This window comes from Fistularia commersonii, chromosome 22 (assembly GCF_037954325.1).
Source record: "Fistularia commersonii isolate RoL2024-O1a breed Wild chromosome 22, RoL_Fcom_v1.0, whole genome shotgun sequence".
NCBI classification, from domain to species: domain Eukaryota; kingdom Metazoa; phylum Chordata; class Actinopteri; order Syngnathiformes; family Fistulariidae; genus Fistularia; species Fistularia commersonii.
This window is the reverse complement of record NC_141305.1, coordinates 9,409,610-9,531,505: the sequence shown is the minus strand read 5'-3', so window position 1 is coordinate 9,531,505 and position 121,896 is coordinate 9,409,610. Positions and strand designations below refer to the sequence as shown.

The window sequence follows — 121,896 nt, the reverse complement described above, 5'->3', positions numbered from 1 at the left end:
AATTTATGGACGTGACAAGCTTGAGCCATAATTCATTTGGAATTGGAGATGAGGCACTTGGACTGGCAGCGGGGTGATTTGAATCGGTGGCTGATAGTTATTATCATTATTGCGAAACTTGCTTTTAGCTATGAGGGTCGTTTGGTTTTCAACAGAGATCATCATAACAGACCGGCCTGCAAAATAATATTGTCTCTGAATTTAAGTACAAATGTGAATGAATGCAATCTTTTCCCCATTGGAGGCTTGATTGAAAATAGATTATTTACAGAGCCGCCCTTGTTTGTTCCTGTGGAACTGAGGCTCTGGCCAAGCATGTGATTTGTGAAATTATGGGATTATAAACCATTTCTGAAGCTGACCATGCATGTATAAAGGGGCAGTTGCATAACATGCAAATGAAACCTACAACGACATACGTGAGACTTCTCGAAGTCCCCCCACGGTCTCGGTACCAGAGGGGAGATGAGGAAAAAAAAGTGTTTACCCACGCGTCACGGATCAAACTTTAACACGTCCACGCACAGACTTTCATAGTTCACTAAGTAATGGGGGGGTGGGGGTAAGCTGCTCTGCCAAGTGGAAGTATTTTCTGCTTACGGCGTCGTGCTGTTTATTTTATCCCGTACACAGATCTTGAATATTCATGCCCGCGCCTCCGGACGTCAGGACGCAGCGGCGGTTCTTCCTCCCCCAGCAGAGCGGCGGACAAGCTGGGAGGAGGGACAGCGTGCCGGAGCACGGCCGCGTCTCCCCCGCCGACACCGAGCACCGTGTGCCAACGTTTGAGGGCGAAACCACTCTCAACTCAACGGATTGAAAGAGGGGGGATAAGAGAGAGAGAAAGAGAGGGAGGGAGAGAGAAAGCGAGAGGTGGGGAGGGGGGGGGGATCGCTGCCTTGTTTTTGAAGCATGCACATATTTTCTGCACATAAGCTCCTCGGGTGGATGTTCGCGGAGGGGGACGGATCCGGCGAACGCGGCGGCCGTGGGAAGGGAGCAGCCGCAGCGGAGCTGTGATAGCAGGAAGATGCTCTTCCTCGAACGGGCATTGCGGTGCATCTCCGGTAAGATGGACGAGACATATTGGGGCTGAGGTGCCGGAGACTTGCAAGGGGATGCGTTGAGAGTGTGCCGGGAGCTGCTCGCGATGACGGATGGCGCGGCTTGTCGTTTTTAATATGTAGCCGAGGCGACGGCGGGAACGCGTTCAGCTCACACAAAAGCGTCGCTCGTCGGCTTCCGAGGAGACAACAGCGCGGCCGTCCACAACCTTGCCCACCTTGAACTTCCATGTGACGACCGCGATGCCCCGCTCCCGGCTGAGCGCAGCCTCCTGAGCTGTCCGTGGTGCTGAACCAACCGCCCGGCTCCGGTTGACCTTCTCTCCTCCCGCAGCGAGGTGTCAAAGCGGGGGGAGGGCACCGCTCATGGACAGCTGGGCTTGACTGGGTCAGCCAGACACGACTCACGTTCATGGCTCTGGCACGCAAGATCAAAACTTTGCTGACTGTTAACATTTTAGTGTTCGTGGGGATTATCTTGTTCTCCGTCTACTGCCGGATCCAGGACCGGTCCGAAGAGCTGATCCAGATCGGACGCATTTCTGACCAGAGGCTGCGAGCCAGAAATGGCAAAGTTACCAACTCGGTGGACCGGCAGTCTATCTTGCAGCGGCTGGAGAGGCTGGAGGATGTGGTCTACAATCAGCTCAACGGTAGGACACGGAGTAAAGTGAATTTTCATCCCCAGAAGCGAAATCTTTTTCTATGCTATTCAGTTTGGCTTTGGTTTTAAATGTTTTCCAGACTATACAGAGGCAGAGTTTAGCTTGTACACACACACACTGAAACTTGACTTATGTGTTTGCCTTTTTCTTTCAAAGCAACTAGAGACCAGCTCCCATGAAACAATGTTATATCCGCCTGTCATTAAAGGCCTCGCTGTCTCTGATCCTGAATTTGAGGAAGTTTTATAAAGCAGGGGTGATGTATTATAGTGCAATACATATCCCCATTGATAGACTTTACTGGGCTATTACTTCATCAGACCGTGACATCCTTGTAAACTTCACACAGCCCGCGAGTATCGATATGCCCCTAGCACTCGGAGGGATGCGGAGTCTCAGAAGCCTCTGTCATTTCACCGAAAGTCTGACATGTTGCAGCACCTCACTTACATGTCACCATGCAAGTGAGAGTGTAATGCAGGGGCTCAATGGCAGATTGTCAGAGTATGTCTGCCTAATGTCTACTTGAAGGATCACTTCACAAGCAGCACCGCAGGAAGATCAAGTGACCCCTTTTTATGACTATATATATGTATTATTAATGCACTTGTGGGCTACAATATTGCACATTCACACAGGCACAATAAGACACATAAACTATAAACATCAATTCCAAAAGCTTTTTTTCCACTTTTCATGTCACTCTGTATTGTTACTGGTCATTTTCTGATGGATAAAACTCACTGAGAACATCTTAAGCGACAGCCTGACATGTAACAGGGTTTTAAATTAAATGACATTGCAACTGGAAAGTAAATGGTTTTGCATCTCATTCTGCGAGCGATTTAATACGTGATATTTGAACATCTCTTCAGATACGTTTTAATATTGTGTCCTGCACCGAAATCTAAGGACTTCGGGTCAGACGTCTTTTTCTTGTCGATCAAATATATGTGATCAACTTGGAAATTGATATGGCAAAAAAGTTATGAGTGATCCAAAAAAAGAAAAAGAGAATAGGTGGTTAGCCAATGATGTATCGCCATCTCCAGCACAGGTCATTATTATATTGAAAGAAACATATCCTGGATGACTGCACCGTGCTCACTCACAGGATATTGAGGCTAAGTGGGATCTCAAGTTAAACTCTTTCATGCTATTTTGATTGTCTTGGCCCCAAAACCTTACATTCATAAAAGAGCAAATGATAAGGATTGCATGCTCAACCAGAAACATCTGATGGATGAATGTTTGTTGTCTTGTCTTAAAATGAGGAATTAGATGTCTTGTTTCATTGTTTCTATAATCATTGCTACCTTTGCAAGGTGATACAGGTTGATCCCTAATCCAGTAGTAAAGTCAATTTCTAATTTATTTTCAGTTCTCTCCTGGGACCTCGCGACTCTATTATTTGTGTAAATTACAACTGCACCATGTTACTCTGTGTCTTTGTAGGATGATGCGGAGAAGTGGCAGCTTCTGATGGGGTTGTATTCCACAAAAACCAGCAATTGTCACAGACATCTTAAAAGCACTTTAATTATAGGTTTACCCCACAAAACATACTGAAATTGTAGAATCCACACATACATCAGCTTTTAATAATGTAGCTTTTGTGGGTTATTATATTGTATTATTAATGACATACACTATAGCCCCCAACCCAGCACGGTTCTGGGTTGTTTCTGCATGATCTTATTGCTCCAGCAGCAATGTTAGGCTCATTCTGTCATTTTGAGTTATGTTGGAATCTGACATCCAGTAAAAAGGAATTGCCTCTCAGAAAGTACAATATATCCCCTAAGCTTTATATAGAGACAATGCAACTGAGCGGATCACTCTGGTGTCACTCAGATATAGAAACACGCAGCCAGGAGACAATTTCTGGAGTAATAAAGTATAATAGAAATAAAATTGTTTGCAATGGACTTTTCTCCTAAGTGTTGACTAAAGGGGAGAAAAGGACACAGGTAGAATAGCACATGACAGTTAGTTATTTGATCAGCTTTACCATTCCCAACACTATGGAGTCTTTCAAGCAAAGTTGTCGGGTCGAGGGGCGTAGCACATGTTTCAGGTTCGGTCACACACTCAGATCCCCTTTCTTCTCATGACCCATGTCTCTTACTAAAAAGACCAGGAATATTCCTAAAAATGATCATAATTTGGTCAATAACTGTATTTCCATTGAGTCTGTGGCGGTCATTAGTTTGGTCATTAATGAGGTAATTGTGATATTTGCATAAATCTGCATGGTTTGAAATCTCAGTGCATTTGAAATGTCTTTTCACAACTTATTGTAAGACACTGTGAGATACTTTAACTACCGTTAAATGGGTTTTGCCTGGATTACCATGCTTATTTTCTTCACAGACCCCCTCCCCCATCACCATTCTGCTAACTAGCCTCAGAGGAACCATATCTCTTGCTTTCTTCACATCCAACACTGCCTTGAACTCATCTCCTTGCTACTAATAGCACAAAGTCAGGCTTATTTTAAGACTTGTTGCATTTTTATCATTGATTAGTCAGAACAACTTGTATTTGCAATCATGTGTTTACAGCCTCTCGCATCCCGAGCAGCATCAAGTGATGTTCCACTGTCTGAGGCCAAGTCTATGCCCGTGGGCCATAATGATGATCTATCAAACATTTGTAGGAATTATTGAAATGATTACCAACACAGTTGCAATGATGTTGATTATTTTTTGTTACATTTAATACATCCCACAAGCTAACCCTACTGCCGGGTCAAATATAAGTGAAGTAGGAAATCTTGGTTTAAATAATTTAGTGTGACAAGATAACACAAAAAGAGACGAAAAAAACTACCACTCGGAATTCTCAGGTTACAGCAGCCTGTGAAATCAGAGCAAATATGGCAATTCTGTTTTTGTTTGTTTCTTAAAAAAACATCAAACCTCCTTGCACTATGTGATTATCACATAGATAATATCATAAGATTTTAAAACTTGAATAAATGCCCTGTTAAGTCTGATTTTTCTTTTTTTTAAATTAGCCATATCATTATTTGTAAGTTACATTTGATTAGATGTAGCAATTCAGAAAAACAAAACTAAATAGATAAAAATATGTATATATGTATTTATCATGAGAGAATAATAAGATTTATAGATAAATGGATTGAAATTAATCGTTGAGTCCAAATACCTCCTAATAATTAGAGATACATTCCAAGTAAATTAAAATGGAATTTTAAAAATTTTCAGATGAGACCACTGTATGTATACCCTCCCCCAGGCTGCTCCTCTTCTTGTGTTGGGCTGTCTCATTGGTCGAAGCTCATCGCTGCTCTCCCTGTCTCCCTGCTGGTTGCAACTAATTATCAGATTAGATTAATTGGACTCCCCGACAGCTTCGGATAATTATTATGTTAGGTATCTGGATAATAAACATGACCGAAACTCAAGGATATGAGCACAACGTTTCCCTTGAGGTAGTTTTTTTTTTTTTTTTTCACAAATTTCACAAAGTGGATGGCAAGTGGAAAATGTAGCTTAATATCTGTCACATAAACCCAGCATAACCAGATGATCTGTCCTGAAAGCCTGTTTAAAAAAAAAAATGACTTGCTTCTGTCATTTGAAAGAAATGTGCCAACGACGTCTCATGCTGTGATTTAGCCATTTCCTTTATCTTGTTTTAAAAACCTTCCTGTTTCGGAGTAAGACATGACAGCTGCCACCTTTTCATCTGGTCATCACTCAGCTGAAAAACAGCTTTCAGAAAAGTCATAGAGATTGGACCAAGTTAACATCTGCATTTTGGAATGTGTTTCTGAACCCTTGGAACCGTCTGTTTTTCTTTTTTTTTTTGTAATTGACTCTGAGCATATTGCGTATTACATTATTTATGGCATCACTTTGGAATTAATTTAAAAAAAATTCAGATTAAAAACATACTTTTCATGTCAAGTTTTTCAGTGGCCACCCTCCTTGGGAGACACTTACTCAGCCCCAGTTTCTCAGTTGATATCAAAGACCAGGGCATAATTTTCAGTTCTTTCACATAATGAAAAAATACTTAGAAACAGTCACACCTCATTTCCACATCACTCTATGTACATATCCAACTCATCTGGAACTCCATTCGTTCCTCCGGGAACAGTGAGATTTGCAATCTGTTTGCATAAAACTCTCTTTTACATTGTTTTAGGTCTGATCCTGAGGTTTGTGGAAAAAAATAAAACTTCACTTGCCATTTCTGAGACACGATCTGAGTACGTGAAGAAAAAAATGAAATGAGCTTAAAGGCAAAAAATTAGCTAACTTAATATTTCCTTAAATTCGGTTTGATTTCAAGAGATATTGCATTCCAGAAATAGCGATTAGATAATGTAAGTGTCAACACAAGGACTCTGAACCCAAAATGTAAACTCGATGCACCGATATTGATTATCTATTGTGTATGTACTCTGATGCATTATGGTTGGCTAGAAAGGAAATCAAAGTCAAAATAATAAAAGCAAGACTATTACATTTATTTTCCTATAGTTCAATAAAACAAGAATGGACCTGGAACCAAATTTTACTGCTGAAGAGGATAACTTAAGCAATTATTCAATACAGTGACTGGATGTTTGCACTGTATTTCTCTTGAGCCTCACCCGGAATCTTGATTGAATATATTCAATAAATCAGTTTTGTAAAATCTGGTTTGCAATATCATTAGAACAAGTTTAAACTTGCAATTCCGAAACAATCTCTGCATGCACAGATCTGTATAATTTACTAATGAAAACCAATTAATTACAGTTATATAATTTCTCACTGACAGCATCAGTGTGCGCTCAGGTTGGAAACATTCACTGGCTGTCACTGTCCCCCATGATTTGTCTTGAGCTTTTTAATGGCATACTTAATCATATTCTCATATCCCAGGTCACTGTCACTTTTTCTAAAATCGTGCACAGACTACAAATTGTATTCTATGGCCAGTGGGAATGGCTATGGTGAGAGGAGGACTGAGCGTGCCAATAACTATTACCATGTCCTGCAGCCATATGAAGTAATTGCCCATTCCCTATGTTGTTTATTGCCTACCAATGGCATGCCATGGGAGTTGCAGCAGGGTCCAATTAGATTTGAAGGACATAAACAAGTCGGAGAATTCTTCTTTTATGGTTATGTGATGGAGGGTTACTGGACTCCCAACAAGAAAGACACAGTCAACATTTATCAGCAGCCCATTCGGGCAAGAAAGGAGTAGCACAAGTATTATCAGTTGCAATACTCTGCTGGCGATGCCATCGTCTTCGACTAATCAGATGACAGGGTTTTAAGCTTGTTAACAACCTTATGAAGGAGAGCCTGACCTTAAGTAGTGCATTAAAACCAGCACATATCTTCTCAATGGGGTTACTTCCCTCAACCTTATTGGTTTGAAAATTATGTATTTGTTGATGGGGCTTTTGGCAGGATGTTAAAGGACTCATAAAATGATTATTTAGAGACAGAATGTTTTGAAAACTAATTTTAACTCTATCCATAGGGACCAATGAAAAGATTTTTGATTAATAATCCATCGGTAGACTATTATTATTTCCCTGCTGCAGTTTTTTTCATACTTGTGAAGATTTAATTTTATTGAGTTTTATGTATTTTTACTTCTTGTATTTCAATTAATTTCAATTCATTTATTTACCTTTGTTCACACAAAACACGCACACTGATTGTAATCAAGCACCGAACTACTGGAACATTCATTTTCTGAACTTACGCTCGGGAAAAAAGACTTAAATAGGAATATATAGGCAATGAATCAAAGAAAAAAAGACCAGAAGAGCAACAACAATAAAATTAATACTTTTACCAGCACAGCATAAAAAATGGGAAGTGGGGGGCAAACGGTGTAATGGCCCAGACCAGTATTATTCACTTCATTACATGTCGTGGTATAAAAGAAGACACACAGGGCTGCTCATTTCTGACAAATGGAATGATATGAAATTCCAAAGTTGCAGAAATGAAACATGCTTCCACACTTCCCCATATGAACTTCTATAGAAATAAGATTAAAGAAATCAAGAAACAATTTTTCCACCAGGAAAAGATGTACCTGATGTAAGAAGAAGGACCTTACATCTTATTTTTTTCCCTAAACACCGAAGAAAATTTACCATTTCTGCGCTTTGAAATGTTATTTTTGAAGCAAAACGTTTCACCGGCAGTGTTGATTTTTTCTGATTGCAGGCTCTGCTGCAGTGATGGACCTTAACAAGATAGTCATCCCAATGTGCATGTGGTTTGCTTTCTGCTTGTTCTGATCTGCCTTCTGCCCCCAGTCAAAAGCACTGATGACATGGGAAAAAAAAAAAAAAAACAATAACATTTCACTAGTTCTGAAAAACGAGGCCATTGTGATAGAATATCAAATCTGCAATTATTTATCATAAATAGCAGGGCGCGTCATCAGACGAAAAAATGTGTAACTTAATCAAAATTGAAAGCCAACGTCCAAATAGCTGCAAGTTTAGCAGCTTTATGTAAAATATTAACACATTTTCATCAATGAATATACTGGATGCTTATCTATTAGTTCATATTCTTGCAATACTCTATAACTAAAATCAGTTTATCATATGGTGTCATGTGGGCCTATGATGAATCAACATACTGATTGCTGAGCATGCATGATGTTCATTTAGTGAATTGTAATCAAATTCTGAGTAAAACCAATGGTAAAAATGGTATGTTTCAGGGCAGAGATACTTAAGGCCAAATCTTGAAAGTAAAAAAAATAAAAAAGGATACAAAGGTCTATTCATTCAGGTTAATCAAGCTGTTAAATGACTTCGACAAGTGTCGTTACATGCACCGACTACAACAAACTTTCTCTGCATGAAGCAGCTTAATTACCTCTGCTAAGACATTTTCGTTTCCCTTGCAGTTTCTCAGACGCTACATGGAGCTTATTTGGGAAAATACTTATGTCCTTCTTAAAATGTTGGAAACATTCACTCATTATCGAAATCATCCACCCTACAGTCAGTCGCTAGGGGGTGTCAAGCCTATTCCAGCTGTCATCGGGTGAGAGCTGGACTGGTTGCCAGGGCTACATATGGAGATGAACAACTATTCACTCTCTCATTCACACCCCTGGGCAATTTCGGGCCTCCAGTGAACCTGATTTTGGATTGTGGAGGAAAATTCCACGCAGACACAGGAAAAACATGAAATCTCAACACAGAATGGTCCTTTGGTGGAAACAAACCAGGAGCCTTCTTGCTGTGAGGCAGAAACACTAGCACTCTGTACTAAACCGAACCAAAATTAAGTCAAAAATAGTGTTATTTATTTTTATCTTTTTTAAATTTTAAAATGTTTTCAACTATTTACATTTCAATATTTTTTGTACATATGCCAATTTTAAATTTGTTCATACAAATAAAGTCCCATATGTAGTTGCTGAAAAATCAGATTTTAATTATTCTATCACTTCCTACCACAGGACTAACTTCAAATCAATAAAAGTCAAAGCGATTGGGAAAAAGGTTGAAAATGTTTCAATTTTCTAGCTCCCATAGAGTTGCTGTAGTTGTTTTTGGAGCTTTTCACTGTCATAACACCTGAAGCTGAAGTTCATTAAGCTTTCTTTTAATGTACCAGGTAAAAAAATTATAATAACAATAAAGCTTAGTGTACACTGTTATACATACCTGTTTTACATATTTTTTGACCTCATGAAGATGCATATTGCAGAAAAGCAAAAAACTGGGCTGCCTCATGCAGACAGTGAGACAGTGAGAGGCAGGAGAGAGCAGAGCCAACAGAAGCATTTGAATTAGGTATTTCATTTCTTATTATCATGTTTTTTACATTCAATAGAATTACACCATATTGGTTCTGTTTATTGATACTATTCATCCAGCTGTGTACAGTCTTCTGTTGTCTTTCTGCTCCAATGGATTTCAATATTATTTGGTAGACAGTGACATGGCTGAATGGCTTTACCAACTTCTAGTATGCTAATTTAAAGAAATACTGCAATCATTCCTGTCTTATCAACTCAGACCCCTGAAATAAGTAAAGCAGAAATTAATTTTGTTGACATTTATAAATGCACTAATGGAAAAATATGATGATAATCTTCACTCCGTCAGTTTAAGAGCCCAGCTTAAGGACTGAACTACTGGTGACGCTACCTATAAGAATCTCTCCATCACTCGAAGAAGTAATGCTTTAAAAATAAGCTTCTTAAAAAGAGATATTGGCTATTAGCCAGTGAATTTCCTAATAATCGGTTTATACCCCTGATGAGTGAAGGATATGTCATTGTTTGAGCTTGGCTGTTGTCCCACAGCTTACAGCCACGCCAAGCCTCTTGTCATCAGCCATGCATGTCACTCCCGGCCTTCTCCCAGCGCGTCAGTGCTGATGGGATGGACCCAGCTGCAGCGCCTGATACACCTCTTATCTATAATGCCCAATTATGCCAAAGAAACCAATGCTGTTTATATTCTTAGCCTGCTGTGGTAAGACTTGATGAGAAATGAGAAACGTCACGTATTCTTTCTGACACGCTGACACACACTTTACGCCCAGGCTGTATCTTAATGGTACACATCACAGGGTGTATGTATGTTGTGCAGTTTCAGGGACACTGCATCACATCAAAAACTCGAGAAGGCTGGATGGAGCAGGATGATATCAAATATTCCAATAGAAATATGGAGATGAGGTACTTGCGGAAAAAAATGTTTCAGAGACGGATAAGAATCAATTCTCACCCCTGAGAAATGATGATAATGAATTCAGAAGCTCACCTGACAATCAGCAGTCAGCCGCAGACATAATAGAAAAATTTCTGAAGAAGCGCGCGTTCCTCTTATTTACACAGTTTGCCTGGAGTCATGCAGTGATCACATTGCTAACATTTAATGATGGCGCCCCGATGCGGAAATAATAATGTTTGACTTTTTACCCACTCCCTGCAATTTCATTGTCCATATTTTCTTGATTTTGACTATATCAAACAAGTGATTTCCAATTTCTTAAGCAGTAACCAGAGGTAAATGATTTATTACAACAATCACCATCATATTGGGAAGGGGAGATACAATCACAGCCTCTATTGTGTTGCTTCTAGGAGACCGTCCTCTAAGCCTGCAACCCGTCATGTCAAGACCCCCAAACCAAAAATACAATAACAAAACAAAAAAAATTAAACAGTAGGATATAATTTAAACAATGTTATACACACACACACACACACACATAAAAGCGGACACAAACACAAACACACACATAAATATATATAAATATACAATGTGTGCAAGTGATTGTAGGCAAGTGATTATTTTGACCATATCATCATTTTATCCATAATCTCCAACTCCTACCTGGATAAACTTGAGTACTTATTGGATTTAATACATATCAGGTAACGTGTATTTGTGTAATGAAGGAGAGTGAGGCCTAAGAAGATCAACACCCTGTATCAAAGTATGCCTAATTATTAGGCAGATTCTTGTCCTCAAGAAAAATGGGCCAAAAAAGAGATTTAACTGACTGAAAAGTCAAACATTGTAAAAAGTCTTTCAGAGGGAGGGAGTATTCCTGAAATATTCAAGATATTGGGGCGTGATCACATAGTCAACAGGGTCGCAAGAAACACATCGAGAACTAAAGACACAAATTAACCGCCAAAAATTTGAGAAGAATCAAACCATATGCCATATTCCACAACTGCAACCTACCTGGAGTGTCAGAATATACGAGGTATTCGGATCTCAGAGACATGGCCAAGGTAAGAAAGGCTAAAACCTGATCACCTCTAAACAAGAAACATAAGTTGAAATGTCAAGAATGGGCCAAGAAATATCTGAAGACAGACTTTTCAAAGGTTTTGTGGACTGATGTGATGAGAGTGACTCTTGACGGAGCAGATGGATGGGCCCATGGTTGGATCAGTAACAGACACAGAGCTCCACTTCGACTCAGACACCAGCAAGGTGGAGGTGGGGTACTGGTATGGGAAGGTATTATTAAAGATGAGCGAGTTGGACCTTTCAACTCTCAGACCTACTGCCAAGACACTTTCTTCAAGCAGTGGTAAAGAAAAAAGTCTGCATCTTTCAAGAAGACTTTGATTTCTATGCAAAACAGCACTCCATCATATGCATCAAAGTACTCCACTGCATGGCTGGCAAGTAAAGGCCTTAAAGATGAAAAACTAATGACATGGCCCCCTTCTTCACCTGACTTAAACCCTACTGAGAACTTTTGGGGCCTCCTTAAGCAGGACATTTACAGTGAAGGTAAACAGTACACCTCTCTGAAAAGTGTCTGGGAAGCTGTGGTTGCGGTTGCACAAAATGTTGTGCAAAATAACGAACAACCATTTTCAACATATTATTGACTGTTCATGAACAGTGAATCCAAAAATGCTAGTGTCAAATAAACTTCTATATCCTGACCAGCCCCTTGGAGGATAGTAACATTTAACATCCCTTTAATAATATTATTGAACAACAGAAAATAATATTTTTTCTAACCGTTAAAAAAATACAGACCTCCATCCTTTTCTTTTATTGCCACTATTGTGTTTTGTCACCATACAGTGCCTGAAGAGATACTCATAGCACTGCACTGAAGGAAACCTTGACTTAAAAAAGGTATTTTAGTTCATTTTGACCTCTCATCTGTTTTTTTTTTTTTTGAATGTAAAAAGGAAGCAGACTTTATACCCTGACCTAAACCTATTACGCTGTTTCAAGCAAAGATAAAGAAATTTGTGACATAGTAGGCAGGTGCGCCAATAGTCCTTAAAATCATTGTCAAATGACACAAACCATAATTTTTTATATCTGGTTTTGAGCTGTGTGTCTATCTGAGGACCCAAAGGACACATTTACTTGAGTTTGAACTGAATTGACTCAGTTGATGATAAAGCAAAGACATTATTAATAGTAAGCAATTGATATCTTTCCCCATAGTTTTATCCAAAGTACATGAAAATGCCCAAGGGGTTACTAGATTACCAGTTTAACACAATAGCTTTCATCCACTTACAAAAGCACAAACATACACACACGTACACGTACAGGTACACACACACACACACACAAGCACATACACACATAAGCAGATTAATTTCCACAGTCCGGTTGTCAAACACATCTCGTCCATGTTCAGCCTTGTTCTCGTCACTTTCAGCTTTTTGATTTACTGAAGCTCGACTGGAGAAGATGATGCCTATAATTCACCATATTCCTGTGTGCACCCTGATACTTGAGGAATGAATCATAGCTGATCAGTTGGTAACATTTTATTTAATACATTTTTCGAATAATTTTTATGTTTTTGCTTTTTTAGTCTTCACATTGATTTGCCTTTTAAGACACACGTATCCTTTTCCCCAACCAAGATGCTGTCATGTGACCTTTGTGATCAGACAACTGCGTCTGAGAGCATGAGAGCTGACAAAGATATTTTTATTTTTGTTTTGCCCGAAACACCAAAACACACCCATGAATTAATGAAGTGACCTTGGAAACATGAGCTTGAAGCTGTAATGACATGTTACATCTTTGAAATAGCTGATAAGGTCTCCGGAAAAAAAAACAGAAAAGAAAAACTTTAGAGGTTTCAGATGTACCCGGCAGTTTACATGAAAGAACATTGTTTAAGAGATGATCAGTTTTTCTGATCTGTTGCTGTTGTTGTTACCTTGACCTTGTTGCCATGAGTGTGCTTTTGCTCTTTTCGCAGCTCTTAATATTTTATAGATTTGTTTTTGCTTTTGGAGGCCTTCATTCTGTTCAGAATGTTGTTTTTCTTGATCTTGAACTAAATACTGAAGCACAAGCCATATTTAGGTCCCCATTATGTTGTGCACACATAAGTGCACTCTTGCTCTTGAGCCATTTATTAAATATGGGGTCATCTTTAACTCTGAGTCCCAATCTTATAGAAGCCTGAGAGGATGCATTGTGAAGGATGCTCTGCAATCTGAGGTTATCAGTTTAATAAGTCACAACAGAAGGATCTGGACAAATTGATACTGAGGATGAAGGACACAAGTATAATGTTGGACACAATGACATTTTAACTGATACTCATATTGCAGAAATGCATAACCACCTGACACTACGGATGGAGTCTTGCATTGACGAAGCAGATATCTTTTAAGTGAGAGTGGCTGACTTTACCATACTGTGGCTTTTACTGGAATCAAATTTTGGACACAAAAGTTAAGACAGGCCTCATTTTTGTTTGTAATTTACAACTCCCTTTACTTTTTTGATAGTGTAGCGGTCACGAATGTTGGGGTTTAGGTTGATGCTTGTTTCTGTGTGATTTTGATGTTAATGGGGATTTTGTGGGTGTGGTTTGGGGTGCAAGGAATTCTGGGGTTTTACCTGGATTTGGCAGGAACTGTATTATTGCAGGTTTTTGTGGCGCGGCTGTGGCCGACAACCTCTATAGCTTATAAAACTGAAGTTTTTCTGTCAACCAGGTGTTTTTCCAAACTAAAAACGCTACAATAATAACATAAGAGTGCTTTCATACAAAGTGCCTTGGAGGAACATACATTTTTGACACATATTTTAGACGGTACAGGAGCTGAAGATCTTCTCAAGCCACTGTAGCCTCATACCTAAAGTAGCCTCTACCACCTGATTCTTTGTCTCAAGAATCAAAATATCATATAATATTGGGTCTGCTACTAATCACTTGCTTAATTGTCAAAAAAAGAAGCCAGAAATTGATTAATAATATTCACTGGAGATACTTAAAGCCAAAGATGATATCATTAAATGTCCCTCTTGAATGCAGTCAGCTTACTGGTAAACAACGGTAAACAAAAAAGAAAATAGTCACATTTGTTGAGCTGGAATTAGAGCTTTTTGACTTTTTGTTCTTATCATGTGAGTCAAGCAAATTACATGATAATCACAATTCTTGACCAATATATATATATTTTTTTTCTTTTACAGTTTGCATTTCACATATTGACATAGTCACATTTAGGACCTGAGGAAGCTCTCAGTCATTATCTGTCTTTACTTAACCAGCAAAATAAGAGATGACATCCAGAAACCTAACAGCTAAAAGCTCCATAAACAGCAGGGATTTGCTGCAGGGCTGACTTATGGTCAAAAACATGGCTATCATTATATATCAGCATAAGAGTCTTCAAACATACTCTGAAAAGCCACAAACAGGAAATCACAAATGTGATTTTCAAACCTCTTCTGCATGTATCCCTGACTCTCATCCCATAATAGAATTTCTTTCAATCAGATGGCGGAAGTATAAGGCAACGGGTAACAAGACACAATTGCCACCAAAGAAAAATAAATAAACAAAGCTGTCAGGAATTGTCCTGCTTCCAGTGCTCATGCAGAGACAGAGAGGCCCTCCAGACTCAAATCTTCGGCTTTAGGGGGTAGCGGAGTTACTGCAGGATGCAGCCTCCAAAGCCAGATGGCTTGTCTCTGACATTAACCACACCCATACTTGTCAAAATGCCACCGCTTTGACTGGTGGAGGACATGCAAAATCGATCCCACGGGAGACGGTGGTTTGCAACCATTCAGTTCCAATTACAAATCCTCAGTGGCATCCGTGAGTTTGAGGCCATCCAAATATGGTGATTAGTTCCTGAAGGGTTGAAGCTGAAAGCTGAGCTCTTCATTGGTATGCGCTGTTTACTTACTGTCTGTGTGTCCATCTGTTGATGTTGAGAACAGACACAGCTCGATATTTCAGTGGAACACTGGAACTTGGCTCACTTTACAATTATCTGACATTATCCCGCAGTCTCATGGAATTCTAAGTAGCCAACCAGCAGTGCAGGCGGCAGACAGCAATGCTAAAGGCAAGTTGACAAACCTTTAAAGACAGTGAGTCTTTATTTTGAAGCTGTAATACAAAGAGCCAGGTTTTACCCTGGACCTGTAGTAAGATGATCACAAGCCCACATGTAGAGATGTACAACCATTTATGAATGTGGGCGAGGTGGGGTCACCAATAAACCAACTGCAAGTTTTTGGACCGTGGGCGGAAACCCATGTATACTGTACAGGGTGACAACCTGCAAACTCCATATAGAAATGTCCCCTGCTGGAATCGTATGAGGGGCCTTCTTGCTGTGAGACTGAAATACTAACCACTGTGCCAATACCCCGCCTATTTAGCTATTATTACACAAAAGATAAGAAATGATTAATAATGTAAAATCCACTTAAATGAATGCCTTTTGTGCAAGTTCTCCTGGGAATTAATGTTTATTTTATTTTATGTATTTTTTGAGTATTTTCACAGAAGAACAGCCAGTGTACAAGGCCTTTTTTACAAATCATGCAAAAATGTTAAATTATGAATTATCAAAACTACAACACTTTTTGTAATCATTAGTTTATTATTTATTTAACACAGAGTTGCTTCAGTAGAAATCAGGATGAACTTGGATCTTTACAGTTTCAACATGGGAATTGGGCTGTCTAGGAAATATTGCTTTTTCAAGCAAGCTTCAAAAAAAAAAAAAAAATCTAAGGAGGACAACCCACAAGCACTGCTGCCCAGCTGGATCATTTCCCGTTAGGTTTTCATGTTTGACATTCCTTCATCATCCTCTGCCCCCTGCCTCTGTGTCAAAGTACCAGCAACAGTCTGTTAAAAGTCACTGTCACTATGAGTCTCTTTAATGGGTTTTAAAATCTGACATATGAAACTGGTAATTAAAGGCCAAACATGCTGAGGCTGGCTAAGGATGTTCAGTCACTTCGAAACATAATGACAGGCATTCAGGTGTCTCTCTGGATTTTTCAAGAGACCTGAATAATACAAGTAGTCTCTGCTTCTATAATTAGCCATCATCATCTCATTAACACCACAATCTACCATCTGTCAATTCAGGGTTGGATTAAAGCTTTCTGTGAAAATCAGTCTTTAAAACGAAATGATCTGTAAGATAACTAAAAGGGTTAAATGTATAATTATAGGCAACCAAACAAACTAATATTTGATGCTGATTCTGCATTGTAACACAGATTATTAGCCAAAAAGAGGCTTTTGAAAACACATCGCCAGAGGTCAGCCCGTGGCACCGTGCTTATTTGTTTTTCATTAATGTTAAAAATAATGTGTGGTTTCAAAGTGTAGTGTTTTGAAAGATTTTAATTTGCTTATTTTTATGCCATGACAGTTTCAGATATCCCATGCCATATGCTACCAGTTTTGAAACTTAAATTACTTTACCCGATGTATACATATTCATCCCCCCAAACCTCCAACACCGCTGCGTTTTTGTTGAACACACTGAGAGTAGTGTGTTACAGTGTGGTGTCACATGATCTCACACTTGTCATACTTGGAAACAATTCTAATTGGATGAACATTATCACCACTAGATACTATAAGGGGTATTAAGAGGATATAGAGGTATAAAGTTCAGGAGGAAAGCTAACATTGAAACAAAACAATGACTTACATTGAAACAAATATTAGAAGGTTGATTTGTACTGAGAAAATCTACTGTAAGCCATAACACCTATTTGCCTGATCAGCCTGTCCCTAGATTTTTTAACCCTCCAGCCCAGAACTCTGCACTCTACATCTTACAGATGTGTAACTATCGTCCGCAATAGGTGTAAATCTGGATTTCAACGTGCCTCACATAAGTGAACGTACATACATACAAGGACACATTGACAGGCATAAATACCAGCTGCCATGCCGGATTTGTTTGATGTTGCTGGCTTTCACTGTTCAAACCCTGGATACGCACCCGTGTCATCCTCATTATGCGATTTGATTTATGCAGATACATTGGATGTGAATGGGTGGAGCAAACACATTAACCTTTCCCCAAGAAATTAGGTTTGCCTGAATACAGGCAATAACGAACAAAAATTGAAATGACATGCGGTAAAACACCAGTGTATCAAGGCCAGTGTCACAGGACCATCTTTCAATAATGACAGCTTTGCCTTTGGAGTTTTAAGATGGAACTGGAAACAAACAAGTGTTCCTTTTTAACAAAGCAGTTTTGCAATCTTTGCAACTTTTCTCAAACAACCTTCAGGTTATTTCTTTTCTCCAGAACAAGTTTGTAGATTGAAACTTGATCTGACCTTCTGTTAATTCAGTACTTTTGCTGATTAATTAACTTCAATTGAAAAAAATAAAAGAGGAACTTTAGAATTATTAGTTTTAATTACATGGCAATGTCACGCTTGTTCAGTACGTATTTAAAATTCTGCCTTTTTAGAGCAACGCTCTTTCTAGACAAGACTTTTCTCCATTTTCTGTTGATCTTTCAGCTGTTACTCCACCTTGTCTCTTCACTCAGAACTGTGACATCCTTGTCTAGGCAGATGTTTTTCTTCTCTGTCACTGACAGGGAGTGTAATGATATGAGCACCGCTGGTTGTGGAAGTTGCCACACACTTGTCTTGTCACACTGCCAATCAGCTGCCCTCCCCCATGGCCTCTCCACTCACCTGTCTCTCACTGCTCTCTGACGGTCATTTTCACATCAGTGATCTACTTATGCCCTTGTCTTGGCAGGTTTGGCGAAACCCATGGGTTTGGTGGAGGGGCCCGGAGGCCTTGGCCAGGGGGGAGCGGCCGCCTCTCTCGGGGAGGACAGCCGTGACGCCGAAGGGAAGTACGAGGAGTACGGTTACAACGCACAGCTCAGCGACCGCATCTCCCTGGACAGGAGCATCCCAGATTACAGGCCGAAAAAGTACGACCGCCTTATGCTTCTTCTCGTCCTCTGTACCCTGTAAATTCTCCTTTCCAGATACACCTGTTTTTTTTTTGTTTGTTTTCTTACCCCTCTAGCTGCTTTGTTAACTTGAAGGCTTGCCAGTTTAATCCCTGCAGCAGTGCCATTTCATTTATTTATTTAAAAATGAAAAACAATATACTGCAAAATGTTTCACATGGAAAGTTGTGTTTTCATCTGAAAGACTTTGTTGTTGTTGTTTTTTTATGCATTTTGGCATTACAATTGTACTTCAAAGTCTGGCTGTGCCCGTCCTGGATCCGAGCTGCAATTCATGATGAGAGAGAGAAAGTAAACCTTTGTAAAATAAAATTCCAGTGTTTAGTAGAATTGGCTGGTGTTCCTCTAAATTTGTTGCAGGTCAAAAGTGCATGGTAGCTTTACTATTCTTAGACTTTTTTGTTGTTCATCCTCAACTCACAAATCATACCAGGCTGTTATTACCTTGCGATAAGAAATCAGGGCACAATGAGAGCTGTCATTTATATTCTTACTAATTACACATTACGTGCATTCTCAATAAAAAGTGTTAATCACTGTGATTTCTTCTTGACTTCTTGTCAAAGAGCTCCTTTTTAACATTTATTCTTAGTATGCAGAGCTGGCAATAGGATGTTAAGACAGTCATATGGATCACAAACTGCCTGACACTGGTTTCCACATTTAAAAATGCAAATGCCATGCTTGTAACTTTAATGGCCTCCCACAAGGGCAATTCTTGTACACCTGGTGGTTTATGAGAATAATTTTGTGCTGGCTGCTCCCAGTCTTCCATTGGGGACTTTACATGTTGTAAACCTGGCCCCACATCAAATGAGGCAGACAGAATTTCACTTCAGTGTGTGCCAATTCACCAACTTAGATTGAAATAGTTATTGTTCTTTTCTTCTTTTACAGTACTTAAAACATATTTTACAGATAGGTTATACGAAAGTCTAAACATTTTATCAATTACTAACTTTTAGTCATATATTGGTTTGCAATTTCTGAAAACTAGGGTTTGTCAGAAACATCTGTATCGGTGAATCTGGATTGAGAGCGACTAGTAGGGGTGGGTGTTAGAGCTCCTATGATTGACAGAAAAGAGTAACATCAGCAAAGAAAACATTTCCAATATAATAAGAATCACCACAAGTAAATGAATAATCAAAAGCCTTGTTAGTAGTGACCACAATTATCTTAAACAAGAGCGATGGTTAGCGTTATGGTTACACAGCAAGAAGTTCCCTGGTTCGATTGAGACAGGGGGCCATTCTGTGTTGAGTTTGCATGATCTCCCCATGTTCGTATAGGTCTCCTCTGGGTTCTCCATTTGACATCCAGCGTACAAAAGCATGCAATAGGTTAATCTGAGACTCTAAATTGTCCATGAGGTGTAAATGAGTGAGTGAATGGTCTTATGTCTCTGTATGTGGACTTGCGATTGACTGGCAGCCAGTCGAGGATGTACCCTGCCCCCTGCCTCTTGCCCGAAATAGGCTGGAATAGAGACTGCCCACCTCCACCCCCCGACCCTGTGTAGATAATGAATGGATGAATGATTGCTTGTTTTCCAGTGTGACATTTTGTTGTTTTTTTTGGTCAGTGTCATTTTGAACCAGCTTGAAGGAATCATGATGTCTCAATTACACATTTGGGTTCATGTCAAACCCTAGAGTTAGTCACAGTATTGCAGTTCAAAATGAGAGTCCATCATTGGTCTGTTAGAACAAAATCTCATGTCTGATTGTGTGAGAATTCATCCGCTGCAACCTTCCTGATATTGAAGCCAGCTTCCTGTGTATCATCTGATTCCTTCCTCTCCACTCTGGTGAGAGCCTGAGGCGGCCAGGTTAATTCTGGGGCCCACAAAGATTTCCACAATGCTATTTACTCCTTCCTATCTTGTCTCTTGAGAATCTTCACAAGCCTCAATATTCTTATCTAGTTTGTAGCATTTCATCTTCCTTGTCTGTTTTTTTTATGCCAAACTCCACTTAACCCATCCTGCTGTCTGCTGCGCCATGACTGCAGTTCAGTTAATTTGGCCACAAGGCATCTCACAAGAGGAAATTACTTTAAATACATCTAATCTCGACATGAAAGAACCTAGACAAGACAATGGACTTGAATTGATGTCGTTTTTATGAAAGACACCCAGTGGACTCCCAGCAAGCAGCCTCAATGGTATTTTTAAATGAACTTTATATTTAGAAAGTGAGCTACAACTGTGATAAATTGAGTGCTGCTGGAGATGGATAGGGTTGGGCTGTAATCATGGCTGACTTTGGCATTTATATCACAGAGTGTCATAGAACAATGGTGACAGGCAGGGACTTTGAGAGGATATCTGACGGCCAAGAGAGGCTTCCGGGGGCTTAAGAGGGGATAACAATTCATTTCAATCGCACCGCTTTGTTCTAAGCCCTTTGTCACACCCCAAAAAAATTAGACAAGAGTGGAAGTAGATGGAGGAAGGCAAGTAAAAAGAAGCTCGCTAATTAATAAAGACAGCAGAGAGTGCCTCTGGAATAGAAGGGGTTTTAGGAAATTTCTCTTTTTAATCGACTTGCTCAACAAAAAAATGGGATGTTAAACAAAAGACAAGTGAGTGTGGGGGTTAGCTGAAGTGGCTGTTTCTGATTTTAAATGGCGCTTACTTTGTTATGTTAAAAACCAGTTGCGTGGCATTGACAGCTTGCTGTAAATATTTCCTTACATAGTCCCTATTTCTGGTCTGCATTGTGCTTTAAGCCATCATTTATTCATTTTGTGCAGAAGGATTTGAGGCTCTGTAAAGCGTCAATGCATTACATAAAACTTGGAAAAACACTGCATCATAAAGGCTTAATACCTGTAGTGATTCTTGTAGTATTTGTATGGAATAAATGCCCTGGAGTGAAGTACAAGCATAATTTTCTTCACCTCTATGTTCTCTAAAATCTATTCTTTTGAAGAGGAATATCAAAGCATTGCTCTCAGCAAGTGAAAAATCAAATTGAAATTGAAAAAAAAAAAAAATAGAGATGCTTGCTACTATTGTTTGGCCCCTGTTAGTGCTTACAGGGTTTCCTCACAAATGACATCCCCAGATTATATTTTATTATCTTCAGTGAGCATTCCTGGGTGGAGTGGTTTGAAAAGAATAAGAATGCAATCAATCAGATTCCGGTACTAACCTCAGAAAAAAAAATCCAGTGTGTCTGACTGGATGAGAGACCATCATCTTGTGTGTGTGTGAGGTTGACAAACAGACTAAGTATCTGGTGCATCTGATACATCTGGTACCCTAGTAAGGGATCATGAGGTCCTTTTGCTAGTTTGTCTCCTGGATTGACTGGGAGGGGCAAAATGATTATCTATCTAAGAGAAGCGCTTCCAAGTTGCTCTTCATCCTCCCTGCCCTGTGTGGGTTGTGGGAGTTTAATGTGAGATTTTATGGCGAATGAGAGGTGCTCCTTTAAGCAGTCAAGACTGTGGGCTGGAATTGGAGGGGGGGAAAAAAAGTGTTGTGGGGATGGGTTGTGGAAGTAATCGGAATACATCTTAATCTAGCACTCGCTTTCTGTCAAAGCTTGTTCCGGGTCAAATTATGAGCACTGGCTAGCGAGCTCAGTCCCATTACAAACAGATGAGTCGATCGCTCATCCTGTTACGGCTTTCCAAGGCTTCCCTACTGTAGACAGGTACAAATTTAAGCTTGAGCGATGCCCTAAATTGGATCCAGTAAGTAGGGAAATGGAACTACGATATCACTTTACAATCTCGACAGTGACATCGAGCCAGACATCATTTCAACTGGAAGTGATGAGGGTGCCTTGCCCACTGTGACATGCTCAAGACATTACTTTGGTAATATTCATTAAACAAGGCCTTCCACTAGTCATAAATCTGAACGGCGGTGAAAGATTCATGTATTTTTGTTTGTAGTCTTGCCATGTGGTGCCTGTGGCTCTTAAAAGTGAAGAGTACAGAAAAAGGACACAAAAACATAGTGCCAGGTTTGTCATCTCATTTATAGACCTGTTAGGGTTGACTGAGACAAGCAAAAGTGAAAGCTGTGAGTAGGAACCGAGATCTGAATATTGTATAAGAGCAAGGCTTAAAGCTTAGACACATAGAGCATGCCTGATCATAAACACTCTTTGTGGCTTCGTTTTCCTTTTATTACCTCTGCTGTCAATGTATGTGGGCCGTGGTAATGAAAATGATTGATAGCACCGCATGAAATTAAGCGTACATACGCAGTAGAAAGCGGTGCTACTACTTGGCCAGTAAAACTGGGCTGCAGGTTCTCATTTATATTCATTAATCCATATAATGATTTGTGGTTCAAGCATCATGTGAGATATCAAATAAATGAATGGATGGTTGAGTGCTACCCAGTCAGTACAATATTGTTGCCGCAATTAACAACAGGAGGGTATCCATGACTGTAAAAGAAGGGCCGTAACTTTAGTACCATGCTGAGGTCCATCTGGTATGGATTGCTCCCCACAGACATTCCTTACTCAAGCTTGCATCCCATTTCATGTGGTTCTAATGGCACTGGCGACCAGGAGAGCTCAGATGGCTAGCACTGTGGCTGGAAGAGCAATATGCTGTCTTTGAGCCAGACAGTCAAAGTACTGTTGCTGAACCAGAAAGTAGATGTCCTGTTAGGTTCAATTGTTGCCAATTGCATGGAGATTTTTTTATTTTTTTTTTGTTGGTTCTGTGCCGAAAAGTCATGGGATTGAGAATCCAATGCATAATACTTTCAGGTTTTTATTGGCTGTGTGATTCATTGATGAACTGCAGATTAAACTGGTCTACAACAAAGCGGCAGAGCAGACAAAAGATTGTTTAAGTAGAGAGCACCTGATAAATCTTATCGTCACAACTTGTGTAAATTCTTGAGGGCAACGTATCGCCTCTCATCCAAAAGGTTTTTTTCTGTGGAGCGGCAAAATATCTGCAGGATATTAAGCAAGTCTAGGAACCTTGATAAGATTTATCGAGAAGAACCATGATCAGGATGACTGAGACTCATTTTCAGTATAAACTGGGGACGCCAGGTCAGCATGCTATTTGTGTAATTTATGTTAACATGTTATTTTGTAACTGAAATGTAACTGTTTCAATGAAGAGAAAATTAAATTAAGTGCAATGGAAAAACACTATGGACACAAATGACATCCCTTGCAGCCCTCAACTTGAAATATAACAAGAATTTGCAGCAGAAAAAATATCAATGAAAAAAAACGAAACTTCCGAAATCTGTCTGAAATGTGTGATATATTTAGATGGAGGCCCAACAACAGACCCGGCAGAAAGGAGCTGGCACAGGAACACAAAAGCCCATGACCTCATCCTTTGACCTTAATACCTCCAACATAAGTCAGGTTTTCATCCCTAGAAATGAGCGAAAATAAAAATGAACGGTAATGTCAAAAAAGAAGCGGATTTGGAAAAAAAAAGCACAATCAACCACTTAGAAAAAAAAAGCTTCCTAAGCAGCCCTCAGAAATGATTCAGAGCCACATCAACACATAGTTACTGCTCATCACTGCCGGTACACCACTGATTTATTTTCTGGAATTGTATCCCTCAGAATTAACACGTTCATCTCGAATTGTAAATGAAGACTCTGATTAGAAGGAATTCAAATCGCTCTGTGGGGGGGCTCCAATTTGTGATTCAGAATGACATCACCAATGCCATTTTTAGATAATATCCTTGTCAAGTCCTGATTTTACAAACTGAATGTCGAGCACATTTTTCTTCTGTCACATTGAATAATATTACAATTTCACACTGACAACTTATGGCAAATGAGCGTCCTGTTAATAGTATTGGCTATTTATGTTTATGTCTTATTAATAGTATTGTATTGAATGTTGTTTCATCCGGCAAATGACATACGTCACTTTTTTTTTTCTTTTCTTTTTTATTTTGACTTAGTGTTCCTGACGTGTGTCAAATGCTCAACAATGTTCACATTGTTGACAACAAGCTGGTAGATTGTTAACGCTGTACTTGATCCATCTGAATTTGATATTCTATTAACTAACAACTGTATGTTACAACAGTTTCCTTATTTGCCAAAAGTGCATGTAAATTATTCAACCATAATTTTAATTTCTTCCTCATTATACTAGCATAATGAGTCAACACTGCTGAAAAAGACGGGGAATGTGAAAATACCAGAAACGAATGAGAGTGAAAAACATTTGTCAGCTTTTACAGCGGGGCTCTAATTGCAGCCTTGTGGAAAGATTCACATGTTTTTGGCTTTGTGAGCATTCACAGTTGCCATAGAAATCAGCTAAATGCTTCTGTTGAGTCAAACCTTTTATTTTCGAGTTCAAAGCTGTAGTATATCTAAGGAAATAAAAAAATAAAAACTGTATCTCAGTTAGGATGTTGGGCAGAATTGGCACTGCTATGTGAATGTGACTGACATTCCTCAGCCATGTTTAACTATTCAGTATTTGTGCAGCATGCTGTCACTCTGATGCATGCATTACTTTATTTTCCTTTTTTTCAACTTTGTTCAACCTGTTTGATCAAAACATACCACACATTTCATTCATTTTATTCTATTTTTTTTTTTTTTTTGAACAGTTGCAATTTTAAAATCAATACCATAAATCCCCCCGAACTTGGTAATATTGTTGAATTGGTCTCAGCATTTCTATGTACTTCCATCGCTTGAAATCCAAAAAAATGAATAATTAATTGTATTTATTTACTTATTGATATAGTGATTGATTTATTTTATTATGTTTATCTATTTTTTTTGCTGTTCTAACAATGTATTGTTAATAACCATTGACAGTTATATTAACCCGGCTGCATTGTATTTTGTTCTGAAAACATTCAACAGAGCTTTAAGTACACTCCCACTAAAAACTACCTAAAAATTGCTGTGAGCCTGGGAAATCAGATGCTAAATAGCTTGCGTTAACTGCACCGGTGCCTCAAGCAGGCCAGACATATAAAAGATTCTGTTGACTTGTACCTGTATCACCGCGTGTACCATCATGATCAAAATATACATTTGCATTGCTTTTGTTAGACTTGAAAATTTGTGCTCAAATTTTCTCATGTGTCATAAATCCAATTTTTTCTTACCCTCTCATGTGCACCACACAATAGGCCCACACTCACAAACATGGAGATTTATGCTTACCCTATTTATTAATTTCTACATGAATTGAAATGAAAAAAAAACATGATTTCCAACACAGTGTTACTAAAATTATTTTTGTAGAGGCCATGCAGAGAAGGGCTTTTTGATTTGGTAGTGAAGACTAACCGGTTATAGGTCAAGTATTTGAGCCATATGTGGAAAGGAGGGGACACTTCTACTCTTCATTACAGATGAGTGTGTGGCTTCCATTTTTGGACTGTGTGTGCGAGCCCTGCTCTCACAGAAGCGCATGGTTGCTATCGTCCCCATCTAATGCTGCAGTCAAACAGTAAGGGTGAGGTTTCAAGGCAAATAAATTAATGAAATAAAAATCCTACCAGAGTTCAAGTATCAACGGTCTAAACCACAAAATTGTTCATACAGGTAGTTTCACAATACACTTGTACAAGATACCGAAATCAGTAAACATATACTGCAAAGCCAAAAAATGTATGTAATAACAAGTCAATTAAACTCTGATCCTTTAATACAAGAGAGGGCAGTAGATTTATCTAATTAACTTGACTGAAAGTGGTTGACGATTACTGATGTCATCACCAACGTTTACCAATAATTAGTAATTACGCAACAATTACACTCTTGAAATGATCTTATGAATATTTAACAAACTCCGTCCAAACAATCAGCAGGCTGTGGTGCAGGCTTTAAAGAAAGCTACAAAACTTGACCTCCGTAAACCTTTAGACACTGAACCAAGAAGAGTGCTGTGGGCAGCGGAGCCAGGAGAGAGTGGTGAGGAAAAAGGCACTAAAAAGCAAGACTAATGTTTGCCTCTCTGGAATAACGTGTACAAATGAAATAAAGCAGAGCAATTTAGAAATACTCTGTTATTTAATAAGAAACATAATGAAGCGCATTAGGAAAAGTACACCTACTTGTGGTAAAACACACTGAAAAATGCATCATTACTCTGGCACTTGAGGCACTGACTATATCAAAGAAATGATAAAATCAAAACACTATTAATGCTCCTTAGCGGAAATTAGTCATCTAGTGTAAAAAAAAAAAAAGGTTCAAGGTGAAGGTCTCTCGGCAGCATGGCTAAAAGCAAACATACAGCAGCATGACACAAAAATTGAAATGAAAAAAACATTATAAAATAAAAAGCAAAAACTTCTGACCTACATTTAAGTGGAACACTTTGAAAGCTTTATTCTTCCCTTTCAGAATGTCTATGCCCATAATCACCTCAGACTTTTAAATAAGTATCAGAAAATGTCAGGTCCTCCAGTCTGTAAGTAAGTTGTTGGCTTCCCTCTAAAATTCAACTTCCTAATTACAGAATAGAATTTGAAGGATGTTAAAATGCTACAAAGGATATCAAATTAATTAAATTAAATTTAAAAAATTGGATAACAGCAGGAAAAAAAAACCATCTTGACATCAGATAAAAGATTACACCAGTATACACTAGCTGCATTGAAAAAACAGGCTTAATTCCCAGACCATTTTCATCAAGTCCCTAAACCCTAAATCATTATCTACAGTTTATTCTGCATTTAGGGTGGCAAGGATGCTGAAGCCTGTCCTAGCTGTCATTTGGCGAGAGACGCTGACCGGTTGCCAGTTGATCACAGGGCCATGAATAGAGACAAACAACCAATCACTCTCTCACTCACACATCTGGGCATTTTTTACATTTTTTTCCAATTGACCTTCTGCATGTTTTTGGACTATGGGAGGAAACCGGAGAAAGCCTAGGGAGACATGGGGAGAATACGCAAACTCTACATTGAAAGGGCCCCCTTTGGGAATGGAATATGGGTCTTTCTTGCTGTGAGGGGGGCGCGCTAACCATTGCAACACCATGCCTCCCAAATCCCTAAGTGTAATCCTAAAAAAAATAATTTCAATCTCTTTTATGTTTTCCTCCAAATGTAAATATAAATTTCACATGTAACACTTCATAATATGATCTCTATGTATTAAATTGTTATCATGGAAATATCTACACCAATCAAAAATAGTAAAAAAATGAATTAAAGCTATTTATTTTGGCAGATTTCCTCTAACATTTGCCTGTGCAGCCATTAAAAACCAAGATGCATCCTGTAACAAAAGTTTACACCTGTTACTGTCAAAGTGGGTGGAAGGTCAGACAGACACCAAAGTGACTCCTGCAGTGGGTGAATTGATGCAGAGGCTGCTTGAGAGCTCCGACAGGGTTTCCCAGCAAAACTGAGCCAAAAAAGCAACACAAGCTTTCCACACAGTGCCCTCTTCAATGGTGTTAAGTTTATACACTTGTTTTCACCTTTCAAAGTTTAAATCTTTGCCATTTCTATGGCAATTTTTACAGCAAGGGTTATACTCATCAAAAACACACCTGAAGGGAGTGAGTTTTATGTTTCCTTTAGAAAAACAGCAGACCTAACAAGGCTATTGCCTGGGAAAAGAAGATAAACAAAATTTAGTCTCTAGTCAGTAGCTCTTTCAATTTACCGAGGTTAGTAAAGTGTTAGTCCTTTTAAGTCACCAACACATTTTGTATTTATTCACAGGGGTGGACAAATTCTCCAGTGGCCAGAGCGATATATGGATGTATGGATGGTGTACTGTGTATTAACAGGGCTGTCCTGGGAAAAATAAAAAAAAAATTAAAAGAATGAGCTAGACTTGCCATTTCATCTTGTACTAGCTCTCCCGCAAAGTCAAATAAACATCACAGGCCAGTGTACAATCCTTGCAGTCTCTTTAAATATACATCCTTTACATTCCTCTGAACTTCAAGAAATCGATTATCATGCAAATGCAGGCAATTTCTTTTTCCAGTATTAAACAGATTGACAGAAAATGTTTTCTTCCTTCTCCATTCTAAATGTGTGAGCACTTGGTATTCTATGTCTGTTAATTCAAAACAGTAACTTAGCATTTGCTCCAAGCCACTCGTTATCCCGTGCTCATACAGTATATACCATGCAATTAACACAATTTTTAAGTTTCACTAAAAGCAACACCCCACTTTGAACAACTGATTCTAAAAAAAAAAACAAAGCCTTCCTGCATTAGCTATTCATACATCTTTTAGTACAAAGTCTCAAAAACCAAGTGCAGGAAAAAAGAGAGCACTATGTTCCTTAGAAGTAAGAAACAAGATATGCTGTACTACCACAGAAGCCTTCAATGGACAGAAATAATTGACAAAAATTATTTTTAAACCAAAACTGTGTGCTTGTTTTAACTTCCTATTGCATATGAACACACACTGCGGGTCATTCAAAGTTGAGACCATCTACATCTGGACATAACAGACAACATAGTGTGACGCATCTATCAGAAAATAGCTCATTCATACTAAAAGAAGCATAACTATGCAGGTCTCAATTTGAAGCCAGTAGTGGATGGACTAACTGCCTGGTTAAAGTTAAAGTTAAAGTTAAAGTAAAAGTTTAAGTTAAAGTTACATTATCAGCACTACAAAATGTGTTTTTGATTAATGTTCCATTCAGCAAGTAATAGCAAACTGAAATTAGCAGATTATCATTATTGATAATAAAGATCATCAAATTGCCCAGATATTGATGTTTAAATAAAATGAGACAGGGAAATACAGTCAAGTGATTCACAGGTATGCATTGGAAAACAACCAGTTGCCCAATGTACCTGATGAAAACGCAAAAGTGTCAGTCTGGAAGGCCCTACTTGGAAAGTACCCAGAAGCCAAGTTGGTCAATTCAGAGCTGTGATTATTTCATATACAAGGATCCAGGGAAGCTTAATCATATAGAAAGATTTAAATCATGGTTATGATGATAATGATTCTTCTTATGATTATCATTTGTATTATTATTATTATTATTATGAGTAGTTGTAGTAGTGGTGGCAGTAGTTGTCGTTGTAGTAATGTATATTTTTAATTCATCTAATGTATCATTATGATTGTTAGTGGTAGTAGCAGCAGAGGTAGTAGCGTACATCTATTATTCATTTATGAGTTTATTTATTTCTTAATATCTTTGTATGAAAACAAAGACTTAAAATTTAAAATGCACCTCAGGTGTAACTAATACCAAGAGCAACAGCACCACCACCCCTTTCTGGCACCAAAATGATCCATAAAACTGTGTTCTGAAAAACTATTTCCCTGTACCTTGAAAAGGCATGATTTCCTTTCAAAACTGCTCATTAAGAATGTTTATGTAGTTCATTTCATTTGAAAAGTAACCACTGTCATAGTTTTGAGCAGTCAGTTTGATCATGCAATATTAAAAGCTTATCGCACATGCTAGTAATGGTGCTTGTGTTTCCAGGTGCAAACAGCTGAGGTACCGAGAAGACCTTCCTCAGATCTCTGTGGTCTTCATCTTTGTGAATGAGGCTCTTTCAGTCATCCTGCGCTCCGTCCACAGCGTGGTCAACCACACACCTGCGCACCTACTCAAGGAAATAATCCTAGTGGATGACAACAGTGACAGTGGTAAGGACATTTTTAAAGATTTTTCAAGGGTTAGGTCTTGTTAAATCTTCTTGTCATAGCAACTGGACTTGAATTTCTTCCATTAAAGATGTTTCGCCTCTCATCCGTAACAACTGAAGAAGAGGTGAAACATCTTTAATGGAAGAAAATTAAGTCCAGTTGCTATGAGAAGATTTTGACAAGAATTAACCACCACCTTGATGACAATGTCTTGTACAGGCATTGTACAAGAGTAGAATGGAGATTAATAACACGCTGCTCATTCCAGCATGAGGCGGTGTTGGTAGTCACAGTGTGTTGCCTGGTATTGCTCTACAAAGATTGATGCAGTTTATTTTTATGCCTTTCCTGTGTTTGAATGCATATTTAAATGTTCCTTTGTTTTCATAAACCAGCTGAGCCCACAGTTAATCATCACCGAACACTGATTTAGCTTATTCAGTTGAGACAGTTGCCCTATTTATCATGTTTTGTCTTCCTCACTGGAATCTCAAGCAAGCAATCTTGCACAAATAGGCTTGTATGGTGCTTTTGGAGACCTGCCAAGCAATCAGTCTTGTTGTGCTTTAATTTTTTTGTCTACATGGTTTTATGCGTGTTTACGGGGGTTGTGTTTTAATAGCAGCATTTGAAAAGATAGAACACCCCTGTGTGCAGAGTCTTTTACTAAAAAGTCTTCGAAAAACAGAAAGGATGATCGATGGCTCTCGTTCTTTTCTTAACTGCAGCATAGCAGCGTGTCCCTGGCAATGAGCTTCGACGCTTTAGTTACATACATATCACAGTGCCCATCCCCAACACGTTCCTGTTTCAAGAGCGAGACAGTGAACCAGATAGACCATGAGCCATCCTCCATATGGCACACATTAACAGGTCCACATCATTCAGGCTGCAGGAGGAAAAGGCCACATCCATAACAATCTGAAAAAAGAAAGCTTAACAGGAGTCGCCACTGTCACTTCCTCACACCCTCCCCGGCCCCGCGACCCCCACCAAGACTTTAACAGGCCATCGTTAAACAGGGAGCCATTTAACACCAATAAAACGGGCAAAAAATGGCAGCTGGCACCTCCTTTCATGATGTCATTACATCAGTCTGCCCCCACATTTAGTCTCCAATGGTACTTATGAAATACATCCAATTCCTCTGTCCCACAAGATGAGGTTTTAAAAGACTCTGAAGGGGCATTTTGACTCCCTTCCTGCACAACAGCTCTCAGCAAAGACATAATTCTTACTAAAACAGAGTCCTGTTATTTATCTGTAGGTTAATTGCATGTTTTAAATGAATGTTTGATCGACTGACATGTAAAGACGTTATTGTAAATGTTATTGAAATTAGGTGAAAACAGGTTGACAAATTACATGGCTATCATGGGTCCCCACAGTGTTTCATCAGTAAAAAATTATCATACTTATGACAGTGAAATAAGTGATAATAAGTGTGGGTCTTATTATCACCTATAATGTTTACAAGACGCAGACGGTTACACCACTGCACAGGATAAATGACTGTGTTTGCTAAATGCATGGTTTAGTTAAAAGTTAAAGATGATTTATTTTTATCTCATCTAGTAGATAATAACATAGATGTAAAACAGAATCAGTCACGGCAAGGTTGACAAAGGAAGATTCCCCCATTGCCCGGATGATCCATGAAGGAGCTGGGGGCTTTGGTCAAGGACTTCAGAATAAATCCTGCTCAAATTTGATTAGACAAAAGGACACAGTTTGAAAAACAAATTTTGTGGTACCTCCATCTTGTTCCTGCATCTTAAAATTATCTAAATATGCGCACAGCTTTCGAATACATTAACGATATACCACACAGAATGGCCTTTGAAAATTGAAAAAAAAACGAATTTTCCAATCTAACAATCTAATAATTATATAAATAACAAAGTTATTACCACTCTCACTGCAGTTGACCAGCTTCAACTATGTATATCTTGTAAGACAATAAATCAAATTTGTACAGAAATAAAGTCAGCATGATGCATTGAAAGAAACAGCTGTTCTTTTAAAAACCTCTTGTCGCTTTCTTTGCAACTGTCACTGCACGGCAAAAGACAGACTTGCAAAATATACACCGTCTGCAGTTCACATGGTGCATGGCCATATGGTGTGGATGCTCTTATTGACTGATCCCTGCTCTTTCGAAAAAAGTCAAATTGAGGTCAGCAGTCACAAAACATGTCTGTCAGCAGGCTTTTCAGAATGTTTACCAGGCACGCTGATCATTTGTGTGGATATGAACTGCTTCCCAGGAGCCTCTCTGCTCAGACATTAAACACTTATCATGCAGACCTGACCGCCTCACCTTTACGGCTGGCTCAGAAAGATGAATAAATGTTCAGCTACAGTCACCATCATAATGAATCATGCAAAGGATGCTCCCTGGGCATGATCACATTCGACGATCTCAATGTGTCGAACACATTTCCGCGCTTGTACAGACACTGACATCTGTTGGTGTCGGAGGCTTATTCAAAGTACCAGTACCGACAGTCCCAACTAAAATAATTTTCTTAATGATGAGCTTTTAACAGTGTCTATGTGTGTGTTTGTGTCAGGTAGAAACTCCAATGGGGACTTCAATCAGTGCTGCTCACTGCATTAGAATCAAGAAGGATGATAATGAGCCCCACAGAACCTCATTCCAGCAAATACCACCAAATTGAAAACTTGATTTGTATAATGAAAATGGAAAATAGCATATACAGCTTATAGCATCATTTACAAGTGGAACTGAAATACTTCAGAAATTGAATATATTGTCTTACAGTGCCAAAAATATTCCCAGATAGTTTTCTGACATGTTTTTAACACTCAAAGTCCTGAAAATAGTTTGAATAAGTGTATATATTTTTGCTTTATTCTATCAATAACTGACACTATAGCTATCAAATTTCAAATACAAATATTTTCATTGTGTGCATTTTTGATGCAGAAGATGAAAAATACCAATACAAAAAAAAAAGTTCATATTCATTTAAACACTGCATTACAAATATTTTTAATGAGGAAGTATTCAGAAATCATTATACGGTGGAAACGCATGACATATGCTTACATGCATTTTAGCCTGCTCGCAACACATTACTGTTGGGTGACTTTAAGTCATTTCTGGTACAGGAATTCAGGCAGCATAGTTTTGTTTGATGGCTTGTGACTATCCATCTTTGTCTTGATCACATTTCAGAGGTTTTCAATGGGGTTTAGGTCTGGAGATTGGGCTGGCCATGATAAGATCTTCATATGGTGGTCCTTCAATAATTCCTTGACCGGCCTTGCTGTGTGGCATGGAACATTGTTCTACTGGGAAAAAAAATCATTGGGGAACATACCCAGAGCTGAATGTACCGAGTTTTCTTCCAAGATACCCTTAGTAGTGGTTTTGTTCATGCGTCCTTCGAAAAGACAAATCCGCTCAACTCCAGTCTTGCTGAAGCATCCCCAAGTCATCACCGTTCCTCCACCAAATTTCACAGTGGGTGCAAGACATTGATGCTTGTAGGTTTCTCCAGCTCTCTGTCTAAGCATGAGACCACCAAGTGTTGGGCAAAGCTAGACATTAGACTCATCAGAGAAGATGGCACTACTCCAATGCTCTATGGTCCAATCCTTATGGTCTCTTGCAAATTTCAGCATGGCTCGTCTTTGCTTCTTATCAACACAGGGCTTTTTTGAGGCTTTACATGACTTGATCCCGACTTCTAGGATCCTGATTTGAACAGCATTTTGCCATTTGCCATTCTTTTTGTAGGTCACTTGACGTCATCTTACGGTTCCTGAATGACATTTGAATGAAGTAAAGGTCATCCTGGTCAGTGGAGAGTCATTTTTGGCCTGTGCTAGACTGTTGCTTTGTTGTTCCCCAATGTATGCTGCTTGACCTTGCTTTTATGAACCGTCTCCAAAATTTTAAGGATGTGGGCAACCCAACAGTGATAATATCCCTCTGCCTGTAAAAAAAGAATTGAAGACCTCTTTTTGGCATGGTCAACAGTTATTTTTCTATTCTAGTTATTTCTGATGTACGTAGAGCACAGTTTTAGCAATCCAGTTGGTCCTATTGCCAATGACTACAGTAATGTTTTTTTACTTTTCTTGATAAAGTAAGATTTGATTTAAGTAGTCTCATCATAGTCTCATCATAGGTAGGAAAAGATGTGCTTGTGTTGGAATTTGAACATATTTTGCATCAAGAATTTGACATGGTATTTTCAAAATATTCTGAAATTTGATGTGATCAAATTGGCTTCCACATACCACAAAGTTAAAATTGCCTGCAAATCTGCAACAAAGTTTTTTGAAAATAAACGCTTTTGGTCATTATTTGGTTATACTGGTTTGTGATACATAGGCTAGAGTAGTAATGCTCTCTCCAATTCTTTTAATTCACCACATGCCTTTCACAGACATTTGAATATACACTAGAGGACAATTAAACTACTCCTCATATACTCCCAAATACACCTGGTGTGTTTGTGTAATCTATCTAGCAAGATTTTCCAGTCATCGAAACTTATTGAAATATTTATGAATATCAAAAAAGACCTCCAGACTACCAGGATATTCATCTTTCCAATAACATTTTGCATCAAATGTCAAATGTAGGTTAAGTGTATTGAGGTAAAAATAAAAAAATAAAAAAAATAAAAAATTCTACAGTAAGTGTTTCTGTTGGTGATAACCTTTACAGTGCTGACATAGCAATGCAGGTATTATTTCCTCTGTGGATAAGTCAGACCTAACCTGCTCTACTTACAGCAAAGGACTATGTATAAATCATATGAAATGATTTTCTTCCCTTCTACCATTTAGCAAAAAGATTTATTTAATAAATATCAAGCCACCTGTGTTTTAGCTGGTAAGCTGTCTAGTCTGCACGCAATCAGTTTCATTCTTGTCTTGAAACAAGTTAAGAATTGAATGGCTGAAATCTCAGAAGCATGAAAGTTGTGATTGGTGGCATGAACCTTTTCCCCAATGGCAGGGATCATTAGACATTGCCGCACCAAACAAAATACAAGCTTAAACACAAGTGATGTGTTCTCAGGTTCAGGAATATTTTCTGAAGCATTTGCTTTCTGTGTGATTAACTTGCAACAAGCCTAGGGTGTATCTTGCCTCTTGCCAAATATCAGCTTGGCTTTGGCCTCCCTGTGACCCTGAATACAGGATAAGTGCCTTCGACAACCACTGAATTAATGTATTTTCTTAGTAAGTAGACAGTCATTGGGTGTATGAACGTCAATCTTAAGACTGTTCGATCTGAAAGTGTGTCCAAATCACAGCTGCTTTCTTCTACTAACACAGGAGCAACCATAACCTGATGTCTGAAAGAACTGTGATGCTCTTTTTCATGCTCTACTTTGTAGCCATTTTATCTGTGTCGCCACATTCATAATATGGATGATACTCCACACGTATTTCCCCCTCCTTCACTCTCCAAGACCTTAAATATGCCCGTGCTTTATAATCTGGATGATGGCCAATATTTTATTTCCAAGTATCAGATAGAGGAGCACACCTTTTCTCCTTTCCACAAAAGTGTATCCGTTTTTACTGTGAAAGCTTTGTTTCATATTGATACAGCTGGACTAGCCGATCGCAAGTCCAAAATCTCCTGTATTGCAAAGAGCACTGCAAGGTTTTAAACCATTCAAAGCCTTGAATCAGTAAATGTTACATTTGCTAATTTGGAGAGATAGTTTAAATTTTGCCTCATAGCCATAAACAGCGCCGATGTGATTGCAAAACATGAGAAAAACTTGTCCGTGTCTGTGCATACACCACACACATACACCTACTGCTCAGCTCTGTACTGTAATTGGACCTTTAAATTATTTACCACCCTTCAAAAGCATTTGCTGAGTGCGCTTCAATAACTCAAGCACACACTTGCAATGCAAAGACCAGGTTGGTTGGGGATGTTTTGGATGTCCAATCAGTCATTTTAAATTAAAAAAGAAAACAAAAAACAAGTGGTTTGTTTGCTTGTCATGACAAAGCAGAAACTCTATTTTGAAAGGATGATATAATTGCATAACCATCCCGGTAATTAGAATGTACCTGCCATAGCTGCCATCTAAGGACCCGCCCAGCACTTCCAAAGATAGTTGTAGATTCATTGTACTGACATTAAGAACAGCTTTCGTCTAATTATCTCAATAATATCGTAGCAGACATATAGAATGTACCATTTTGCCAAACATTCAGTAAAGCCATAACAAATAGCAAAATATACAAATTAAAGTGTTAATACCCAAAGAATGGTGAAGTTTTGTCTTGGTGTTTTTGCAAATTATATTTCATTTCCCTCTGTGTTTTTCTTATGATTTGCAAAGTTCACATCCACAGACAGTCAGGAACAGACATCAAATTCAATGACTTAGACAAAAGCTAAACCTGCTTGTTTGCAGTATCTGCCTACAGTTAGTCACTGTTGTATGTTAATACTGTCATCCATTAAAAGACTCATGACAATCTCCCCACTCTCTGCACCTCTGCGGTCACACTGACAAGGAATTGGTTTGACTTTTTTTTTTTGTTTCACTTTCAGTTTCTGATGTATGTTGCAGTCCAAAGTCAGAGGCTAGATGCGCATGCAGCTCATGCCACAAGCATTCTTATTAATCTCTCCTTGAGAAAGTGGAGCATTCAGCAGTAAACCAAAGAAACAGTCATCTATCCTCCAACTGAACACAGCAATTTCTGCAACAGCCTCCCCGGCCGAGTTTGTTTCCAGTGATGGCAATGAGGCTCACAGAGCAGGCGAGACAATAATAAAAATAAAATGAGTTCACAGAGAACCACAGTAGATTCTATCTAGGAAGCACAAATAAATTTCAGTATCTCAACGTTGCTGCATAGTGTTGCTTTTAGTGATCCTATGCAAAACGTGTGTCAAGACATTTCCGGGCTGCCAAACATCAAAACATTTTTTTCACAAAAATACATAAATCCTCTTTAGATTTGTTATCTTAGTGAATGAGCTCCGAAGATGCTTGGATGTCATAAGTTTCAGCAGTAATGGAAGCATAATATTGAAGAGAAAACAGGATGAAAAAATACAAGCAAAGCAACATGACTCAAGTCATTCTCAGAAGAATTTTCCAAAGCGCATAAACCTCAGCAGATCTCATATAATATTCAACACAAGTAAAGATTCAAACAGATGTCAAATCTAAAAATACATCACTTCACATGTCACCTTGTGACGTCAGTGGTTCAAAACACTGGAAGATGATGGTTCCTGAGATTTATACAGTATGCTTGTTGCTTCTGAGATGTTGTGCCATGTCAAATACAGTTAATGGAAGCTTAAATGTAATGAATTAAATGTAAAGGAAAATTGGAGATCTCAGAGATGACCTTTTTTAACCATGATTGCTTCAAATTTTTTGGATGTATTCATTGATGATACTGGGATTAAATATCCTACTCAGGGTTGCAGGGGATGCTGAAGCCTATCTCTGTTGCCACTGGGCGAAAAGCGGCATAGACCCTGGACTGGTCGTCAGTCAATCGCAGAGCCACATGTACAGACAGACAACCATTCACTCCCCCGGTCACACATCTGTACAATTTTCCTAAATTTTCCAATTAACCTGATGGAATGTCTTTGGACTATCTCCAAATTTGGAAAAATAAATGGGGCAGCTGAATAACTTGGTGTGAGGTCGGAGTTGGTTGTATTAGAAAACTCATACTAGAATGATTTGCATGTGTGTGCCCTTGTTATTTACACTGCATTGGTGTACATGATCTGAAACCAATGTTGACTTGACTCTTGAACTGAGGGTGGATGTTAGTACAGGTACTCGAACAGTCATGGGTCTTAATATTTTTATAAAATTATAAAATTATAAAATTATTGAAATTCACTATTTAGATTGTAAACCAACAAGAGCTCAACTGTGAGCTACGGGCTCAGACATGGACAAGTTTTTCTCATGTTTTGCAATCACATCGGCGCTGTTTATGGCTATGAGGCAAAATTTGGTTGATCTTGTGCACTACGGGCGCTAACATTTACCTGTTTATTAAAACAAGCTTGATTGTTAAACAGTGACATCATCTTTTGCGTTCCCAAAGTCACCGTGAGAAAGTGTGTCTGGTTTGCGATGAAGCTTTTTCAGTTACTGAAGTCAGTTGGGTATCAATTAAAAAAAATGAAGGAAAAAAAATATTGCTCAGGAGTGCATTCACAGCAGGTTGACTCCACAGGCAATGTCACAAGTTATTTTAGGAAGGTATAATTAGAAAATCTGCAGGAAAGAGAGAAAGAGACAGAGAAGAGTGAGTGTTTATTATAGTGAAAACAAATGTTTCGTACATTGACATTAGGACAAAAAACGGTTTCTCTGCTCAACTAGCCGTCAGATAAGACAGATGAGTTGTCTACGCAGCATGCAGAGCCAAAATGGCAGATTCTAGGCCATTGTTATGTTGTGTCTCGCAATATCCACATATTCCACAAAGTTTGACCATGACCCAGAGATTTGGAAGTGGCAAATTAATATTGATTTTGCTCCCCATTGTATTGTCTTTTCTACTTCTGCATATTTAGAAACGCATTACCATTTGGCCAAGGTTAGGTCGAAGATGCATCAGAATGTCATCAATTACCATAATGGATGTACTCAAACTTGCACTCGATGATACTCAATTCTGAAATCTCTTTGCTTTTGCTGTTTTTCAGTGGAGCTGAAATTCAACTTGGACCAGTATGTGAACAAACGCTACCCGGGCCTGGTAAAGATTGTGAGGAACAGCAAGCGAGAGGGCCTGATCCGAGCCAGGATACATGGTTGGAATGCAGCCACGGCTCCTGTCGTCGGCTTCTTTGATGCCCACGTCGAGTTCAACACTGGCTGGTAGGAGAATATCATGTTTAACATAAACAGGTCAGGGGTTTATCTGTGTCCCATCTCACCTTTGCCTTTCTTTTCTTTTTATCTTTTCAGTACAGATGAATGTCATGTAAAATTACCGTCATGGTTGAAATATGGAATTTAGCCCACATTAAGCGGTTTGATGTTGTGCCAAGCCAAGCTCTGAAGCCGCAGAATAACCTTTATCATCAGGAAGGGTTTATCAATCATAAGTTTTCCCTCTTTCTTATATAACTGAGGTAAAAGCAGAATAAAAAAGGAGGCTTTAAAAGTAAATTACCTGTCCAACAAATGAAGAGTTAAAGCAAAGGGAAGAACCCCTAAAAAATTTAATTAAAAATGGAACTCAAATGTTGAACATTTCCGCATTATTTGACTTGGTTGATCTTGTGCACTATAAAATTACTTGAGGGGGTCCCAGACCAATGTCTTTCTGCTTGTAAGGTTTACTAACAAACAAATAATAATAATACTAATAAAAATGTACTCCAATACAAGTAGTTGGCTGCTAATCTGAGCTTGCCATGTTTGTGTTTTTTTGTTCCCAATGCTCGCTTTGGGGCAGGGGAGGAGCATGGTGAGACGGACAGGAAATATAGATGAGAATAGTGCTGTGAAATGTTTTGGCTAAAGAAATACACTCCCTGAATGATGAATAGTACAGGGATAGAGTACTATGAAAATACAGTGCACTCGTTGTTAATCCAAAAATTGTGAAAATAACTCAGTTTTCCCTGAACATCACACGGCCCATCATAGAACAGTACAACTGTTTGAATATGACCATATAACTTTCTACCTCGTATAATTGGGCTGCCTCTCAGCTGGCCATTCCAAAAGGCCTATGGCAAGTTGATTTCATGCTGATATTGGGGTTTTATCTTGCAAAACAAAGAAGTTGCTCAAAATCTCAAAGATAATCTATATTAACTGTCAATGACAGCCCAAAGACATTAATAAATAAAATACAGCAATTCAAGTGCAGTGTGCCGTCATGGTGGAACTCCTTAAAAAATCCCAGCCCAGTGCTTTACTTTCTTCTACGCAGAATACTGGATTGCAACAGTCTAACCTCATCTGTTTGTCCTCCTCAATTTGAATTTTGAAAATAACCCAGGAATCATTTACAGGTTATATTAGTTAAGACCGTTGACACAGAACACGGTTTGACCGCTGTGATACCACTGATGAACTTTATCTATCAAAACACTGGTAATTAATAGGCATTAAAATTAGCGATTCAAATAAACCCTTTAATTCGTGACCCACAAATAATATTGTAATGTCCACAAGCTGTAAAAATATCTGTGTATTTGACTCAGTGTCAAGCAAGAGAGATAGTATAAAAAGTGCCAGGATGCTTTGCAGGGTCACTGAAATCAATAAAAACTGTGTACACGCTGAAAGACAGATTTTAGTTTAGATGTCAGGCTGTGGTAAGACTCGTCAATACTTTCACAAAAGTAGTGGGGATTATTAATTCTGATACTTTATTTCATGTATAATAGTCCAGAATCTGATGAAGAGAAGTTAGGTGTATTCCTCAAATGTATTTTTATTTGTTATAGTCACTGTTAATTGATTTTTATATGTTTTTTAGCTCAAATACATTAATGTTGTGAAGAACCAAATGAAGTGCATGGGGACTTGATGACATTATATTACTTGTCTGGTAGAACATATGTCTCTAAACACCCTGAAATGAGAAATGTATGTGATGATTTGGCTTTTGTTGGCATTGATACCCATTGTAGTTTATTCATTCTTTTCCTTATCTGAGGGGGACTAGGAATTGACTTCAAGTTTGTTTGGGGATTAAGTATTTAGTTAAACGCATTATTGAATCAGCTGCCAGCACAGACGCATTTACTTTGCATTAGTCCCCAGTTGCTAATGGACCATGAGTAAAAGGCCAGGTAATCACTGCCTTGATTTAAGATCATGCATACCGATGATGAGGGCCATCCCACGTAGGTTTTCCTTGTCACCACAAAATATAGCTCTTCAAAGCTTAATTATGTCCACAAGGAGGGTTATAGCACACATGATGAGCTAAGCTTGATTTCTGACATATCAGTTAGATTTATTTCCCATATTATTATCCGAGATATCAATGACTGTTCATTGATAATCATCTTTTCAAGCAATATACATGTTTTATCTCATGCTAAACTTGCTAATTATTTCTAGAATCAGTATTTTCTAAATGGACATGTTTGCATTAAAGTTTGCCCAATGCATTGAAGAACTGGAAAAAAGAAAAGGAATACAAAAGGTTCTTAAAATATACTGCTGATATTGAGAATGTATATATAGTGATTAGTCTGGATATTGCGCCATTTAGTATTTGGTTCAACTCAATCACCGTCTTGCCTCGTACAGCTTGAATAGGAAAGTCAAGCCTGTAGGCATTTCAGTTATCCAGCCAACAAGTACCACTTACTAAAAATCTTGCATCATTACCAAGGAGCATTACTGATGATAATTGATGCCCTGGTGGTTCCGTCATCTGTTTCCCAATCTGTTCTCGTTCAATAATTGATGTGCTCCTCTTGCCCCCGTATAAACCCTTCACCTTTGTTTTAGTTTCCTTCTTGTGAGATTCCCTTTGTCCCATCTGTCGTCCCCTGATCTACACCGATGTGTCTGCAAATTTTCTTTGAGTTACCTCACCTGCCGCTGCCTTTTTGAATTCTACGCATCTCTTTCTTCTATACCCACCTGCCCACCTCCATTTCTCTCTGTGAACTTGCTGCCTTCATTTGTTTTTTTAATGTATTTATTTATTTTTTATTTGGTGTGTCAGATTTGTTTTGCGCACAAGGTTATATTTACAGGAGTAAATGAAATGTGAAGCAGAATCCTATACCAACACCGAGGATGAGTTTCTTGCTTGCGATGCTCAGATTTCTGCGTGTTTGAATATGCGTGAATATATATGATCGACCGTGTACGCAAACATTTCATGCTCCTGCCTTATTCAGATGTATTCAGTCCTGGTATCTACAGTGTTACAATGGAAGAAGCCCCCTATTTATCATAATACAATTATTCATGGTGACACATGCAGTGATAAGTGAGATGGATGCTCCCTCTCAATGTTGTGGTGAGTCTCTCTCAATGACCTTGTGCACACTCTGTGTGCATACTGAGCCAGAGACAATGCAGGCAGCTCTCAGCTGCAGTGGTGTGATTCATTGTCGTGGTGTTCCCCTAGGGGTGCTGTACATTTGCTGCTGATATGTATCGCCGCTTTGCATTACTCTTGAAGCAAACATAAGCTGACAATGCTGTGTATGGGTGTGTGTCCAGGCTCAGGTGCCGCAACATACAATGGCAATAGTATAATTTTAAAAGTAATGTTTTAGTATCAGAAGATATGACTGGGGGGCTCTGGCACAAGGAATGTGGTGAACTCCTGCCACCAATTATACTACTCCTCTGCAGGTGGAGGCAATCGGACAATTACCGCACGCGCGCACACACACATGCACACACACGCACGCACACACATAATACTGAGAGAACAGTGAGGATGCAGCAGAGTGTAACAAGTGCATCTGACAGCTGTTTCTCTTTACACCATCTCAGTTTATGAGAAGTAAATAAGAGGGTGGATTTCAGCAAAGGAGCGATGGTTTCCTATGGTTTGCTTTGTCTTAAAGCAAGAATGTGAAACTGTAACCATTGATGTAGAAGTAGATTACGTAATGCGTCATGTTGCTTCTTTAGATATACTTAAATGGCCCCTCCAAACACGAGAGCATACTTTATTTCATAAAATTTTGCACATTATGATTATTATGTTAAAAAAAAAATAACAGCCAGCTGTCTTTAGATTGTCTTTCCTGCTTCCAAATATATGAAAAAGGTGTCATTTTATGTGTTGAAAATGTAATAGCTTATGAGTTTCTTTGCAATGTTTGTGAGGCTGTTTCAAGGCGAATTATCTTAAAATATGAATGTGATGTTCATATTATGGCTGTCTAAAAATTTGATTTATGCAAAGTCGCAAAAAAAAAATCCACTTCATTACCAGAGGTATAAACAGTCTATTTCTATATGAGTGTAATTGATCTTGATATGATGTTATTTAAAAAATGAGAAGTCATTCCCTTAATGCTTTCTCACATGACACTTTAAATTTTCTTGCTCTTGATTAAGTATGATAGAGGAACACCTTTTTTCTTCCCTTTCTCTACCGTTTTTTGAACTTACGAAACATCATATCATCCAAATGTATGCAGTCCTACTAAAGTTCACTTTATATCTCTACACTTTACACTTTACATCTATCGTCGAGCAGAGGCTCTCCATTTCATAATATTTTCCCTCCTGTCTCCGGGTAAATAAAACAGTATTAATGGAAGGAAATTGTAGCTTGTTAGAATTTAGCCTCGTCTGTCTACCGTGATCTTAGCTACATGGCTACAGAGACTAGGGGAAAGGAAATTGATATTTGTTTGGTTTCTAACCAAACCCCTGCACAGTTGCAATCGCAGGTTATTAACGATTAATGATTAGTAGTGTGGCAGCAGCTCTCTGTCGAGTGTGCTGTGGAGATAAGATTGTCATTACGGGGAGATTGTAATGAAATACATGCTTCAGAGAGCAATTCTTTGATAAATGCAGAATCCTCTGCTGTGATGTGACCTGATGAGTTAATCTAAAAATGAGACAAACATGTAGAATTAATTAAGAAATGATAAAACATACTTTCCCATGGTGAAATTGTTAAAAAAAGAAACACCCATTATCACACCCATATAAAGTATAAGTTTCCTTCTTGGTGATACGAACCTCTATCTGTTTATTATGCCATGAACTTGCAGTTGCATTATATCAAACTCAGTGGGACATAAATTTCAGAACCACAGAGGCCTAAGAAATGTTTTTGCAGCTGAAGTAAATCATATCTTTACGCTTGCCTTCATCTGGTGGTATATTTGTGCGTATATCTATGTTAAGATTAGACAGGAGGCACTGTAACTCCCACAGATTGGTTCACAGAGCAAATGCCAGGCAGATCTCCAAAACCACACAAAAGACAGTGACTTATGCCACATTAACATTTGTATCAGCAACACCGTGAGCAAAGGCATTGAAAAAAAACAACACAACTGGGGAATTTAGGCATTGTGCAGTGAGAAACTTTTCCAGTTCATCTGTCTGCATCCCAGCATGCTCTTTGAAATCACCATTGCCATCATAAATTAAGGCTCTGCATGGATACCATTACTTTCTTTTGAGCTTGCATTTTTTATGGAAGCTGGGAGACCGAGCAATATTAATATGTAATTTATGCATTCATGAGCTTCTCTATGAAACAGGTGAGGACTGTGGAAGGCCTCACATTTAAAGAGATTTAATGTAGATAAAGGCCATGATTAAACTCTTGGACCTTTGAGTCTCTTTAAAGTGTGTTAGTGCTTGTGTTGTAAATTATTTGGGTCATCGGTAAAAGCTGCCTATGCCAAAATCCAGTCTCTTTCTGGTTGAGTTTTGATGCATTGAGTCAAAGGGGATCTTATTTTAGGCACTGAGGGCCCTTTTGTTCATCGGTTATAATTCCAAGCAGCTCTTTATCTCATTATCTGATCCACTACTTTCTAAATTTAAGATATATTAATCAAAGAGGGGTGGATTTTTATATCAGCAGTGAGAAAAGAGGTAGGGCAGATAGATAAAGCTGAGTCAAACATAAATTGAGATTGTAGTGATATCTTAGTAGTTTACACTTGTAAACTTAGTAGTTTAGTAACTTGTGTACAAAGGCATCTTTGCATCCCTGTTTAGTCGGCAGTTTTTATGGCAGACAAACAGTCAGAAGAGAAGAAATGAATCAAAAGGGCACCTACATCAGAATCAACCTTTAAAATGCGAGGCATGATATGGGGAACTGCAAGCAAAGTTGCCACTGTTTTCACAACACAAGGTGAGTCATCTCTGAAAACTGGGAAATAATATCCTAATATGTAATAAGTGTGTATGATTCAGCCTCATAACCTTCTGGTGTTATGCAGATGAAATAACAGATAGGAGAAGGAGAATTACTTGGGCTCGTCTGTCAAAACCAGATGTGTCCTAATTTCCAGAGCGTCTCTGTCTTATCATCTTTGTGGGTCCCTGTGGTCGTGGTGTTGGGGGAGGTGTGGTCTCAAGGACACTGCAAGATGAATGGGGATGTGCAAAGTCATCTCATCAAGGATAGGGAGAGCAGATTGAAATTGCGTCAAAACAACACCTCAGCTTTCAAGTAATTTAACACAGTAAGTTGAAGGTAAAGGTTAAGGTAAAAAGCCAGCACACAATCACGATTACAATATATTTGCGGAGTCTTTATTCCAAATGAAAGAGGGATACATAAACAAAGAAGAAAAAGGGGGATTTCATCAAGGATTAATTCTATAAGAATTTCCAGTTTGAATATAATATTATTTGAATGATATACAAAAGTTGTTATTGTTTGGTTTCTGGAATTCCCCAAATACTACATTATTACCTTTGTGTATTATGTGTACTTGTTTTGCCTTTCTCTTGACAAGTTGGAAAACATATTTTCACTGACTTTGAAAGTATAACTGTCAAGAATGTTCACTGTTTCATTAAATGCGATTCTGAAAGAAAGGGCCTTTATGAGACTTTGGATAATTCAGATTGTGAACACATTATGAGTACCCTCTATGCACCATAATTATTTTATAGCAATGCACAAACTGACCCCGGACTCGAAGGTTCAATGGACTGTGGGTCGAGGAGATGGGGTCAGCTTTCTAGCATACACAGACACAGCCAATTAAAGTTAGAAGGTTTCCTGGGTTACTGGAAGTTGGGGGTACTGCTGCCCAACAAACTGTCACAATAGAGAATTTTTCAGTCCGAGAGATTCTATCCAAGTCAAAAATTGTTGTTGCAAGACAACGATCGACAACAATCGGGCACTTAATCAACCTGCTGTTTGTGTTGGAGGTACAGGATGTTGTGAAAGCAACAGAAAGTTCCAAATCTCTTCATTTTAAATCGACCAATTCATTACCCAATGTTTTTTTCTTAAATCAAGGTACATTATTTGATGCAAAAACACAGCAGTAACACAATATTCTATTGATGCATCTGTTTATATTTATATTTGGGAATTTTCCCGAAGGTTACTGATATTAGATGACATTCATTTTCAATTAGACTGTAGCAGAAGGAATTTTATTTTGAACACCGAAGAATCAGTCTAGGTCAAAATCTAGAAGCACAACATAATTCTTGTTCAAAAATTTGAGACATACAGAAATTTAAGGTGGTATTACTGTATTTATAATGCTTTGATTGTTTTGTATAGTTTTAAACCTGAACCATATAACTGAGGGAGATTTGCTCAGTAGAATTTGATAAAACTGTAAAACTTGATATTGAAACTAGATATTGTGGCTCAAGATGTTGTCAGCCCAACAGCTAAGCAAATCTTAAAAAAGTATTTAATTCTTGATTTAAAAAAAGGCATGATACCATCAAACATAATCATCTTGAAGGATGACTGAGAATTTACTTATATATATGATAAGAAACTGAACTCTACTTGGCTATTTGGGTTTAACTTGGGCCTTGGGAGCTTCTTGTGTATTGACAAATATTAAGCAAAAATGTAGGGTTTATGTTATTTCTCACATTAATGTCATACTGCACACATTTGAAGACATTGTATGACATGTCAGTGAACTTGCCTCTACTCAAATTAAATTGCGGGGCTTTGGAATACACTGATACAAGATTCATCTGCCCACTTTTTCGTGCTCAAACCATTCACATTATGAAATTATGTCTTTCTGCCCACTGCTGCAGCTATTTGTCTATCATCACAGACTGTTCCATATTGATCCATTTCCTCTGCACCTTTTGTTGCTTATCTATTATGTATAGAATTTAACTTTGTACTTTTTGTAGATCATTAGATGGGGGGGCCGACAAAAGAGAGAAGGCAGTCATTTTGTGGACAGAGGAAAAGTTAATTCTGGATATATCTGTAAGAGGTGCATTTATCATTCTTTACCAGCAGCTTATTTTTTAAATTTAGAAATATATCAAATGAGGAGTTCAGTGTATGAGGGTTTCTTTGAAGATATGCTGTAGACCATCTCTGAGAAAGAGGAAGATTATCTTAATGTTACCACTGGCAGAGACTTAAGTGTCGCTCTGTAGCATAAGGACTCCAAGAGCAGTCGCCTTCAGCAAAGGCTTAATATGTGCCATAAACAAATGAAAAAATAAGGTGTTACAAAGTTATGAAGTTGCCAAAATATTTTTTGCAGCTCCATTCTAAAAAAAAAAAATCTTATTGTCAATGTCAAGATCATACTCTTTATACAGCGGCTTAGAGTTCACAGTGAAGTACTATGAACAAAAAGTTAAGCATATTTAAGTAATGTAAAGACGCATGCAAGGCTAACACCAGTGACCTGAATGACATCATGGCTACGAGACATTAAGAGTACTTTGATTTAAGAATTGATCAAAGCAGCAGAATCTCTGATGCCAAGTATGTGATGCGAATCATACCCACAATGATGATTAATTTTCCTTGCCATTTGCAACATTTTGGGATAAACATTCAAGTAACTGTCACTGGATCCCATTTAGAAAAAAAGAAGAAACACTATGAAACCATAATCCAATTATCTTAAATGCATCTTAAATCTATTTACCTCAAAAAATGCATCAATACCATTCATCATATAAGTGCTATGTTTACATTGGAAGAATATCTCATTGTTCAGATTTTTTTTATTGATTTAATGAGGCTTTGTCTGTGAGGGTATGGATAAATCCCATCAGATTAACACCCTGATGGCCTGCATAATAATGAGAGGCGTGATGCAATCTACTGTAATGGGATTACAAATTCCCATTAGTATTTCAAACTTTTCTAAATCACTCGATGAAATATCATTTTTATTTGCATTTAGTTGTGGAAAAGATCAACATTTATGCTATCAAAGCTGGGGATGATTTGACTGAAGAATCCCCCATGCTAAAGAGTTTTAAATATATTGTGCTTTAATTTAGAATAGCTCAATCTATATATTGGTGCAGAATAGTCAACAGAAACAAGAGATCCAGGGCAATGACAATAACAGAAAAAAACATCCATTGATTTGTATTTGCAAAAAATGCCTACAGAACACTATGAAGCCTTGAGGGGGCCCATTGCTGTACAAATAATACTCAAGTTGAACTCCTCAAACTGTCACTTGCCAGAAACTCCTATCTGGTCAGAAACAGGTGCTAAATAATCCCCATTGTCGCTGGGATGGATAAGACCACTGTTTTCAAGGAGTTTCTCCCAAATGATCCTTGTAAGTCTGTTTCAGGAGTTCATCTCTTGCTGTCAATTTCGTGTGCTTGAACAGACTGTGAACTAGTTTGCAAAGCTCAGAGCAAAATCCATGAGTTGAAAGTTGTGTGAGCTTTTGGATCAAGCTGTCTTCAAAACCTAATTCACAACCCCTCCCACGGTAAGAAAATACAGTGGACAGTTTACCGCAGGAGCAGACTATCTTTTTTATTTTGGTATATGTGTTTTCCTCTATCATTTGCTTGTGTAATTCCTCGTGTCTATCAGACAAAGAAGCCATTATTCAAAATTGTAGGATAAAATGATCAATTTTATCCTACATTTTTCATGATACTGCTTTGTTTTTACTTGGTAGCTATGCCAGCATACTCTCTTATTTACTGCTTGACTGGAGTTTACCACTTAATATTTATTAGTTGAGCTGAATCACCTGGGAGGTTCCTGAACACCACCATCACCAGTAATAATTTGGAAACCTCAGGCCAAAAAAGCTTGCTAGAGTTCTGCAGTGCCTCACTAGCAAGCAGGTCATTTATTGGTTGGTCTCACTTTCTGATTTTTTGTTGAAAAACTCCAATTGCCTTACTTTTCCTGCAAGTTCAAATGACTGTACACACGCTGCTCGGTACTGTATATACAGAACCTACTATATATGCATACACAAGTTACCTTATACACTGTCCTGAAAATGCAGATATTAAATTCTCCATCAGATTAGGAGCTCTATAAAAGGCCATCAACATTGTCATTACCTTCAGACAAACTCCAGTCAAACCAATGAAAACATAAACTCCACTATCCCTTCACAAATGATGCAAATGCCCCAGCATGTCCTCCATTGACATATGGATGTTGGGGACATTTTGGATGTCCCCACCATGGGCTGCTTCTTTAAACCTACTCATTGCCCTAACCCTGGGATCAGAGGGTCTTTTTCACAGTATAATTTCAGGGGTGGCACTCAACATGAATCGCTTTTACAAAAACGCTCACCACTATTCAGGTAACCCATAACTGATACCACATATCAGTAAAAACAAAGCTTCTCTGTATGTTCTGTGAATTTGAATTCCCAACTGATAACATGTTCATGATAGCTGACCAGCCATGATCCTGCCCAGCATCTCTGGTTACACACAGGGTTTGATGTTTTTTCTGACCTTTGTAAAAGTTCATTTTGAATTCTTGTTGTAAGGTCAACAGAGTGGAAGTTAAAGTAAATAGGTTTTGAGACTTTGGGATCTTTGTATCTGTGAATTGAAACCTTTTGTTCTTAAATATCAGCTTTTAACTCGTCTGAAGTTTGAAGAGCATGTCATTCACTCCCCAATAGGACTTTGGAAAAGAAAGAAAGACAAAGAAAAAAACACCAGATTAACAAATAATTCTTTACTTGGATGGATGGAAAATGGGGACTTTCAAAACAGGACCCTTAATATCAAAACAGCTTTGCTGTTGTTGGGTCAGTGTCCCAAGCCTAGATAAATGCAGAGGGTTGTGCCACGATGGGCATCCAATGTAAAACTGGCGCAAAACCAAATATGCCAATCAAAGCAATGAAGATACCAGATCAGTCGAGGCCCAGGTTGACAACAACTGCTATTGGTGCCAAAAACCTACAGAATACCAGTGGAAAATGGGATTTTTTGGGACAAACAAAGGGGGGAGGAAAGCATGTTTGGAGGCAAATAGAGGAAAGAGAGGAAAGGCAAGAGCCTGGGACTGAGTGGAGACTTTGAATATTGGGACGACAACAGGAAAAGCTAGAGATATGGTTGACGTGATGCACTGAAGTATGGTGGATATACTGTGTCAAGGAGACCAGAGGGAAAGGTAGTGCGGCTAGAAGCTTAGGTGCAGGTTTTAAGTTGTACAGTTAAGCTAATGCTAGGAAGAGAAATGGAGTAGGAGTTATCTTGAAGAACAAGTTTGTTGGGAATGTTCTGGGAATGAAAAGAGTTTCAAACAGGTTAATGAGTCTGAAACTGGAAATTGAAGGTGTGTTAGTGGTTATGCCCCACAGGTGGGACGTGAGTAAGAGGAGAAGGAGAAGTTCTGGAATGAGTTAGATGAAGTGATGCAGAAAATCCCCAGAGATGAGAGAGTGGTAATTGGTGCAGACTTCAATGGGCATGTTGGTGCAGGCAACAGAAGTGATGAAGAAGTGATGGGCAGGTTTGGTATTACGGATAGGAATGCAGAGGGACAGATGGTGGTAAACTTTGCAAAAAGGATGGAAATGGTTATACTGAATACTTTTTTTCCAGAAAAGACAGGAACATAGATAGACCAAATCTTCTACAGACGAGGTAATCTGAAGGAGATCAGTGACTGCAAAGTAGGGTAGGTGAAAGTGTAATAAGACAGCGAAGAACGCTGGTTTGCAGCATGACTCTGGTGACCAGGAAGATCAAGAGGACAAAGGCAGAGCAGAGTACAAAGTGGTTGAAGCTCAAAAAGGAAGAGTCTTGCATGGTTTTCAGGCAGGAGTTGAGAAAAGCTCTGAGTGGTCAGGGAGAGCTTTCAAATGACTGGACAACTACGGCTAATGCGATCAGGGAGACAGGTTGGAGAGTGCTTGGTGTGCCGCATGGAAGGAAAGTAGATAAGGAGAAAGCGGTTAGCAAAGAAGAAGTGGAACACTGAGGGGACTGAAGAGAACAGACAGGAGAACAGGGAGATACAGTGTAAGGTGAAGATAGAGGTAGTAATGGCAAAACAAAGGGCATACAATGGCTTGTATGCTCGGTTGGACAGTAAGGAGGGATGGAATGATTTATACAGGTTAGCAAAACAGAGGGACAGAGATGGAAAGGATGTAAAGCAGGTCCAGGTGATAAAGGATAGAGAGGCAAAGGTTTTGACAGATTCTAGAAGAGGAAGATAGAAAGAGTACTTTGAAGAGCTGATGAATGAGGAAAATTAAAGAGAAGGAAGGGTAGAAGAGGTGACTATTGGAGACCTCAAAGTAGCAGAGAATAGTAAAAGTGAAGAGAGGAAGGCACTGAAGAGGATGAAAAGTGGAAAGGCAGTTGGTTCTGATGATATGCCTTTGGGGGTGTGAAAGTGTCTAGGAGAGGCAGCAGTAGAGTTTCTTGCTAGATTACTCAACAGGATCTTAGAGAGTGAGAAGATGTCTGAGGAATGGAGAAGAAGTGTGATGGTGCCCATTTTTAAGAATAAGGAGGGATGTACGTAATTGCGGCAACTATAGAGGGAAAGAGTAGTGGAAAGAGACTGAGAGCAGAAGTCAGCATTTGGCTTCATGCCTTGAAAGAAATACTGCCCAGGTGCAGTATTTGCTGAGAGTGCTAATAGAGAAATACAGAAAAGGTCAAAGGGAGTTGCAAAGCGCTTTTGTAGACCTAGAAAAACCATATAGCAGGGTGGCAAGAGAGAAACTCTGATATTGTATGAGGAAGACTGGAGTGGCACAGAAATATGGTAGACTGGTGCAGGGCATGTATGCTAGCCGTGAGACAGTGGTGGGGTATGTTGTAGGTGTAACATCAGGGATCAGCGCGAGGCCCCTTCTTGTTTGTAGTGGTGATGGACAGGCTGACAGATGAGGTTAGACAAGAATCTCCATGGACCCTGTTGTTTGCAGATGACATTGTGATCTGTAGTGAAAGCAGAGAGGAGGTTGAGGAAAATCTAGAGGAGGAGGAATGCTCTGGAAAGAAGAATAAAAATTAGTCACAGCAAGACAGAGTATATGTGTGTAAATGAGAGCAACCCAGGTGGAACAATGAGGCTACAGGAAATGGAGATCAAGATGGTGGAGGATTTCAAGTACTTGGGGTCAAGAGTCCAGAACAAAAAGAGTTAAAGAAACCAGTTCAAGCAGGTTGGAATAGGTGGAGAAAAGTGTCAGGGGTACTATGTGATTGAAGACTGGCCAGAATGAAAGGAAAGGTGAACAAGCGCAGGAGGCTGCAGAGATGAAGATGTTGAGGTGCAAGGATGGATAGGATCAGGAATGAGACCATCAGAGGGACAGCCCATGCTAGATGCTTTGGAGAGAAGGTCAGAGAAGCCAGACTGAGATGGTTCAGTCATGTACAGAGGAGGAATAGTGAATATATTGATCGACAGATGCTGGAATTGGAGCTGCCAGGCAGGACGTCTAGAGGACGACCAAAGAGAAGATTTATGGACGTAGTGAGAGAGGATTAGTTGGTGTGAGAGAGGAGGATACAGAAAATATGGTTTAGATGAGGAAGGTTGGTTCACTGTCGCGACCGCTGAAGGAAAAAGCCAAAGGGTAAAAAAGAAGATATTGTTTCAAATGTTGGACAAAGAAATAGACAATTGTGCATTTTCCTTCACCTCATCAAGTATCAAGTATCTCAGTTTCTACAGCTAGTTATTGTACCATTTTCTTTGATTGCTTTTCCTCAGTCTTTGGTTTATATGTATCAGAGTTTGTACCTTTCGGTTCACTTGTTCCAGGGGTTTGCACCAAATCCCTATTGGGAATTCTTCAATATTTCCCATTACCCAACTACAAATGAATTAAAGACACTTGACAATATCATTTTGCAGCAAACTGTTCACACAAGCAATTCAAAAAAGCCACCCTGTCCTCTTTAGGATCATCCGTATCCACTGCAGATGGATTTGTGTTTCTAAAACTATAGTTTGTCATCCCACTGAAGCCAATTCATCCACCAGCGATAACAGCATCACGAACGGAGAACATTGGTGAAACATGAAACTAACCCTAACCCTAACCCTAACCCTAGCAGTGGAGCAATGGTGCCTGATGTTCACTAAATAAATGTTTAAGAGCAGGGGATTAAAAGGTTAATCATGACTTCTTGTCCTGTGGTACAGGATAAGGGTACACACTTATCTAAGATGTTTAGAGGTTGCTGAAGGTGATATATGACCTGTCCAGGTCTTTACGATATTATGTTACTTTTTGTGCTTATCAAATATCACTAGTTTCTGGAAACCCAGATATTTAAAGAGAGGAACATTTTTCTCCTTGGACTTTCGCTCAAAAAAATTGGTTTGCTATTGTGTGAAGATTAGAAACAATTCTTTAAGCTGCATTGTTGTTGTAGACAAAGTGTTAAAAGTCTTTCTTTTCTCTTATGTGAAGGGCTGAACCTATTCTGACGAGGATGAAAGAGGATCACACCCGCATCATTCTGCCTGCGATAGACAACATCAAGTACAACACATTCGAGGTGCAGCAGTATGCCAATGCGGCCCACGGCTACAACTGGGGATTGTGGTGTATGTACATAATCCCTCCGCAGGAGTGGCTGGACAAGGGTGATGAGACGGCACCGATCAGGTGAGATCCTCAGGTGGTGAACAGTGTTCATTATAGATGAGCGGTTTTGATGAAATATGGATAGCCCTAAAAAATGACTTATTCATATGAGGAAGCATCAAAATAAGGGGCACTGCTTCCTGATGTTCAACACAAATAAGGCCTCCATATGCAAAGATCCCTAATTGTCATGATGATTAACATTACTGTGTCAAACACAGAAATGTTTCTGGTAGTGTGATACAATGTATTGTCCAATCATCTTGAACTTCAGTAAAGATAAATGGAAAGTAGAAGCACACAAATCCTGTTTCGTTTTGAAACATCACTACAAAACAGTACAGTGATTCAACCATTAAATCCTTAAAACTCAAATTTACACAACCTTTGTTTTTCTTTTTTTAGTATTACAACAAAAGTTAGGAGGTCCTGATCAGCAATGAAGAATCATAAAATTGCACATCAAACATCTTGACATCAGGTGCCTCACAAAAGACATATCACCAAAAAAAGGAGCACACTGAGGCTTTCTTTGTTGACGTTAATTTAGCCAACCAATAGTGACGCTCCAAGCTACATGCTGCTCTTCCTTTAGTTCAGATGACCTACATGCTGAAGAAGAGAATGCAGCTTGAAAAGTCTGTTTTGGATGTCCAAATGTAGAGGCGGACATTCTGCTCTTCTTGTCATCTCTTAACTCTCATTATGAGGATTGTTTCATTTCGCTTTTTTATTTTGATTTCTTCTACAGCTTTTTTGTTGACAAGCCACTTCTTAGACTTTATCCAGTGAAGTAAAGCAGTGGGAACAAGGCAGTTTATCTATTTATTTATTTAATGTTATTTTCATTGTTCTGATTATCATTATTGTTATCATTGTTACTATTTTTGTTTTTGTTGTTATGGCTGAAATATGAGCAACTTATATTAAAGCCCCCGAAAAGACTGTACTTTTCAAGGAATGCATGATCACTGAATTACATTATCCTGATGAGTGCCCCAGGGTAAAATCTAAATGGAATTTAATGGACTGAAAAAGAGCACAGGACCACTGTATCGTGTCAGAACGTTTCTATGTACTAATTAACATTTGTTTGCCACATCAACCCTAACAATCCCTCCATGAGGGTGAACTCTGAATTTCTTAATTGATTATGAGTTCATACCATAGAAGCAATGCAGTTCATCCCTCCGACTTTTCTTAGAAATGCAAAGTAAAGTTTGTCTAATGTAAGCTTGCTTATGTTTAAATTTTACAAATGAAATTCAAATATCGGCCTGATATTAGCGGCGTGATATGATAGTAAATACACCATATGTAAATGTTCAGGATTTCTTCCAAAGTAGTCTGTTTATTTTTTTTTCCTTCTCTAATTCGACACACAGGGGAAATGTGATAGGATCAGGAACCAAGGCAATCATCCTCACAGCATCTTCAGTATTAATCCTCAAATCAGTAATGGTCAGCACAACCACAGATAAAGAAAGTATTGCCATGACAATAGTAATATCTTACACCACACATTGAACATTATATAATCTTGTTGCCACGGCAGCGTGACTAAGCCTCCGTGAATTGGAGCCAACAAAAACAGACGGGGAGAAAGATCGCATGACACAGAACTCATCTGTTAAGTTTTTTTAGTACAAATAGTGAACGCAAGTGTTCGGGTATAGTAAGACACCTGAAGTACAATAAAATATGTAAGACCAATTTTTCTTTAATACAATTTGTTGTAAGCTGACAAAAACGCACAAGCAGGTTGTGGCTTATTTGTTCAAGTAATGAGTTTTACACTCAAACGCATGCAAACAACAAAGTTTTTCTACTGAGCAAGTGAGCCTCACGTGCCATTGCTGGACAGCATGAGCACAATTTATTAAGTCCCAATGAAGCAAATCCATTTCAAGCTGTCAATCATTCAGATAAGACACGTCTGACTCATCCTCAATGTTCTATGTGGTTCTTCCAAAGGAAAAAGCAAAAGTCATTTTATGTCGAATAATAATTTTTGTCACTGTGACACCATTACAGCTCCAGCTGCAGCTTTGAACAGACCAGACAGACCAGTCCCTCTGAATCAATGTAAAAATTCTTAGTTGAAAATGAATCCACATTTATTTCCTCCCAGGTAAAGCTACCCTTATTACTAAAATGCTGCACCATCTTTTCGGACAAACTCCATCACTGATGAAGCCCTTGCATAACATGTTGTGTCTTTTCATTCAAATCTAGCTTTTCTTTACATATAATTCATGACGGGAAACATTGAGAAAGGTATGCTCATGCAAGCATATGTGATTGATACTGATATCACAGAATTTATCTCTTAACATGTATGCCAAATCAAGAGTGATAGATGGCCAAATGTTCAAGCATCACCTGTGCTGTCTGACCCTGCCACTGGTGGCAATCAAAACAAATAGTGGGGAAATTGACTGAAATAAAAGTAAATACGTCTAGCGAAAAAAAATAGCCAAAATATTTACCTTGTTAATTCTCCTGATAGCTAAACTTTTCCCTTAAATTTTTCATTAAAAATCAATACTGACTGAAATGAGCATTTTTATCCAATAAATTTTCATCCATATCAATTGGTATTTATGCTATGGTGTAAAAACACATCTGCCAAAGCGCTTCAGAGTCAAATGTAAGATCAGCTTGGATTTTAAAACTTAATAGTGCAGAGGCTTCACTCCATGTCAGCAATAAGGTCCTTGCAGCAGTTAATGGATGTTTAACGCTGTATGGATAGCTCTAACTATTTCAATAAATCAAAATAAGGTCATTTTGATTTTATACAAGCAGCATACTGACACCGTGAATAGCCCTTCCACTTCACAGCAAGAGGGTCCTTGGTTTGATTCTGTCAGGAATCTTTTTTGTGTGAAGTTACAATGTGTCTGAATGGATTTCCTTTGGGATCTCTGGTTTCCTCCCAAAACATGTAATAGGTTCAACTGAGCGAGATGAGAGTGAATGGTCGTATGGGTTTTAGCGCTGTGATCAATGGTGAAAAGTAGAAAAGGTTAAACATTCACAAGCACCGTCATTTGGTCAGTAACATAAACTTAATTTCTTACTTTCATGACCAAATCAGTAGCCCTTGTTTGAATCACGGTGTTTTTGTATTGCGTGCCTTGACCTGATTATAAATAAACTGCTTTGAGACATACAGGATTGTGAAACATTGCAGAGCGAGCTGGTGTTTCTGAATTGACAGTTTTCTTCAAATAGCAAGACCCCTTAAGGGTCAACTAAAGCTTGGCAGTTGGGTGGATTTCTATTGGAAATCGTTCACCCACTTGTTTCCCAGAGGATTCTGCCTATCAATAACAGAAGCAGCGTTGCCATTCAAAGCTCAGACTCCAAGGCCTTTTCTGGATATTCAACAACAAAGAGAGTTAATGGCTACAAGGAGGTAAAAATAAAAAAAAAGCCACAATCTTTAGTATCAATGGTAGCAATCATTTTTTGGAGGTTTGACCTTTTCTTAGATAACCACAGAAATAGAGATGACGAGAGGGGAGGAAATTAGTGGAAATGGCACCGTGTGGCGAGGAACCTTTTCAAATCACTTTGACACAAGATGTAAGGGCCCAACCAAATTATAGGACTGCTGATATTATCAGTAATAAAGAGCAATAGAGTTATTTATAAAAGAAAGGCGTCTTTCTGAATACCTTCACCGAGACAAATTGCCGGAAAATCTGCACAGCACTGGGATAGCAAAGCTCTACTTGCATAGCAACATAGAATTCACCATACTGGTGATCAGTGATTTTTATTCCTCCATTAAATAAAATTGATATAGAGGCAGTTTGTGTCATTAAAGATAATGAATAATATTTTGAAAGAAATAGAGGATTGTAAAAAGTTTTTGAGGATGAACTGTTCCGAATGAAGATATACTGGAAATATATACACCTTCACTGTTTGATCATGCTAAAAGAAAAAAAATGTAGAAAATAGCAGTATTTCTCGACAAAGGCAACTGAAATGAAGAGATACTCGATAAATTGAAATTAAATTAAACACGGCACTATCAATATCCTTTTAAACGTGTACAACAATTACAAATCCACAGAGGAATAAAGCAGCACATGACAATGGATGTTCATTGGAGGGTTATTTTATTGTCAAAATGACTTATTTAGCACTAAATTCCTTGGTAGTGACTTTGATATCTAAATCACAGAATTTTTTTTTCATATCATCCTTGAAGGAGTTGGACTGAGAGAATTTTAACTATTAATGTGTACACATTCACAGAAAGGCTCGCTCTAATATCAAGGAAGATGTATTGCAAGCAGTTATATACTGAGTGATTTTCTATGCAAAGGTTACCTAACTCTATATTTTCAAATTCTCATAAAAAGTGATGTGAAATTATTTTGCGGAATAATGTTGAGTCTGAATAAAAGTACAGTAGGCGGTCTGGAAAATAATAATGGGTGATGGAGACTTCACTATAATTTTAAATAATATTAAAGCAGTATGGTTAATCATGAAGAATGGATGCAAATTAACTGCCAAAGATTTGAGAAGAATCAAACCTGAAGCTACCAAGAGCCCATTATCCTCTCGTGCTGCCATATTCCACAACTGCAACCTACCTGGAGTGTCAAAAAGTAAGAGTGTACATGTCCAAACATGGCCAAGAAAAGAGGCTGAAACCCGACCACCTCTGAACAAGACACATAAGCTGAAACATCAAGAATGAGCCAAGAAATATCTGAAGACAGATTTTTCAAAGGTTTTCTGGACTGATGAGATGAGAGTGACTCTTGACAGAGCAGATGGATGGGCCTATAGTTGGATCAGTAACAGACATAGAACTCCACTCGACACAGATGCCAGCAAGGTGGAAGTGGGGTACTACTATGGGCAGGTATTATTAAAGATGAGCAAGATGGACCTTTTCGGGTTGAAAATTGACACAAATCAACTCTCAGACCTTTTTACTGCCAATTTTTAGAAGACACTTTCTTCAAGCAGTGGTTTCAAGAAGACTTTGATTTCTATGCAAAACAACACTCCAACACATGTATCAAAGTACTCCACTGCATGGTTGGCCAGTAAAGGCCTTAAAGATGAAAAACTAATGACATGGCCCCCTTCTTCACCTGACTTGAACACTATTTTAAATTTCGGGCCCTTCTTAAGCAGGAAATTTACAGTGAAGGTAAACGGTACACCTCTCTGAAAAATGTCTGGGAGACTGTGGTTGCAGCTGCACAAAAAGTTGATTCTCACCAGATCAAGAAACCCACTCCGTGAATGGAAGGCTTGTACATATAGATATTCTCTTAAGAAAGCCAAAACGTAACTTTTGAAACTTAAATGTTCAGGTTTGAGGGTTTGTTAACATTTTGGATCGACCAAGAGCACTGTAGTTGTACAATATCAAAATCAATCCTCAAAAATACAACGTATTTATATATATGTGTATATATATTGTGTATATATATACACACAAGGACCCATTTGATTCCTTTCCTTATTTAGTGCCATTGTTAAATATTTTTGCATCCATGTGGGTAAAAAGCTAAAAAGACCTGATAAAGTCGTGCATTTTTTTTTTTTTTACTGGATTAGACATCCTTGTTGAAACATATGCAACAAATCACAAACTGATTCAACCAGGGGTCGTAGACTCATGCATGTCCGACTTAAGGCGATGAGAATGAATTAAACAATGAAACAGTGTTTGAGCTGCCAGATATCATATTGTTATTCTTGAGGGTTGCACAAAGTTTGCACTGCACAAAAAGAGAAGGTAGGTCACTTGTCAAGAGAGCAGAAAGGTTGAGATGAAAGCAGGGCTGACAGCATGCTGCCTGTCTTTTTATCTGCACAGTCAGTAGAAGTAATGACAATAAATGCATCCTGTCAACACTATATATCTTAACACAATGGTTTAATGATATGTCCTATTTGATTTATATAGCACTAAACCACTACATAGTTTTCACATGACACGTAACATGTGGGGCAGGTCTGGACCACACTGTTCAGAGTTATTTACAGAAATCAAACATTCCCCCATGAGCAAGCACTTGGTGACAGAGACAAGGCAGAAATGCCTTCTTCTGAGCAGACAACTTGAACAAATCCCAGCTCACTGTGAGTGTCCTTCTGTCCGTTCCAAGAACAAAAGTCAGGACAAATAAATGTCAGGGAGTAAAGGCAAAACTCATGGGCCATTTTTCCTTGAGTAACATTGCTGTAAAAGTGTTTTTTATCTTAATTAATCTTGAACAGGAAACAATTTCTAACTACAGCATTCTTAATTTTAACTTAAAATCCCAAAGAAAGATTTTCTGTTAGTCTAACTAACAAAATATATCACAAATTGCCATAAAGTCAGCACTTTGAAAATGTAATCCACTAATAATGATTACCAGCAAATATTCAGTGTAATATTCACACTGCCAAAATTTTCAAGATTTTTCTCAACTTAGCAATACCTGATTAAATGCTGTCATGGTTTTGGAAATAAAGAAATCCAACATCTATTCTTCACTTATCCCACACCATCAAAATCGATTAATTCATGCACAAGAATCCAAAAATAATAGAGGGACCGCTGTTTAATCATGCTCGCTAAAACTCTGGCATCATTGTGGAAAGCATGAGGGAATCACTATTTATCTTCTTTTATGATCATCTGATCACTCAGAACTGACACCAGCTGGAAAATGTACACAGAATCTGTGTCTTGAGCAAATGTTTGTGTAGCCTATTTTTGCAGAAGAAAGAATCAGTGGATGATTTGTACATAACTGAGCTTTTTGGAAACCCTTCCTTCAACTGGGAAATGTAAAGATTTTGTCACGTTAATACTAATGCTCAGGTATTAATTCAGCTGTTGAGGGTGAATGACTGCTAACCTTCTGAATGCCGTATTCTATAGAAAGACACACCTATAAGTTAAGTAAAGGACTTATGACAATCCTTGTGAGATGTGTGCGTTGCACAGTGAACATTTTATTGAACTGTTAAAACAGCTTGATTTAGCCACGTTTTAAATTAATTCAAAAACGTTCCTTGTGCTTTGACTGAGAGGAACTTTGTTGTTGACAAAATTGAAAATTTGTCATTGGCTTCACAAAATATAATCACTCAGAAATAAAAAAAAATTGAAGATAAATTACATAAAAAGAGGATGTCTGTCTGTGTCTGCATCCGCCTGCCTACCTGTCTATGTCTCTCTGTCCTGAGCTGGCAGAATAGCCATGGAGGTCTGAGCAAAAGCAATGATATATATTATATTTATAATATATTATATTTATATTTTATAATTGTTTGGGTTAAACAAATAGATATGTTATGCTTGATTGGTGGCCACTTCTATTGTTTTTGTAAATAAGATAACAGTGATTGGTAAGCTTCTGTAGAAAATCAATTGTTCACCTTTGCATCCATTTTGCACAAATGTTCCTGAACAACAGATGAAAGAGTTTTATTGAGGCACTCAGTGGGGGTAGTCAGACAGGTTATATTTGGAGCCCAGCCCTTTAGGCACCTTTCTCTGTGTTTAATAGCATCTGGTTCAGTGAACTTGTTAAATACAACTTCAATGAATCTTCATGTGGCCTCAAATTTACATTATGTTCTGCTACCATGATTTGTGCAGGTATGTTTATGTGTGAATGTAACCATGTTTGTGAGTGTGTCGTGTCAATTTGAGATGTTATAAAATGAACTTATCCTGGACATCAAAGAAAGCAAAATAACACTATTCAAATGGTCACTGTAAAAAAGAAAGAATAAAGAGAAAAAAAACACTGCACGACGCTGTATGAATGACATGTTTTTTTTTGTGGTTCCCAGAGCACTTAAGACCTGGTAGATCATAGTACTAAAAAAGCATCCCTGGGGGACAGATAGACTTCTACAGTTTCTGGTGTGCAATGGTGGATAACTGCATGCTTTTATGAGACTCAATAACCTTTACTCAACATGCTGATCATGATGAGATTGGAAAGTGTGTAGGCTTACACACGTATACATGAGAAGGGAGTACAGTGTTTGTGTCCATCAGACATATAATTTGAACCAAATACTGGTTTTGCTCCAAACACTAAATATGGAAGCAGTGAAGTACAGCAGGGAATTATCCAATAAGGTTCCTTTTTGTATTTTTTCCTTATTGAATTAATTCCCGACATCTTGTTTTCCTCTTTCTGTCCTCTGCTATCTCCTGCAGAACAGAATGTGTGGATTTTCTTTTCAGCCAATAATAATTCTGCACTTACAATGCACTACCTGCTCTTTGCCACTCATTAAACAGATCCGATAAACGGCTAGCTGATGAAGATAATCCAAAATGTAACAAGTAAAAAGCAGTATTTTGTCTGGGGTTGGTAAAGCGCATTAAATCGGGTTTCGGGAAAATTCAAACTGGCCTTTTTTTCTCCAGCAGAACACAAATCACTAAACAAGCATTTACAACATATGCATAAATCTTTGCTAACTCCAAATCACATTTCATTTGGTTGAAGATGCTCCACATATTCAAATTATGATTCCCCTTGGCAAAAATATACTCATTTATATTCAGTTGATACATTCAACTAATTAATTATAAGAAATCACTGTAACGTTTAACTGAAAGTACTGCAGCTAATTCTTAATCTACTTTTCCAAGTTGAAACAATACAGAATCGGGGATGCCTTCCGTCTTGATTATGTGAATATTTTTGCATTCTTTGTGAGTGTGAATAATAACATTTAATTGACGCTGCCTGTGTTTGCTCACCCAGAACTCCGGCTATGATTGGCTGCTCCTTTGTGGTAGATCGTGAATACTTTGGCGAAATTGGTCTGCTGGATCCTGGTATGGAGGTCTATGGAGGCGAGAACATCGAGCTTGGAATGCGGGTAAAGATCATAAATTATTACAAATCATGGTTTTAAGAAGCATCTTCTCTCTTCGGGAGGCACATTTTGATATACCTCTGAAGAGGGATTTTTTTTTCCCATCAAAAGCCTCAAAAGTCACTGTGTGAAAGAAGAAGAGGGAAGTGCTCGAGGAAGTGCTGCGAGGAAACTTTTTTTTTTTATGAGGCATCCCTTAAAAGACTGAGGGTTTCCCGTGCTTTTGTAGACAAGGGAGGCCACACAAAAAACCATTATTACAAATCCAATATTTGAGGAGGGAGTATTCAGATGAACAGTCCTGGTCAGAATGTAAAATCTCTATTCAGAATTTCCAACAGCTTATGATGAAGTTTTCTTGTGTTTCCAGGCCTGGGGATGTGGCTTAAGATATAAAAACCCAGGGGCGTCAACAGAAGCCATGATTAAACTTAGCGAAGCTAGAATTTCTTAAATGGAAGTGCAGGAGGGAATAAAATCTCCTTTATGCAAATCTTCAGCCAACCCAAAGCCTGTATACGGAAAATGTAAATCTCTTTTGCTGCTGCTTTGAGTTGAATTTAACGCTTCATGTGAGCGAAAGGCTTGGTGAAGAATTGGTTAGCGTTTAAATTCAGAAAATGTTTCTCTCCAGCCAAGTGGAACCATTCTGAATCTAAATGCACTCCTTGGCTTATTGGACTGAGAAATGCTTGAAGGATCCCACTCCTTCATTTAATATCGTCCCCTATCCATTTCAAAATCTTAAGGTGGCATGAACGACACCTCTCAAGTGTCAGCCGCCTTTGAAAAGCCTCTTGAATGAAGGCAGGAGAATGGATTTTGGTTTACTTTGCTTTGGTGCTTTACTGAAGTCAGAGACGTTTATAGTTGCTGATGACCATTTCAGAACAGCTTGTTATTCTACAAGGAGTAACTCTAACAGACATCAATAGGATGTTTATGATACAACTGATGATGCAATTAAATGGCTCCTTGGGTCTTTATCCCATCATTGGTTTGTAATTATCATTGAGAAATAATTCAGTATAATGTATTGTGTGGCATCTACACCAGCATCCCCACAAGGTCACACTATGTTTTTTTTTTCATTCTGATTTGTTTATATGCACCTAACAAACCATGCAATATAGTTAGATAAGGGCTGCGGGGGGAATCAGCCTGATCCACTGAATACAGTTTGAGATACTGTGCAACAATTAGCTTTTTTTTCTTATGGCTTTCTCATGGCCCATACACACTTTTTTTTTCAATAAGAATATTTATCACGCTCCTTTTGATTTATGATGTGATTGGGAAAGTGCATCTGTGAACACAGTGCATCATAAATGCAATTAGCTCCCCCCTTGTTTGATCTCTTCATGTGGAAATGAACCACATGCCACAGAAATTAGATTTTCAGAACATGTACAAGCGTGAATCGGTCTGCAGTCATCAACCTGCAGCAACTATTCATTTTGTACAGCTGTTAATGAAATGGAGATGGGTTTGCAGAGTGGACAGCAGTTATTCCCCGAAGGCTATGGTGGCTCCGGCAGCTCATTTCGGTGCCAGCTGAGGAGTTTGCCACTCCAGAGAGACTTGATTGACAAAAACAACAATTATAAGGACAGTTCTCTGACTGTGAGCCCAGCCTATCTGAAAACACAGAAATGATGAAACACAGGGTTTGTATTTATCTATGATTAACGAGTTGTAACTTTTGAATCTTGCACCTAGTGAAAGAGCCTTAATCATCTGAGGCATTGGAAGTTGACCACAGACAAAGATGTGCAGGGCAGCAGATGGAACTATGTCGATCAATGTTTCAAAAGGAAAAGAAGGCAGTTATACCACTTTGAGGGGAAATGAATTACAGATGAAAAAAAAATTCTGTGAAGTTGGAAAACACAAAATATGGCAGTGGACATGAAACAGATTCTTCCAGCATCATGTTGTGAAGAAAAGCTAAATCATATTCGGCCTTGAAGATTTTCATTTTTGTGTTTTCCCATGTCGCAAGGTACTTCTTAATTATTAAACTGAATACATTTGATGAAGTCAAATTTTCAGTGGATTTTCCACTGATGCATCCAACCTCAATACAGGAGATTCAAAGAACATATAAATAGTGAAAGAATAATAAGACATGGGAGATAAAAAGGTTGAAGGACAGAAGTTTTGTATTCTTCTGGTATGTTCAGGAGCAGTAATGTGAGGTAGTCGAATGGATAACGATTGTGAGTATGCCTGCATACCTTTTTCTGTATCTAAATGCTATTCCACATTTGCACACACACACACAGACGCACACACACACACACACACACACACACACACACACACACAGACATCTATAGGGTTTTGATGATCAATAACATCCACTATGGATTTTCAGTAAAAACATACCTTTGTCTTCTGTACCCCAATTCATCTATTTTTACTATTGGCCTCTGGAGAAGCTAGACGGCAACCTTTTCTGCCAAGACAGCGTCTAATTTTAATCTATGCCGGTTTAGCCCGAACAATATGCCGCTAAACTGACTTTGTCATCAGGAAACCATCCAAGGAAAGGTGATTCATTTTAATAACAATTTCACAACTCTCACTTCCATATTCAAAAAATAGAAGTGTGATTTCATGACTTGGCCAGCGTCTTCCAATGACATTTACTGAACTCAGAAAATCCTTTTTTGAAAGTAATGGACTGAAGATGTATTTATTTTTCTTTGAAATATTGTTTTTGTACCCACCTGCATTGGGTCTTGAGGCATCTGGTCATTATCTACCTATACTGAGCAGAATGGCAATAATTAAAGTCTTGTGGAACCACCAGTTGGACAGAAGTGGGACATATTTACATTTCATCGGTCCCCTCTGCATCAGATGTGCAGCTTCTGAAAAACTTTTTTTTATGAGGCATCCCTTAAAAGACTGAGGGACTGGCCGTTAGCAGTCAAACAGTGCAGTGAACTAAGCATTCAGGCTTTAAATTGTCTTTTAGTAAGATGTATCTTACATCACACTCTCTCTACAAGTTCTTTCACAAATCACTTTTGATCTACAAAGACATCATTGCATCATTTAAGTAGAGAGCATTTATTTGTTTCACCAAATACAGGTTGTTATGCCTTATTTGCATTATTGAAGAAGGAGGACACATTTGCACTTTGTGAAAATTCAAGTAGAAAGGGCTTCATAATTTGTCATGATGATAAAAATAAATGTTGACCAGTTTCAAAAGATTAACTGCTGTGCAAAAATAAATTACACAAGATTGTTTTAGACAAATGAATGTCCCTTCAACAATATGTTAGTGAAACTCCATAATTATATGCTTCAAGGCAAAATTTGAAAAGTAACTGAATGAATAATTAATTGAATCAGCGTGCCTGGATTTGTATTATGAGAAAAGAAAGAACCAGATTCTTAGAATGACAGATCCGCTCCCATTTACATTATAGACTGCGGACAAATGGCATTTGATGTATAGACCAAATGTGCCCAAGAAAGGCACAATGAAATAAATTCACCAAATGCAGTCAAGGGACCCATTCCTTCTTAGGGACAAGAAAAATGTTCAGTTGTTGAATGGTGAGGCAAAAGGTTATTATTATCATCAGGATCAATTACAGAGCTTGTATGCTAGTTATTACAGCTCTGGCTCTATATGTGATTTCGTTCAGGGCTTCAAGTCATTCATCAGGTAAATACTGATGAATTATAAATATATATATACATATGCATACCCACCCACATGTCATCTAGATTTGTAGATGCTAATGGATCACCTGGGAACTGTTTTTTTCTAGAATTGATGATGACTATGTCTTGTTGGCAAATAACGTTATTTCAGAATTTCTGCCTGCAAATGGCTTATTCCCCATTTATAGTTCCTTTTTGCATCTTTAACACAAGGATGTGAGAAGGAGAAGAAATGATTGCAAAAAAGCTTGATAGATATGGTGAACGTGAATTTGATTTTCGCTTTTATTTTTTTATTTAGTACATGCATCAAAAAATCTTGCTTTAAAAGAGCCAGTCTATGCAGATATTCTTGGTTCTGACCAAATGTTCCATAAAGGTCAGGTTATAAGTTTGCATGAGTCTTCATAGGTGGCTGGTTTTATTACAAGACATTCGGGTCACAAACTGCTCCCCAACATAGAGTAATCTACAAAAGAGCTAAAAGTAGGTGTAATGGTAACTATTAGAACTTGACAGTCAAAAATAAAATGGTAATTGGAATTTTATTTAATTAATTAATGTATCTTTAATAGGTTACTTTGTCTTATATTGGGCAGTTAAAACCTCAGCCTGAACTCCTTACTTGAAAGCCCATAGACGGCATCACTGTCCTCTGGCCTCTAACCTTGGTTTGGTTGAAACTGCCAGCGGTTGTAAATGTCTAGAATAAAGTGATCTCTTAACTACAGCAGGGTAATGGAAATACAGTATGTTTTGTTTTTTTTTTGTTTTGTTTTGTTTTTTCCCCTAAAACACAACTGCTGTGAAATAGCTAGATTGGGATTTTTTTGGTGGTTGGTGGGGGTGATGTGTTTTTTTGTGTTTTTTTTTTGTCATTGTTTTGTGTTTTTTGGTGAGCGTGGGTATGTGTGTGTTTTGCGATTTTCCATTATCGTTTTGATAACTGCCAAAACACAAAGCAGTTGGCCTAGTTTCAGGTATGACTATCCCCTCCTTTTTTCCTTTCTTTAATTTTTTTTTCCTCGTTTTACATTGAGCTATAGATGATAATAAAAGCATTAACTAGACTTTCTTTAGATTTAGCACGTAATCAGCAAAGATGGTGATTGAAGTGAGCTCCTCTTGGAAACCACAGTGAAAGCAGTCACCTTGAGAAGGACAAGAGTGCCGTTACGAGATGGCAATAAGCCCCAGCCATCTGTGGACACCAACCCACACTGGCAGCTTCAAAAAATCACCAGCATGCTCATGCCGATCAAGCAGCAAATGACAGTGAGCACTGACCATATGTGAGTTTTTTCCAAAAAACCGAGTCCTCCTAAAGATGAGGTCAAATCTTGGGCCATGAAGGAATTCTGCCCTTACACTTAATCGAAAAATAGAAATAAAAAAAAGATAATGAGCAATGAAGCGGTATATAGTACAGCTCATCATATATTCACATCCTGGTTATAAAACTTAAATTGGGATTTTCCATGATCTGATACTGCAGTACTTAAGTCAGGTAACATTTTGACTGTGGTCTGAAGAGTTTTAGAATAAAGGCACAGTTTAATGGCTTTTTGCTGATATTATCACTGGATGGAAAGAAGACAAAATGATTTGGATGGCTGGAGGTCAAATGGTCATAATTCTGACTGCACTCTGTTCAGCCTTCTGTGTGAAGATGTGTTGACTAATCCTTTGCAACACAGTTGATCTACAATACGGGAGGAACACTCTGCACTCTATCAATACGGTCTGCTATAGCATTGGACATTGATCTGACATTTGTCTTTTTCATTGCCTGCATTATTTAGTGGTCCAGATCAATCTGTTACAGTTTCATGGACTAAGGTTTACTTACACCGTGGTTCATTACAGTATTCCCAGTTCGCATGCACCACAGGGAAGTACAACATACAGGGATGGATTCAGTTAGAGCATTTTTGTGAACAAGCATCAGAACAGGGATAATTTCATTGGAATTACTCTAGATGACTTAATGCCAACTTATGGTGCAGCTCTACATAAGCAGTATGTTTTGGTGGAATTTACTGTTGGGTTTACACCCAATCAGCTGACATTACAAAACATGAACATGACTCACAATTATGCATGTTTGTGCTCAATGAATATGTTATTTGAGATTTATGTTATCCTGTTACTTTAGGTTCAGCCAATAGAGGCTGTATCTGCAATTTGCGGTGAACCAGTGCTTGAGACGGGAAAGCACTGGCCACTAGCCGTTTAACAATAATATGGAGCCCATGCCTTAGTCTGAAAGGCCTTTTGATAAATGTCATGACTTCTATATAGCACTGGCATACCTCTGAGGGTTCTGTTTTGGCATTCAGCACTTGATGGATGAGTAATTAGACAGACCTTTTTCGGCTTGTCTATTATTGAAATAAATCCTAAACTTCATTAAAATCTCTTTCAAGAGTGACTTCAGATACTCCCACCTCAATTTGAGTGCATTTTTGACAAGGTAATTAAGATGATTTCAGATGGAATGCATTTCTTTCATCCATCTGCCGTGCAGGACAATTAAATTATATGGAGTAGCAGCAGAAGCTCCCTCTGTGGACGTTATCTCCACCGGGAAATACAGGAACTTTTAACGAGCTCAGATTGGCTGGTCCTACTCATACCTACTCATTATTACTCATTACTCATCATCTAAGCATCAGTTAATCTTTTCGCGTCATTGCCTCTGTCAGATGCCTCAGACTTTGTCCGAATGCTTGAAATGATCATACAAGGTTGAAAGTGTTTGAAGAACACTGGCACGTGCTGATTTGGCTGCACCAGCAAATCCGCAGTTATATCAAAGACGAAGGGCAGCAAGTAGATGGAATTAGCTTTTGACAGGCAGACTTAAAAGAGCTTCTCCCTATATCTATCCTTCTTCAGTATCCTCCATTTTATGGATGAGAAAAGGCGTAAGGCAAAAAAAAAGGACACATAAAATGAAGATACGGAGCAGATGGAGTAGCTAATACCCAGCCTGTCAATGGAGGGAGCTCCCAATGCTTTGAAACGCCACTCATCATCACAAAAAAAGTTGAGATAAAGAAAGTTGAGAAAGCTAGAACGGCACTGATTCCATTAACCTAGTGGAAGAAATGGGGTCTTGAGTAACATTCAGAGGAGAAACCAACAGAGCAGAGCTAAAGATGACTAAAGTCTTGTAATGGGTGAAAGAAATTAGTTCTGTGTCAGCAAACACATATACTCCAATAGTCATGTCCAATTTTGCATTTTCAGTTGGAACATTGAAACATTGCATTATAAGTGGAGTGGAATCACAAAAAAGATTAAACATCCTTGAAAATTAGAAAATGCTTGATGCTTAAATCCTTTGACTATGAAATACTCTCTTTTTGCAAATATGACTGGACTTTTGATATCATCAACTCCAGTAGTACAATCAAAATAACTTGAAGTCAAAAGACAATGCAGCAGTTTTGTTTTTAGTTTAGGATGACTTGACACTGTAATTGACTCTGAGGTCAAAAAGTGCCATTACACAAAATCACCAATGTGCACAAAATAAGTCATTTTCGATCTTTGAGAGACAAAATCACAACCAGTCAAAACACTCTTGGGAAACCCGCTGGTAATCAACATTCCTAAAAGCTTTGCCTATGAATTCACTGATGACCTCATTTTTCAGATAAGAAAGGCAACATTTTGATGCACCCATGTTTGTTCATTACACAATAATAGAAAATCGATATGGGTGTTTTAACATTTTCTAATGTGTTTTTTTAGAGTTCTTTGGCCACTTGGATCATTAAATCGTGTCTGACTTGTCAGGACCGCATACTTTACAATCAGAACGCATAAGATGTGAGGAAAATATAAAGCAAATGTTACAACGTAATAAATACTGACCTCAGTATTGCCACATTTCTATTAGACTCATATCATTTTGCCAAAGACAGGCCACTAGTTCTTACCTTGAGTTGAGTGTTTTAGTCATTTTCTGAAGTGTTTTACTGAATACCATGGGAGGCCTTAATTGGTGGATTTTCATAGAATAGAATAGTACTATTATAATTCCAAAGGAAATTCTTTTGTATCAGTACACCACTCAGTTTTGACAGACTGCTTTTCTTTAACCGCAAACCTGCTCTCTCTAGCAGATCACTCCTCAGCTTAGAATATAAATATATCTCCAGTAGTTAATAGATTAGATCTGATTCTGGTTGTTTCTTATCATCTCAATTACTCGAGCTTTTCTAAATATGCATGTATATTTATGTCAACAACAGAACATGCTCAGCCATGTCAGATACTTGTCTGGACTGCGTTTTCTCAATGCAGATAGGAGTCAGTAAATTGGAATTAATTCAGCTCTACAAATGAAAAATGGAAAGATAATGTATTACTAAGTCACATAATGCAGACATAAAGAACCTCCTTCTACATCGATGTCCATTACATGTTACCCCTGTATTTTTTGTGTTGATATTCTTGTCATTCACACACCAGCTTTGAAAAGACTTGATGCTGTGCGAAATTCAGCGCTCTCAGATCAGGAAATCACTGTTGGTGTGAATAAACACTTAATTTCAATTATACCAAAGCCAATTCTAAATAATGATAAAATTTGACTTTATGTCTGTTCCAATATCACCTCGTGGACTCAGACCCTTGCATTAGAACACAGTTTATGTTATTATTTAATTCAGTAGCTTTAAATCAATTGATATTTGTCAAATGTTTCCTTCTACATCATCTCACAAGTAAGGAACATGCAGTGTCTTTGTTTTGACACTCAAAATAAGCATTTGCTGACATTAATTTTAAATGATGAGACCTGGAACACCAGCTATCTGGAAAAAGGCTCCCTGAAGTATAGAAATAGAAGGTTGCACTGCATTTCAATCATATGAAATAATGTAATTCTAAAGACGTAACCAGCCATACTCATCTCTTTCTCTCAAGTGAACACAATAGTCTTTGAAAAAATGTATCTAAAATTTGAGAGTAAAAATATCATTGACAACATGACATATTATCATGCTGACAGGCCCATGGAAAATGTAATCTCATGGAACTGATCTTCATGCAAAATGAAAAATGTATAACCAAATTTATAATGTCACTTTTTCAAACAATCATGTATCGATAATTTAGGAGATGCTTATACATCCTTTCCTGACAACTAACTAGTAAAGGAAAATGTCTTTGGAGGTTCTCAGTCATCCAGGTCATGGTGAATTCTTGTCAAAATCTTCTCGTAATGCCAACTGGACTTGAATTTCTTCACTTGAAGATGTTTCAACCCTCATCCAATGGGCTTCTTCAGTTCTAATGACCTACGGGGTGTTTTCGAATATAGCTAGCAGGTTTTTGGGCGGGTCTTGTTTATGGTGGCTTACCGTGTAAGTGGAAGACTTGATTTGTACACACTAAGTGTACCAACTAGGTTGTTATGCTAATGACGGTGTTGTTCGTTGGAACAAAAGAGCAACTTAGTGGAATCACGTCTGTGTAACTGTTGTCTGAATGTTGCATTGTTTGAGGCGAATGGACTGTTGTAAACACTCAAACATCTAGTTCCATTTTCAAGACAATAGGCAAACATGATTCAGAATTACTCTCAAAAATACCAAAAAGGAATAAGGTAAGGGAGAAAAAAAGACAATATTTGGATTTCCATGCACGTGTATCCCAAATTTTAAATGGCAAAACGAAGGGTGTTTCACCACAGTGTACTTATTCAGAGTAAGGCTTTGTCATCCCTGCAGAAGAAGAGGACTCTGCTCTCAGATGATAGCATTTAATTGTTTTCTATCCAATGAAATATATACATATATATATATATATACATGAAATATATACATATAAATATATATGTATATATTTTATTCCAGGAATAATTAAAAGAAGACTTCAGTCTCTTCAATCACCAAGACATACAGTATCTATAGATACAGTTGCTATTCATGAAAGCAAACAAATATACGGACACTTTGTAACACATCTTAATTTGCCACCAACAAAATTATTTATCGATATATGTGAATTAGAAATTAACCTCTTGGGTAAAACAACCAATTCCCCCAAAAATTCACTTTTCTCTTCCCCGTGTTGAATTTAAACCCTTTTTAACACAACATCACATTGGAAAAATACAGTAAAATAAATGTAAAGTCTCCGCTTGCAAGAGTGAAAGGCAGAGACTGTCAGTTCTGGGAAGTTGGTCAGAATTTCCAGGATATTCAAAAGATAATGCTTATTTTCTTAAGACAAGTAGACAAGGGTTTTTTCATACAATTTTTGTGCACCCTGTGCAGAGCGTCAGACGCTCTTTTTTTGATATTTTACTTTTGTAAAAATGCATTTGGTGATTACTGGGAAAGCTAGAGATATTTATTTCTGCTTTAAAAAAAATATCATATCAAAATGGCTTATTTACACTAATTATTGTGTAACCTACAGGGCTTCACCATGGCTAGAAGTATACAGTGGACCCTCAATTTTCATAGGAGACACTTTCCAAGACCCGCAGCAAAAAGTAAATTTCTTGCGGAGTTGAGATGTGATAATTTGGTGGTATTTACAGATAAATTGATCCTCAATGAACCTCACTCAACCCTTTACGAACCTACCGCAAACTGTTATCAACCCACCATTGACTTTACACACACCTAAACAGAACACTATACACTTTTGGATAATTGCAATGTACAATAAACATTGAAATACAAGACAAAATGTACACTAAATGAGTAAATTGAAAATCATTTTAAATGTTAAGTAAATAGAAATTATTTATGGAAAGAAATCAAATCTTATATTTTTAACAAATCATTTATAGGGCACTCACCATTGAAAATGTTTTGCTGCACCGAAATTCGAATGATGATGAATATGCTTTAGTAGTAGAATGAATTGTAGATTTGTTGATGCTCTAATGGCGGCCAACTTCAGCAAAACTTCTGCATTCCTTTAACATATTTAGAAATTTCATCTTTTTAGCAATAATCATCATCTTCCTGCTACACTTGGGGTCTCTACCAGACTTTGAGTAGATGCTGGACGTTTAGGAGACATCGTAGAGCGTGGGGTCTTGCAACATTCTCAATCAGCCAATAGCATGCCAAGTATGGCTCAACTTAACCAATGTTATTCCGGGATCTCGTGTGGGTACAATGGCAGGCGCGAGAGTTTGCTGGGCATCTTTGTTTTGCAAAGGAGATGTTGTATTTTTTTTATTTTATAAAATGAATTTTAATTTAATTTTTCAGTATTTTTTACATTTCTTTTTTCTTCTTCTTCATGAAAAAAAAATCAAATCCGCAAAGTAGCTGGGGCGTGAAAGCCAAACCGTGAAGTAGTGAGGGAGGGTTCACTGTATTTTCATTTTATTTATTGTATTTTTATTACTGGAACTTTTCACCAATTGGTATATTCAATATTTGGCCCTTTCTAATGTTTACCATTATCATATTATATTATCTTGTATATTTGGTTCATCCTTTTGCCCCTTCCAGCGAACCAGATTCTCCCCAAGGGACACCAAGAGCAGAATTCAAACGGTGGGCGTAACAGAGCAAAATATATCTCCAACTGGCAGAATGTTCTTTGGCAGTGCTTGAAATAGAAGGATTTGTGATGCACTAATCTATATTAAATATCTCACAGTTTAAAAAGTACTTCTGAGATGCCTCCTGTCGGTGTTGAAATTGTGAATGAGCCATGAATGAATATAGCTCCGCCAAAGGACCATAATAGTTACCATATCAAAGTCTTTAAAATGTGTAACCATCCAGTGTTCAGATAAGCTGTTGGTTGCCGTGAACTGGAATGTTCTCATTCAGTATCATAAATGTTAATCAGCTGCAAAAATTGTCTTTGCAATATTCAGTATGTTAAAAGCTGAGTAAACCATCTGCAAATTCTGATTTTGGCCCCATTGATTGTTATTATGTCCCATTATTGCTGTTCAAAATTTATCCAGATTTTCCATAAAGTGTAATGTTCGCACGTCAGTGCTGCCATGAAACTTTACAAGAATGCAAATGCCCATCACAATTCTCAATAAGATTCAATCCTGTTGTGTTAATGACAATGTGTAATAGATGGAAACCTATTTACTGCTGTCAATAGCTTTTATGCTTTTTATAGCGGATGTTTTAGTCTTGTGGAGCTTATCATGTAAATGGTCCAGCTGTAATCAACTAACTGTGTGTATAGTGACAATTAAATTAAATTAGCAATTACATTATACTACGTCAAAGTCCTCTGTGTAAAGTGCTTTCTCTTAATGATGCAGACTGTAATTATATGAAGGGTCAGTGCCAAATGGACTACACTAAGTGTAGTCTGAGGACCGATGAATTGGAAGTCAAAACAGATAGAGGATTTAAACAATTTCATTGATTTTCTTCCCCATCTATCTATCTATCTATCTATCTATCTATCTATCTATCTATCTAGCTATCTAGCTATCTAGCTATCTAGCTCGCTATCATGTTTAGGCTGTTCCTCTCAGGGTTAGCAACAGAGACTCATACACCCCATCCTTTCACATCCTTGTCTCCAGCACACACACCAACCAACCAACCAGCCAATTCCATTTCCTCTTTCACCACAACCATAAATCTCGTCCATCATCTTCCACTCGGCCTCCTGTCTGGCCACTGCAACCTCAGTATGCCCCAAATGATCCCCTCGGCATCTATCCTTTGTAAATGTCCAAAACATTTCCGTCTGGCCCTTGTAGTTCCACCTCTAAAACATCCAGCATATATTATCTTCCTGATGGACCCATTCCTGATCCCACACACCCTGTCACTCCCAAAGATAACCTCTCACAACCGCACGGCATCGCTAGTCCCATCACAATCCTTTATACCCCGATTTCACTCTTGGCGACACTCCTCCATCCCACATTACACCTGACAACCTTCTCCACCGGTTCCAACCTGCTTATACAGGTTTCTTCACCTCTTTTCCACACTCTCTATTGATCTGGACAATTGACCCTAGATACTTAAAATCCTCCACATCTATCTCTGCTCCATGTAACCTCACTGTTACAATACTCTTCTTTTTTGAGCTTCCACCGGTTTGCTCACTGGTCTTCCTTTTTCCATTTCTTCCTTCTTGCTACCAGATACATCCTACACACTATTCCTGCCTCTACAAGAATAATTCAGTACGGCTATTCCATCCTTTTTGCAAAGTCTACCACCATCTGTCCCTCTGTATTCTTATACTGGATACCATACCTGCCTATTGCATCTTCATCATCTCTGTTGCCTGTAACAAAACGTCCACTGAAGTCTGCACCAATTACCGCTCTCACACCTCTGGGGATACTCTGCATCACTTCATTTAACTCAGTCCAGAATTTATCCTTCTCTTCTAACTCACATCCTACCTGTGGGGTATAGCCACTAACAACATCTAACATCATCCTTCAGTCTCTAGTTTTAGGCTTTTAACTGTGTCTTGACAAAATACTTTAACATGCAGTGTGCAGGAAGAAACATTGAAAACACATTTGCCTTGCCTAAATTCTGAAGTACTGCATTTGCTTTATTGAATACCCATTGTGTAATGTTCATATCATGATATGTGCAGAAACGACAGTTTGAACAAAATTGTTTGATTTACTTTAGCTAACTATTTCATTTGGTGATTTGCAAGAGTGGACTCTACATGCTCCTTAGGAAGTTAAGAAAATGCTAAAGTTATTTAGAGATAATCCATCTGTTTAGATTTTTCATTGTCCTCTTAGTCTTCTGTTCCATTTCTGAAAACTTTGTTTTCAAGAAATGGTGTTTGCTCCAAGGAGGAGCAGTCCTGAAATGTAACACACACAGTTGAGCAAGCAATATGCTGAGCGCCACCTGTTTTTCCACCAAATCATCAGAGCAGTGATTCTCTCATGCGTTGAAAAAGGTCACATCAGCGTTGATGATCCTCAAAGGCTGAGTTGACTCCCTGCAGATGTACCATGTTATTCCCTGTTAAATTAAGGGAAAAAATTACCTCAGCACTCCCCCTTTTTCTCCCCTGTTGAGAATTTAGTGGTTTTGAGGGGCTTTTTCATTCCAGCAAATAGTCTTTTAATGCAAAGAATATAAATTATTTTGTGACCAGATGTTCTCTAATGCAAACTGCCATTTTACTGATTCTATATCCCATACATACAGCATGACACTGCGGGGTGATTGTGCAGTCCAATGAAATTTTGAAACAATTTTAGAGTGGGAGATGAGGATGAGACATCCTCTACACTCATTTAATTAAGAGCTGTTGACTTGGTTCGTAATTTCAGCTCTGGCTTTTAATATGAAGCAGGTTTCAAAACAGTTTGGAAAGGTATTACGCTGAAAGATGATTGCACATAAGCCAGAAGGATGGACATATACGTCACCTGATTTATTGCAGATAATGCAGATAACCTACCACTGTTTATACTGCCCAGTATGGACATTTCAAAGGTTGCAATTTTATGCAATAAATCACAGATCAAATAGAATCCTAGTACTCAGGAAGCACCAACCTAGGAGTCAGTGTCACCATATAGGTTGAATAAGAGTTGTGGAATCATTTGAAAGACATCTTCAATCATCCATTTCAATTTGCAATACTGATTAATGGTAGTAAAATTTTGTTGTTATGAAGCTGAAAAGTTTACTTACCAAAGTCCTGTGTCTTCCACCCAGATGTTAATTGTCATACAGTGTGACACTTTAAATTACAATACTATAACATGTTTATTGTCTAGGTGTTTGATGATGGATTTTAATGTAAACATATTCTTTTCCAACTATCATATGTTTGCTTTTTAACAAACTGGCATATTGTCTGGTGTAATTGGTAGTCTGGGCCCATTTAATTAAATAGCCCTCTGGTAGTGGCTTTTCTGGGAAATGTAAATGCTGTTCAACTTTAACTGAATTCAAAGATATATAAAGACTCAGTAATATTCAGTTCATATATTTGAATGAAGTTTGTTGCACAAAATCTGCACATACATTGCATCGTTTCAATATTTCTCCACTTGAAAACATCGACTGAACATTGACTGACCACCTTCTGTTGCTCCAGGATTAAATAAAGGTTTCATGAAACTCAAGACTGCCAGTTGATATCACTTAGAATGTCGTGTAGTTTGCCAAAGACAAACATGCCATAATATTCAATCTGGGAAAAATTACAGTTAAATAGATGATAACCGGGATCGCCTAGCATGGTGATTCATTGGCTTGCTGGTGGACATGTAACATTGTGCGTGTACAAAAAGTTCTACATCATGCCATGAACACTCATCTGATGCAGAGCCTCGTGAGCTATTAGTTTTCTGACCTCCTGCAAATGGTGACCAAGAAAATATTGATCTTCAATTTACTTAAGTTGTCAACAGGTAAACAGCTCACGGCAATTACCACAATCTCTTAGTACACATATACAGAAAAACACATATACCCACTCTATTGATTTTAAACAGGAAAACAGTATTGAAAAACCAAAGGTGGAGCTTAGTGAGATACACAAGGAGATGGGTGAAGTCTGTGAGGACCAATGGCTTGCCAATGGAAAGTATTGCTCTGGCATCTTCAGAAACACACCAACCATGAAGGCTATTGAGGAAAATCTGCTCTCGTCATGGGAGGCAGCAAAGCCTTTCTCAAAGGGCTAATGGAATTTTGGGCTAGGGGCAGCGTGGATCAGGAGCAGTGAAGAGGAGAGGTCAACCAGTAGATGAAGGTGTTAATGCTTGGGTCGGCCCAGGCTAACTACTCCACTTCTGATTCACAGGAGGCAACACATGGACTGTTATTTCTATATAATTGTGAACAAGCTCTCTCACGCACTTGAACGTTTTCCGCAAGGATTTGAAACTCAGCAAATGTTTGATTTTTTTTTTCCCATTACCTTCAGTCATAATAACCTTCAATGTGGTACATTGACCATGATTCAAGGATTGTAAAATGTTCCCTTGGCTGAAGGAGTGAGTAACAATGGTGATGAGATTTTACTCTACTATCTCAAACACATGACCTTGTTTTCTAAAGTGCACAATCAATATGAAACATGTTAAAAGGCTAATAATGTTCCTACATTTACAATATTTTTTTTGTTTTCAGTTGTTTTTTCAACACTCTTCCCAACTACTACCCTAGAACACAAGCAGTCACTCATTGCCCAAGATGGCAATATTGCACTATTGTTTTACATCATTTCTGTCTGTAACTCCCCATGAAGAGAGGCGTTGGTCTTAGCATTACTTTTGGCTAGTCGAATTGCTAAGTTGATTCATTTATTATCTATAAAGACTATCCTCACATGGGGTTATGGGAGGGGAAAATCTCAGGTGACACAAGACCACAGGGCCACATATAGAGATCTGTGGGAAGCAGCTAGAAGACCCAGAGATAACTAATGCAGTCATGAGGATAAACCATGCCAACTCCACAAAGAAAGGCCTCCATCTGTCACCTGGTTGGAAATGGGAATATTTAGCTGTGAAGGGAGAGTACTAATTACTGCACCACTGTGCTGCCTAGTTACAGCAATATAGATTAAATGTGAGATCAGTATGGATCATTCCAGATATGTTTCATGCAAACATGCCATAGCAACCATGGATATGAATAAGCTCGAGTGTCTCAAAGCCCAGCTTTGTAAAAATAAAAATAAAAAGTGCAGCAGTATTCTACATTAACACTAGGCAGGAGGTATTATTTAGGTTCAGAGAGAAGTTAATGGATCTGAACATCTGGTGCACATTGTGATGATCATCACAAGGACAGCGGGTGGTAGAGTCTCTGCAGTGTCTTTGGGTGGAAAATACAACATATGCAGTCATATTCTGCTGTTGCTGTGTGAGTGTCAAGCTGCTGGGCTAGTCTCCCACAGTGTGACACAGATTTAGGCATATCCATAGTGTTTATGAATAGTTGATGCTGTTTTGCGTGGAGTTTTAAATTTCCAATCTTGTATTGCACTCCCAGGAAAGAATGTTTCACTAACACGTTTCCCCTTGCCACGGGGCATGGGGCATGTCTACCTCAGTTTTAAAACATCCCTCAGTCGACTATCAATCGATGCTTTCTGCTGTCATTAATAGTTTTAAGATGGTAGCTATTTCATGTCTCACTTTTTATGACATCAAGATCATTTTACAATTTTCTGGTTTCATTGGGTGACCCACAGGTAGCTTAACAACTTTGAGAAAAAGTGTTTTCAGAGGAGGATAAGATACAGCAAAAAGGTGGCAAATCAAGTAAATATGTACCCTGTTAATGAATATCAAGATAATTTGTCCATGATCCATGATCTAGACCCACCCAAAAACCTGGCAGTTATATTCAGAAACTCCCCATTGGCCATTAGAACTGAAGCCTCTCAGATGAGGGGTGAAGAAGTGAAGAAATTCACATCCAGTTCCCGGGACAAGACGATCGACAAGAATCAGATATTAAATATAGAAAAATATAGAAAATATTAAAAATGATCGAATATACTTAAATAAATGAGAACCTGAAGATAATGTTGGATTGTGCCTATATTTTATGCTCATCTGGCTGTCATGTTTATAGAAGGTGTGCCTGACCCAAACGCAAGGACACTCAGGAGGTAAGGTGTCTTAAGGGGTTTGATAAGGAAGGTGGATGGAGCGCTTTGTAAGGGCAGGGTTGTCTCCTGGGGAATTTTCATTGGGGTCTCAGGAACTAGGAGCTGGTCCGGGGTGACAGGAACCAGGGGTTTTTGAGATCAGTCCAGATCACCACCAAATACTCAGTTCCCACCAACCAATGTCTCCACTCCTCCAAAGCAAGGTTGATGGCAAGAAGTACCTGATTCCCAACTTCATAGTTCCTCTCGGCCTGAGATAACCTGCAGGAGTAAAAGGCACAAGGTTGAAGCTTTCCATCAAAGTCCAAGTGTTGGGAAAGGACTGCACTGACCCCTATTTCAGAGGTGTCAACCTATAGCACAAATTGTTTGTGGGGATAGGGCAGGATGAGGACGGGTGTCTGGGAGAACCTCTGCTTCAGTTCTAGGAAGGCTGAGTTGGCTTCAGAAGTCCACGAGAAGGTGGTCTTGGTGGAGGTAAGGGCAGTCAGTGGAGAAGCTATTTGCCTGTAATTCCATATGAAACAGCGGTAGAAGCAAACCCTGAGGCCCTCTGAGGTTGTTTTTGTGTTTGTGGAATGGGCAGTTGCTGGAGGACCATTCGTACTTACTGACGGTGGTCCCAGAGAGAATTACATCCAGATAGACAAACACAAAAATGTTCACAAAGTCACGGAGTACATAGATATTCAGGGCTTGAAACACGGCTGTTGCATTGCAAAGGCCGAAGGGCATGACCAGGTATTCAAAGTGCCCAAAGGGGGTCTTAAAGGCAGGCTTCCATTCGTCTCCGTGGCGGATCCGAACAAGATAGTAGGCGTTGTGGAGGTCGAGCTTGGAAAAAACAGTCACATCTTGAGTGAGATTGAAGGCTGATGACAGGAGGAGTAAGGGATACTTTTTCTTGATGGTGATCTGATTCAGTCCTATGTAGTCGGTACAAGGCCGGAGCGAGCCGTCCTTACCAACAAAGAAAAACCCTGCCCCCTGGGGAGATAATGAATGCTGGATAATACCTGCAGCGAGTGTTTCATGGATGTACCTCTCAAGGGTCTCCCTTTCCAGATGGGAAATATTATAGAGCCGACTGGAAGGTAGTGGTGCCCCAGGGAGGAGGTTTATTGCGCAATCATAGGGGCGGTGAGGAGGAAGAGAGACTTATCTTTGCTGAAGACTTGGTTGAACTCATATTCTTCTGGTACAAGCGACAAGTCAACCGGGTCAGTCTCTTTTGATCAGTGGGAGGCAGACTTGAGGGGGATGGCACTCTGCAGGCAACAGGATAGGCAGTCAGATGACCATGATTTGACTCAGACATGTTGAGGTGCGGTTTTTGGTGCTGGAGCCAGTTGAAGCCAGTGACAATGGGTGAGGGCGACGTGGGGATGACGTAGAAGGATAGTTGTTCTTGGTGGTTTCCGAAATTTATCAATACTTAGGGCTTTGTTTTGTGGGTGATCTGAGGTAAGGCTCTACCGCGAAGGGCAGAAATGTTCAATGGTGTGGACTGGGGTATGGTTTCAATGTTGGACTGCTGGACCAGAGAGTGATCAATCAGATTCTGCTCGCAACCAGAGTCAATGAGTGCAGTGAGGGCAAGAGTGTCGCCGTTAAAACCAAGACAGGTGCCGACCGCCCTGCATTGGTTCTGGACCCAGAGTTGTGGACCTGTATCTTGGACAGGGGGGAGCTGGGAGAAGAATGGTTAGTCCCATGCACAACCCGTCGTTGGCTTTGCTCCCTCAGGCAATTATCAAGGCAGATAGCCAAAGATATCAGTTCATCTAGGGTTTCAGGTTCATCCAAGGGAGCTAATTTATCCTTCAAGGAGTCGTTGAGCGCGTGAAAAAGGGTGCTCTTCAGAGCGGGAGAGTTCCACCCAGACGCAGCAGCAAATGTCCTAAACTCAACAGCAAAGTCGAAAACAGTTCACTGACCCTGTGTGAGCATCCTGAGATTCTGGGATCGGGCAGTGTGGCTGGGATCCTGGCCAAAGGTCAGTTTGAACTCTTGAAAGAACTCCTTGGAGATGCAACCAAAGCAGATGGGTCCTGGAACTGGGCCTCAGCCCATCTTAGGGCCTTGCCAGAAAGGAAGCCCAGGATAAATGAAATCTTGGCGTCGTCATGGGGGGAACAATGTAGGGAACGATTAAAGTTCAGGGTGCAACCCCACAACGGCCTAGCTCTCCCGAGAATATCTCTGGCACGGGTCACATCACGAGAGCAAGGACACTCAGGAGGTGAGGCCTCTTAAGGGGGTTATTGATAAGGAAGGTGAATGGAGAGCTGTGCTAGGGCAGGGTTGTCTCCTGGGGAAGGTTAGAAGGATCTGCTGGCACCCCCAGCTGGAATCATTCACCTGCTCAATCAGGCTCACTGGTGATGGGGGCTGCACCCAGAGCGCTAGCCCCGGATCCAAACACTTGCCTCTGATGTGACATGGGGTATATAAAGGGCAAAAAAACATGGAATGTGGCATTTTAATTCAAGTACGTTACAGTTTAGGTTATTGGGGATTAGGTTAATCAGAAAGCAGATGCCATATTTGGTTATCAAAGCTACAAAGACAATCTGAGGAGGATCTTTGGTGTAGTAGGCACAAAAACCATGTTATTTCTCTTTCATTCATAACACGGACACACAGAGACTCTGCATGTTTTGCAGAAATGCTATGGCAGTCAAGTATAAATCAGTATCTTTTCCTTTAGAACACCAAAAGCATTAGTACAATGTTATGTTACTCAACATGTCTGTATCTCTTTCACATGATCACCTCTGAGGATATTCCTAATGACTTCCTATGATGAAGCCTTTATGTCCCTTCAGCTTGCCTTTAATGGCTTATCTTCGCTTCACCTTTGCAAAGATCCAATTTGCTCTTTCCAGCAGGTCCTGCAGCATCTGACTTATTTGGATAAGTCTCTGGTCTCTGGAGAGACCAGACCTGTCTCTCATTAAAGGCTATAAATATAAGGCATGATGAATCAGAAACGAAAATATCATGTTCCATGTGATTTGAAGCTGATTTGGGTCAGTGGGAACATATCCTCCAATGGCCTCAAACACAATTCTTCTGATTTGAGCAAACTAAACTTTTGTTATATGTAGCATTGCATAGACAAAAAAGCTGTATCGAATGACACAAAACATCCTGGACAGCAAAAATAATCTGGACTCCGTGAGTGAGACGGAAAAGTGTCTTTATGAAAAATGTATCAGTAATACAAAATATTTCAGCCAATAAAATGCAATTTTAGCTGCTATTCATAAATATCTACCGCCAACAATGAACAGTTACAGTACTCCCAGGCAACTCAACACTCCATTAGAAGACCCACACTGCACAACTGGAAATGTTTTCAGATTCTATCTTGCCAATTACAAATATTACTTCTGAGTTCTTTGACTGAAAATTAAGGTTTATCAATCACATGAATCACTAAGATCTTGGTGAGGGATGTCAATTTAATATTCCAAAAATGTTTGGTGCCGTAACAATGCTTTGAATGTGTATTGCCATTAGTAGTCTTAAAAAAATCCTTTGTAATAACTGAAAACTGTTTACAACAAGCTGCAATTAGGCTGGCATCCCAATGCTACTAGAGCATATCAAAATGTTTCATTCTTACTTTGGTATTTTGGCATAGCATTGTGGCATTTATTTTTGCATTTTGGGAGTTTGCCCAACCAGTCTTCGTGTGTTTTGTGGACCTGGAGCGGGCATCCAACCATGTCCCGCAGGAGTTTCCCACTCCAGGAATAAGGAGTACTGAATCCTGTAATATGGACTGTTCAGTCCTTGTATGATTTGTGACAGAGCTTGGTACGCATTGCCGATTGTAAGACAAATTTGTTTCTGACAAGGGTTGGACTTGGCCAGAGAAGCCCTTTACAACTGACTCGGTTCATAACTTTTAAGGAAAGTATTTTTGGCAAAGCCAGGGTATTGAAGAAATCCAATTTAGTGGCCTCAGGATTCGGTGCCTGCTTTTTACAGATGATGTGGTTCTGTTGGCTTCATTGGGCCGCCATTTCCAGCTCTCGCTGTAACAGTTTGCAGCCGAAAGTGAAGCAGTCGGGATGGGGATCAGCACCCCGAAATCCTAGACCACGGTTCTCAGCCACAAAAAGGTGGAGTGCCCACTCCGGGTCGGGGAAGAGGTCCTGCCTCTAGTGGAGGAGTTCAATATCTTAGGATCTTGTTCACAACTAAGGGATCAGGAGGATCAATGCAGCACCAGCAGTGATGCAGACTCTGTGCCAGTCTGTGTTGGTGAAGAAGGAGCAAAGCCAAAACACAAAGCTCGCAATTTACCAGGCAATCAATGTTCCTACCCTCACCTATGGTCAGTAGCTGTGGGTCGTGACAGTAAGAACAAGGTCATGCATCCAAGCAGCCGAAATGAGTTTTCTCCGTGGGGTGTTTTGGCTCTCCCTTCAAGATAGGGCGACATTTAGCCATCCAGAAGGGGCTTGGAGTAGAGTTGCTCCACCACCACGTGGAGGGGGGTCAGATGAGCTGGCTTTGGAATCGTGGAATCGTGGACTATCAGGATGCCTCCTAGATGGCTCCCTGGTGATGTGTTCAGGGCATGTCCAACTGAGAGGGAAGACCCGGGACGATGTCTGTAGGCTGGCTTGGGAACATCTTGGTATGGTATCCTCCTAGAAGTGTAGGACGAAGTGGCCAAGGGGAGGGAAGTCTGGGCCTCTCTGCTTCAACTGCTGCCCACACAACCACAATAAGTGTCAGAAGATGGAGGGATATTTGGCTTTGGAGCAATGTTAAGCATTAATCTGAATATATTAGAATATTTAATTGACAACCACAACAAAAAATATATTTTCTCCAGGGCTGGACTTAAGGACACATAATTTGTTACTAACAGTGCCACCAGAAGTCAAAGAAAACAAGGTATTTCTGTATTCACGATCCAAGTGTTTTTATATGTTGAAATAAAAGTATGAGTTGGATTCAAAAGCAACTAATGTGAGGTTATAAGTACTGCTTGTAACCCTGACTTGTTTAACTGTGGGATGGCTTCTCCAGCCTCCGTATCAGGGCTATATAGTCGAATGGAGCTCTGAGTGAAGGAATTTCATGATATGATTAAAAAATGGACTTTCTTTTGCTTCTGTCTAGGTTTGGCAGTGTGGAGGGAGTATGGAAGTCCTGCCGTGTGCCAGAGTTGCCCACATCGAGCGCACTAAGAAACCCTACAACAATGACATTGATTACTATGCTAAGCGGAATGCCCTGCGAGCTGCGGAGGTGTGGATGGATGAATACAAATCCCACGTCTACATGGCCTGGAACATTCCTATGAACGTACGTTCTTCTCTCATAGATCAGTCCCTCAATCCCACAGCTCCCTATTTTCTATTCTCACTTGTTCATTCAAGCATGCAGCCCAGTTCTCTGGGGACAGAAGTCAATAGAAATTCTGAATTCAGATTTCATCCCACTTGACCTTCATACCGGTGGCAGAGCAAGAAACAGAGGAGTCTCACTCCAAATAGACAAGAGACATGCACCAAGTGAAGAAGATGAGCCTAATTTCTAATCAGTCTATTTTCATACACATCAGTTTAGCTTAATTGCTTTCAATGGTCTTTTGAGATTGGCTGCAAAATAATAAACAGCTGCTTTAAAGAGTTTAATATTCAACCCTAATTGTCTCCTCATCCATACAGAATGAGATGATTGTCAGTGAAGGGCGTCAGTAAAGGGGTCTGAACAATGGTAAGCACACCATTGCTGTTTTTGACAAAATACCGTTCAGCAGGGTAGCCGTCACACAAAGGGGTGAGCGGAGATGTCACCCAGAAATTGAGCACATCGTCAGTACAAGACCTCACTAAAAGTAGATAGAAAGTGCCAATTGGTGCAAAAAATAAGTACTACGTCTATCCCTTATGGAGACATGTCGGGGATAAAGAGCGGTGGCCTGCAAAAAAATTGCATTATTTTTCCATTGTAATTACAAACATAGTAGCAATGCACAATATGATGCCCTGCCCTGTGGCACAGACTTACTTTGTGTGCAGCACAAAGACCTAATGCCACAATAAGTCTCTAAACCCCCTGCCCCTTGCCAATACACACAACCACAAATTCTTGTTATTGGCCAAGGTACCCATTGTGAGCACAGCTGAGGGAAGTGGGGCAAGGCTTTATGATTCAGGACAGTGACCAGCCCCAAGTCTAGATATGACATCAGCCTAAATTGAATGCATTTTTTATTGTCAATTTAAGGGTGCAAAGTGGGGGACAAGATTTCATTATGAGCAGATGTTGAAACCAGGTCCTGCAGCTGGCCAGAGTTTTCAACAATAAAGGGAAATTTATCTGCCTGGAAACTTAACCAGATGAACAACAATGTGCAATGCTGTTTATATTAGTTTCTGTCCTCAACTGAGTGTCTGCTGGAAGGCAAGTGGGCCCCCATATTAAGCAAAAATAGCAGGCTATTCAGTATTTGTAGAGCCCTCTTTAAACTACAGAACAACGCACATATATGCAGACAGAGACCTTGGTTACTATTTAAATAGATTACAGAGGTAACCAATCTACCTTCAATGAAAATTAAATGACAGGTGAGAGGAGAAATCCAAAACCTTATATGAAGTTCTCTGAAAAAAATAGATATATTTGTTATCCTGCAGGGCCATGTTCTTTTAGAACATTGATTGAATAACTTGTTATGAAAAACAACATTTTGAATATTATGCTAAATGTTGATTTGGTTTTTGCTTTTTCCAAAAAACAAAGGCTGTAAATTGATTTTTTTGCTTATGTATATTTATCATCTCTCCCTAAAAAAGTAAATAAGAGAAAGAGAAATTAAGAATATATACTATCATAAAAAAGCTGCAGCCCATATAGCTGCAGTCTGGTCATGCAGAACTTCGAAAAAAGAGAAAAATATTGTACCGGTGCTTTCTCATGAAGATGCCTGAATGAAATGTTATGAAAAGTGGTGCATGAGATTTTATCAAAGAATATTCTGTCTGGAGTCACTGTTGCCTGTTTACAAGTAGAGTACATGGGGGTCAACAATTGAAAAGAGGTTCTGCTATGTAAGTTATGCTCAACATATTGGGCAAAATATATTTCAATTGATTTGATACAAGTTATTCATCAAAATGTTTCACTTTGTCAGATGATTTCATACAGGATTCATACATCCATTACATTTTGCCCCGATCGGTCATACCATCTAAATAACCTCTGAAGATGACCCTGACAGAAACACTTCGCAACAAAGTAGTCACTGATGAACCCCGTCTATAGTGTGCCTCAAAAAAATAAGTTAATGTTATTGTCCTTTTACATAACTGATCTTGTAAACCTTCACTCATTCACCCTCCTCATGTCATGTAACTGGTTCGCCGAGTTCCACAACAAAGAATAATTGTAAACTCTGTGGAAAAACTATAAAGATATAGACATTTTAGCATGTTATTTCTTTGTTCCTGAGAAAGATCTAATGACAGTGAACATGAGGAAAAATTTAGACAGAATGAACCGAGTGCCGTCGCACCTCGCTGCCTCTTGTATGGCGTAGTTGCCACAGTGTCAAAATTTTTTGTTGCACTCAGCTTTTTCACATCTCACAGTGTGAAGACCTTCTCTGGAATTAATGCAGCCATTCTTTTTATTTGCAAAGACAATACAAAGCATGAATACCATTTTTTTTCAAGCTTGGTGCATTAATTTTCAGCAATCCGAACACCCTCACAGCTATATAATGGTAACTGAAAAGTGTCATGTTACAAATCGTTATGACTGATTAAACTTAATGAAATGTATGAATATCGAAGATTATATCTGCATCTGTCACCTCCTTTGTGACACTGCATTACTTAACATTTTTGTAAAATACAATGATTAACAAATTAACAATAGCTTGAGTGTAAGAATACTTTGGTGCGTAAGTGCATTTCATGCTTCCTTGCCAGAACAGCTATTAGACATTCCCCAAATCATTCTGAATAACCAGTGTGAGGACTTATAATTGAGCAGCTGATTAGAATTTGCTCAGCGCAGATCATGGCTAATGAAAGAACAATGAAGGTCCCACATGGAAGGCACATCTACCCAACTAATAACTAATCCCTGTTTCATACTCCCAGCACTGCAACAGCTTCATGTGAGTAAAGTGCCTGCTAGCTATTTTTTTTTTTGTCTTGTGCATTTGCTGACAGAACCCAGGGGTGGATTTTGGGGATGTCTCTGAGCGTTTGGCCTTAAGGAAAAGACTGCAGTGTCGGAATTTCCGCTGGTACCTTGATCACGTCTATCCTGAGATGCGAATCTACAACAACACCATCACATACGGCGAGGTGAGAAAGTACACTGGGAATAAAGGCTAAGTGTATGAGACATGCTGTAACTTTTAATTATATGGAAACAAATTAGCTGGTAACAAATGTAACTGTCAGAGAAACAATTGTGTCTCGTACACTCATCAGCAGCTTGTTAAAACCTGCTTTTGTTTTCAACAAAACACTCAAACACAAGCTGATGAGTGCAATCTTCTCTAGGCCATAAATATCTTAGGAAGCTCATCAAACCAAATTCACGATATGCAGGTAAAGGCAGAGGTGTTATGTTGCTATAGCAATGCAGCTTAATTAGAAAGGATTAGATGCCATTTCCTCATAATGAATTGTAATTAAACTCTATATTAGTTTTCCATTCCAACTTGATTGTTTTGGGTTTGACTGTGCACTCAGCACAGTGGGGTATTATGACAGAGTGAACAATTGGAACACACTTCACACATCATTTACAAATACATAGGAATATACACATATTTTCTCATGATCATTTCAGTTAAAGACAATTAATGAAAATCAATCTGCTCCTAAGAAATTTGAGAACATGTCAAAAGTAGCCTCTCAATCAACCAACACCACATGTTTTTACTCTAACTTCTCCGCACTTGTTTTGGCTCTGAAACCCTGCCATACGATTCTACAGAGCACAGCGGTTTAAGTGGCAGTATTTCAGATCCGTTGACAATCTGGAAACAGTTACCTTGTGCTGCCACACAGCTGCCACAGTAGAAGCGTGTCTCATCTGTCATCAGCCATCAGTGTCGCACTCGGCCAAGCCGGTCAGACCAGCGGACTGGAACTTTCCGTGACAACTGCACATGATAGATATGTCACAACCTAGAAATGAAGCCATATGCATTCAAATCACACCAAACTGAAACTCATGCTGAACAACACACCATCTGGGTGCCCGGAGGAGAGTAAGAGACAGATCTGGGCCTGGTCACTGCATGATGATGTCCTATTATGTATGGCCAACATTGCTGCATGGACGATGGATCTGGTAGACATTGTGAAATACACACAGGACAGAACACTAATCTTAAAAGAAGCACATTGATTTGTTTTTCTTTACTGTAGAGATGTTACAAGACCAACAGGTGAGCAAGAATAAGCAGTATCTGCCATGTTACGGAGCTGAATGGTTTGTCTCATACAGACCTTGATGCCAACACATATACTAAACACCAGAAGGAACGGAAATTTTCTGTTAAAATTATTGTTTAGGTCTACGCCCAGCTCAAACGGCAGAATTGCTAAGGGTTAATGTTTTATGCTCAGTCACTTTCAGAAAGGTGTAAAACTAATTTGAAAGAAAATGCAGTTTGCACAGGGAATACTTAATTTCCCCTATGGGGATTAATCGAGTATTATCTTATACTACGACCCTCGATCTTTATCCAAATATTAAAGTGGAATTATGTAGATCTGATCGGGAACAGTTGCCTCTACTACAAATGACAAAATGTAGGATGTTGCCACATCCAAATCTTTTTATAAGGTCGGTGCTTTAAGGCTTTGTGTCCAGACAGGGATTCAAAACAGTTTAAATTGTCTTTTTGTTGCTGTTTTTTAAGGTGAGAGCTTATTTTATGAGCTTTTCATATGTATCATTTGTAGCTGGGAATCAGTAAAACTTTTATTCTAATTAATTAGAGGTTTGGTAATCAATCAAAATAATTGCATTTTAATCACATTTCAATATCTGACATGGGAAAACAGAAATTCAAATCTGGTTGATGAATGAATAAGTATAGATAAGCTTAAACTCAAAATATTGTTTATTTTTCCACCAATCTACTACACACACCAAGAGAAGAGTGCAAAAAACACATCATTGTCTCTCTTTAACATTACCTGTTCAAAGTCAAAGTAAAAGGCAGCATTATTGTCAATTTCTCCACAAGTACTAGATATACTTGAAGACATTTCTCAATATCCCACAGTGACATAAAATTGACAAAATAATAAAGTGTACAACAAACAATAAATAATGTATCAGTGAGCTGCTGGGTATCTTTTGACATTGTCTTCCTGAACAGCAGTTTTTAATTTGCATAAGCTAATCTTCAGTGCATCTATCATCTGCCCCTTATACAGTCAATTACAATCCATTTTGCCAGTGAACAAGTCTGGTTTTCCTATGTGGACATTTTGTTTCTGAATTTGAACCCCAACATGTGGTCAAGTGTTGATTGGTGACCCTTTGCTTGCCTGTATTATCAATATTATATTTCACAATAAAGGTAACATTTACGACCTGCGTACCAGCTCCAAACAAGGTTAGCACTGAGACGGTAACAGAAGATAAAGGTGCTTCTCTCCCAAGCAGAAACTCCTTCCAGCATGAATGCAAATTATGGCATTTTTGTTTATACTTCAATTTGGAAGTTCCTTACTTTTAAATTTCCCTTCCAGCAACATGCGCGTCTGTGAAATCTGTCCCCTTGGATCATGTGAACTGATAAACGTTCCATAGATGAAAATTAGTTCATTTTCTTTATTAACTATTTAACTCTTCTTACTTTACTATTTAACTCTTCTTTCATGAGCTTCCTCTAAGTAAGAAAAAACTTAAAGATGCACAAGAGTTTATATGTTTTCATGTCCCTTGCTCCTGTTACTGGGGAAGACACAGGGAAGAAGGTTTTCTTCTCTCTCTCTTCTTCCTTTAACTGAATTGCAGGGGACTTATTTCTCCAAAGTAGTTTTGTTATCTTGGAAACTAAGTGGAAAATACATTAAATGTTTATTTCATTTTATTTTGCCAGAGGAGACAATAAGTCTTTAGGTCAATAATATTAAATTAGTGGAAGAGTCCTTTTGGTATTATATAAAAAAGTATAATCGATCTGACTTGACGCCAAACCATGAGATATGAGAATGAGAGCATTGAGTATTATCTTCTATTTGTTATAGTCTACTGGGAAATTCATGCTTTCTAACCTCATTAAAAAAATAATATTTCAAGTTTAGAGGAAGAGTTATAAATTACAATAATTACATTAAACCTTACAGGTAAGTATACTTGTTTCTTCATTCACTAAAATATGGCCCAACCTGCTTTAGTGAGCTTGGGAAAGGAATAATGTGAGTGTTTTTCTAAAGGTTTTGGTGAACTATTCCTTGGCAGAGCAGTGACATCCTATCGAGGAATGGAAAGAAGTGCACTGTACTTGTGCTCCAATTCTGATTTCTTCTAAATGTTTTGCAAGCTGGCTCCGCATATTTATAGTATTGAAAGCCTCGCCCTATGTCTGTGTGGGTTTTCTCCGCTTTCCTCCAACAGGCCGAAAACATGCAGCTGGTTAATAGGGAAATTTGAGTGAATGAGTCAGTGGTTGTTGCAAAAAGAGGGAAAATTGAGTGAGTGAGTGAATGGGTGTTTGTTTCTGTATGTGTCCCTGCGATTGATTGGCAACCAGTCCAGGGTGTACCCTGCCTCTTGGCTGATGACAACTGGGAAAGACTTCAGCGTCCCCCGTGACCCTGAGTGCAGGATAAGTGGAAGACAATGGATGGAACAAAGAGCAGATGATGTGGTGGACACTAACCCCACGGGACTAGGGGCTGTGGGCGTGGGGGCATTATGGACCACGAAAGTACATTGTTAGTTTTGGTGTTGGTGTTTAAGGAATAAAATTAGACCTCGCCTTTGTCTCCTTCCTTTGCAAACCACATCAATGAGCCGGTTCGGGACATGTATGACTCAGACCGAGTGTGCGACCACACTTAAGTCGTGTTGCCTCAACTCTCACAGCCAGATATTCTCACTGCGGCTTTGACGAGTTCTGGCAGAGGGAGCCAGCCTCCTGATTCCAGCACATTGAGGCGCTTTACCACCGGCATGGAATTGTCTCGGACGACGCCAGGCCTTTCCTGGTTGCCACCGCATTGGACCAGCGGTCCAGAAGGCAGTTTTGCAGTTGCTGTGCAACTCAATGCAAAACAGTAAATTGCCGCCCTCAAACAGCTTGCGCTCCCGAGTCATAATCTGTCTGCCGCGGAGCAGCGGATAACATGCTATCGCTTGTGTGGATCAGACGATGGTGGTTTCCTTTTCCCGCACCTGTGCACTGCCTCTAACTCCCGGTGTCTGGCCGCCAGAGACTCCCAGGGTCTGGGGTAGGAGGCCGATCAAAACCTGCTAGCTACCAGCCAGCCAGCCGTCCAGAGCGTGGTGTTGGAGAACCCTGCAGACTGTGACAGGGAACATGGATCCCTGGTCTTGAGACAGGCGTTAAGAGTATTATAGATATGGACAGACGTAGGGACCAGGAAGTCAAAGCACAGGCAATGCCCAGCAATGCCTCCACAGGTCCAACGCCCGGTGCCTCCGGCTGCTTTGACTGAGGGACAATACATTGTCATTATGGCAGATTGCTCAAGCCTCCCATGAGGGACTCGTTTGCTTTTGGGGGTCACTTCTGGGTGTTCGCCGGGGGTGGGGGGATGTGTGGCGGACACTAAGGCCTCTCACCCCACAGGACGAGGGGTTGGGGGCATGGTTTAAGTCAGGGGCATTACGGGACATGGAAGTTCACTGTTAGTTTTGGTGTTTGTGCTTTGGTTTTTCACTGCATGGATGACTCGGAGTCAGCAGTGATTTTTCTTGTTGAAATTAAAAACAGAAACTGGCTATTAATTCATATTTTGAAATCATGTTGAGCATTAATGCGACACACATTCTGGTCTTGTCTTTCAGGTGAGAAACAGCAAGGCCAGTGGATACTGCCTAGACCAGGGCTCAGAGGACGACGACAAGGCAATACTCTACCCTTGCCATGGCATGTCCTCCCAGGTCTGACTGTGTTCCATATATTCTTTTCATAATTTTATAAATCCTAAAAAATCTGCAGCATAATTTCTGCATTTCTGTCTTTGCAGGCTCTAGTTAGTTTAATCTCTTCTTCAAGCGCAGGTTAAAATACTGATTGAGTTTCCACTTACATCACAGAGAGATTGTCATCCATAAATCATCTTGTTACTCATACCGCAACTCAAATGTGAGTCTTACTAAGACTTTAAGTATGGAGAGGTAAACACTTCAACAGTGTCTCCCTTGTGTCAAAACTATAATACTATTTTTGATTTATTCACAACATTGATAACAAATCAATATCTAAGACAAATCTGTCACACTCCAGAAAAAAAGAAAAGGTGACGGTGAGTTTTATCAAAATCAAAATAAGGCCAGTATCATCTGAATTGATGGAAATATAACTGTTTGTGTATGGAAATGTATTCATAAAATTAAAAAATTAATGCTTGCAATTTGCATACATATAGAAATATATATGTGTGTGTGTGTGTGTGTGTATGTGTGTGTGTGTGTGTGTGTGTGTGTGTGTGTGTGTGTGTGTGTGTGTGTGTGTGTACAGTTAAATGGTCGCAGGCGTAACAATGCGTGCTCTGGAAATCTTGCAACTTAAACAGTAGCTGCTGTGCACGAATGCCCTTAGTATTCTCAAAATAAGTGAAATATATCAAATCAAACTGCATACTTATTTACCTATTTATTCATTTATTTATTTAACATTCAGGTTTCAAAATGGTTCTCTTTACATCAATAAAATCTGAAACCGCTCGACAAAATCTGAAGCCTTACAGTAATGAAGTCATATATATGCATCTTTGCTCAGAATAATAAAAGGTATGGAGAATGTAAAAAGTGTCGGTTCATCAGCATATTTGGTCGTACAAGTTCCACTAATAATACCTCCCATCCTGTTTCCATGTAGTGGGGAAAACACAGAAATCCTGCCTCCTGCCTGCACTCTTCCTTAATTAGCACCGTAATCTCCAGCAGAGTTGCTAAGGATTCAATGGTTTTGCAAAGGGGGAAAAAATTACATCTAAAATGCGCACAGATGTTTCAACAGCACCCAGAAAACATCAGTCGTCATGCTCAGTTACAAAGCTTTCATATACTGAATGTGAGCTTCTGTATTTCATTTTGGTTGTTTAGTATAAGAAGAAGAGGGGAGAAAAAGATTGCGTTGTAGCTTTCAAATAACTGCACAGAATGTAGTTCTTTTTTTGAGAATACATTTCGATAAAAGGCCCTAATGGATTGCAGCATCTTATTGGAAAGAGAGATTGTTATGGTCTATTTTAGGATTTTCAAATGACATAAAAACTCCAAGGTGATACAGACAGTGTTGCTTTATTGAGCAAAGCAAAGGCCATTTTCTGTAACTCCATTTTTAGCTCTTCGGTAGAAATGAATAAATAACTGGGGCGGTCCTACATCACACGTATGAGTACTGAATAGAATGATATGACTATGTTGTAGGCCACTGCTGGGAAAAAGACAGAAAACTAGAATTGCAATGTTGACAAAAGACTGGTATCCGTATGTTCATGTGCCCGTTTCCTTTTTAGGAAGTCAAAAATCCAAACATGTAACAGTCCTTCAAACAACACACAGTGCTGTTTGTGATACCACTCCATTTTCCCCCAAATTATTGGCAATAGACTTGAATATTATCTGTTGGGTAGGGAATGAAAGAAAAGGCCAGCACTCAGTTCCATCCCTTAAATCTCACTGGTTGCAGGAAGGCAACACTTCAATGATTCTTTTGATTGTAATCCCCCAGGGACATAAACAAATGGATTATGAGTTTTTTTTAAGTACTCCATTACAGTGCTGACCGATATTAAGGAGCAGCAGAAATCAAATTTTGGGGAATATTGTGATTTTGCATTTCTATTAATATTACTGTAATTTCCCAACAATAAGCCTCTACTTTTTTCACACACTTTGAACACTGCGGCTTAATCAATGATGCGGCTAATTTATGGATTTTTGGGGGCTAACGAGCTTCATGCCACCAAAACATTTAGCCTCATCGCATTATTATTAATCTTTTTCGGCAGCCGTGTTACAGGCACTTTTCAGAAAAAAAGCATTTCCAGTACGCATTTGTGGATGTTACCGTTATGTATTTAATTAAAAGTTGAACAGTTCTGTGTAAATACCTCGTGTTACTGCAGTGGACTATATAATAATAAAAATTTATAATAATTTATCCTTTATTAATCCCCATGGGGAAATTCATTCTCTGCAATTAAACCATCATGGCACACTAGGAGGAGCCGGGAATGGAACCAGAAATGTTCGGTTCCAAATACAATTTCTTTATCTCTTGCACCACGTCGCCACCCTTATATACAGTTGGGAGAACTAATATTTGATACACTACTGATTTTTCATCTTTTCCCATTTCCAAAGCATGAAGAGGTCTGTCACTTTTATTATAGGTACTCTTCAACTGTGTGTGACGGAATCTAAAAAAAAATCCAGAAAATCACACTGTATGATTTTTGAGTAATTAATTTTCTTGTATTGCATGACATAAGTATTAGATACATCAGAAAAACAGAACTTAATATTTGGTACAGAAACCTTTGTTGGCAATTATAACGATCAGCTATTTCCTGTAGTTCTTGAGCTGGTTTGCACACACACTGCAGCAAGGATTTTGGCCCACTACTCCGGGCCTTGAGTTTGACACATGTGATCTAGATGGTCTTTGGCAAACTTCAGACAGGCCTGGACATGTGCTGGTTTGAGCAGGGGGACCTTGTGTGTGCTGCAGGATTTTAATCCATGACGGCGTCATGTGTTGCTAATGGTTTTCTTTGAGACTGTGGTCCCAGGTCTCTTTGGGTCATTGACCAGGTCAAGCCATGTAGACCTGGGCTGATCCCTCACCTTCCTCATGAACGCTGATGCCGCGCAAACTTCTTCCATTTTCTATTGATTGTGCCAACAGTTCGCCTTCACACCAAGCTGCTTGCCGTATGTCCTGTAAACCATCCCATCTTTGTGCAGGTCTACAATTTTATCCCTGATGTCCTTACACAGCTCTCTGTGAAAAGGTTGGAGTTTGTTTGAATGAGTGTGTGGACAGGTGTCTTTTGTACGAGTTCAAAATGTAGATAATACAGGTAATTAATGAAGAAGAGGGGGGCTTCTTTAAGGAGAACATATCTGTCTGTGAGAGTCGCAATTCTTACTGGTTGGTAGGAGGTCAAATACTTGTCATGCAATAAAAAGCAAATAAATTACTAAAAAATCATACAATGTGATTTTCTGAATTTTTGTTTGTAGATTCCGTCACTCACAGTTGAAGAGTACCTATGATAAACATGACAGACCTCTACATGCTTTGCAAAAGGAAAAAGCTGAAAAATCAGTAGCATCAAATACTTGTTCTCCCCACTTAATGAATGTATGTACACATATATTCATTCATTTACTTTTAACCAGTGCGACTTATATTCAGGTGTGCGCAATAGTTAAAATAGTTAATTGTTAAAAAAGTAAACAACCCAGTGGACATTTTAAATGCAGAGGAAATTATTCTAGAGATTCCGCTGTACGATTTACACTGAGCAAAGCCAGTCATTCTTTTTTGTTTTATGTTCAAAGTTTGAGCTTAATTTGTGCTTCTATTAGTTGATGATTATATCTGATATTTAATGACATTTTGATGGTATAAAAGTACAAGCAAAACCACATGTCCTATAATTTCCAGCTAGGAATACAGATGAGCACCTTTAGTAGTGTTGGTGCAGCTGCAGCTCAGTTGTTTGAGTGTGTGTCCCTCAAATTGTAAGATTGGCAGTTTGATTCCTGCATCCTACTGTATGCATTGAGAATTGTCCTTGGGTGAGACACTAAACCCCAAGCTACCCCTGATGTTCAGCTCTGTCCCCATTGGTGTGTCAATGAGTGAATGTAATCCAGTGTAAAGTGCTATGAAACTGCAAGGTGTTGTAAGTGCTATATAAGACACCATTTACCACTAAACGGCCTCTTAAATCCCAGTTTTCTGAATTTTTTTTTCGCTTTTTGGGGATTTACATTTTAGTTGTTTTTTTTTTGTTTTTTTTTCTCAGAGGCTAGACGGCTCCAATCACCCTCTCTTGGTACTTCTGAAAGTATTTCTCTAATCTGCAGCTTAAACGTTCTCACAGCGTCCTGGCAGAACAAGGTACTCAGAAAAACTGTGGAGATTACGAACCAACACAGTGTTTCAATGAAGCATCTTATATTTACATTGTCACAGCGTTGCACCATTAATCAGCTAATTAAGAACCTGATTAGCTTGACCTCCAAAATCAGCACCAAAACTTTCCCAATGCGAGGGGGGCAATGGAGCGTCTTATGTTGCTGCCGAGGCAGCAGGTTAATTGACTTGGCAGAATAATTCCCCTGCATTAATTGTTTGTTATGGTCCCATTTTAAATGTATTAGCATATAAAAGGCTGTCAGACTGAGTTGTAAACAGGTGTTAGCGGGGATTATATGGTGTTTTCCTTCAGCCCAGTCATAGTTCACTATTTGGATAATTCTCCTTACAGCATTACAGATAAGAACAAAATTCCTTTGGGGAATCCAAATTAAACTGTCCGTAAAAATAGGTCATAATAATAACCTTTAGCACTACAATGGAATATCACAAGAGCAGTGTTATATGGGTGTGTTTGTGACAGGCTTTTGAAAAATGTGATGTGGTTCACATTTCTTTGACCCGAGAATTATCCCCTCCGTGATCTCACTGGCTGCAACATCTAACCTCACTGACACATCAAGAAGTACTTTATTTTCTTTCTATTTGTGCTGAGGAGCCATTTAGGTTTGAACAGGATTAAACACCACTTGCGCTCTCGAAAGGCGCAACACCCACACAGGCCACTTTAACAGTCTTGTAGTCATACATGATGCATAAACCCCTTTACTCAGTAATGTCTTCAGTTTAGAGACATTTGCATGCTAGATACTACTTGATTTCTATTTAATCCAAAGTTCAGTAAGTACACTTGAAATGTAAAAACCACATAGTTAAATCTTTGTAGCTTATTTTCAAACTACACAGGGGGTTCCTAATCCTATAATAATACAGAACTGTGCATCATATTACATGACTGTTGTCACTGCATAGTGTTTTGTCCATGTGTAAGCAGTGTATTGTCGAGATATCATTTTTCAAAGAGTATCGCTCCTAATAAATAATAAATGCTACCTCTATTGTATCGTTGTATAAGGATATTATCTTATATAACATATCATCACATAGCCTTTCATCAGTTGCACTAAATAGGAAGGGATCATGTTTTCCTTTAGAATATGTTGCACTAGCCTGTTAGTACGTATTTCTTATAAATGTGGAGTGTATCATGGATTACTGGCTAATAAATAGATAGATCAATAAATAAGTAGAACAGAATAAATAATTGATGAATGAATTAATGCCCAGATACAAATGTTTTGTTTCGTTACTGATTTCTGTCTTCCAATCGACCGGATTCTCTTTTTGTCTTAGGTTAACAAGAAATTAGCAAAAATGGTGCAAAATTAGCAAGAAGCAAGGAATGAGGCAGCACTGAAAAGAAAATGTTTAAAAATAAGGAATAAGTGATTCATTCACATTTCTGCATCAAACTTCTGTCAGTCAAAGGCTTGTTTAACCCTCTCAGGCTCAAATTAAGTTGTAGTTGCAGGAAAAATCTAATATTTGGCTGTCGCAAATCTGCAACATCTGCCTGGAGAAGGTTAAAATAAAAGCTGAATCAAACTCTTCATGCCATGTTGAATTTTCTATAGCCAATGTTGTTATCCAAGCAGATCTTATGATAGATCTCCCGGCCAAAAATTGTTCTCCTCACTACCATCATCTTACTGTATTCGTATCACCCAGCACTACTGACAATGGAAGAAAACCACAGGGGGAAGAACAGAGCACTACATAAAAATTGCGAGAGAAAGCACACAACTTCATTTGTCATCCGTATTGCAGAGATTTCACATGACTTCACATTTCACGTATTTCGCAGATTTTGAAGTACTCCTGAAAGTTGAGTATTTGTCTATTTTTCACCCCCAAGTGCTACCGTGTTTGAATAAAGCTGTGTGAAGCATTTGTTTTCTCTATATTCCAGCTGGCCCGCTATTCCACTGAGGGGCTCCTTCAGCTGGGACCTTTGGGGTCAACCACCTTCCTGCCTGACACAAAATGCCTTGTTGACGATGGCAGGGGACGCACTCCAAGTCTGAAAAAATGTGATGCTGTTTCAAGGATTTCCCAGAGACTTTGGGACTTCACTCAGGTAAAATGAAAATGTGATTTGATTATTCATCACTAATCTTGAGAAACATCGATAACCGTAACTACTGAAATTGTAAAAATAATTGCTGCAGAAATTCAGTCACGCTTTTACATTTACAGAATGGTCCAATCATCAGCAGGGACACTGGCCGATGTTTGGAGGTTGAAATGTCCAAAGATGCCAATTTTGGCCTTCGCCTGGTGGTGCAAAGATGCTCTGGTCAAAAGTGGATAATACGAAACTGGATTAAACATCCCAGGCATTAAAACCAGAGAATATCTATTTTGGTTGGGGTTTCAAAGGCAGTTGGATGTCCAAATGCGGAGAGTTGGGAGCAGAGACTGGTGGTGTTGGTGCACATTACATCGCATCGCGCAATGAGCTTCTCTCAGGCCGCAAATCTTTCCAGCACAGTCTTAAAGAAGAATACGATCGATTCATGTACTGGAGCAACTTTACTGCACACCGTCACTGCGTGGGACCGACCACGTTTATGACACCAGGCAACATGTACAGAACACAGTTACACCTGAGTTCAGCTCAAAATGTAGTCTTTTTTATTTCTACTGGAACCTACTGGAATGTTTGTGTGTGTGTGTGTGTGTGTGTGTGTGTGTGTGTGTGTGTGTGTGTATGTGTGTGTGTGTGTGTGTGTGTGTGTGTGTGTGTGTGTGTGTGTGTGTGTGTGTGTGTGTGTGTGTCTAAATGCAATGGCCACAAAAAAATGATTACTTTGGGGCTTTTGAAATTTGCTTCAGATATATTCTGCTACCCTGGAAGAAGCAGTTCGCAGACTGGGAGAATGAGGGGTGGGGCAGGGGGGTTATCTGATCTGGAGTCTTCTCACCTGCACTCACACAAACCACAGCAGTACTTTTTTTCATTTGGACTGAATTGCTCTCTGCGGACAAGAGCAATCATGTGCCTTTTTTCCTCATTTTTTGCTTCATCTGACCAGGGAATGTCAGTCCCGCAAGCATGTAAAAATAATTTGAAAGCTACTATTTAAAATGATGTACAAAAAAAGTCTAATGATAGTAATATATTGTAAAAGGTGAAAACTTGATATATGTCCTCTGATAACAATTAGGATAATAAAAATGGTTTTTATGATGACCTGTCTCATATTCAGTTTCCCTGTGCATTGTTTTTTTTTTCTCACGTGATGCTCGAAGAATTCATCTTCAGCTCTCGCTGGTTAAGTGTCCATGAGTGTGACTCAAATAAAAGAAAACGTTTCTCATGCATTGGACATTATGTTCGCGAAAATAGAAAAAAAGAAAAGAACTGTATATAGTTATGTCTTTTGAAACATCAAGGATTCAGTCTTGTGTTGTAATGTTCTTGCTCGCCCACTGGATCAATAACAGGTCTTTTGAAGCACTGAGCACTTTCCGGTTGTTACACCGGGAGAGAGTTGTTTACATTTGCTTGTGTCCTTTAAAACATTGTATATGTCATTTAATATGTTTCTAACGTATACATCAAGCCATCTAAGCCATTCTAGTAAAATGCCATTCAATAGAAGGACTATGAGTAAATAGTGTGAAACTCAATGACAGGAAAAAATCAGCTCGCATCCTTGTGCATAAACACAAAACTCCTAACCTTGTGTGTTCACACACTCTTAAAAAGAGCGTGTATTTGATATCATACAATTATATTTGCCCAGCATAGCTCTTACATCCCTCTTAGCCCTTGTATATAAAGTTTACATAAGCAAAGTCAGATGCAATTTTATTGTACTTTCAAAGAAGCGCCCCAGCATTATCCTTACACATCCTCATTTATCCACTACACACACTAATTCAAATACCCAGATCCAGCTTCAGAGCCCAATGGAGATTCATTGAGACTTTTGTCTATTTACTTAATACATGTCCTCCCACAGCATTTCAGATTATGGCATAATGACCCAGGGCTAGGAAATATGGGAAAAAAATACAATAGCTTGATTTTCCAAAGCCCTTTCATCAGTATCAAGATTCATCATGATATCTGCTTAGATATGGAAAATCCCACATCAAATATTGAAGTCAAATACATTTATATAATTGACTTAGAGTTAAGCCAATCTTTCCTTGCAGTGTGAGATATTAATTTAAGGGGTGCACTGGTCACACAGTGAAGTCTGAATTCCAAAATAAAGAGGTTCTGTAATGGTCTGCCTTCACAATCAAAACAAGTACTGTTCCTATGAGTTTCCAAAGGGTATGGGTACACGTATGGGTAATAGTAATTATACTGTATTAACAAAATTGGATCAATAGTTTTTCTCTTTACTAATCAGAACCATAAGATAGAAAAGAGTAAGGAATACCTAAAGCATCGGTACAACGTGGGGCACATATTTTTTAGTTTAACTGTATTCAAGGATCAGTACTTTAAGAACACTACGGAAACAGAAAATCTGTGCATAAAATGTAATGTGAAATGTAATAACATAAATAAAGTCAATACGCACTTCATTATGTAATTCTACCTTCTAATATGTGCTGTATAATGCCACAAAATCTAATTTGATTGTAAATGTTCTTACATTTTGCATCACAACAACATATCATGCTATTTGCATATTGAGACATGGATCAAATGTAGCGTAATTGTGGGTAAAAATTAACTGACTTGAGTAAATCGAATTGTACAAAAAAAATCTGTCCATTTGGATCCACTTTTAAAAACTGCACAGTAAGATGATACTCTCCATTACAGTAAAAATAAAAATGTAATATAAGTGTCATATGGGATAATGTACAACAAAGTTAAAATCATTACATATTGCACCGCAGATGTTTTCTCCAAAAAGCAGCACATTTTTTTCTGTAATTATTACATAATGAAGTGGAATTGTATCGAATTTGACCCAAGTTATTACATCATATGCTATTGTTACATAATGTATTGTTACAAGGACTCGTTTAAATCCTCCTTGAATACACTGCACTTGGTCTGTATTCATTCTTTCTTCTTCTTTTCTTGGTCTGAGAGTCTTGCTGTTGGATGTGGCATGAAAGAAAAAAGATAAAATGACAGCAACAAAGGGCGATGCACAGTTGCTCTGTAGCACGTTCGCCTGATTACATCACCCTATGAAAATTGACACAGCGACACAATCAGTGAAGTTCCCGTAAATACTTTGTGCTCCAATGTCCAATGGATTCTGCCCCAAGCTTTTTTTTTCCCCAGATCCTCCTTGTTTCAGCATAATCTTTCTGAAAATGCAACGAATGGGGGTGGGGAATATAACCTCTTCGAGGTAATAAGCACCTCCACGAGCTGGAAAAGTTTACTTTCTTTGTTTTCTGCATTTACTAATTCGTTGAATAGAAGCTGGCCCTGGATTTTAGAATTTCGGGTAATATTAGCAACGCATAATGTGGGACATTGCAACATTCTTGTTTGAAAATGAATATAGTAATGTTAGAATGCATCACGAGCCATATTTTGTTCTCACAAGAAGGTGGAGGATTTAAGGCACATAGGATTAAAAGTCCAGAACAATGGAAAGTGTGGAAAACCAGGTCTGCAAGCAGGTTGGAAACAGGTGGAGAAAGGTGTCAGGGGCAATGTGCAATAGGAGAATATCAGCCAGAATGAAGGCTGAGGTGTACTAGACGGTGATGAGACCAGACAGTTGCACTGAAGAAAAGACAGAAAGAAGCAGAGATGAAAATGTTGAGGTTCTCTTTTGGGAGTGATGAGGATGGTTAGGAACAGGAAAAAGTCAATTAGGGGAACAGCACATGTTGGATGTTTTGGAGATGAAGTCAGAGAGACCAGACGGAGATGGTTTCGACATGTACAGTGGAGGGATTGTAAATATATTGGTAGAAGGATGCTGAGGTTGGAACTGGAGGAAAGCTGAAGAGAAGATTTATGGATGAAGTGAAAAAAGACATGAGGTTTAAGTAGTTTGAACAAAGAGGGTGCAGAGGAAAGGGTTGGATGAGCGACTCCTCGCCGAAAGGAAAAGAAGAGGAAGATGCTGAATCTTATCACCTTTGCTTGTCAAAAGTTCCAAATCTTTTTTTGGGATGTTTGGGTTGTTGCTGTTATTGCTGTCATACATGACAAAAAAATATGCCTGACATAATCAGAATCTCTCAGTCAAATGATAAAAAAAACACACAGAATTTCTTCCTTGATTGACAGCAAATATAATCTCTTTTCCCTTTAATATTGATACCATATGCTGCAGAATGTAGTTTTACTCAAATTGCAGTGTATCATAAGAGCATTTGACACAGCTGCTACCTTTACAAGAGGTCTATCCAAAGATGTTCTGCAAACCACTGTCCCTATCACACTTTCGCCTTTTAGGTAGCAATGGGTAGTAAAAAGTCTACTTCACTGATGTTAGCACTGCTATCTGGCTCCTTTGCTCCCTTTTAATTTGGTTTCCAGCTGGTTTATCCTGAGAGATTGCCTGCACTTGCCACCATGTCATGCCTCTTTGCCTCCAATCATTTCATATAAGCAATGGCTCATCTCTGTGTCCTCCACACCGAGACCGTTTCTGCCCTTCCACAGTAATATCTTTTTCTGCTCTGCAGCAAGGTTTACAAACACAATGCCAGTGCAATGTCTCATGACCCCTTGTCATGACTGAGAAGCTATTTTTCCTGCAATATGGGCTTCACGTGCAGAATACTGTTAAGTTATCTGATAGGATGAATGGATTCTGTTGACATATAGCTCTGTAGTAGAACAGGCTTATCCATGAAGAGCCGGCTCCAGGGACCAAAGTTAATCAACATAGAAACATTGCAATGGCTTATAGAGGCAGGGCGGCTCTTTTAAAGGAAATACATCAGGTAAGTGGTTAAATAGTGGGAAAAATGACTGTAAGGGAACAATATTTATTTCATTTAATGAAGTAAGAAGGGTTTTATTGCCACTTGTCTGTGCTAAATAATAACATCACAGCATTGTTTGAAAAACATACATTACTATGAATTACCAGTTAATACAAATATCAGCATTGAGCTGAACTGGATACCTTATAATAATGTATGCTTGTTGTTTTTTGCACTGGGTGTTTGGGGAGTTGCAAAGGAAAGTAGAGGCCTCATAGTTGTAATTGTTCAGTTGAAATATTTTCTAAACCACCTTCATGTAGAAATGTCAGTTCAGTCATCCCAACTTCTTTGAGGTCAGGGTCATCAGTAATGAATATATCTGGATCCTTTAGTATCTGGCAGTGGAAATTGAGACCCTTTGTGAAAGGGAAGTCTACGTTGAGGGTTTTGTTTTCTCTCCGAGGACATGATAGCTTGACAATGAGTGATGGGCTGGTGTAAAATAAGGGGGGTTGGGGAATAGGTTTGGGTCTGGGGGAAGGGTCGGGCGGACAAGGATGCAGCATCATGAGCAAGGGACCCATGCTTATAGTAATGCTGACAATACTCTTTTCACCGCTGGGCTGGAGCCAAGAGGTAGAGGTGACTTCATTATTCAGACAGCTGCAAGAAGGCAGTGGGTAGACGGGCAGTATCTAATAAAAGTGTTCCAAAATGTTCAATTTTCTATTGTGGAAAAAACCTGATGCAAATTCCCAGCACTGACATGAAGGGATACTGTTTGTACACATATAAAATAAGGACAGAAAAATGCAAATTGAATTTAATTTAGAACTGACAGCAATTACAGCAATTGCATTTTTTTGGAAAGTGCAGTGACAGGCTGCCTCACTGAGAAAGAATATTTTAAGGAGCGCAATCTAAGGGTGAAACATACACACACACACGCATACATACACAATTCTCCAGTATGAGCTTGTCTTTTCTCCTCTCCTCCTTCAAGTTTCCTCTATTCTAGTATCCCTCTATTCATTTCTATAATTGTGATTTTATCAGTGAAGGAATGTATGTACTGTATCAAAGCAAACCCACAGACTTCATGCCAATAAATTGAAAGTGAAGTATTTGTCTATGTCTGTCATATCCCCGCATCATTTGGGACAATTGAAATCTTCAAATGATTTGTCAGCAGTCTCAGGAGAACCTTAACTTATGAGGACCATTTCAAGTAATTTCTGTGTAGATTTGCATCACATGCTTTTTTTTTTACAGAAAGTAATTCCATCCGTCTGGAATGTTTCACTTCTGTTATATTACTCATCTCAGACAGTGAATAATAACTACAGTATTTTTCAGACTATAAGTCACACTTTTTTTCATGGTTTGAAGAGGAAGTGGCACGCCTTCTACCTCCAGAGTTGGCGGAATTGCTCTCGAGTGACACATAAGATGAAGAATTCAATGGATTTCGTGATTTGGAGTGGGATTGAAAGTTTGGTAAACTCGTTATGCTATGTTGTTTATGCTATAGTTATCTGAATAACTGTTAATATGGTATGTCAACATACCAGACATCTATTCAGCCTGTTATTTTCTCTACTATTGTTTTTACTATTTTAACAATCCTGCGGTACTATTTAGAGGAATTTAGAGGATTTTCTACTGGTTGTGAATGTGTTTTGGGATGAGAGGGAGCAAAGGGGCGTGGTGGGAGGAGAGAGAGTACTGAGACGGATAAGATAAAGTGGAGCCGCTGTTAGTTAATTGTTAAAATTGTTCTAATAAAGATAAGGTTTGACCAGCAAATTGTCATCCTTGGGCACGTTCTCTTGGACATTACACTATAACTTGCCTTCCAGGGTGAAATATCTGTTCTTGGTCTCTGATTTTATAAAATTAATTTCCCCCCCAGAAATGCCACTTATGTTTTTTCCATCTTCATAATGTATTTTTTGGCTGGTGCAACTTATCTACTCCGTAGCGACTTATTCTCTGGAAAATAGAAAATAAGGTATTCTGGGATGATATAGGAATATGTACAAGTCTTTGTCACAATGCAGCCTCAGGATGGCATCGGCCAGTGTCTCCTTGTGCCGGTCCCATGCAGAGGATTGAGTCAGGAAGGGCATCCGGGGTAAAACTTGTGCCAAAACCAAATTTGTGAATTGAACATAAGAATCACATACCGAATCGGTCGAGGCCTGGGTTAACAGCGACCGCCACTGGTGGCAATAACCTACAGGGTATCAGTGGAAATTGGGTTTCTTTGAGTCGAAGGACAGGAGGAAAGCGTGTTCAGAAGCAGAGAGAGAAAAGGGGGAAGGCAAGAGTCTGGAACTGAGAATAGGGACTTTGAATACTGGGACAATGACAGGAAAAGGCAGAGTTGGTTGACATGATGCAGAGGAGAAAGATGGATATACTGTGTGTCCAGGACACCAGGTCAAAAAAGTAGTAGGGCTAGAAGCTTCGGAGCAGGGTTTAAGTTGTGCTACCATGGTACTGACAGGCAGAGAAGTGCAGTAGGAGTTATATTGAGTTTGATAGGAATGTTCTGGAGGTGAAAAGAATGTCAGATAGACTTATGAGTCTGAAATTCGATACTGAAGGTGTGATACTCAATGTTGTTCATGGCTATGCCCCACAGGTGGGATGTGAGTTCTGGAATGAGTTAGATGAAGTGATGTGCAATATTCCCAGAGATGACGGAGTGGCAACTGGTGCACACTTCAATTAACATGTTGGTGCATGCAATCGAGGTGATGAAGAAGTGATGGGCAGGTTTGGTATCCAGGATAGAAATGCAGAGGGATGGTGGTAGACCTTGCAAAAAGGATGGAAATGGCTGTAGTAAACACTTTTTTTCCAGAAAAGACAGGAACCTAGGGTAACTTATTAGAGCAGAGGTAGGAGCATGCAAGTAGACTACATCTTGTATGGAAGAGGTAATCTGAAGGAGATTTGTGACTCCAGAGTAGTTGTAGATGAGAGTGCAGCCAGACAGCATAGGATGGTGGTTTGTAGGATGACTCTGGTGATAAGGAAGATGAAGAGGACAAAGGCAGAGCAGAGGACAAAGTCGTGGAAGCTGAAATGGAGGAGTTGAGAAAGGCTCTGGGTGGTCAGGGAGAGCCTTCAGATGACTGGACAACGACAGCTAATGTGATCAGGGAGACATGTAGGAGAGTACTTGGTGTATAATCTGGAAGGAAAGTAAATAAGGAGACTTTGTAATGGAATGAGGAAGTGCAGGAGTATATACAGAGAAAGCAGTTGGCAAAGAAGTGGTGCACCGAGGGGACTGACTGAATAAAGGAGGACAGGGAGCTACACTGTAAGTTAAAGATTGAGCATACAATGACTTGTATACTCGGTTGAACAGTAAGGAGGGAGAGAATGATTTATACGGGTTGGCAGAGAGATAATGATGGAAAGGATGTACAGCAGGCCTGGGTGATTAATGCTGGAGATGGAAGTGTATTGACAGATGCTAGAAGAGTGATGGGAGGATGGAAAGAGTACTTTGAAGAGCTGATGAATTTGGAATATGAAAGAGAGGGAAGGGTAGAAGAGGTGACTATTGTAGACCACAAAGTAGAAGAGATTAGTAAAAGCGAAGTGAAGAAGGCACTGAAGAGGATGAAGAGTGGAAAAGGCAGTTGGTCATGATGATATGGGTTTGGAGGTGTAGAAGTGTCTAGGAGAAGCAGCAGTAGAGATTCTGGCAAGATTATTCAACAGGATCTTTGAGAATGACAAGATGCCTGTGGAATGAAAAAGAATTGTGATGGTACCCATTTTTAAGAATAAGGGGATATGCAGAATTGTGGCAACTATAGAGGGATAAAGTTGATTAGCCATACAATGAAGTTATGGGAAAGATTAGTGGAAACAAGACAGAGAGCAGAAGTCAGCACTTAGGAGCAGCAGTATGGCTTCATGCCTAGAAAGAGTACTACAGATGCAGTAGTTATTCTGAGAATGTGAACAGAGAAATACAGAGGAGTCAGGGGGAGCTGCATTGCGCTTTTGTAGACCTAGAAAATGCATACGACAGGGGGCCAAGAGAGGAACTCTGGCAGAGGCAGAGCTGGAGGTGGCAGATATGAAGATGTTGAGGTTCTGTTTGGGAGTGACGAGGATGGATAGGATCAGGATTGAGTCCATCAGAGGGACAGCCCATGATAGATGTTTTGGAGAGAAGGTCAGAGAAGCCAGACTGTGGTGGCTCAGTCATGTACAGAGATGGGATATTGAATTTACTGGTAGACGGATACTGGAATTAGAACTGCCAGGCAGGAGGTCTAGAGGAAGACCATAGAGAAGATTTGTGGATGTAGTGAGAGAGGATATGACACTAGTTGGTGTGAGAGAGGAGGATGCCAGAAATACGGTTAGATGAAGAAGTTGATTTGCTGTGCCGACCCCTGAAGGAAAATTCAAAAGAAGAAGACAACATTTCCTTGTCACATCTATAGAAAGTTACATCGTGTCAAAAAAACAGGTATCAAGTCGAAATTCAGCAAGCATTTGAAAATATTGTCAGTATGACTCCGGCTTGTAAGGATATAACTTTTAAAGTCTCTGTTGTCTGGCAGAGAACATGGTCTGAGATTTAATCCACTCGAATGAGTTCAGACACCATTTTGTTCCAATGCCTTTACTGAAATCATAGGATTTTATGTAATGGAAAGTGAAGTTCCATCCCTTGGGTAACATTGCAATGAGCCCTGCATCATAGGTGACTAACACCATACATCTCATGTTTCCCCTGAAAATGAATGATTGCTGGCAGCTTCACTCTTTGGGGTCTCTTCGGTTTGAGTGCACAATGCAGCACTGGAGCTGGGAAGTTATTTGCTTAACGTACCATAAAGACTGCAGGACACAGCGTGACTTGCTGTAGCTAAATTCCAAAAGAATGCCTGGTTGGAACTTTGAAAAGGAAATCAATACAGTTAATTAGCCCTGATTTCTGTAATTTCTTCGGTAATTTTCAAATTCAAGCATTGCAATCCTTCCCCTTGATTCTGATATGCACTGCTACCCAGTTGGTTAAGGGGCATTTATGGGATAATTTTGATGTTTCTTTTTTAAACAAGGGCCTGTGTGTGTGGATCGCAATGAGTGATAGGGACAAAAATTATTTCAATTGGTCTGCTGTTTAGCAGAAGCGCTGCATATCTGATAGCACTGGACAACTGTATATGACAAAATAATTGGTTAAACTGCTTGTTTTTGCCACTCAGAATCAGAATAGTTTTCCTGTGCCAGATGACTTCTTGGAAAGGCTTTTGTTTGGGCGGTCTTGTTGTGGCAGCATGTGTCTGTATAGGAATGCATCAAGAATACCATCATATTGACACTTTTATAGACCGGTTCTTGTTTTTGCCGAACTCTGTATTGAGAATGATTCATGACATTATGTTTTGCACATTATTGTGCTTGCAGAGAAGATTGGAATGTTTATAATAACTAGTAGGTGACAGAGGACATGAAAATGTGAAACATAGAACTTTCCATGAAAAAAAAAACCCTGCAAATAGGAGGCAGATTGATATATTAAATGTGTTCACTTGAATCATTGACTTACAACTTATATCATCAGTAGTTTAATGGCATAGGGGCTTGCTGGTAAGACGTTTGATCCAATGAATCACTGAGCTCTTGGATTTTTTTATTTATTTGTTTTTTTTTGTTTTTTTTTTTCAACAGAGTCCATATTGACAGATGGTATTTATATTGGGACTCAGGGTACACAATATGGAGGGAACAGTGCTTCCTACAATTCTTCGGGCCAGATCTTTAAAACCTTCAAATACAAGCTTTTACAATGAACGTGAACTACAACATGTTTTCATTTTGCAGTGTTCTGACTGAATACAAGAAAAACTGTGGTATTCTTTGCACTGTCAGTAGTTTCAATCCACAAAAACACATTTTACAATACCTGTGAGGTTGTTGATTTACTTGCTGTCCATGTTCTCACATTGTTAGAATGCAGAATGAGATCTGATTTAGTGGGTTTACTTCATGTTGTTAAGGGAATGACCAGCCATTGGTGACAGATCGAGAAATGATTGTTTCAACAATTCATTTTGTGAGGCGTATATTCTTCGGAGATCACTTTCATGTTATTCAACCACATATGGTGAAGCCTGATCCAGGAAAGGTGTCCAGGAAAAATCACTGTCTTTTGCTGTAGGCGAAATAAGGGCGCAGCAAAGCCCTTCAGCTAACACAGATTGGTGCGGACCGCCAGTTTCTCACTGCATGCACTTACTCCCCCATCTCTGTGCCCCAGAAACCCCAGCTCCTTTCTCATGAAGCAGCACTTGTTAGGGTGAAGCTTCAGGTCAGCCACTGATATCTTCTGTTGAACCTGCCACAGGGCCCCCAAGGCTGTATGGAAGGAGCACCCATGGACCAGCATGTCATCTGAGTACAGCAGACTAGACGGTCCTGTCGAAGGATGTCAGCCAGCACCTTAACCATCAGTTTAATTTTACTGACACTTGGTTAAACAATTGTAACTTCAACAGTAATTCACAGCACATAGACGGTTTTGGTCATCCCATGATGCTTAGACCAGGACGCTGTTAGCACGGGGAGCACCATGGCGGGGGGGTCTGCCTATACGTTAACCTCCAGTGGTGTAAGACGGAGGTGGTCAGGGAAACACTTTGCAACGTAGACATTGAACTCCTAGCGGTCTCCCTGCACCCCTTCTATCTCGACCAGAGAATTCCCACAACTTTTACTGATCCTGGTTTACATCCATCTCAAAGCCAATGCAGCCTTAGCCTCAGATCATATCAAATCCACACTTGACAGATTTGAGCAGATCTCCCTGATGCACCCATATTCATCATGGGTGATTGCAATCACTGTTCACCGGACAAAGCTCTCAAAGGATTCCAGCTATATGTCAACTGTGAAACCCGTCTGGGAAATGCACTTGACAAATGTTTCAGATCCATCCCTGATGCCTACAAAGCCCCCCCCCCCCGGCACTGCTGGCCACCACGCCATTCTGCTTCCTCCTGTCTACACACTGGCAGAGTAACCAAGATCATCTAGCAGTGGACGCCAGACAGCACTGACAGGCCTCAGGGATGCTTTGAATCCACGGATTGGGATAATCCTACATCCGCATCCGGGGATATTGGTGAGCAGGTGGAGACTGTCTCATCCTACATCCTCTTCTGCATCGACGGCGTTATACCCTCAAAGTCACTATGTTTGCTAACACAAATCCCGGGTGACCACATAACTAAAAACGATTTTCAATTAGAAAAAAAGAACCTTCTTTACTGGCTCTGAGGCTGAGAGGGAGGTAAATAAGGAGATCAAACAAGCCATAAGAACTGCCAAGCTGAGTTATAAGAACAAAGTGGAGCAAACCTTTGCACAAGTGGACCTCCGCTCAGCTTGGCAGGGGATCAAAAATATGGCCTCAGTGAACAATGTTTACCCCAGTCGTTCACCCATTGAATTCCTTTCAATAATTTATTTCAATTTAATTGGCTTTATTGGCTTTCTTATTGCACAAAATATTGCTGTGAGACAGACGTGAGGAGGGTTGTAGGGGTAACAGAGAAGTTCAAGGTGGAGGTGGGACTCCATCAGGGATCAGCTCTGACCCCCTTCTTGTTTGCGGTGGTGATGGACAGGCTAACAGATGAGGTTAGACAGGAATCTCCATGGACCATTATGTTTGCAGATGACATTGTGATCTGTAGTGAGAGCAGAGAACAGGTTGAGGAAAATCTAGAGAGATGGAGGTATGCGCTGGAAAGGAGAGGAGTGGAGGTTAGTCGCAGCAAGACAGAGTATATGTGTGTGAATAAGAGGAACCAAGGAGGAACTTTGAGGCTACAGGGAGTGGAGATCAAGAAGTTAGAGGATTTCAGGTCAACAGTCCAGAGCAGCAGAGAGTGTGGAAAAAAGGTGAAGAGATGGGCTCAAGCAGGTTGGAATGGGTGGAGAAAAATGTCAGGGGCACTGTGTGACAGAAGACTATCAGCCAGAATGAAAGGAAAGGTGTACAAGACAGTGGTAAGACCAGCGATGCTGTGTGGCCGAGAAACAGTTACAATGGGAGGTCGCAGAGATGAAGACGTTGAGGTTCTCTTTGAGAGTGAAAAGGATGGATAGGATCAGGAATGAGTCCATTAGGGGAACAGCACATGTTAGATGTTTTGGAGAGAAGGTCAGAGAAGCCAGTCTGAGATGGTTGGGTCATGCACAGAGGAGGGATAGTGAATTTACTGGTAGACAGATACTGGAATTGGAACTGCCAGACAGGAGGTCTAGAGGACGACCATAGAGAAGATTTGTGGATGTAGTGAGAGAGGATATGAAGTCAGTTGGTATGAGCAATCGAGGATACAGAGTAGGGTTAGATTGAGAAGGTTGATTCGCTGTGGCGACCCCTGAAGGGAGAAGCAGAAAGGAGAAGAAGATTTATTTGACCTCTTTGCAGTATTCAAGTAAAAAGCTAGCATGACTCACCTCCCTTTGACAAAATGCCCTTGCTTGTGGTGATTGTGCCCACTTAAAGAAAGCCACCAACTGACTCTATATCATTTTTGGACATGGGATTTTGTTATTTCCATCCACAAAATAAAAAATATGAATGCTTTTAAAGCACTTCTACATGCACTACTGAAGATATTTCGACTTTTTACAAACTCAATTTCAAACCACCGGTTTTATAATACACTTGAATTCAGTTATAGCAATGTTTGCTTCTGATCCATGAAAACAATCTAAATGTGTTTGAGCAACTGGTTGTGTACCATATTTTACTTTTCTGTTTTTATGTACTGTTATGAGATGAGTTACTTAAAACAATGAGTAATTCCTGTGAAACAGAACAGGAACATGGGTGAATAAATGAGAGCAGTTTGGGAGATGTTTGATTTCAAAAAAACAAAAAACAGTTGCTTTGGGTGCTTTATCAGCCAAATGGGTAAAACTTATATTCCACTGATTGAATCATATATTAATAGAAGCTGTTATCGACGACTAAATCAAGATGAAATACCTCATCGAGAGGTTTATCTCTTTGTCTCTTTGCGTCTCTCTTTAGGTGTGCTGTGCAATTTCCTGATAAACAGTAATTGCTTTATTCTGTCAATACTGCAATAGGGCAATGGAGATTTCAGACAGTTATGCAGGGCGAGCTGATAGGATGAGAGGCCAAGGAGAGTTGGTATGTGCCTGAACAGCTTGTGGATGTTATAATGAGATCTCAAGAGATGAGCAGCACAGTAGCTCCAAGACACAATTAGGCCCAGCATCGCTCAGCCTCCGAGAGAGCTGCGTACCGACAGCACCAAGGTGGTTTGTCTGGCAGTAGGTATGTGTATATGTGTATGTCAAGTTCTGATGTATTTGATTGTCAAGAAATGCGATTGGTTAAGGACCTTTATATGGACTATACAGCAGACCACAATGACCTGTTTACTCTCAGCGGTACTCACGGCAAATGATGGCTATTGGGTTACATTTCAGACTTAATTTGTTGTTTGTTTGGTTGGTTTTCACACAACAAAATATGAGACTGAGCCAGTGTTTCTTATTACAGGCCAGTAGTCAGTCAGATCAATTTCTTTCTCCAGACGAAGCCCCAGGCTCATTTGTAAACTTAGAGAAACCCGCCCCTCACATGGTCTCTGGCCAGTTTGGTCTGCATCTGTTGCAAATGCCCAAACAAACCTAAATGAGGAGGAAACAGCTCCAGGGTTGAACATTACTGCTGTAAGCCAATGAGGTGTGAAGATCCCTCTAGGCCTCATTGAAGAGAGAAATAGTTTTGATCTGTTTCGAGGGCTTATGTTCAATTGTAAAAATGAAAAGGCCCTGAGGATTGTTAACAAACCAAGTAAAGGAATCTTTATCCTGCTGAATTCCTGTTATGCTATGATTCCCAGTCTTTAATGAGACCTCAAAATAAGACTGACTAAAGATTGGAGTAAAAAATTAAATTAAACCTATGACTATATGAATAAGAAGGGCAATTACGAGCAGTAATACAGCTCATATTGTCTTCTTTTATAAGTTCTTGGCCCGTGATTGTGATGCAAAGCTTGAATGGGAATATAAATGTTTAAAGTCTGAAACATCCTGCCAAATATGAAAAAGGGTTTTATTGATTGGATATTTAAGGGTGAACCTATCTGGTCACTAAACAATTGCATACTCTCAGCACCTTTGACACCAAATTCACTAAAGCCTGACCACAATTTTGATTCACAGCTGTGTATTTCCTGATAATTTATGTATCTTTTATAGTGAGCATCGTGGCACACTTAACAGATTCGGCCAGGAATATTTTCAAGGGGTTTGAGATACCAAAACATGGGAATTATGCTTTTGAATTAATTGAAATCAGGCTGCTAACAGCACTTATTCAAACAGACCTCACACTGGGTTTTCGTTCAACATCAACAGTAGGTGAAAAAAGTCGATATTTTATTTCAACTTGATACTCGGTCTGACATCCTTGCCAAAAAATTGATAAGCCTGCTTTAAATATTAACACAGTGAAAAATTTCATTACTGCGGCATAATTTTCTTCCAAATAACTACAGGTTTTGTAAACGTAAGAAACTGCTGGATGATTAAATGTTCTGAAAGGTTGCCAGCCGATGGCAGAATAATTTACTTTCACTGTAAATATTCAAACATTTCATTTTCCGATTGAAATCCAAAGGCTTTCGCCCCCTTTCTAATGTTGTTCGGAAACGCATGAACACCCGCCTATTTTATATGAAATAATTGCGATAAGGGCAACACAATGCCATGGTGGTTAGCACATCTGCCTCACAGCAATGACGGCAAAGTGCTAACAGGGGTCCTTTTTGTTTTGAGATTGCATGTTCTCCCTACATCTGCTCCACCTCCCACCCTAAATTGCCCAGTTGTGTGAATGAGAGAGTGAATGGTTGTTTGTCTCAATATGTGATCCTGTCATTGAGTGGTCCAGGATGACATCCCACCCCTGCAACCTCAATGCAGGATTGACGGTGTAGATAATGAATGAATGAAAAATTATGATACTGACAGTAGCCGAAAAAACATAAGTAAAGTTGACTTTTGTAATTAAAAGAAAATGGAACATCAACAAATGTTTCTACTATCACACTCTAAGAGCTTGGTGGCTTGAAGACCATGATCACGTCCAAGTGTACGTGAATGTCTTATTAATTCGAGCGCATGTCATGAATATAGTGACATGAAAATCGTTTCCCATATGTGGCAGATTGCCTGTCACATTATGGATGCAGAGAAGAGAATGGTCACTGAAGGAGTCAGTCTCCACCACAAACCGGTCTCCTCTCAGAATATACACAGTACAAGCTTTGCTGGTCCAATGCAGAAAGTGTCTGGGCAGTTTCTATGTAAGGTTTACACATTTTGGACACCAATATTTTATAGTCTGTGTTGTTATGGCTGAGAATCAGGTGTAATACAACCTTCCACTATCCTAAAGTGGCCCAAATATATCTTCTTTTTTGAATGGAAAGATAATTAAATGGGAAAGCAATGACACTTTCCGATTACACTGCTGAAGATTACGTAAATGTCAAGGAAAAAGCATTTTAAGTGAGTTATTAATGACAGACCAAGCTCCAGTGGGTGGGTCACTGAACTGAAGCTTGCTGTTTGACCATGACAGCTTCAATGTATATTAATCACGACATCTATATTCACAAGTATATATATATGAATTTATGGCCAAACTGTCATTAGATCCCACCCTCATATTTTGATTAGTAATCTAATGAAAGGAAATATAATGCAATTTATTTTACAGAGAGGACCTACTATGACAGTCAAGATTCAGGCCAACAGAAAATGCAAGCATAATAATTATTATTATCATTATTACGCGACTGACTGGCAACCATTCCAGGGTGTACTATCATTATCTTTTTATTCTCCAGGTTGGTATGACACAAAGTTATGTGAAAGAGCTTGCAGTGCTGACTACGTTTTCTCACACATCGCTACCACCACCCAGTATGATGAGCCCAAAGGGCAGCTTTATGCTAATATGCTTCATCAAGGTCAGCCAGTCTTTCCTCTGCTCTTAGATCTCTGTGTTCTTTCCACATTGTCGACAGTGATGACTTTAATGGTGCTATTTCCCAAAACAGCAAAATGACTTAAGGGGAAATGTATTATCCACAGCAGAATTTGAGTTTATTTGCCACAGTAAGCCCTTGAACCTTGTTTTTTCCTCCACTGTGTTCCCTGCCGTGGTTTGGGAAAACGTATCTTCTATATTTTAACTAACTGGCCTTGCAAGATGCTGTCTCTCTGTCTGTCAATATAAAGAAATTACTTGTTTCCCATAATATTGTACCCCTAAAGAAGAGGACTGTGCATCAAGATTACATTTCCATTAATTCGTAAAATCAAATGTAAATTTAAGCTCAAGCAACTTCAATGAGCTGAAGGACATGAAAGTTAAATACTGTGTGTTTGAGCAAAGCTCATGAAGGACAATTTTAAATTTGGCATTGAGAGCAGATCTTGTCAAGTGCAGGATTTATGCTTTGAACCTCACACTAATGTAGAAGCACCGCATGAGTCAGTAATGACAAAGAAATGCAGTTCAATTTTATTGTCAAGGATTATTTGGATCAGTGATTGTGTCACTTTCCTAAGACCCCGTCAAAGACCCTTGGCGTGAGGCAGAGTGCTGTTCTGGCCTATTTTTGTGATTTTACCAAGTAATGTGCACATGAACAGCTCCCAAGGAACTGGTGTGATGGATGTTGGCCAATATGACTTTGATATCATTCCCTCAAGCAGAAAAGAGAGCCAACATGTCACTCTAAAGACAGCATACACACATGCGACCATAGTGTGAATGTTTGCAATCCAAAATAGAACTGTGATAGAGTTTATGCAAGCAGCTATGTCCTCTATAGATGTCAAAGCCTGGCTGGTAGATCCTTTTCTGTTGTATCTGAACTTCTTTGGTGCCATAATGGTCTATGTTATTTCAACTGATCAAAGAGGGCTGCTTGATCTTGGCAGAGGCTTTACAGAGCTTTGATTGGTCTCTACCACACGCCCAGATGAATGTATTCCTCTCTGTCTCACCCTGTTTCCAGCTGCACCGCAGGACGTTTAGCCTCACAAAAACACAAAGGGTCACAGCCATTTAATGCAGCAAACAAAAAATAAAGGAACGACTGAGGCTGGTGGGAAAGTCATTACACGTCCACATTTTTGGTCATTAAACAACAAACCGAGGCAATTGAAATTCCAGTTCTTTGATAGAGTTTCAAGAAAGCCAGCAGGTTTCCCCAGGGATAATAGTCATCCTGGTGCCAGAAATGAATGTCTGATCAAATGTCATGGTAATTATTCCAATATTAGGTAGTGTACTGAAATTTACCAAAGTCAACAGTCATACCAAAGAGCAAAAGCACAATTTGTGAGTCATTTCATGAAAACTTGAAAACGGTGTCCCCAAGAATTCAAGGGAAAAATATGCAGTATTTTCATGTTCCTCTCTATTCGTTATCCTCAATATGACTTTCAAGGGATGGAAAAACTCATGTATTTTAAATCGCATTTCTCAACAGCCTTATACTATCTTTGGGAAATACATCAAGAATATCAGCTGAATCCTTAACTTTTTGATCTAAAAGGAGTACCCATTGTTCCCTTTCCATTTGAAATGTCTTCACTGCACAAATAAATACAAATAGGCAGGTTGAACTGTGTGTTTAAGGATTTGTTTTCCCATCTATCACAAAACATTTGAAGATGACAGTGATGAGATGTAATTTATATAACATCTTTTGGTAAATAATCATTGCTTCTCTACTAAACATGCAAGATAGCACTCAACCGAAGAAAACTTGATGTGAAGAAAACACGTCTTTGTCTTTAGTTTGTACTATTGATACAGATTACTATTCAAGATTTTCCATCCTGTCATATTCCATCCCCATCTTTGATATCTACAAGGTCAAAATGAAAAAAAAAAAAAAAATTATGAAAAATGAATACATTTAAAAAGTACCTCATTATTGTGCTATCAATCCAATGTATGGTTGTGATGAATGTCTTAAAGATTTGAGATCTAGTCTGAATGTAATGCTGATCAATGCCACAAATGAATGCATGATGCAGTGATGATTAATTGAGGATTTAAAAATATGAGAATATGAATACAGTAGTAACATTGTTATAGATGAGAGAATATTTAACCCAACAGGTAACAAATTACAGTCATCCGATGCCTATAAAGATCTAGAAGATTGAAGGTACCTATTGATTTCTCAGGAATATTGTAATATCAGGTCACCGTTTATATTTTCAGTTAAAGTTAGAATCTCCGAAAGGAAAGATGGTGGGCAAATATTCCAATTAAACAAGCTACTATCTAACAGAAATCCAGGGATTAAATTACAGGTTATGAGTGAAAAAGTGCAGCTGGGAGATGAATAATTTTATTCAGTTGAGGCACACGAGTCGTGCTCTGAGAGAATGAGGCCAGATCTGTAATGTGACGGTGCTATTGTATATTCAAATTATGCTTTTCAGCAGCTCCTACGCTGAAACCATTATAGGAGCCGTGAATAACATGAGAGGTTCTCACTAAATTTGTAAAGAACGCCAGATCTTCTTCGGAATCAGCATCTGGCATGTATTCACGGTACAATCCAACGGTGCCATCACTTTGAAAACATAGGTTGACCATCAGCAAAAACCTACTGATGCAGGTCATGTGGAGGTGCTGCAAAGATGGAGGCAGCTAATTGAATTGTCACTGGACCTCTGATACGCCATACTGTACAGCATCTTCATTGGCTGACCTCCAGGACTCTTATAACACGGATGAATGAAATCAATCTCACCTTACAGTGAGCTGGTAATGGGACATTTAGATGGTCTCGCATGTGAACGTGCAAAGCTGTGAAGTGAATTAAAAAGCTGTCCAAAGCAGTAGATTTGACTGAACAGATGACCTATGCGATCACGTTCTGATTAATGGATGAAAACCATTGAGGTACTGGCTTCCAAACTGTTTTTTAACCTCAGTTAGTTTGGTTTTATTGTGAATGACCCCCTTGACCGCCTCATGTTTAGATACAAGCCCTCAAAAGAACATGCCTGACCCGCTCATAGATTATAAGGATGCCTGTTCACCAAGCCCATCTGTATTTATTAACTCAGTAAATGTTCATCTCTTTGGAATTGAATAAAATTTTCTTCATCATCAGAATTAAACCAGGGGTTATTTATTCAGCAAATACACTGAAGACTGCAATTAAGTCAGCTTTGTGATAGATAGATAGATAGATAGATAGATAGATAGATAGATAGATAGATAGATAGATAGATAGATAGATAGATAGATAGATAGATAGATAGATAGATAGATAGATAGATAGATAGATAGATAGATAGATAGATAGATAGATAGATAGATAGATAGATAGATAGATAGATAGATAGATAGATAGATGTGTGCAGTAAGTACTCAAGTGTCATCTTTATGCCACTTGAGTTTTGTAGCAAAGTAGTAACAAAGTAGGAAAAACAGAAATCAATATGCCTCTTTGTTTTCATTAAAGCTTTTTAGTCACGTAACAGATTAAATGCTTTTGATTAAAGTATTTTTGAAAAGTAAATCAAAAAGGTGAATCCACTTCTGAACGGTTAACTATGTGCATGTAATTACAAGGAAAATGTTTTGCAGATATTGAGGATCCTAGCTGTGCACAACAAAAACATAAATGCCGTCTTGTGTTTTCCATTCAAATCCAACAATCTCAGTTCCTGAATCTAATCCATCTAAGACTTGTTTAACATTCCAAATCGGCAGAGGAGAGATGAAAGAAACCACCTCACAAATGTCAATCCTCTCCAGAATACTTTGAACTTTTGTTTAAATGCCAATCAGAAATTGGCTGGGGAGAACATGGAAATGGGAGCTTAGAGGACAATTTTTGGAGAGATGAGACTCATACTTTTGAATTTGGATTTTTTTTTTCAAATACTAATTTCAACAACCTCTAAATTATTTGTAGACCAGATAAAATGGATTCTTGGCTGCTGCATGTGCAGTAGCCATTCGTTGAACTGTTGAGCTGGTAAGTGATATTATAAAGATAATGGCCTCAGTACTGTATACCACCTTACAGTATTATTGTAGACAGAGTATTGATTTGACCCTGAAGGTTGCTTTCATTTGCAAGTATCAGTCCTGCCTAAGCATGATGTAGCTACTCACTTTGCCCTCTTTACCCCCCTCTGAATACCAATGAGCTTTCTTTTATCTTTGGCCATGTCTGCTCCAAAGTAGGCAGACGCTGATGCCCTTGATGTCGTTCTTTAAGGGGACATTTGCACAACAAACATGTGTGACAATGCTACTGCTTACCCCTCCGAAGAAGACTGTTCAGTCTATAGAGCCTGAAAAACAAGTGAACTTCAGGGCTTTTGAGGGACACTTCAAAGAATCTTAGAATCTAAGGGGCAACCCACCCAAGGTTGTTTTCCAAAGGAAGACTTCTGTTTTACTTTGAGATAACCTTTACAATCAGGCTGTGAATCGCTGTAATTTGGAACTCTGTGGCAAAATACATCACTTTCTTCTTCTGTGATGGAAAATCAACATCTTATCACCACAGCTGTGCTGTTGCTGATGATTATCATCAATGGGACTTTACCAACCTGCAAACAAAGCCAGAAACTAAAATGTACAAATTGATATGTGGTCTATTTGAAATGGGATTTCAAGGGCACACATGGTCTATAAACTTCCTCTTCCTGAGAAATCTACGCCAATTGAAGAACGAAAATTGTCAATGAGTTTTCAAAGACAAATTTGGCACTGTTTTTTTTTTGTGTGTCTTCCATCTCTAATGACTGTATAGATAATTATTCAACGGTAATTGTCAATTGATAAAGGGACCATTTCTGATGTATTTTAGTTGAATTGGTGTAATAAATTTCAAAAAAAGACATCATACTGTGATTAGTATTTCAAGAGCTGTTACACATATCCCGAAGTTGTGTCTAGTTTTAAAAATAATGTTAATCTCTTTTAAACCAATTTTATGCTGTGATCAGCCTTTAAACTGATCATGACAACAACTAGAAAAGCTTGGCCCTTACAGGGTTTATCAGTCTGATATCCTTGCATTCAACCTATTTTTGATGAAGTGAACAGGAAAACAGCTTAATCTTCTGAAATTATGCTTCACATTTTCTACACACAATTACTGACACTGAAGAACATGGAACATGGAAATTCTTTTATGCTTTTTTTCTTGTAAAACTGTGCCATGAGAGTGTTAATATTCATTCAGTCATTCATTCATTCACTAACTTCACCTCTTATCCTGCACTCATGGTTGCAAGGCTGCTATAGCCTTTCGCAGCTGTTATTAGGCAAAAGGTGAGTACACCCTTGTACAGTCACAAAAAGAGGCAAATTAACTAAATATGCTGTTATAAACAAATTCTTTATAATGCCACAATGGAAAAGACAGAGAGAAAAGATTGAAATATATTTTGGGTTTTTTTTTTTCTGCTTTAAGTTCAAGGTGGTAATTGAATATGATTGAAATATCAAAGACAGAGGCTAATGAAATGGCCTTTATGAGACCAGTTGCCGAGTTATCAGTGTTGTGGTGACATCATTGAAACATTGCAGTAATGATACTCGGACTGAATATCAATTTGGTGCCTTATGTCATTGTTTCAGGAAAGTACAGCCAAAGGCAAACAAAAAAAATGGAAAAGTTTGTTATTGACAGTTGGCCTGCTTAATAATGTATTTTTATTCATTTCGGAAAAGATAAAAATAAATCAGTGG

General features: G+C 38.9%; 1 protein-coding gene across 2 annotated transcripts; it reads left to right on the top strand.

Annotated features, from left to right (window-relative positions):
• The first annotated feature begins 699 nt into the window (after positions 1 to 699).
• Positions 700 to 100,938, top strand: galnt9 (polypeptide N-acetylgalactosaminyltransferase 9). 2 transcript variants are annotated; one of them, XM_086169671.1, is made up of 11 exons: positions 700 to 1,717; positions 18,268 to 18,448; positions 29,915 to 30,081; positions 38,792 to 38,966; positions 53,435 to 53,632; positions 62,380 to 62,497; positions 84,920 to 85,105; positions 87,985 to 88,122; positions 92,825 to 92,920; positions 99,070 to 99,237; positions 99,357 to 100,938. In XM_086169671.1, the coding sequence occupies exons 1-11, from the start codon at positions 1,477 to 1,479 to the stop codon at positions 99,501 to 99,503; spliced, it is 1,815 nt and encodes a 604-aa protein (XP_086025797.1). In that variant the 5' UTR covers positions 700 to 1,476; the 3' UTR covers positions 99,504 to 100,938. The 2 variants fall into 2 exon arrangements, with proteins under 2 accessions (XP_086025797.1, XP_086025799.1); XM_086169673.1 differs by having other exon boundaries at positions 707 to 1,717; positions 84,920 to 85,048; positions 99,357 to 100,928.
• Positions 100,939 to 121,896: the final 20,958 nt, after the last annotated feature.

Coding starts and splice junctions, on each gene's coding strand:
- galnt9 (XM_086169671.1), top strand. CDS start 1,477: ATGGCTCTGGCACGCAAGATCAAAACTTTGCTGACTGTTAACATTTTA. Junction 53,633..62,379: donor GATGAGACGGCACCGATCAG/GTGAGATCCTCA, acceptor TTGCTCACCCAG/AACTCCGGCTATGATTGGCT. Junction 85,106..87,984: donor CCTGGAACATTCCTATGAAC/GTACGTTCTTCT, acceptor ATTTGCTGACAG/AACCCAGGGGTGGATTTTGG.